This window comes from Ascaphus truei, chromosome 16, assembly GCF_040206685.1.
Source record: "Ascaphus truei isolate aAscTru1 chromosome 16, aAscTru1.hap1, whole genome shotgun sequence".
In the NCBI taxonomy this organism is placed as follows: Eukaryota; Metazoa; Chordata; class Amphibia; order Anura; family Ascaphidae; genus Ascaphus; species Ascaphus truei.
This window is the reverse complement of record NC_134498.1, coordinates 33,102,438-33,221,150: the sequence shown is the minus strand read 5'-3', so window position 1 is coordinate 33,221,150 and position 118,713 is coordinate 33,102,438. Positions and strand designations below refer to the sequence as shown.

Genomic DNA, 118,713 nt, shown 5'->3' with positions numbered 1-118,713 from the left:
CCTGAATAGTGAAGAAGTTGCAGGACCCCGAATTCCGTCCGATATGAACTATTGTTGGAGCCAAATAAAGAAAAAATCACACAGCCTGAGGTATGGGGTCTCTGCTGCAAAATGGGGCCGACATGTCACACTGACCTCCCAGGCTCCGTTCCTTTACCCAGCGAAACTAGAAACCTACTGACCCTTTAACCCACTAAACACGTCCCTGTCATTAGGTCACTTTCCCCCTACTTTGGGACTGACCCTTTAAACTACTAAACACGTCCCTGTCATTAGGTCACTTTGCCCGTACATTGGGCCTGACCCTTTAAGTCACTAAACACGTCCCTGGCATTAAGTCCCTCTCCCTCTCTCTCTCCCCCTCTCTCTCTCTCCCTCCTCTGTCTCCCGAAGGGCGCATCTCGAGGCATTTTCGGATCACAGCATCAAACTGCAGCCCCCCCTGCAGGAAATCATTGACTGGTTGGGGCAGAAAGATGAGGAGCTGTCAGCACAACTACCGCTCCGCGGGGAACTGGGGACCGTGCAGCAAGCCAAGGACAAGCACACTGTGAGTGTATATATTTTCCTTATATATATATATTTGTAGAGTTTACACATCTGTTAATTGCTTTGGTCTTGCTGAGATTCATATGGAGGTCCACAATCTTACTTGCTTCATTGCTGGAGTTCTTCTGGACTTGTGGCAAAAATAACAATGTATATATATATATATATATATATATATATATATATATATATATATATATATATATACACACATTCCTCCCTCTCCCCACAGGTGTTCATGGAGGAGGTAAAGTCTCGCGGACCCTATATATATTCCGTGCTAGAGTCGGCTCAGACCTTCCTTACCCAGCATCCCTTTCATGAAGAGGAGGAGACGTCCACAAAGGCCAAAGGTAAGTGCGTGCCCTAAGGTCATGTGACTCATGTATCCTGACATAGCTTCGACATTCTGTGGCTCAGCATAGAGCACAGAGCTGACAATCTAATGACATGTGGGGATGTGAAGCCGACCCCTACTTGTGAGGTCAGCGTCTCATCCCCTTCCCTTAGTAGAGGGTCGGTGCCAGCATTGTAGAAATCAGAGCAGAGATACCGTGGTGATTGTAACTAATTGTGATAATAAATACGCTAATGATCAGATAATCAGGGACGGGAACAATACATGGAGATAAGAGCGCTAATAGCTAGAAAATATACATATATTAGGGACATTTCTCTCCCCCTCAGTCTCACTCTCTCTCCCCCTCCTCTCTCTCTCTGCTATTCCACCTCCCTCTCTTTCCTTCCCCATCATCTCTCCCCCTCCTTTCTATACCCCCTCTTCCCCTATCTCTCCTCTCTCTACCCTGAACTCTATAACTCTCAATCCCACCCCACTCATCCTCTTTCTCTCTCTCCCCCCTCCTCACTCTCTTGTTTCTCCCCCCCTGTAGACGCCTCCCCCAGGACTCGCACTGAGAGTCTCAGTCGGCTGCTGTGGAAGCAGGCTAGTGTGGCCAGTGAGCTGTGGGACAGACTGACCGCCCCGCTGCCTGGACCAGCACAGGCACCTGGAGAGGACACTGGAGCAACTGCAGGATCTTGGGGTCTCCATGGGGGAGGCAGGGTCCACCCTGGGACAGGCTGAGAGTGTCCAGGGCACCTGGGAACCTATAGGGGACCTGTTCATAGACTCACTGCCAGAGCACATCCAGGCCACCAAGGTGACAGGGACACTGAGATAGCACAGGGTGACACAATGACACGGACAGAAGGGAGCTATGGGACATGGAGCCTGTCCCTCCCCCCACAGGGTGACACAGTGACACAGACAGAGGGGGGCTATGGGACATGGAGCCTGTCCCTCCCCCCACAGGGTGACACAGTGACACAGACAGAGGGGGGCTATGGGACATGGAGTCTGTCCCTCCCCCCACAGGGTGACACAGTGACACATACAGAAGGAGCTATGGGACATGGAGTCTGTCCCTCCCCCCGCAGGGTGACACAGTGACACAGACAGAGGGGGGCTATGGGACATGGAGTCTGTCCCTCCCCCCACAGGGTGACACAGTGACACATACAGAAGGAGCTATGGGACATGGAGCCTGTCCCTCCCTCCGCAGGGTGACACAGTGACACAGACAGAGGGGAGTTATGTGACATGGAGTCTGTCCCTCCCCCGCCGGGTGACACAGTGACACAGACAGAGGGAGCTATGGGACATGGAGTCTGTCCCTCCCCCGCAGGGTGACACAGTGACACAGACAGAGGGAGCTATGGGACATAGTGTCTGTCCCTCCCAACCGCAGGGTGACATAGTGACACGGAGTCTGTCCCTCCCCTGCAGGGTGGCACAGTGACAGAGAGAGGACCGGTAGGACGTCCAGTTTGTGCCTATACTGCAGGTTACACCGTGACTCTGTGGGCTAATGTTCTTCTCCCTGCCCCTATCACAGCTGTTTAAGGAGGAGCTATCGCCTATAAAGGACGGGGTAAAGATGACAAATGACCTGGCGCATCAGCTGGCCCTGTGTGACGTCCATCTGTCCATGGAGAACGCAAGAGAGCTGGAACAGATAAACAGCCGCTGGAAACAGCTGCAGGTACCATGCATACATTCATCCTCATCGTCAGGCCTCTCCCATGATCTCCCAGGTACTGCGGTTACAGCCTCGTCTCCACGTTGCTGCAAAAAATATCTGATTTCTTCCTCCCATCTTACTTTTGGTCATCATCTTGGTCTTTTATTTTCCCTTTATCCAACGATGGTCATTTCTTCTTGCGATATGTTCGTCCCACCGCCATTTTAATATCTTCACCCGTGTAACAATGCCACAAACTTTAGTTTCATTTCAAACCTATTCATTCTTCTTTCTGTGTATATATATATATATATATTATAAATATATATATATATACACATACACACATACACACAGAGATGCAGGTATATACTCCATATCGTATACAGTATGTATGTGTGTGTATATATATATATATATATATATATATATGCAAATATAACTGTATGCTCATCTGCATGTCTTAGGCAGGTCTGCAACCCCGCCTTTCCCCATTATCACCCAGCATACATCACTTCCACTGCAGCAAGGGATTCTGGGAAATGACATGCAAATGAGCACACAGTGTCACTTTTTGCCTCAATAACCATTTTTAACATGGTTCCCTATAGGCTTAAGCTTGCTGCATGGTCACAGCTTTGAGCACAGCCAGGGTTAAGGTGCATACCCAGAATGGGAATTTGTCGAGCCCTATATATATATATATATTATTATTATTATTATTCGACCAGTGTATTCTACTCGTGCTCACGTATGGGTGTGTAACTTGGACCCTAAATGCGAAGATAATTGAGAAGCTTCAAACTACATAAAGAATTATGGAGAGATGCATGCTGGGTATTACCCGAAGAGACAGGAAAAAGAACGAATGGGTTTGAAACCAAACAAAAGTCTGTGACATCATCACACGGGTGAAGAGATTAAAATGGCGGTGGGCCGGACATATTGCACGAAGAAATGGCCATCGCTGGACACAGATGGAACTCAACTGGAATCCAAGAGAGATTAAAAGACCAAAACAACCAAAAGTAAGATGGGAGGATGAAATCAGAAAGTGTGTTGGTGCCACGTGAAGAAGAGGCTGTAACCGCAGTACCTGCAACCGCAACATCTGGGAGGTCATTGGGGAGGCCTTCATCCAGCAGCGGATTGACAAGGGCTGATGATATGTTTATTTTGTTTTATTATATAGCACCACAAACATATGCATCGCTTTTACAGAGTTATAATACAGTATAGTACAGGGAGAAAATATACAAAGTTATTATGTAGCAGAGACAGACCCAGAAGAGAGTGAGATAACGGGCACTGATTTGGGATAGATTGTAGAGTATGGAGTTGGGAGGCCAGAGAGGAGAAGGTTGCAGTAGCCAAATCGGGAAGTGAAGAGGACATGCATAAGAGTTTTGGTTATAGAGAGACAGAGGAAAGGACCGATTGTGGCAATGTTGTGGAGAAAGGAGATAATTATATATAAGAGAAACAAGAGAGTGTGCACACGCAGCGTAATAAAGGTTCAACAAACATATATTTTAAAAAGGAATACAAGTTGCACTCGCAAGTGTAGAAAGGTTCAAAGCATTTTGGTCGACATATAGTCACCAGCCGGTTCCAGCAGATGAAGACAGGTTGTCTCGGCGTCTCAGCAAATAATGTGACTAGTACAACCCTCCAGTGGATGTGGGGGAGGGTGGGATGGGGGGGGGGGGTCCGGTGAGTCCCAGCAGCTGCTCAGTCTCCCTCTATTCAAGACCAGCAAGGAGAATGCAGACCCGATTATCGATCAGCTGTGGAGGAGGCTGAAGCTTGAGAGGCTGTCCCAGCGAGGCTAACGTTGTGACGTCAGTGACGCAGCCCAACGCGTTTCGTCACAACATGTGACTTCATCAGGACTTCACCAGGGGAATCATTGATGTGAACGAAGCCCTTTAAATAGCCAAACGTTGCTAAGCAACGTAGATCAACCATTCAAAGGCTGGAAACTTTATCAAGGAGTGGCGGAGAGCCAGGAGAACAATAAAAATAGCAAATATAGGCTTATACTAATGCTAAAAGTTATAATCAGACAAAAACGTATCAAATTAGGATGAATGTCCTAATAAACATGACTGTAATGTATACCAGGTCAAATGCCTATCTATAAAACCCGATTTATTTACACATACACACCTTCCCTCTCTTCAGGTTTCTGTCGGGGAACGTCTCAAGCAGTTGCAGGACGCTCATCGTGATTTCGGTCCGGAATCTCAGCACTTCTTGTCCTGTGAGTCCTTATTATCTTTTATGTTGCAACGCATCACCGTAAGGGGGGAGTCGCTTGCCGTCCCCCTTAATCCTGTCACTGTCCCTGCAGTGTGTCGCAGGCCCCTCTGGCAGTGATAGGGTTAATACCTATGTGCAGGTGACAAGCAGGTGACAAGGGATTTTAGGGCTCTATACATTTGTGGGGTCGGTCTACAGGTGCTTCTAGGGTTAAGGGTTGGGGGCACGGTGACAGATTGGGGGCACGGTGACAGATTGGGGGCACGGTGACAGATTGGGGGCACGGTGACAGATTGGGGGCACGGTGACAGATTGGGGACATGGTGACAGGTCGGGGGCACGGGGATAGGTCAGGGGCACGGGGATAGGTCGGGGGCACGGGGATAGGTCGGGGGCACGTGGATAGGTCGGGGGCACGGGGATAGGTTGGGGGTACGGGGATAGGTTGGGGGCACGGTGATAGGTTGGGGACATGTTGATAGGTTGGGGGCACGGGGATAGGTTGGGGGCACGGGGATAGGTTGGGGGCACAGGGATAGGTTGGGGGCACGGTGATAGGTTGGGGGCACGGGGATAGGTGGGGGCACGGGGATAGGTTGGGGGCACGGGGATAGGTTGGGGACATGTTGATAGGTTGGGGGCACGGGGATAGGTTGGGGGCACGGGGATAGTTTGGGGGCACGGGGATAGGTTGGGGGCACGGTGATAGGTTGGGGGCACGGGGATAGGTTGGGGGCACGGTGATAGGTTGGGGACATGTTGATAGGTTGGGGGCACGGGGATAGGTCGGGGCACGGGGATAGGTTGGGGACATGTTGATAGGTTGGGGGCACGGGGATAGGTTGGGGGGTACGGGGATAGGTTGGGGGCACAATGACAGATTGGGGGCACGGTGATAGGTTGGGGGCACGGTGATAGGTTGGGGGCACGGTGATAGGTTGGGGACACGTTGATAGGTTGGGGGTACGGGGATAGGTTGGGGGCACGGTGATAGGTTGGGGGCACGGGGATAGGTGGGGGCACGGGGATAGGTTGGGGGCACGGGGATAGGTTGGGGGCACGGGGATAGGTTGGGGGCACGGGGATAGGATGGGGGCACGGGGATAGGTTGGGGGCACGGGGATAGGTTGGGGGTACGGGGATAGGTTGGGGGTACGGGGATAGGTTGGGGGCACGGTGATAGGTTGGGGGCACGGTGATAGGTTGGGGGCACGGGGATAGGTTGGGGGCACGGGGATAGGTTGGGGGCACGGGGATAGGTTGGGGGCACGGGGATAGGATGGGGGCACGTGGGATAGGTTGGGGGCACGGTGATAGGTTGGGGGCACGGTGATAGGTTGGGGGTACGGGGATAGGTTGGGGGCACGGGGATAGGTTGGGGGCACGGGGATAGGTTGGGGGTACGGGGATAGGTTGGGGGTACGGGGATAGGTTGGGGGCACGGTGATAGGTTGGGGGCACGGGGATAGGTGGGGGCACGGGGATAGGTTGGGGGCACGGGGATAGGTTGGGGGCACGGGGATAGGATGGGGGCACGGGGATAGGTTGGGGGCACGGGGATAGGTTGGGGGCACGGTGATAGGTTGGGGGCACGGGGATAGGTTGGGGGTACTGGGATAGGTTGGGGGCACGGGGATAGGTTGGGGGCACGGGGATAGGTTGGGGGCACGGGGATAGGATGGGGGCACGGGATAGGTGGGGGGCACGGGGATAGGTTGGGGGCAACGGGGATAGGGGCACGGGGATAGGTTGGTGGCACGGTGATAGGTTGGGGGCACGGGAGGTGGGGGATAGGTTGGGGGCACGGGGATAGGTTGGGGGCACGGGATAGGTTGGAGGCGCGGGGATAGGTTGGGGGCGCGGGGATAGGTTGGGGGCACGGGGATAGGATGGGGGCACGGGATAGGTTGGGGGCACGGGATAGGTTGGGGGCACGAGGATAGGTTGGGGCACGGGGATAGTTTGGGGGCACGGGGATAGGTCGAGGGCACGGGATAGGTCGAGGGCACGGGGATAGGTCGGGGGCACGGTGATAGGTTGGGGGCACGGTGATAAGTTGGCGTCTATATTTCAGCATCAGTGCAAGTCCCGTGGGAGAGAGCGATATCCCCCAACAAGGTGCCATATTACATCAAGTGAGTGACACACAGAGGTCTGTCCCCTGTCTGACTATGCCTCTCTCCCTCTCATTTTTTTCTCCCTCTTTCTATATCTTTTTCATTCCTCTCCTCTCTCTACTCCTCCACCTCCTCTATTGCTATATTGCATGCTCTCTTTCTCTCTTCCTGTCTTTTTATCTCTCCCCCTCTCTCTTTCTCTCCCTAGTCCCCTCTTTCACTCCCCCACTCTCCCCCTTCCCTTCTCCCCATACGCTCTCCCCCCTCCCCACCTCACTCCTCTCTCCCCTATTTCTCCCCCTCTCTCCCCCTTCCCCATACGCTCTCCCCCTACCCTTCTTACTCCCCCCCTACCCCTGTCACTCCTCCCTCCTCTCTCTCTCCCCCTCTGTCTTCCTTTCCTTCTCTCTCCCTTCCCATATAAAGTGTAATCTCTGATCTCGTCCCCTCAGTCACCAGGCTCAGACCACATGCTGGGACCACCCAAAGATGACAGAGCTGTACCAGGCGCTGGGTGAGGTGGCTATGTCACATCCCCGCTCGTGTCACCGCAACCTCCCCGTTCATGTCATCGCAACCTCCCCGCTCATGTCACCGCACCATCCATATCTGTGTCACCGCAACCTCCCCGCCTGTGTCACCGCAATCACCCCACCCGTGTCACTGCGAGCATGACAAGCTCACGCAGTCTGTACATGACAAGCTCGCGCGCTCTGTACATGACAAGCTCGCGCGCTCTGTACATGACAAGCTCGCGCACTCTGTACATGACAAGCTCGCGCGCTCTGTACATGACAAGCTCGCGCACTCTGTACATGACAAGCTCGCGCGCTCTGTACATGACAAGCTCGTGCGCTCTGTACATGACAAGCTCGCACGCTCTGTACATGACAAGCTCGCGCGCTCTGTACATGACAAGCTCGCGCGCTCTCTGTACATGACAAGCTCGCGCGCTCTGTACATGACAAGTTCACCAGTTTTGTGACGTTCTCTCCTTTTTCTCATTTTCAGGAGATTTAAACAACATTAAGTTTTCCGCGTACCGCACAGCCATGAAACTGCGCCGCGTGCAGAAGGCTCTAAGATGTGAGTGGGGGGCCGGGGGTATGAAGATGGGCTGGGGTTATTAGGAGGGCCTGGGGGGCAGGGAGTATTGGGATCAGTATAAAGTAATACTGAGCATGGTTCAGCATTTCCTCACATCTACAGAGAACAAGCTGATTATTGGGGCCAGGTAATAATACAGCTCTCTCCCCTCCTCTCTCTTGCCCCCTCCTCTCCATTCCCCATCTCTTTCTTTCTCCTCTCTCGCTTTCCCCCACCTCCCCCTTTGCTCTGTTTTCCTCCCTCTTCTCTTTCCCTACTCCTCTCTTTTCTCCCTCTTGTATTTCCCATGTCCTCTCCCCCCTCCTCTCTTCATCCTATCTCTACCCCTCTCCCTTTCCCCCTCCTCCCTGCCCTCCTCACCCTTTCTCCCCTTCTCTCTTCTTTTCCCCCTTCCACTCCCTTTCCCCCCCTCCTCTCTCCCCCCTCTCTCCCCTCCTCCTCTTTTCCCCCATCCGCTCTCCCCCTCCTCTCTCTCCTTTCCCCCCCTCCTCTCGCTCTCTGTCCCCCATCCTCCCCCTTTCCTCCCTCCTCCCCCTTTCCTCCCTCCTGCCCTCCTCAACTCTCTCTCACCCCCTTCTCTCACTCCCTCACCTCCTCTCGCTTTCCCTCCTCCTCTCCCCTCCTCCTTTCTCCCGCCCTGTCCCTTTCCCCTTCCTCCCCCCTCCTCTCCCTTTCCCCCCTCCTTTCTCTTTCGCCCCTGCCTTCCCCCTCCCTCCTTTCTCCCCCCTCTCACCTCCTCTCTACCTCTGTCCTCTCACATGGTCTCTCGCCCCCCCCCCCGCTTTGTTTCTTTCCTCTCCAACTCTCCCTCCATCCCCTCTTCTCTCCCACTCTCTATCTCCCTCCCACTCTCTATCTCCCTCCCTCTTCTCCTCTCTCTCCCTCCCCCGTGTTCCTTCCCCCCTCTCTTGCGGTCTCTCTCTCCCCTTTCCTTCTTTTCTCTCTCCTTCTCTCTCTTCCCCCTGCTCCCCCCTCTCTCACGGTCTCTCTCCCAATTTCCTCTCCCCCCCCCTCTTCCCATCTCTCTCTTTCCTTCTCCCCCCCTCCTATCACTCTCCCCCCCTTCCTCTCTCCCCCCCTTCCTCTCTCCCCCCCTTCCTCTCTCCCCCCCTTCCCATCACTCTCTCCTCCCCCTCCTCCCTCCCCCTCAGTGGACCTGGTGACCCTCCCCTCTGTCTCCCAGCTGTTTAGCTGCGATGCTCTGCAGTCAGTAGATCGCTCCCTGGATGTGTTAGATGTGATCCGCTGCCTCAGCTCCGTGTACGAGCGGTTAGAGGAGGAGCGCGGGCTGCTGGTCAACGTGCCGCTGTGTGTGGACCTGGCCCTCAACTGGCTGCTCAACGTCTTCGATGGGTAGGAACCCCCCTAATTACCCCTCAAAAAAAAAACGTATGCCCACCCACCCCCCTAAATACCCCCTCAAACCCCCCTGTAAATATCTTTATTTATAGAGAGGCCACAATGTACTCAGCACAGGGAATAATACTCCAATAAGTGCAAACAAAAAATCAGGCCATAGGAAAGGAAATCCCTGCCCCGGAGAGCTTGCAATCTAAGTGGCATGTTGGGAGAGTTACAGAGACAGCAGGTGAGGGACCCCCCAACAGGTCAGGTTTTAAGGATATCCCTTGCGTACAGGAGGCTCAATCAGTGGCTCAGTCGAAGAACCTGCTTCAGCAATATCTTAAACGGGGAATGGATGGAAGGGAAGTAAACATAATGATGCCTTTATAAAGCATTAGTAAGACCACACCTTGAATATGGAGTACAGTTTGGGCACCACTCCTAAGCAAAGACATTATGGAACTAGAGAGAGTGCAGAGAAGAGCCACCAAATTAATAAAGGGGATGGACAATCTAACTCAGCGGTGTGCAAAGTGGGGGGCGGGAGATTTTCTGGGGGGGCGCGGGTGGTTGCAGAGGCCCTGCGCTCTTCCCCGAGGCTTTTAAATTACATGCCGGGGGATCGCGTGAGGCCTCTGCAACGCTACACTTATCTTGACTCTGCCGGCGTCACTCGTGTCCATGGCAACGGTCATGTGACGTGAAATCACGCGTCAAATGACGCTGCAGGTCACATGACGTTACATCACATGACCCCGTGGCATCATTTCACGCCGCATCAAGGTAAGGGAGGGAGCGTGGGCACCATCGGAGGGAAGGCAGGGGGGCGCAGCTGCAGTAGTTTGCACTCCCCTGATTTAACTTATGAGGAGAGGCTATATTAGATTTGTTTACATTAGAAAAGAGGCGTCTAAGAGGGGATATGATAACTATATACAAATATATTCGGGGACGGTACACAGAGCTTTCAAATGAACTATTCATCCCACGGGCAGTACAAAGGTCTCAGGGGCATCCCTTAAAGTTGGAGGAAAGGAGATTTCACCAGCAACAAACTAAAGGGTTACCCCCTAAATATCCCGCTCACGTACCCTTTCCCCATGAATACCCCCCTAAACACCCTTACCTCCTCACACATCCCTACTCCCCTAAATACTCCCCTCACTCTTATAACACTCTCACACACCCCATCTCCCTTAAATACCCCAATTACTTCCCCTATCCCTCTAAATACCCCCTCGAAGAACCATATCCCTCAAACACCCCCCTCACACACACCTTCCCCCTAAATAATCCGCTCAAACACCCAATCCCCTTACATAGCCCCCTCAAGCATTACCCCTTAATACCCACTCACACACTGCATCCCTGCCCCCCGTAAAAACCCGAGCCCCCAAAATACTCCCCTATAGCACTCTCTAAATACCCCCTAAAATACCCAATGTCCCATACCCCACTCAAGCACCTCCAACCGCACCGTCCATCCTAAACACCTCCACCCCATCACCGTGAATACCGTTCCCCTAAACACACTCCATCTCCTAGATTCACCCCTGCAACTCATTCCCATATAGCCCCTATATACACCCCCACCAAACTAGCCCCGAGAAAACTACACCCTCTCTCTATAACAACCCCCATAAACCCCTCTACTATACTACCTCTCTATAACACCCATCTCTATCTCCCTCTCTTCAGTGCCCGCAACGGTCGGATCAGAGCCCTCTCCTTTAAGGCTGGAATCGTGTGTCTGTGCGACTGCGACGTGAAGTTAAAACTACAGTGTGAGGCTCAGAGAGGGAGGCTGGGGGAGTGTGAGGCTCAGAGAGGAAGGGGAGGCTCAGAGAGGGAGGGGAGGCTGGGGAGTGTGAGGCTCAGAGGGAGGCTGGGGAAGTGTGAGGCTCAGAGAGGGAGGGGAGGCGGGGGAGTGAGGCTCAGAGAGAGAGGGGAGGCTGGGGATGTGTGAGGCTCAGAGGGGGAGGTGGGGGAGTGTGAGGCTCAGAGAGGGAGGGGAGGCTGGGGGAGTGTGAGGCTCAGAGAGGGAGGGGAGGCTGGGGGAGTGTGAGGCTCAGAGGGAGGGGAGGCTGGGGCAGTGTGAGGCTCAGAGAGAGAGGGGAGGCTGGGGATGTGTGAGGCTCAGAGAGGGGGGCTGGGGGAGTGTGAGGCTCAGAGAGGGAGGGGAGGCTGGGGGAGTGTGAGGCTCAGAGAGGGAGGGGAGGCTGGGGGAGTGTGAGGCTCAGAGGGAGGGGAGGCTGGGGCAGTGTGAGGCTCAGAGAGAGAGGGGAGGCTGGGGATGTGTGAGGCTCAGAGAGGGAGGCTGGGGGAGTGTGAGGCTCAGAGAGGGAGGCTGGGGGAGTGTGAGGCTCAGAGAGGGAGGCTGGGGGAGTGTGAGGCTCAGAGAGGGAGGCTGGGGGAGTGTGAGGCTCAGAGAGGGAGGGGAGGCTGGGGGAGTGTGAGGCTCAGAGAGGGGAGGCTGGGGGAGTGTGAGGCTCAGAGAGGGAGGGGAGGCTGGGGGAGTGTGAGGCTCAGAGAGGGAGGGGAGGCTGGGGCAGTGTGAGGCTCAGAGAGAGAGGGGAGGCTGGGGATGTGTGAGGCTCAGAGAGGGAGGCTGGGGGAGTGTGAGGCTCAGAGAGGGAGGCTCAGAGAGGGAGGCTGGGGGAGTGTGAGGCTCAGAGAGGGGGGAGGCTGGGGGAGTGTGAGGCTCAGAGGGAGGGGAGCCTGGGGGAGTGTGAGGCTCAGAGCTGGAGGGGAGGCTGGGGGAGTATGAGGCTCAGAGAGGGAGGGGAGGCTGGGGAGTGTGAGGCTCAGAGCAAAGGAGGGGAGGCTGGAGAGTGTGAGGCTCAGAGAGGGAGGGGAGGCTGGGGGAGTGTGAGGCTCAGAGAGGAAGGGGAGGCTGGAGAGTGTGAGGCTCAGAGAGGGAGGGGAGGCTGGGGGAGTGTGAGGCTCAGGGAGGGAGGGGAGGCTGGGGAGTGTGAGGCTCAGAGAGGAAGGGGAGGCTGGGGGAGTGTGAGGGTTAGAGGGAGGGGAGGCTGGGCTGGGGAGTGTGAGGCTCAGAGAGGGAGGGGAGGCTGGGGAAGTGTGAGGCTCAGAGAGGGGGGGATGCTGGGGGAGTGTGAGGCTCAGAGAGGGAGGGGAGGCTGGAGAGTGTGAGGCTCAGAGAGGGAGGGGAGACTGGGGGAGTGTGAGGCTCAGGGAGGGAGGGGAGGCTGGGGAGTGTGAGGCTCAGAGAGGAAGGGGAGGCTGGGGGAGTGTGAGGGTTAGAGGGAGGGGAGGGGAGGCTGGGGAGTGTGAGGCTCAGAGAGGGGGGAGGCTGGGGGAGTGTGAGGCTCAGAGAGGAAGGGGAGGCTGGGGGAGTGTGAGGGTTAGAGGGAGGGGAGGCTGGGGGAGTGTGAGGGTTAGAGGGAGGGGAGGCTGGGGGAGTGTGAGGGTTAGAGGGAGGGGAGGCTGGGGAAGTGTGAGGCTCAGAGAGGGGGGAGGCTGGGGGAGTGTGAGGCTCAGAGAGGGAGGGGAGGCTGGGGGAGTGTGAGGCTCAGAGAGGGAGGGGAGGCTGTGTGAGTGAAGCTCAGAGAAGGAAGGGAGGCTGGGGGAGTATGAGGCTCAGACAGGGTGGGGAGGCTGGGGGAATATTAGGCTCAGAGAGGGAGGGGAGGCTGGGGGAGTATGAGGCTCAGAGAGGGAGGGGAGGCTGGGGGAGTATGAGGCTCAGAGAGAGAGGGGAGGCTGGGGAGTGTGAGGCTGAGAGAGGGAGGGGAGGCTGGGGATGTGTGAGGCTCAGAGAGAGAGGGGAGGCTGGGGAGTGTAAGGCTCAGTGAGGGAGGGGAGGCTGGTGGAGTGGAAGGCTCAGAGAACGAGGGGAGGCTGGGGGAATGTGAGGCTCAGAGAGGGAGGGGAGACTGGGGGAGTGTGAGGGGAGGGAGGGGAGGCTGGGGGAGTGTGAGGCTCAGGGAGGCTGGGGGGGATGCGAGACTCAGGGAGACTGGGGGGATGCGAGTCTCAGGGAGGCTGGGGGGATGCAAGTCTCAGGGAGACTGGGGGGATGCGAGTCTCAGGGAGGCTGGGGGGATGCAAGTCTCAGGGAGGCTGGGGGGATGCGAGTCTCAGGGAGGCTGGGGGGATGTGAGTCTCAGGGAGGCTGGGGGGATGCGAGTCTCAGGGAGGTCTGAAAGGAAGGGTAGGCTGGGAGGTGTGTCTCAAAGTGCGTTAACGCTTCGCCAACCCCCCATGTGCTCCCCCCTCTCAGACTTATTTTCTCAGGTTTCGGGCCCCGGGGTGACGTGTGACCAGCGACAGCTGGGCCTCATCCTGAACGAAGCCATCCAGATCCCCCGCCAGCTTGGGGAGGTCGCAGCCTTTGGGGGCAGTAACGTGGAGCCGAGCGTGAGGAGCTGCTTCAGATTTGTGAGTGTACCTCCAGGATGGGGGGGGGGGGGGGAGGAGGGTTGCACTAGTTGAGATGGGTTTTGACCCAGGTTTGAATCCAGTTTGCATTTGATTTGGCTCACATTTCAAACTGGTTTTACTCTATTTTGAATCTGATTTGGCTTCATGTTTGATTCTGGTTTGACCACATTTGATTCTGGTTTGACTCTATTTTGAATCTGGTTTGGCTTCAGTTTGCTTTGTCTCTGGTTTTGTTCTGAACGTGGTTATTAAGTGACCTGAATTTGCTTTACATTGGATTTGGCTGCAGGTTTGCTCTGTTATTAATGTGATCTGACTGAACCAGCTCCAGCGAGCTTTGCTTTTCCTCGGGCTTGGCGCTTGTGTGGAACTGGATTCACTTTAGAGCGCCTGACTATGGTTTGATTAAATTGGCTTTAAAGGCAAAGTTACTCTGGATTGACTTTGGTGTGAGTCCGGTGTGACTCTGGTGATTCCGGTGTGACTCTGATGATTCCAGCATTACTCTGGTGTGACGCTGGGGATTCCAGTGTGACTGGAATGACTCTGGTGTGACTCCTGTTTCGGCAGGGCGATGGCACGGCCCTCCTGGAGCTGTCACAGTTCCTGGAGTGGGGGAGTCTGGAGCCCCAGTCCCTGGTATGGTTGCCCGTCCTGCACCGTGTGACGCTGGCCGAGCAGATCAAACACCAGACAAAGTGCTCCGTCTGCAAGCAGTGTCCCATGAAGGGATTCAGGTGTGTATACATGTATACCTACACACTATATACATATATTTATAATAGAATAAAGGCAAAATGGCCGCACTCAATGAGTACGTGCCTGAGTAGGCTTGAGTCGTGCTAGATAAACTGGTAATCTAATAGTGTACATGTTCACGGAGGTCACAAAACATACCGGCACTGACCACAGAAGAAGTGAAAATGATAATATTTCTATTTATGAATCCATGAAACACAAGATATCCCATCGTTTCGGTCCCCAGAGCCGGGCGCCTAATATGTGTTGTCCTGGCGCCAGTAAGCGGCCCCGGACAGCTCCGGCAGGAGGGACACTTGGATGCGGGAGTTTCATGGGCCCGTCCCGTTAGGGAGCCAGCGAGGTCGTTCTGTTCTGGTTATTGCAGCAGCCGGCTATTCATGCCGCGTATTCTCCACATAGAGGGAGCAGAAGGGGAGCCCACGGTCTCATTGGGTTTTATAAGGTGCAAGGTTAGGTTGGCAGATCACAAGAGGCGCCAGCAGCATTATAAAGGCGTCTGTGTGCTCAGCAGGCTGGACGGTGTACGATTGTGGTCTCGCTCAGCACATACAAGACTGCACATCAGGGCTGTGACCGGCCCACAGATCAATCATCTGCATAATATATCCTTGGGACTAAGCGATAAAGGGAACAAACTACAAAGCAGCGCAGGGAAGAAGTCACGCGGTCTCCTCTCACGCGGTCTCCTCTCACGCGGTCTCTTCTCACACACGCTGAGGCTCCTATTCTCGTAGCGCCGAAGTGTGACAAACCGCATCTAAAGAGCCCTTGCCGATGGGATTGGCACGCCTTGCTATGCTGTACGCCCTTCTCACATGTCCACACGTGTCTACAAGGCTTCCTTAGAAGCGGTGTCACTCCGGCTCTGCCAATCCGATCGCTTTGTCAAAAAAGCCTCCAACTTACATTTTTTTACAAAAACGGCAATTCTCGTAGATTTGTTTTGCAAACCACCTCAGAGGGGGCGAGATCGGTGTGACGAGTTACACCCAGAGAGCAAAGCCCATGTGTCAGGCTGGGGACGGAGTGAGCACCTCGGGTCACTCCGCTTGTAAAGCACATACAATCCGGGCGGATTGGCTGTTACACAGTGCGGCTTGTCACCTCCTCCACTCTCTCCTTCTCTCCCCCCCAGGTACCGCAGTCTGAAGCAGTTTGGGGTGGATATCTGCCAGTCATGCTTCCTCACAGGACAGGCCAGCAAAGGAAACAAACTGCATTACCCTATCATGGAGTATTATACCCCAGTGAGCAGCTAAATACATCTATACATATATATATATACACAGTGTGTCTGTGTCACTCTGCGGGGGGGAGGGACAGACTACATGTCGAGTAGCTCCTCCGTCTGTGTCACCCTGCGGGGGGAGGTCCCCTCTGTCTGTGTCACCCTGCGGGGGGGAGGTCCCCTCTGTCTGTGTCACCCTGCGGGGGGGAGGTCCCCTCTGTCTGCGTCACCCTGCGGGGGGGAGGTCCCTTCTGTCTGTGTCACCCTGCGGTGTTTCTTCTCTCCCGTTATTCAGACGACCTCCGGTGAGAAGATGAGAGATTTTGCCACGACCCTAAAGAACAAGTTTAGGACGCGCCAGTATTTCAGCCGACACCCGCAGAGAGGCTACTTACCCGTGCAGTCTGTGCTGGAGGCCGACGTCACCGACACGTGAGCCACTGACCCTATTATCTTATAGGAATCCCGAGTGTGAGGCGCCCTCTTACCCCATCAGAGGGAGGTACCACTTATTTATAAAATGTGTTACCAGGAAGTAATACATTGAGTTACCGCTCGTTTTCAACTATGTCCTGGGCACAGAGTTATGATGACAGATACATGATTACAAATACATAGTTACATTAAGTGAACAGGGTTATACATTATATACAAGACATTGCATGCACAGTTAAAGATAATATGTGTTATAGGCGTATGAAACAGTTACAGACCAGATTAAAATGTGAGACAGCCTTAGTTTTGAAAGAACTTAAACTGGTGGTGGATGTGAGAGTCTCCGGTAGACTGTTCCAGTTTTGGGGTTCACGGTAAGAGAAGGAGGAACGCCGGATACTTTGTTGAGCCTTGGGACCATGAACAGTCTTTTGTCACTGACCCTACAGTGCGCATTAGTTGGTGATTACAGATTTGCAGTGATCAGGGCTGGGTTACACAACTTAAAGTGGCGACCATTTTTAAAAACCCTGAAAATATTAATACTGCTTTGATACGTTTCCTTTAGATCGGCCTCCTCCCCGATGCTGCCTCACGCCGACACTCATTCACGGATAGAGCACTTTGCAAGCAGGTGTGTGTGCATGAGGCTGGCACTGCGTTTGTGTGCGTGTGTGCGTGTGTGCGTGTGCGATCTTTTTTTTTAATTTTAAATACAAAATACAATTATTTACAAATACACACAATACTCACAGAATAGCATCCAGAGAATCACAAACATTACATTTATCTTAGAGAGATTCCCTTTTCAAAGATATCTAAACGCATCTCTCCAACCTCTCAGATTCCCCTCTGGTATATACACGTTACTGATAGATAAATAACACAAAGTAATCAAGCAAGTTTCCTGCAAAAAGAAAATCTAATTCTTAATGTCCTTTAGACTAGAAAAGACTTGAGTCTGTATCTTTTCCCCTTAATACTATACACATTAATTAGTTGCTGCCTTCAGCGGAGAGGGGCACTTTGGCACATTTAGTGAATCACCACCACCTTTTTTTTTTCTTTTTTGCACCATTTTTCTTTTTGACCATTTTCTTTCTCCCGGGGGGACTCTCTGATGGCAGATCTCTCTTATTTGTCCTGAATAGATCCAGACGGCTGCGAGGTCTGACTGTCCGACATATCGGGGTCTGCGTCATCCATCTTTTCACCCCAACTCTTTTCCTCCAATGAGATCCCTATCTAAGATAATACAGAATCTTACTCACATGAGTTATGTCTGTAAGTTCATTGGAGAGAATCTGTGGTGGCTCCCCTTCTCCTCTGTTCCTCTCACGAACCCCCGTGTGGAGACAGCTTACTGGGATCAATCACAGTCCTCAATGACGTCAGGGATAGTTCCGTTGCGACACCCCCACCGACGTGAGATAAGATGGGCACAATATGGTGTAGTATGCAATTACTTTATTGGGCGCATCCTTGAGATAGTATTTCTTGAGGGAAATTTTCCTCAGAAATCCTCTGTCTCTTTCTCTCTCCACAACTGCAGAGACAGAGGATTTCTGAGGAAAATTTCCCTCAAGAAATACTATCTCAAGGATGCGCCCAATAAAGTAATTGCATACTACACCATATTGTGCCCATCTTATCTCACGTCGGTGGGGGTGTCGCAACGGAACTATCCCTGACGTCATTGAGGACTGTGATTGATCCCAGTAAGCTGTCTCCACACGGGGGTTCGTGAGAGGAACAGAGGAGAAGGGGAGCCACCACAGATTCTCTCCAATGAACTTACAGACATAACTCATGTGAGTAAGATTCTGTATTATCTTAGATAGGGATCTGATTGTAGAAATACGCTGCGCAATCAGGTGTGTCTGTCATCTATATTTCAGAAGGTGTAATCATCTACATCAAAGACACCGTCCCATCTGAAACATCTTTATCAAGCCCAACTACCATCTTGAAAGATCAGAGACTTCCTTTAAGGTCACGGTATCTTGGACTTATAGCGCTGGGGACTTTATATTTGTTTGTGCACTTTTGTTACCAGGTTTGGAATAGCCTGTCATATTGTCACCAAGCTGCTTATGTTATAGATTTTGTTCTCACCTTGATGTTCACAACGACACATATTGTTTAGCACATTATCGTTAGCACATATTAATTTGTTTTAGTGTAGGTTAGCGCTTTTTGGAGGGGTTATTTTCTTTGTTTTGTTTCTTTTCCTCCAATACCTCATAGGTATTGTGCAGCGAGATCTCTTCTTGGACAGTTTGTGTAGTTTTCTTTCCAGCTGAGCTAGTTTGGGCAGTCTTGTTTTTATTTGTTATTGTTTCCCATTCATTATCGCCATCTTTGCGAGGTTCGCCGCCATCTTTGCAGGGTTCGCCGCCATCATTGCAGGGTTCGCCGCCATCTTTGCAGGGTTCGTCGCCATCATTGTGGGTTACATCACCTTCCTGAGTAGAATTCTCTGTGTTTGGTACAAAACTCAGATCGCTCCTGTGTTCTCCGTCTGACCCCCTTTGGGCTGGAAGCGTATATGTCAGACCCAGAGACTTTAAAACCTCTTCTGCAGGTGCAAGTTGAAGACTTTCTGATGACTCTGTGGTATTCTCTTTATGCAGTATAGGAGATGCTGTATTCTGTACACTACACATTTCCTTCTGCGTATAATAGTTGTGCTCGGCTTCTGGGCAATCTTTAAAGGAATGACCACATTTATAGTACAGGCTGCAGACAATGTCCTTGTCACACTCAGAGCTGTGATGACCAATTGAACCACATAAAGTGCACCTGATTTTGTCACATGCTGAGCTTAAGTGCCTGGGGGAATCGCATTTAAAACATTTTTTAGACTGTCCCCAATAAAAACATCGCCCGCGGTCCCTTCCAATATATATGGCGTTTGGGAGGTGACATGCCACATTGTGTGTGTATCTGAGCTTAACTTTAAACTTGTAGCCCCCATTCCAGAAACCTTCAGCATCCATATTTTTCACTGGACTAGACTGGACATCGCACTGTCTTTGTAGCCAAAAACGTATATCTTCAACCGCTACAGTCTCAATATCAAAGATAATATTCACTTCCATGGTCACAGGGCGAGATACTTGGATAACTTTTAAAGAATTCCCATTCTGGATTATCCTCCACTTCTCTGTAATGAAACCAGAATTTTTCTAGCCCTTCTGGTGTCTTAATGCTAACTTCATAGTTTCTGCTATTAGGAGCATGTAACAAAGCATAAACCTCACTGGGTTGGAAGCCAAGAGAAACTTTGATCAAGTCTTTTCCTACAACAAATCTGTCCGGTATAGGAACCATATCCGCACAATAATGCAACGTTCCTGCGCTTTCTGGCATCATCAAATGACAAATAAGATGTACCTGGGCGTCTTGTATTCCATGCTGACTGCTGTGGGGGAGCTGGCTCAGCCGCTCCTGTTGGTTTTGCTGCAGTTCCTGCTTCACCTAAGGACTTTGCCGCTCCTGTTTCTGCTAAGGGTTTTGGTACTGCTGCAGGCTGTATGGATTTCTCTCCCACTTTAGGAATCTCCATTTCTTGTGCCTCAAAAGCCTCTACTGCTTCAGCGTTCTCCACTTCAGACACTTCTTCCTGTGCTTGGGCTGTTTGCTGCTCTGTCTCAGGTGTATTGCCAGCATTATTCAGGCTCTCAGCCTGGGCTGTTCGTAGTGTGTCTGCCTTGGGTGTGGCTGCTAATTCCTGCACCTGTCTGCTACCCTCAGCTGCTTGCAGGGTCTCCGTGTCAGGTACAGTTGTATGCAGAGTTTCTGTATCAGAGTTGTATACAGTGTCAGGTGCAGTTGCTTGCGGGGTCTCTATGTCAAGTGTAGCTGCAGTTGCCTGTGCATTAGACCTTTGGCTGGTTTTAGCCGCAGTTCTCTTACCCGTCTGGTTCTGAGTACTTTCAGTATTCTCTATTTCAGTTTCTTTCTGCCCAACATTTTCATTCATCTCTTTTTCTATATTTTCTGACTCTTTCTTTTGCAAACATTTCTGCACTTTAGCTTCCAGGGAAACTTTCTTATCCGCATTCAGATTAGCTTGAGACCTGGTTCCAACTCTATTCCCTCCTCCAGGGTCTGCCGCCATCTTGGCTCACAGCTCCTCCCCTTCCTGTGTGTGAGGGGGAGGCTGGCACTGCCGTTGTGTGTGTGAGGGGGGAGGCTGGCACTGTCGCTGTGTGTGAGAGGGGGAGGCTGGCACTGCCGCTGTATGTGTGAGAATGAGGCGGGCACTGCCGCTGTGTGTATGTGAGAGGGGGAGGCTGGCACTGCCGCTGTGTGTCTGTGAGAGGGGGAGGCTGGCACTGCCGCTGTGTGTGGGAGGGGGGAGGCTGGCACTACCGCTGTATGTGAGGGAAGCTGGCACTGCCGCTGTATGTGAGAGGGGGAGGCTGGCACTGCATATGTGGCACTGCCACTGGTGTGTGAGGGCGGAGGCTGGCACTGTCGCTGTGTGTGTGAGGGGGAGGCTGGCACTGCGTGTGTGAGAGAGGGGGAGTCTGGCACTGCCGCTGTGTCTGTGAGAGGGGAAGGCTGGCATTGTGTGTGTGGCAATATAGGGGTTATGTTATGTGTATTAACCCTTTCCTCTGCAGGCTCGCTGAGATGGAAAGTCAGAACTGTTCATTCTTCGCCGACAGTCTCTCTCCAGATGACAGTCTGTGAGTGTCCCATGTGTGAGACGCCTTCTTATCCCATCACAGGGAGTGTCACTGACCCTATTAACCCTATGTTGTCCTTCCACCCCTAGAGACGATGATCAGTACTTGCTTCGTCACTCCAGCCCCATCACAGACCGGGACCCAACGGGGGAACTAAACCCCGAGGAGGAGCAGGGGGAGCTGGAGAAGATTCTATCTCACCTAGAGCACGAGAACAGGTACCACAGGGGCAATAAGGCACTCGGGAGCTGGGTTACGGCAATGAGGTGTTACAGGGGCAATAAGGCACTCAGGCGCTGGGTTACTGCAATGAGATGTTACAGGGGCAATAAGGCACGCAGGAGCTGGGTTACTGCAATGAGATGTTACAGGGGCAATAAGGCCCTCAGGAGCTGGGTTACTGCAATGAGATGTTACAGGGGCAATAAGGCCCTCAGGAGCTGGGTTACTGCAATGAGATGTTACAGGGGCAATAAGGCACTCAGGAGCTGGGTTACTGCAATGAGATGTTACAGGGGCAATAAGGCACTCAGGCGCTGGGTTACTGCAATGAGGTGTTACAGGGGCAATAAGGCACTCAGGCGCTGGGTTACTGCAATGAGGTGTTACAGGGGCAATAAGGCACTCAGGCGCTGGGTTACTGCAATGAGGTGTTACAGGGGCAATAAGGCCCTCAGGAGCTGGGTTACTGCAATGAGATGTTACAGGGGCAATTGGCACTCTGGAGCTGGGTTACTGCAATGAGGTGTTACAGGGGCAATAAGGCACGCAGGAGTTGGGTTACTGCAATAAGATGTTACAGGGGCAATAAGGCACTCTGGAGCTGGGTTACTGCAATGAGGTGTTACAGGGGCAATAAGGCACTCAGGAGTTGGGTTACTGCAATGAGATATTACAGGGGCAATAAGGCACTCAGGAGCTCGGTTCCTGCAATAAGATGTTAATAAGGCACTCAGACGCTTTTTCCTCTACCCAGAATCCTCCAGGGGGAGCTGAAGCGGTTGAAGTGGCAGCACGCGGAGGCGGGGGAGGGAGCAGTGCTGGGGGAGGTGTCTCCGGATTCGGGGGGCAGCGGTGGGGGGGAAGCACAGAGCGAGGAACTGCTGAGCGAAGCCCGGATACTGCGGCACCACAAGAACCGTCTGGAGACCCGCATGCAGATTCTGGAGGACCACAACAAGCAGCTCGAGTCCCAGCTACACCGACTGAGGGAGTTGCTACTACAGGTACAGGGGTAGAGGGTGCAGCTACTACAGGTTTAAGGGTAAAATGGAAAAGGGGTATCATGAGCTGCTACTACAAGTAGAGGTGCATTTAGCATGCATGGGAACGTGTATTTAAGGTTTATATAGGATCTTATACATTCGGGGTCTCTGCATTTTCCAGCCCAGCACAGATGAGGGGAAACCGTCTTCTTCCTCCTCGTCTTCCTCTCCAGACTCAGAGAGCAAGTGCACCGGAGAGAAAATTGGGGGAACCCCCGATACTGAGGCAGCAGGTACGGGAGACGCCCCACGTCACATTACATCTCACCCTTAATGGGACACAGTCATCTTTACTTACAGGAGTAGAACATTATAAGACACGCCGGCTGCCCCCATATAGACTTCTGTAGTATGACCCCCTTTCCCTCCTTTGCTACCTCTCCCCAGATGATGTGGAAAGTCGGACGAAGGATGTGGGTTTGTGTTTGGAGGATATAATGGAGAAGCTCAGAAATGCGTTTCCCACCACCAGAGGTAACCAGACCCCTTATACTCACCTTAATGTCGGTTAGATAATCCCATAAAATAACAGTTTATTCATGTATAGGAATCCCGTGTGTGACGCCCTCGTACCCCATCAGAGGGAGGTGTTGCTAACCCTATTACCTTAGAGTGTCTCCCACATGAGATTCCTATATTATCCCAGCACGGGGTGGTTCCGCTGACCCTATTAACATCCTAAAAAAAAACTGTTTACAGACCTGTTTGTTTGACATTGAAATGTGAGTTGAGATCCTCCTGTGAACAGCAGCTGAATGGATAATCCTGATAGCCGAGGGATGGGGGCAGGATAGTGTTTCCACAACCTGAGCCAATCACAGCTCTCTGTGTCTTAAAGCTCCGGGCAGTGAGGTCATTGAGCGTTGCAGAACAGAGCAATCTCATTGGTCGGTGATGATTAAACTGTGACGTCCGTTTTTTCTTCCAGACACTGACATCATGCGGGTGAAGTCCCAGACGCTGCCTTTGTGACACAGGCCACCCACCCATTGGAGAAGAGGGCAAGATGAGGAAGGGGGGGTCCACCTTTATTTGTAGAAAGGGAAGCTCAAGGCGTCTCACCCTTTCAACCGATGAAAGGGTGAGACGTCAATGTGGTTCATCAACTGAGGGGGAGCAAAGGATTCTGGGTAACCCAGACAATCACAAGCTTCTGAAGCAACTTCCTGCACAGCCTAAGAGAATTGTGGGTAATTAGCCCAGGCCATTGTTGATGCAAAGGATTCTGCGTAACACAAGCCTCTCCACTTAGAAGCATGGAGTTGTGGGTAAGAGGCCCATCCTTTCCACTGCCAAGTTGCCCATGTGAAGAACCCCCCCAAACCAACTAACCAGCAAAGGATTCTGGGGAGTAAAAGCCTAGAAGAAGCAGAAAATTGTGGGTAGCTTCAAGCAGAATGCTCTTGACATCATTAACCAACAAAGGCCTAGTCCCACCATGCCAAGCCTGACCTTTCCACTAAGAAGCAGAGGATTCTGGGTAAGGATTTGCAAGGCCCAAGCTAATTCCGAACCAGGACCCTCGTAAGAAGGACGATGGTGGACCCCTCGGCAGCTCTCCTAACACCTTAACCACCACCCGTGGTCTCCTCTTTTCTTACAGCTTTCATTACTCGGGACTAACTTTTACAGAGAACGAGAGACGATTAATATGTTTTAATTCCCTGAGTCTGCGGAGTTATAGGGAGCGGTTCTATTGCGCAATAGGAGTGATAGGGAAATTAGCGAGGGGAAGATTTCTGGGTAGGGGGCAGTTGTGGGTAACAATGTTGTGGTTGGGGGAGGTATGTAGCGTTGGGTCGGGGGTAAGTTGTAGGTAGTTTTTGGGTGGAGGTAGTTTTCTGGGGCAGATTTCTAGGTGAGGGCCCTGAATGTTACTGACGTTACCCAAATATCCTCCCCCGTTTCTGATTGGCTGCTGACTCAACTCCCTTCTAATTCTAACCAGTAACAAGCTCTCGTTGGGAATATTTATTTTTTCGCGATGAAGCCAAAATAGTCTCTTTCTACCCTAAAATAAAATCTGATTTTCAAATGCCTCGTGCCTCCATGAAACGGGATTGTCATCCTTCATGTCAAATATCTGCCCCCTCCCTCCTTTATCGCCTCCATCCCGTTACCCTCGCTGCCTCTCGCCCGGCAGTTTTTGCTCTGGCGGGTGCAGTTTCTGGCAGGGTCTGAACGGGGGAGGGACAGACTCCATGTCCCATAGCTCCCTCTGCCTGAGAGACCCGGCGGGGGAGGGAGACTCCATGTCCCATAGCTCCCTCTGTCTGTGAGACCCGGCGGGGGAGGGACAGACTCCATGTCCCATAGCTCCCTCTGTCTGTGAGACCCGGCGGGGGAGGGACAGACTCCATGTCCCATAGCTCCCTCTGTCTGTGAGACCCGGCGGGGGAGGGACAGACTCCATGTCCCATAGCTCCCTCTGTCTGTGAGACCCGGCGGGGGAGGGACAGACTCCATGTCCCATAGCTCCCTCTGTCTGTGAGACCCGGCGGGGGAGGGACAGACTCCATGTCCCATAGCTCCCTCTGTCTGTGAGACCCGGCGGGGGAAGGACAGACTCCATGTCCCATAGCTCCCTCTGTCTGTGAGACCCGGCGGGGGAAGGACAGACTCCATGTCCCATACCTCCCTCTCTCTGTGAGACCCGGCGGGGGAGGGACAGACTCCATGTCCCATAGCTCCCTCTCTCTGTGAGACCCGGCGGGGGAGGGACAGACTCCATGTCCCATAGCTCCCTCTCTCTGTGAGACCCGGCGGGGGAGGGACAGACTCCATGTCCCATAGCTCCCTCTGTCTGTGAGACCCGGCGGGGGAGGGACAGACTCCATGTCCCATAGCTCCCTCTGTCTGTGAGACCCGGCGGGGGAGGGACAGACTCCATGTCCCATAGCTCCCTCTGTCTGTGAGACCCGGCGGGGGAAGGACAGACTCCATGTCCCATAGCTCCCTCTGCCTGAGAGACCCGGCGGGGGAGGGACAGACTCCATGTCCCATAGCTCCCTCTGTCTGTGAGACCCGGCGGGGGAGGGACAGACTCCATGTCCCATAGCTCCCTCTGTCTGTGAGACCCGGCGGGGGAGGGACAGACTCCATGTCCCATAGCTCCCTCTGCCTGAGAGACCCGGCGGGGGAGGGACAGACTCCATGTCCCATAGCTCCCTCTGTCTGTGAGACCCGGCGGGGGAGGAACAGACTCCATGTCCCATATATCTGTCACTGTGTCCCCCCGCACACACATCTCCCGCTCACAGTATTTTTGACGCCTTTATTCACAGTTAATAATAAAAGCACAAAAAGACAGCTACACACAGAACACCGCGTCCTTAATCCCACGCTGCTGACAGTCAGCTCCCGCTGTTGGTCTCAGTGCTGACAGTCAGCCCCTCACTTCTCTATCAGAGCCTCCAGCTGCTCCTGAAGAGATGTCACCTGAAGGGGACAGACACAAATCAGGGTCAGTCTGCAGGACCCAGTGAGCTCCACCCCAGGGTCCCCAACTCTCTCCCCCCCACCCCAGGGTCCCCAACTCTCTCCCCACCCCAGGGTCCCCAACTCTCCCCCCCACCCCAGGGTCCCCAACTCTCTCCCCACCCCAGGGTCCCCAACTCTCCCCCCCACCCCAGGGTCACCAACACTCTCCCCCCCACCCCAAGGTCCCCAACTCTCTCCCCCCACCCCAGGGTCCCCAACTCTCTCCCCACCCCAGGGTCCCCAACTCTCCCCCCCACCCCAGGGTCACCAACACTCTCCCCCCCACCCCAAGGTCCCCAACTCTCTCCCCCCACCCCAGGGTCCCCAACTCTCTCCCCACCCCAGGGTCACCAACTCTCCCCCCCACCCCAGGGTCACCAACACTCTCCTCCCTCCCCGATGGCAACCCCCCCTGCTGCCCCAGGGTCACCAGATGGTCTGCAGAGCATCACGCCGCTAGCGACCCCCCCCATGCACGGCACAAAGCATGTCTTCAGTAACCACTCACCTGCTGCTTCTCTTTGTCCTCCTGCTGCCTGAACTCATCCAGCACGGCCTGCAGGCGAGTCTGAGAGAGAGAGGGGGTGGGGGAGGTCAGTTTTAGATAAGGGCAGCAGTGCCAGTCTGCCACACAGTGGCAGCCTCCCCCCCACTCCGAGCAGTGCCAGACAGACATGGGCTCGCACACACAGGCAGTGCCAGCCTCCCCCCACACACAGCAGCGCCAGCCTCCCCGTCACACCCACAGAGCGGCAGTGCAAGACAGACACGCACGCACACACACGCACCCAGGCAGTGCCAGACAGACACACGCACACAGTGCCAGCCTCCACCCCCGCCCCCCCCACACACACACAAGGGCAGTGCCATACAGACACACACACACGCAGTGCCAAACAGATGCACACACGGGGCAGTGCCAGACAGACTGACACACACACCCAGCCTCCTCACCTTCAGTGCCAGATTCTCCACCTTCATGATTAGCTCTTCCTGACGTTTTCTTCTCTCCTGAGTTTCTCGCAGCTTGTTCTGTAGATTTTCCACCTGCTTCTGCAGCTCCAGCACTGGGGGGGGGGGGGAGCCAGTGTTACCGGCAGAGTGACAGGGGCTCTGGTGTCACCAAGTGGGTGACTGTGACAGAGCATGCATAAGTGATGTCCTCTCTTACACATCTCACCCTTTCCCCCCATCCTACCATCTCTGCTCCCCTCGCCCCTCCAGCAGTCTCTCACCCCCCCCCTCCCGTCTCTCCCTGCACCCCCTCCAGTCCTCCCATCTGCAGTCTCTCACCAATCTGGTTGGTCCCCCCCTCCTGCAGTCTCTGTCCGTCCTGGTGCCTCCTCTGCTCCCCCATCTCCTCCTCGGTCTCCATGATGTTGAGATCTTCCTCCTCCTGACGCTCCCCCTCCTCCTCCTCCTCATCGCTGCTGCTGATATCGTTAAAGATCTGACGCAGCTCATCCCGCTCCACTGGGGGGGGGGGGGGGAGGGGGGAGAGAGATTACACAGCGCTACTCCCAAGAGCTGACAACGCACACACGCAAAATATACAACACACTACATACATTACAGTAAATAGTGTGTACATATGTATATACATAGAGTATATAGATAGTACAAAATATATATATAATATACACACACACTACACACACACACACACACACACTACACTACACTACACACACACACACACACACACACACACACACTACACACTATGCGCGCACACACAGTATATACCATTGGTTCCGCGCCCCTGTTTAATCCCAGACATCCCGGGGGAGCTGTCCAGCCCGGTCAGGTTCTCAGCCTCTTTAGACTCGTCCTCAGCAATCACCTCCCAGCCTGAGGGGGGGGTCAAGGGAAAACAAGACCCCCCATAAACCTTTCCAAGGATCCCCACTCCCTGAAACCCCCCCATAACCCTCCCTGAGGACCGCCCACTCCCTGAAATCCCCCCATAACCCTCTAAGGACCCTACATAACACGTCAGGAACCCCCTCCTCCCACTCCCCGCCAAAACCCCATGAGGCCCTCCCTTCCTGATAACCCCCCATAACACTCAAGGACCATGCACAACACCTCAGGTCTCCCCTCCCCCCCCATAACTCCCGAGGCCCCCTCTCTCTGTTACCCCCCTTAGGTCCTGCCCCCCCACCGAAACCCCCTATAACCCTGAAGACCCCCCCCATAACACCCCGATAGCCTGTGGCCCTGAGTGTTGCTCCGAGGCGCCAGGTTATTACACACACAGAAGGATACGCACACTCACCGCCTCCGCGTCTGTACTCAGCAATCTCTTCACCTCCTTCTCTACGTCCGGCGACTCAATGTACTGGGGGAGGGAGAAGGGTAAGAGAAAAGGAGACAGAGCGAGGGGCGAGGAAAGAGCGAGAGGGGGCGGAAGAAGAAGGGAGGGGGGGAGAGGGAAAGGGGGGTGGAGAAGAGGGAAGGGGGGGTGGAGAAGAGGGAAGGGGGGGGAAGAGGGTGAGGGGGGGAGGAAAGAGCAAGAGAGGGGGCAGAAGAGGAAGAAGGGAGAGGGGGAAGAGAGACGGGGAGAGGGAAAGGGGGGGAGGGAAAGAGGTGGAGGGAGAGGGAAAGAGATGGGGGGAGAGGGTGAGGGAAGGAAGGGGGGGAGGCAAGAGAAGAAAAAGAGAGAATCATCAACATTAAGACTCCACCCCCATCCCTGCATAACCGCACTTCTCCCCTCTCATTCGCTCTTCTCAAACCCCTCTCCCCCCCCCCCCCCCCCACTTCTTTTTTTTTTTTTTTACAAAATAAAGTGTGGGAAACGATACAGAGGGGACTGCGACAAGTGTTCAATATTCACAATATACATAAAGAGAAAAGGGGGGGGAGGGAAAACACACAGTGAATATCAGAGCCTCGGACCTCCGCGGCACGCATCAGAAACGCGACGGCCATATAGTCAAGCTACTATAACCCCACCTCCAGATGAACCAGTTCTCAACTAACCCCTAGTCCGCTAATTGTTTGTAATGAGGAACAGTCCTCCGGAAAGGCCTCTCTCCATGGAAGCCATATTGTCTTTTAATGTAGACATAGAGTAGTTTAAGATTGCCGGCAGCTCCTCCATCTCCAGTCCGAATCTCACGTTGAGAGCCCGGAGTAGGGGTGGTGTGGTCTGCTTGCACGGAAGTGCGTTGGCACAACATGCGGCTGGCAGCAGGTGATCAATCCGTTTATTTGGTTTACCGGGTGGGATGGGGGGACATCTGAGACAGGTTTACCGAGTATCATTATCACCGGATCACTAGGAACATCAATACCCAACACTCGTTTCATCTGTTCTCTAATTTTGACCCAGTAAAGGCATAATCAATGGACAGGACCAAACACGCTCTTATCTTGCATTAAACAGGCAATGGATGGAAAAGAAGTAAACATAATTATGCCCCTTTACAAAGCATTAGTAAGACCACACCTTGATGGAGTACAATTTTGGGCACCACTCCTTAGAAAAGACATTATGGAACTAGAGAGAGTGCAGAGAAGAGCCACCAAATTAATAAAGGGGATGGACATTCTAACTTATGAGGAGAGGCTAGCTAAATTAGATTTATTTACATTAGAAAAGAGGCGTCTTAGAGGGGATATGATAACTATATACAAATATATACGGGGACAATACAAGGAGCTTTCAAAAGAACTATTCATCCCGCGGGCAGTACAAAGGACTCGGGGGCATCCCTTTAGGTTGAAGGAAAGGAGATTTCACCAGCAACAAAGGAAAGGGTTCTTTACAGTAAGGGCAGTTACAATGTGGAATTCATTACCCATGGAGACTGTGATGGCAGATACAATCGATATATTCCAAAAAAGGTTGGACATCTTTTTAGACAGGAAAGGTATACAGGGATATACCAAATAAGTAAACATGGGAAGGATGGTGATCCAGGGAGTAATCTGATTGCCAATTCTTGGAGTCAGGAAGGAATTTATTTTTTCCCTTATAGGGATCTCATTGGACGAAATAACACTGGGGTATTTTGTTTGCTTCCTCTGGATAATAAGTAAGTACAGATATAGGATAAAGTATCTGTCGTCTAAATTTAGCATAGGTTAAACTTGATGGACGCATATCTTTTTTTCAACCTCATCTACTATGTAACTGTAACATGGAAGCGCGCGCCTGTGTGCGCAGCCCCTCCAGCGTTGTGCACTTGCTCCTTTGTAACTGTGTGATAATCTGGCCGGGGTCAGATACCATCTCATGAGGATTTTACGCCCGTTTTCCTTGCCAGTCGCGCAGATAGATGCGCGCGCTGCCGCCTCCCGGGTCTCCGCACTGTCCTCAGGATCTCTGCCCCAAATATCCCTTTCCCAAAGGGTCATATAATTACGTTTTGCTTGCACATCCCGGGAATTTCGGATGCTGTATAGAGCCGCAATCAGCCCCTTCTGACGCCCTCGTACGGACCGTAACCTCTCAAAGGAGGCGAGATGTGAGGCTCGGTTGTACTTAAGAAACAAAAGGAGATACTGGCGCACAGCCAAGAGTGGGTCCCAAACACGTTGAATTAAAAATTAAACTTTATTAATCCACCTAAAATACTCCTTGATCAAGTGTTTTTGTAACACGAAACGCGTAGGAGGGTGTGTGCCTCCATTTTTTTAGATGGATTAATAAAGTTTAATTTTTAATTCAACTTGTTTGGGACCCCCTCTTGGCTGTGCGCCAGTATCTCCTTGTGTTTCTCCAGACCAGCATGTCCACACTGGGCTGCACGCCTGTCAGGACTTCAGGATCAAGGGATTTCTGGGAGTACTTTTCTCATCATTTGGGAGTACTTATTGCGAGTCCAGGAACCATCCCAATGAGGGTTTGGTGGGTTATTTTTTTGAACCATACACCTTACCCTTGGGGACTTTACTACATTCATCAGTCTGTCTGCCCTCTTATCCCGTCCTGTTTTTTCTGTCTACATATTGAAGGGATTCAGTGCTGAAGCGCCTTTGTCACTGGAAGTTTGGATTGATTGTACTTAAGGTAGAAATAGATACAGGTACACAGACTTAAGATGCAAAATGTATTGTGCCAAACAAAGCACCGTTTCCGCGGTAATATACAGCCTTTGTCAAGGCGAGGGCTGACTTTGGGATTTTAGGACTCCCTTCCTGCTACGGACCACCGCCTCCGAAGTATATCTACTCTACTTTTACCGTGTGCCTGCACCTCCCGCCTCGTTAGGTTGTACTTAAACAGCTCCGCGGATGGTATGTTATATTTATCTTGGAATTCCTCAAAAAGGTCCTCAGCCTAGTAAAAAAAAGTTATCCTTACAATGCCCCTAGAGATCCATACGTTACTCTGACCGGTCCTCATTCCCGGAGTAAACTCTGCATTCAGAGTGGAGACCACAGCGAAGGCGCACGCCCTAGGTTCTTACTTTCCCCCCGTATACTCCAGACCCCGACATGCTGTTGTTGATATGAATGACATCTGCTTTAGGGCCTCTAAGGCAGGGGCCCCAGACCCCACATCTTTCTAAGGAGATCAGTAATGTGGGCTTTTTAGAAATATTTGCTAGATGAGTGAGGTCGATCATCCTCCTAACATTGTCTGCTGCTTGGCGGGCCCAAGATAGATCCCCTCATTCTCTCTCATACATCTGCATTGCCCCACTCTGTCACATCCCATGCTCCACCGCTTATCTGCCCCCCCCACCCCACCCATACCCGCCCCCAGGGTCCTGCACCTTCTTCTTGGCGGTCTTCCTGAAGCGTCTCTTCCGCACGTTCTTTAGAGGGGGGGTGACTGAAATAAACAGGGGATGGGGGGAGCGTTATAAGCAGGAACCAGGGGTACGACAGGAGACAAGACATATCTACATAGCTCCTATCTGTGTCACTTGTCACCTTCTGTGGTGGGGGTCAGAAGGAGGTCCCACCCCTCTGTCACCCTGCACAGGGGGAAATCCCCTCTGTGTCACCCTGCGGGAGAGAGGGGGAGGTCCCCTCTTGGTGTCACCCTGCGCGGGGGGAGGTCCCCTGTGTGTTACCCTGCGTGGGGGGAGGTCCCCACTCTGTGTTACCCTGCGCGGCGGGAGGCCCCCTCTCTGTGTTACCCTGCGCGGGGGGAGGTCCCCTCTCTGTGTTACCCTGCGCGGGGGGAGGTCCCCTCTCTGTGTTACCCTGCGCGGGGGGAGGTCCCCTCTCTGTGTTACCCTGCGCGGGGGAGGTCCCCTCTGTGTGTTACCCTGCGCGGGGGGAGGTCCCCTCTGTGTGTTACCCTGCGCGGGGGGAGGTCCCCTCTGTGTGTTACCCTGCGCGGGGGGAGGTCCCCTCTGTGTGTTACCCTGCGCGGGGGGTGGTCCCCTCTGTGTGTTACCCTGCGCGGGGGGAGGTCCCCTCTGTGTGTTACCCTGCACGGGGGGAGGTCCCCTCTCTGTGTCACCCTGCGTGGGGGGAGGTCCCCTCTCTGTCACCCTGCGCGGGGGGAGGTCCCCTGTGTGTTACCCTGCGCGGGGGGAGGTCCCCTCTGTGTTACCCTGCGCGGGGGGAGGTCCCCTCTGTGTGTTACCCTGCGCGGGGGGAGGTCCCCTCTGTGTTACCCTGCGCGGGGGGAGGTCCCCTCTGTGTGTCACCCTGCGCGGGGGAGGTCCCCACTCTGTGTTATCCTGCAGGTGGGGGGTCCCTCTGTGTCACCCTGCAGAGGGTGGGGGGTCCCTCTGTGTCACCCTGCAGGATGGGGGGTCCCTCTCCGTGTCATCCTGCGGTTTGAGGGTGGGGTGTACTCACTCCCGTGGTTCCAGATGAATTTCTTCTCTCTGTCCCTGTCCTTTTTCTTGTTGGCCTTCGGGTCACTGGTGCCTGTTGGCTCCTCCAGAGGGGGGTACAGATCACCGTCCAGGGAACAGACCAGCATCTGCCGCCACCCCCCCAAAAAAACAAATACCCGGATTATTTAGGTTCAAATTCAGAGGTACAGCCCCCTCCATATTTTAGAAAGGATCCCTCAAAAACTGGGTCTCTAATTTTGTCCTCCCCATTAAGAAACCAGGGAAGGGAGGGTGGGGGGGCGGAGGGGGGAATGGTCGCTAAGCCCCTCCCACTCTGACATCACAGGGGTCCTAAGAGCCTGGTTAGAGGGGTTTAGGATAAGACGGTCTCCCTGGCGTCTGCAGGCTTCAGGCCTGTTTAAATTCCAATGTAAACAGGATCTGCCAATGTTGGTTAGTCTCATTAATAACCTGCACGTCTCCCCCCTGGGAATGTTGGGGGGTCCTGACAATGATTTGCAGGCTGTCTCAGTGGAAGGCGCTGCATGGCTGAGGGCTCTCAGGACGGTGGGAACGTTTACCTGGCAGAGGTCGGCGGTCTTGTTGAAGGTCTTCTTGTCAATGGTTTTCATACATTCCAAGGTGCAGGGGAGGTCAACCAGCTTCGCGCCCAGGGGGACCCGGTCGACGCGCACAATCCCGTGACGGCCGTCAGCTGAGGAGAGAGACATCACTACCCGCGGGAGGGGACCTGTCCTCCCAGAGCTACTCTATGGTGCAGAGACCATTCCTCATCCCCCCAGAGCTTCTCTATGGTACAGAGCCCCCCCCCCTCCTCCCCCCAGAGCTTTTCTATGGTACAGAGCCCCCTCCTCAGCCCAGAGCTTCTCTATGGTACAGAGCCCCCCTCCTCATCCCATATCTTCTCTATGGCACAGAGCCCCCTATTCCCACAGCTACTCCATGGTACAGAGCCCCCTCCTCATCGCTACTGTACAGAGCCCTCTTCTCCTCCGTGGTTACGTACGATGTAACTCGATGGAAAGTCTGTCCTTTGTGCTGACGCTCCCAGCCTGCACCATTCTCCTGACGGTGGACGCGTATTCCTGAGAGGAAAGAAACAGGAATCACAGTGTCACCCTGTTGTGGGACAGACTCCATGTCCAATTGCTAGGGTGACTATATTTATTCTGGGACAAACTTTGTGCATGCGCGAACTGCAAGCGACCACCACGCATGCGCGAACTGCAAGCAACCACCACGCATGCGCAAACTGCAAGCGACCACCACGCACGCGCGAACTGCAAGCGACCACCACGCACGCGCGAACTGCAAGCGACCACCACGCATGCGCGAACTGCAAGCGACCACCACGCATGCGCGAACTGCAAGCGACCACCACGCATGCGCGAACTGCAAGCGACCACACGCATGCGCGAACTGCAAGCGACCACCACGCATGCGCGAAATGCAAGCGACCACCACGCATGCGCGAAATGCAAGCGACCACCACCCATGCACGAAATGCAAGCGACCACCACCCATGCACGAACTGCAAGTGCCAAACGCGTGCTTGCCGGACGCTCATGCGCGATTAACATTTGCTAGCCACTTGTGCGCATATGCGATGGGCGCCTGCCGGCCGGGAGCCTATAACGCATGCGCAAACGGCCAAAAAATTGGATTTTTGTTTTATAAAACTTGGTATCTGGGACAAAGACTAAGAAAACTGGACTGTCCCGGCTAAACCCATATGTCTGGTCCCCCTACCCATTCCTCCCCTCTGTCTGTGTCACTTGGATAGACTGGAAACTTAGGTAAATGGAAGATGAGAGTTGATACAGATAAATGTAAGGTTATGTATTTTGGAAGCAACAATAATGATGCTACATACAAATTAAATGGGGCAAAATTAATGGAGAAGGATTTAGGAGTGCTTGTAGATAGCAGGCTTGTAGACAGCAGGCTTGTAGATAGTAGGCTTAGCAATAGTGCCCAAAGTCAGGCAGTAGCTGCAAAGGCAAATAAGAAAATGGGGAATGGATGGAAGGAAAGTAAGCATAATTATTCCCCTCTATAAAGCATTAGTAAGACCACACCTTGAATATGGAGTACAGTTTTGGGCACCACTCCATCAAAAAGACATTATGGAACTAGAAAAGGGCCACCAAATTAATAAAGGGGATGGACAATCTAACTTATGAGGAGAGGCTAGCTAACTTAGATTTACATTAGAAAAGAGGCGTCTTAGAGGGGATATGATAACTATATACAAATATATTCGGGGACAATACAAGGAACTTTCAAAATAACTATTCATCCCACGGGCAGTACAAAGGACTCGGGGCCATCCCTTAAGGTTGGAGGAAAGGAGCTTTCACCAGCAACAAAGGAAAGGGTTCTTTACAGTAAGGGCAGTTAAAATGTGGAATTCATTACCCATGGAGACTGTGATGGCAGATACACTAAATTTGTTCAAAAAAAGGCTGAACATCTTTTTAGAAAGGAAAGGTATACAGGGATATACCAAATAAGTAAACATGGGAAGGATGTTGACCCAGAGAGTAATCTGATTGCCAATATTTGGAGTCAGGAAGGAAAGTATTTCCCCCCTTATGTGATATCATTGGATGATGTTACGTTACACTGGGGTTTTTAGTTTGCCTATAAATACAGGATTAGCATTTCAGGCGATTACATTTAACATCGGTTGAATTCGGTGGACATGTTATTTACCAATCAAATCTAATATATGTATAATATATATGTGTCCCATAGCTTCCGTCTGTGTCACCGTGTCCCCTTGTCCCTATACGGGTGACAGACCCCCTCTCACCTGTGGCAGCCTCAGGATATACTGACTCTCCAGCTCGTGCGGCGCATCGTCCTTGTTCCGCGACGTCTTCTGTTCTTTGGGGACAAGACACACGGATCGGGGGGGAGAACGGATAATCTTATTGCGGGGCCACACAATCCTGGGACACGCGGATCAGGGGGAGAACGGATACTCTTACTGCGGGGCCACACAATCCTGGGACACGCGGATCGGGGGGAGAACGGATAATCTTATTGCGGGGCCACACAATCCTGGGACACGGGGATCGGGGGGAGAACGGATAATCTTATTGCGGGGCCACACAATCCTGGGACACGCGGATCAGGGGGAGAACGGATAATCTTATTGCGGGGCCACACAATCCTGGGACACGCGGATCGGGGGGAGAACGGATAATCTTACTGTGGGGCCACACAATCCTGGGACACGCGGATCGGGGGGAGAACGGATAATCTTACTGCGGGGCCACACAATCCTGGGACACGTGGATCGGGGGGAGAACGGATAATCTTACTGCGGGGCCACACAATCCTGGGACACGCGGATCGGGGGGAGAACGGATAATCTTATTGCGGGGCCACACAATCCTGGGACACGCGGATCGGGGGGAGAACGGATAATCTTACTGCGGGGCCACACAATCCTGGGACACGCGGATCGGGGGGAGAACGGATAATCTTATTGCGGGGCCACACAATCCTGGGACACGCGGATCGGGGGGAGAACGGATAATCTTACTGCGGGGCCACACAATCCTGGGACACGTGGATCGGGGGGAGAACGGATAATCTTACTGCGGGGCCACACAATCCTGGGACACACGGATCGGGGGGAGAACGGATAATCTTATTGCGGGGCCACACAATCCTGGGACACGCGGAGCGGGGGGAGAACGGATAATCTTACTGCGGGGCCACACAATACTGGGACACGGGGATCAGGGGGAGAACGGATACTCTTATTGCGGGGCCACACAATCCTGGGACACGCGGATCGGGGGGAGAACGGATAATCTTATTGCGGGGCCACACAATCCTGGGACACGGGGATCAGGGGGAGAACGGATACTCTTATTGCGGGGCCACACAATCCTGGGACACACGGATCGGGGGGAGAACGGATACTCTTATTGCGGGGCCACACAATCCTGGGACACGGGGATCAGGGGGAGAACGGATACTCTTATTGCGGGGCCACACAATCCTGGGACACGGGGATCGGGGGGAGAACGGATAATCTTATTGCGGGGCCACACAATCCTGGGACACGCGGATCGGGGGGAGAACGGATAATCTTACTGCGGGGCCACACAATCCTGGGACACGTGGATCGGGGGGAGAACGGATAATCTTATTGCGGGGCCACACAATCCTGGGACACACGGATCGGGGGGAGAACGGATACTCTTATTGCGGGGCCACACAATCCTGGGACACGCGGATCGGGGGGAGAACGGATACTCTTATTGCGGGGCCACACAATCCTGGGACACGGGGATCGGGGGGAGAACGGATACTCTTATTGCGGGGCCACATAATCCTGGGACACGCGGATCGGGGGGAGAACGGATACTCTTATTGCGGGGCCACACAATCCTGGGACACGGGGATCGGGGGGAGAACGGATACTCTTATTGCGGGGCCACACAATCCTGGGACACGGGGATCGGGGGGAGAACGGATAATCTTATTGCGGGGCCACACAATCCTGGGACACGCGGAGCGGGGGGAGAACGGATAATCTTATTGCGGGGCCACACAATCCTGGGACACGCGGATCGGGGGGAGAACGGATAATCTTATTGCGGGGCCACACAATCCTGGGACACGCGACGGGCCCCCGATTCGGACACAGGGACAGCCGTTCAGATTTATAAGGGTCCACATTACTGCCACCAATTGTATGAAGGGGATTAAGATCTAGTGAGGTAGCAGAGTATGCTGCCGAGCCAAGTACAAATTAGATTGTCAGCTCTGCAGGGCAGGAGTCACTGTGCATGTGCAGTTTATCACAGTGCTGTGTATACTGGCAGTGTGCATGTGAATCACAGTGCTGTGTATACTGGCAGTGTGCATGTGACGGAGCGTGTACACAGGAGAACAGAGCAGTAATATATATATATATATATATATATATATATATATATATATATATATATATATATATATAAAAAAAATCACCCAATACGGAAGTACTCATTTACTCTGTGTACATACATATACACACACACACACGTATTACTTGTGGAGGTCATGCTGCGTCCTGTCCCACGAAGTCTGTAACACAGAAAAAAAGACAAAACATTGATATATATATATATATATCAATGTGAGGACTTAAACACTGAAACTTATACATAGTGCTGAGCGCAGTATACACAAGTACGGTAATTACATATATATCTATAGGTCCCTACACGAGAACCGAAACTTTGGTTTATGATGTGTCCCTTTCACCAAATACACTTTCTCAGCTACCCCTTTGTGTGCCGTCTCTTGATTCCGGATTCCAAACGGTATCGTATAAGTGCATTATCTTTATGGGATGTGCATCAACCATCATACATTTTTTATGGGAGTGCCAACTGACCTTTTTATTATATATATATATATATATATATATATATGAACAGTTATAGTTGCACTCCACTAACAATGGTGGCTTGTCTGGGTGCATTAGCTGCACAGATCAGGGAACGAGAACAGGCAGGCACCGCGGGACTTGGAAAATGAAAAAAGCTTGTTACCCCCCCAAAAAAATCCACGTTTCGGCTCCCCAAAATGATATAGCAGTAGGTACGCCTAATCTAGGCAAGTGTACGCAACATACACATCAGATATATACATACCCCAAATCCAAGGCTGGAAGTAAAGCAAGAAGCAGCACATCGCAGGGAGTAGCAGATGTTTCTTACTAATACACCGATTTCTGTGCCTCCCTAAGATGTGCTGCTTCTTGCTTTACTTCCAGCCTTGGGTTTGGGTAATGTATGCAAGTATATATACTGTATATACATACTGTACAATGGAAAAAAATCTTAGGAGCCAGACAGAATTTTTAGGAGCCAGAGTCTGGCTGTTACTGCCCCCTTCCGTCGGCTCTGTGGGTTAAAATGCATGTGTGACACACCTCCCCTCCCACCCCCCATTTATCTTAAAACCAAGGGGGGACCCTAGTTTATGCTGTGCCAAAAGCCCACCCCTGTCCTGACCTTAAAACAATGTACTAGCCTGACCCAATGAGGCTTCTAGACGCCCTTATAATGCTTCACAGGCGCCCATATAATGCTGCTGGCGCATCTTGTGATCTGCCAACCTAACCTTGCACCTTATAAATCATTGTACTAGCCAAACCCAATGAGACCGTGGGCTCCCCTTCTGCTCCCTCTATGTGGAGAATACGCGGCATGAATAGCCGGCTGCTGCAATAACCAGAACAGAACGACCTCGCTGGCTCCCAAACGGGATGGGCCCATGAAACTCCCGCATCCAAGTGTCCCTCCTGCAGGAGCTGAACATTTACAAGAATGCCACATCAGCCATTAGATTACATGAAGATACAAGCAAGGGAGTGCGGCAGGGAAGCACTGTGTGTCGCCAGGATCAGCAAGGGAGTGCGGCAGGAAGGCACTGTGTGTCACCAGGATCAACAAGGGAGTGCGGCAGGGAAGCACTGTGTGTCGCCAGGATCAACAAGGGAGTGCGGCAGGGAAGCACTGTGTGTCGCCAGGATCAGCAAGGGAGTGCGGCAGGAAGGCACTGTGTGTCACCAGGATCAACAAGGGAGTGCGGCAGGGAGACACTGCGACACCAAAGATTTTCACTGCAACACTTGACGAATTGTTCAAGACATTAGATTAGAAAGAAAAAGAAATCAAAATAAAAGAAGAAGAATGCAGATTACATTGTTATTTTTGCCACAAGTCCAGAAGACCTCCAGCAACAAACTGGAGAACTCGCTGAAACAAGAACGCGGCATCCGTATGAATATCTGCGCGACCAATGTGATGTTCAACAAACGGCTCACGTCTGTAATGATTGAAATCAATGGACTAGAAGAAGTCAAGGACTATGTTCAAGGCGTCGGACATAGTGCAGGTGCGCGTGACGGAGTGCAAGGAGGCGCGCGCCTGAGCGATCTGTGGACTGACGCGCCTCGCGATGGGGAGGCATGGCCTTGACGTCACCAGGCTGGTTCACCCTGATTGGCTCAAACCGCTCACGCGACACAGCCGACACACGAAAAAGCCAATTTTATTGTCTTTTCAAAATCCTGTCGCGCTCGCTGCATCGTGCCGGATTGATTTAATGGTTTTTGATTGTGCCATGCGCACAATGGCCGCAGCCGAACGTGGCTGGCAAATAACAATGGATGGGAACCTTTGGATTGAACCAACAGGTGAAGGAAGATTGGATGGAGCGCACTTGGAAGAAACAAGACAATATTTCAAGAGATGTGAAATGAAGAAAAAAGTACACATCTAAAAAAAAAGTGTGCGCAGCGTCCTGGTAAAACAAATCCTCGGTGTATCAGATCCATGTATACACGGAGATGTGTATTGCACCAATACAAAAACGTGTTAAAAATTATATTACATCAATTATATGATCATATTCATTGTGATAAAGTGCATAAACATTAAAAAAAATACATTTGAATAAAGAAAAAAGTCAAATATTGTTCAATCATAAATAAAAAGCAGATATACAACAGACTCCCGGTAGCCAGGGCTCGACAAATGCACTCGTCCCCTCGCCTGGGGCGAGTGCATTTTGCCCGCTGTCGGATGTTACCGGCGGCGGGGTGGTGCGGCGTCACCCGGCATTTTCCTGCATCTCTCTGTCCAACATCAGTGTCTCCCCCGGCATCTCCCGTGAAAGTGGCTGCGCCGCGCCATGACAACGAGATGCTGCATGACGTCTACTCCCAACTGCTGTTACTTGCAAGTTGCGTATCCAGTAAATCGGAGACTCAACCAGCCCAGTAATCCCAATTGGAAATCCAGCGTATCTCCTACAGGAAGTACCCAAGTAACCGCAGTTGGAAGTTGACGGGGTCTGGGAGAGCGGTGAGGAGCTCTAAGGACGCAAGGTCTACTCCTAACTGGTGTTACTTGGGTACTTCCTGTAGGAGACACGCTGGATTTCCAATTGGCCTGTGGGATAACTGGGCTGGTTGAGTCTCCGCTTTATTGGATACGCAACTTGCAAGTAACAGGAGTTGGGAGTAGACGGAGGTCTGGGAGAGCGGTGAGGAACAGGAAAAATAACTAATTAGTTTGGAAGCAAAACAAAAGTCTGTGACATCATTACAAGGCTGAAGAAATTACAATGGAAGTGGGCCAGACATATCGCAAGAAGAAATTACCATTGTTGGACAAAGGTGGCATTCGACTGGATTCCAAGAGAGCTTAAATTATTAAGATGATGACCAAAAGTAAGATGGGAGGATGAAATCAGAAAATGTGTCGGAGCAACATGGAAAAGGTGTGTGTGTGTATATATATATATATATATATATATATATATATATATATATATATATATATATATATATATATATAAGAAATGCCTACTCAGCTCTTACACATACATAGCCTGTCTATCCTTCAAATATGATAAAGATAAGGGAATACTGCTCACCACACAAGGTAAAAAAAAAAAAAAAAGGATACAAATACTTGTGCTCTTTGTCTAGGGAAAACCTGTGCGATATTCCAAGTAAATACGGAAGAAATGTGGCGAACCCGGGCACTACAATTTAAATAAAGTGAATTTATTAGCCAGTTGATCGATGTTTTGGACTATGTCAGCCTCTCTCAAGAATTAATGTCATAATAAGAAAAAACAAAAATGCCCCAAATAAAATATCCCAAAATCAGGTGTCCCGTGGGAATAAATTCACTTTATTTAAATCCGTAGTGCCGTTTCGCCTTTTTTCTTCCGTAGCCTTCAAATATGTACATATATTATATACACACATATAGAAACCCAGCAAACATGTAATTCACAATACAGAGATAGATTATGTATATCTACACACCCAGCAAAAATGGTGTGTGTGTATCCAACCGTCAACAACTCAATACATTCACATTTCTTCTATTAATATATAATCTAAAATCATTCGCAGCACCCGAGCACATGTATCCATAGATACACACGTCTCTATTATATACACACACACAACTATATACCTGTGTCTCTGCTCCTCCTGCTCCCGGAAGTCCCACACGCACCGAGTCCAGCTGCCAACCACGTCCCCCATGCGTTTGCATAAAAGAAAGTCCGTTTGCCAACCACGTCCCCCGGAGAACAGAGACCGGAAGTGAATCCGTTTGCCAACCACGTCCCCCAGACTAGATGTGAGTCCGTCACCGGAACTTCTTCCCACCCGGAAATAACTCCTGTGTTTAAATGATACAGAGGAAGAAACAAGGAGAGAAGAGGCATGCACTGAACGTGAGAGAAGCAGTGTCACTCCGGAGTATAGTGTCACTTATGTGGGGAAAGTGTCATGCATTAGGAGGATAGTGTCACTCATTGGGGAAGGTCATCCTTCTCCTCCCTCTCGTGTAACTGCCTTAGATGTAAACATGGAGGTTCAGATGAACCGCTATGAGTTCTACATTGGACTGACGCTGGCTGTCTCCTCCAGCATCTTCATCGGCTCCAGCTTCATCCTTAAGAAGAAGGGTCTGCTCAGGCTGTGGGGTCGGGGGCAGCTCAGGGCAGGTAACACCTCCATACCCCACTACCCTATCATCCCACTTTGATACCCCAATACGCTACCTCAATTACCAACCCTTTATCTCAATAACCTATCCCGCTACCCAAATACCCCACGACTCAATGACACATCCTGTAACTAAATACTCCAATACTTGACCCTATATCTCAATGTCGCCTTCCCTCTGTGCCTCATAACTCCCTTTGTCTGTGACACTTTCCCCCTCTCCTGCAGGTCACGGGGGACATGCGTACCTCAGGGAGTGGCTGTGGTGGGCAGGTCTCTTGTCAAGTATGTATCCCTGCCACATACTCCACCACATGCCTGCGGTCTCCTCTTCTGATTTCTACCCCTTGCTGTCTTTGTAGTGGGACTGGGGGAAGCGGCTAACTTCACCGCGTATATCTTTGCCCCTGCCACACTGGTGACCCCGCTTGGAGGGCTGAGCGTGCTGGTGAGGTAAGGAGCAGGGCTGTGTGTTACCCCTCACTCTGCACATTCTGTCCCTTTAATATACCCCTCATACCCAAATACCCTCCTGCCCCCACATCCCAATTGCTCTGTACTTTGTCCAAGTTACCCATCAAACCTTCTGAATGCCCCACTGCACTTTGCCAGGTTCCCCTCACCCATCACTTCCTCCCTCTGTCCGCAGTGCTGTCCTGTCCACTCACTTTCTGAACGAGAGACTGAATTCTCCTGCTAAGACTGGCTGCGCTCTGAGTATTGTGGGTTCCACGGTCATGGTGCTTCATGCCCCTCAGGAGCAGGAGGTGTCCACGCTGAGTGAGATGGCGGACAAGCTGAAAGAGCCAGGTAACCCCTGGACTACCACAGATTCCTTGGCCTCCTCCAGCCTCTGTGATATCTTTCTCCTGCACTCCAGGTCTCGTGGTCTCTTTCTACAAGGCTCTCTTCTGTCTTCACTTCTCCCTGACATATCTCTGTCCCTTCATTCAGGGTGTGTGGTCTCCCATTGTATCCTTGATAAATCTGCCCCAGGATACATGGTCTCTTCCTCTGTGACTCCCTCCTGTCGCCAACATGTTATCTCTGCTACACTCACCCCTCAAGATTTGGAGTCCATCCTCCATGTTACCACTCCGTTTGTGTCCTGGGATTCATGGTATCTCCTTGTGTAGTCCTGTATGTTATATCGGTCTTCTCCATATACATGGCCTCTTCCTCCGTGACACTGTCTCCATGTTATCTCCCCCCCCACCCCCAAGATTTGTGCTCCTGTCCATGTTATCTATCCCCAACCATAAGGATTTGTGCTCTTTTCCCCACTGCTTGTGTGACCGTGTCATCCATGTTCTTAGTATACGTGGTCCCTTCATCCATGGCTCTCGTCTCAATGTTCTCTCCCATTCACCCCAGGATTCGTGGCTTTTGCCTCCTGCGTGGTCCTGTTCTCGCTGCTCCTTGCCGTGCTGGCTGCTCCGCGGTGGGGCCACAGTAACGTGATGGTGTACGTGCTGATCTGTTCCCTGATGGGCTCACTGTCCGTGGCCTGTGTGAAGGGCCTGGGCATCGCTATCAGGGGCCTGTTCTTGGGGGCCCCGGTGCTCAGGGACCCGCTCGGTTGGCTGCTGCTTCTCGGTCTGTGCATCTGCGTCAGTGTCCAGATCCACTATCTCAACAGGTGACTGCGCAAACTACACTCCAAACCCTTCCCCAGCTCTGCGTGTTCATGTTATCAGATTTCTGCGTGCTGTTGTATCCCTCCCTAACTCTGTCCCTCTTGCAGGGCCCTGGATGTCTTTAATGCCTCCCTGGTGACCCCGATTTATTATGTGCTGTTCACGTCCTGCGTCCTTGCCTGTTCTGCCATCTTGTTCCAGGAGTGGCAACACCTGAGCGGAGGGAGCGCCGTGGGGACGATCAGCGGCTTCGTCACCATCGTGCTGGGGGTCTTCCTACTTCACGCGTACAGGGATCACCCCCTGCCCCTCGCTCTGCTCCCCTTCTTTCTGAAGGCAGGGGGAGAGAGGGGCGTGCTGGGATGTGAGGAGGATTCGCCTTTGTGTACCCGGGAGGAAACGTGCATTGGATAAGCCATTAAGCCACAGTGCTACTTCAAGGGTCAGATCACATAGGGGCAAAGTGGCCTAATTACAGGGATGTTTAATGGGTCAGCCCCACGTACGAGCAGTGTGACCCAGTAACGTGTTTAATGGGTTAAAGGGTCAGTCCCACCTATGATTGTGTCTGTGTGACCCTGCGGTGGGAGGGACAGACACCGTGTTCGTGGCTCCGCTGTTGCCCGCTGCTAAGACACTGCAGGTAATATTTTAATCTTTGGTGCTGTGGTTTCAAAAGACAATGAGTTAAAGGGAGTTTTATATTCTTCAGATCCCGCTATCCCCCTTCGCCTTTCCTGGAAAATCCTAAACTTTTAATTTGATGGAATTCATTCCATATATTTAGTTCTATTTTAAACCTGCGCTGCTGCCGGCCATCTTTAAAAATCACTGTATACTGTACATTATATTTGGCTGTTAATACTATTCTTGTGCTTACATAATATCTTCTATTCCAAACGCACTTTACAATTATATATAGGAGGTAGGAATGCAGCCGCCTATAGGGTGGGAGCCTGACATTAGCACAACCGTCTCTCGGGGGAGGGGTGGGAGAGCCTGTCATTAGTGCGGCCGCCTCTGGGGTGGGAGCCTGACATTAGCGCAGTCGTCTCTCGGATGGGGAGGGAGAGCCTGTCATTAGTGCCTCTGGGGTGGGAGCCCGACATTAGTGCAGCCGTCTCTGGGGTGGGGAGCTTGACAGCGTAGCCACCTCTGGGGTGGGAGCCCGACATTAGTGCAGCCGTCTGGGGTGGGGAGCTTGACAGCGTAGCCACCTCTGGGGTGGGAGCCTGACATTAGCGTAGCCGCCTCTGGGGTGGGGAGCTTGACATTAGCGCAGCTGCTAGGAACAAGAAATGTTGGGAATAGCACTACTACCCAAAAAAAAAGCTAACAACTAAACCTCATAACTAAAGGTGGTGCACCCCTGGAGTAATGGGACTAATAATGCAAAAAAGAGAGGGGGAAATCCTACAAGACAGGAATTGCAGACACTCCAGACTGGGGGCACTCAAAATTGTAAGCAAAAAATAACAATTTTATTAAGCAAAAACAAAGATGGAGAGACAGTTAATATAAAAAAAAAATGTAACCAATCGCTGAGCAGCCTGAAGATATCTAAGTGATGAAGGTTAATGCTGCACAAACACTGAACTCTTATAGTCTCTAGGTATATATAAGTCCAGAGCCCATGTATAAACCTCTGTGAAATAAGGAATCCATTAAACCGGGAGGTAACAAATAGTCCCCTCCTGAGACAATGGATGCCAGTCTGCCGCAGAGAAATAAACCCCATCCAAGACAGAAAATGCAACCAATTAATTCAGTGCTAATAAACCTGTCTGTAATCAGAGTAAACGCTGGTGGAATTATGCCAAAAAAAGGCATATAGAAACACAAAGTATCTTGTGGTCACTATGGTAGCCGGACCTTATAATAGATGTGAAACAAATTGACCTAAAAGTTACGGAGTACACACTTGAGTGCTAAACAGAATAATGAATCTCTGTATATTCTTTACTAGCTGAGAGACCGGGCGTTGCCCGTGAGTTACATTTCCTGCTAGGAGGGGGGGAGAGGGACGACGACAGTGGACAGGAGGGGGGGACACTGGACAGGAGGGGGGGGGACACAGTGGACAGGAGGGGGGACACAGTGGACAGGAGGGGGGGGGACACAGTGGACAGGAGGGGGGGGACACAGTGGACAGGAGGCGGGGGGACAAAGTGGACAGGAGGCGGGGGGACACAGTGGACAGGAGGCGGGGGGGGGACAGTGGACAGGAGTGGTGGGGGGCAGGAGGGAGGTGAGTGTGATGGGGGGGGCAGGGAGAGGAGAGGGGAGTGTGTGTGTCCCCGACCGAGGGGGAAGAGAGTGGCAGTTGGGTGACATCAGAAGCACCAATCTGATTGGCCAGAGGCTGAGGACCAATCAGATTCACCGCAGATAGCACTAACCTTTCGATTTTATATATTAAGATTGGGACATTTTCTTGCTACAATCCCATATATTGATAACATAGATTAGAAAAACTGGCAGGCAAACAAGCAATGCCTGGACTGCAGGTGAAGCAGACAGGCGGTGAGAGCCCAGCGAGCAGCTACTCAGCGATGGAAAGCGCTTTTGATCACGAGTAGCTGCTCGCTGGGCTCTTCTGCCTGTCTGCTTCCCGCTGTCTTCGGCCTCGGGCATGGTCAGCGCTTAGGCGCGCTTACGCTCGCCCGTGAGCCCCTGCAGCCGCAATGAGAGCGGCTTTAGCAGGGGCTCGCGCACGGAGGTGTAGGTCTTAACAAATCTTTCGTTTCGGCGCTCACGGGAGCGCAGGGCCGGTCACGTGTGCGGTTCGCCCAATGAGGGTGAACCAGCTCGGTGACATCACTGGCCCGCCCCCTGACGGCGCGCGCTCTAAGGCCAGGGAAAGCACGCGCTTTCCGTGAGCCTCAGCGCGCCTCCACACAGCTTCAGTGTCTATGGACTAAGCCTTCTGTGCCTGATTGAGGAGGCTGTGGGAGGTTACACATGCTCCCTGTATGCTGAAACAGCCGAGCGCTGAGATTTCCTGCAGTCCAGGCATTGCTTGTTTGCAGGCCAGTTTTTCTAATCGACGTTACACATGCTTCGGTGTGTTACCGTTTATATCTTCAACTGTGGACTGCGGGAAATCATCGTGTACTACAAGACGTTCCGGGAGGCGGTCTGTATAATCATATGTGATTGGGACATTTTCTGGCTACAATTAAGAATATACACAGATTCGTTTTTTTCTGCTTGGCACTCAAGCGTGTACTGAGTAACTTTATTATGTTACTTTCTTTCACATATATTATAAGGTCTGGCTACTATAGTGACCACAAGATACTTTGTGTTTCTATATGCCTTTTTCTTGGCATAATTCCACCAGCGTTTACTCTACGATTACAGACAGGTTTATTAGCACTCAATTTATTGGTTGCATTTTCTGTCTTGGATGGGGTTTATTTCTCTGCGGCAGACGGGCATCCATTGTCTCAGGAGGGGACTATTTGTTACCTCTCCCGGTTTAATGGATTCCTTATTTCACAGAGGTTTATACATGAGCTCTGGACTTATATATACCAAGAGCAGGCCTGCACTCACTGTGCGGCCCGCGACGGCTTTCTGCTCTCCCCCTCCCTCCCGAGTCCGCTCTCCCGCGCCCCCCGCGAGTCCGCTCTCCCCCTCGCAGGGTAGCAGCGCGCTCTAGCATTGAGGCACTTCCTGCTGCTTGCTAGAGCGTGCGTGCAGTCCTGCCTGCTCTGCCGCCGCCTCCTCCACCGCAAGGTAAGGTAGGGAGGGGGGGCACGAGATGATGTGATTTGAAGTGCAGGGGGGGGGCGATTTGAAGTGCAGGGGGGGGATTTGAAGTGCAGGGGGGGAATTTGAAGTGCGGGGGGGGCGATTTGAAGTGCAGGGGGGGGCGATTTGAAGTGCAGGGGGGGGCGATTTGAAGTGCAGGGGGGGCGATTTGAAGTGCAGGAGGGGGGGCGATTTGAAGTGCAGGGGTCGGGCGATTTGAAGTGCGGGGGGGGGGCGATTTGAAGTGCGGGGGGGGGGGGGCGATTTGAAGTGCTGGGGGGGGGCGATTTGAAGTGCGGGGGGGCGATTTGAAGTGCGGGGGGGGCGATTTGAAGTGCGGGGGGGGCGATTTGAAGTGCGGGGGTGGGGCGATTTGAAGTGCAGGGGGGGGGCGATTGGAGGTGCAAGAGGGGAGAGTGATGTGAGGTGCAGGGGGGGAGGATTTTAGGTGCAGGTTGGGTGGGATGTGTGTGGTGTGCAGGGGGGGTGGGATGTGTGTGGTGTGCAGGGGGGGTGGGATGTGTGGTGTGCAGGGGGGTATTGTGTGTTTGATGTGGAGGGGGAGTATGTGTGTGGGTGAGGGGGAGAGATGGGGATATGAGATAGATGGGGAGTATCGCAAAGGTTGATAGTGAGGGGTGCTGGGGGAGATATGAGGATGATGATGATGAGGGGTGCTGGGGGAGAGATGATGATTTTACCCGCGCGGCCCAAATTTTTTTTTCCTTGGAGCAGTTCGGCCCTTCTCGCTTTACGAGTTGTGCAGGCCTGACCTAGAGACTATCAGAGTTCAGTGTTTGTGCAGCATTAACCTGCATCATTTAGATATCTTCAGGCTGCTCAGCAATTGGTTACATATTTTTTTATATTAATTGTATTGTGTCCATCTTTGTTTTTGCTTAATAAAATTTTTATTTTTTTGCTTACAATAAGTGCAGCCGCCTCTGGGGTGGGAGTCTGCGAGCAGTACTGAAGAAGAACACTTTATCCACTATACCAACGCTCCTCCATTTAATAATATACTGTTGATCTCTGGAACACAGAATTCAAAAAGAATGCTTTCCGTACACATGGTCCTGTTGTCCCCAGGTAGGTGGGTGGGTAGGTGGGTAGGTGCGTCTGACAACCCCCACTCAGGCAGGCTCTCATTAAACCACACTGGTTGGGTTGGGGGTTAAGGTCTGACCAATCTTTCCCTCTGGATAGGCTGTGAGAAGCTCCTGTAGGGGGAAGCTCTCCACGTGCGTGGGGCAGGGGAGGTTTTCTGCCCCCCAGTCTCAGTCGGACAGGGTCTCGGAGAATGCCCCTCGGGTTTTCTGCGTCTGCTCAAGGCGGTTCAGAATGAATTGACTAGTGTCGATGAATCGCTCCACGCAGTTCACAAAGCAGCCCTCGCTGCGATTGTCCAACTTCGGACCCGGCTTCTCCATACACTTCTCCTACAGAGGGGGAGACGGTCAGAGGTGATATAGATATACAGGCGTACCCCGGTTTAAGGACACTCGCTTTAAGTACACTCGCGAGTAAGGACATATCGCCCAATAGGCAAACAGGCGCACGCGTGAGCTGCTGTCAGCACGTCCTGAACATCAATACCGGCTCCCTACCTGTACCGAAGCTGTGTGCACGCGGGGAGACTATAGAGCCTGTTACAAATGTCTTCTTTACATCAGTTCACGTATATGACGTTTGCAGTACAGTACATGCATCGATAAGTGGGGAAAAGGTAGTGCTTCAGTTTAAGTACATTTTCGCTTTACATACATGCTCCGGTCCCATTGCGTACGTTAATGTGGGGTATGCCTGTGTTACATAGTTACATACATGCTCCGGTCCCATTGCGTACGCTAATGCGGGGTATACCTGTATATGATAAAGTGCGCTCAGGGATACATTTGTTAATAAATACGTCTTATACACAAAGAGCAAAAAAAAAATGTCCCACAACACTGAAAGCAACAAAATTCTGCCGGTGCCTGTTACTGCTTGTATGTGAGAGGGAAACTCTCTCCTCTAAAGAAAACCTGCATGAAAGGGGCGACAAAAGCGCAAAACTGAGCACCACGTGGTGCAGTAAGTTTAATAAATGAAAATTGAGTAAAAACAAAGAGATGTGCACACTCAAGCTCCCATAACGAGGCGCCCGCCAGAGCCTTCCATAACGGGGCGCCCGCCAGAGCCGCCCATAACGGGGCGCCCGCCAGAGCCTCCCATAACGAGGCGCCCGCCAGAGCCTCCCATAACGGGGCGCCCGCCAGAGCCGCCCATAACGGGGCGCCCGCCAGAGCCTCCCATAACGGGGCGCCCGCCAGAGCCGCCCATAACGGGGCGCCCGCCAGAGCCTCCCATAACGGGGCGCCCGCCAGAGCCTCCCATAACGGGGCGCCCGCCAGAGCCGCCCATAACGGGGCGCCCGCCAGAGCCTCCCATAACGGGGCGCCCGCCAGAGCCTCCCATAACGGGGCGCCCGCCAGAGCCTCCCATAACGGCGCGCCCGCCAGAGCCTCCCATAACGGGGCGCCCGCCAGAGCCTCCCATAACGGGGCGCCCGCCAGAGCCTTCCATAACGGGGCGCCCGCCAGAGCCGCCCATAACGGGGCGCCCGCCAGAGCCTCCCATAACGGGGCGCCCGCCAGAGCCGCCCATAACGGGGCGCCCGCCAGAGCCTCCCATAACGGGGCGCCCGCCAGAGCCTCCCATAACGGCGCGCCCGCCAGAGCCTCCCATAACGGGGCGCCCGCCAGAGCCTCCCATAACGGCGCGCCGCCAGAGCCGCCCATAACGGGGCGCCCGCCAGAGCCTCCCATAACGGGGCGCCCGCCAGAGCCTCCCATAACGGCGCGCCCGCCAGAGCCTCCCATAACGGCGCGCCCGCCAGAGCCGCCCATAACGGCGCGCCCGCCAGAGCCGCCCATAACTGCGCGCCCGCCAGAGCCTCCCATAACGGGGCGCCCGCCAGAGCCGCCCATAACGGGGCGCCCGCCAGAGCCGCCCATAACGGGGCGCCCGCCAGAGCCTCCCATAACGGGGCGCCCGCCAGAGCCTCCCATAACGGGGCGCCCGCCAGAGCCTCCCATAACGGGGCGCCCGCCAGAGCCTCCCATAACGGGGCGCCCGCCAGAGCCTCCCATAACGGGGCGCCCGCCAGAGCCTCCCATAACGGGGCGCCCGCCAGAGCCTCCCATAACGGGGCGCCCGCCAGAGCCTCCCATAACGGCGCGGCCTCCAGAGCCTCCCATAACGGCGCGGCCGCCAGAGCCTCCCATAACGGCGCGCCCGCCAGAGCCTCCCATAACGGGGCGCCCGCCAGAGCCTCCCATAACGGGGCGCCCGCCAGAGCCTCCCATAACGGGGCGCCCGCCAGAGCCTCCCATAACGGCGCGGCCGCCAGAGCCTCCCATAACGGCGCGGCCGCCAGAGCCTCCCATAACGGGGCGCCCGCCAGAGCCGCCCATAACGGGGCGGCCGCCAGAGCCTCCCATAACGGCGCGGCCGCCAGAGCCTCCCATAACGGGGCGCCCGCCAGAGCCTCCCATAACGGGGCGCCCGCCAGAGCCTCCCATAACGGCGCGGCCGCCAGAGCCTCCCATAACGGCGCGCCCGCCAGAGCCTCCCATAACGGGGCGCCCGCCAGAGCCTCCCATAACGGCTCATCAGTATGATTAGAGAAGAGTTGGTAAGTTCAAGGCTGGTAACAGATCCAATGGCTCACTGGGGAGGAAGAGGGATCTCACCAAGGAAAGACCCCCTCCCATGTGATAGCTCTCGTGCAGCTAAGCCGCGATCAGGCTCTCGTGCAGCTAAGCCGCGATCAGGCTCTCGTGCAGCTAAGCCGCGATCAGGCTCTCGTGCAGCCAAGCCGCGATCAGGCTCTCGTGCAGCCAAGCCGCGATCAGGCTCTCGTGCAGCCAAGCCGCGATCAGGCTCTCGTGCAGCCAAGCCGCGATCAGGCTCTCGTGCAGCTAAGCCGCGATCAGGCTCTCGTGCAGCTAAGCCGCGATCAGGCTCTCGTGCAGCTAAGCCGCGATCAGGCTCTCGTGCAGCTAAGCCGCGATCAGGCTCTCGTGCAGCCAAGCCGCGATCAGGCTCTCGTGCAGCCAAGCCGCGATCAGGCTCTCGTGCAGCTAAGCCGCGATCAGGCTCTCGTGCAGCTAAGCCGCGATCAGGCTCTCGTGCAGCTAAGCCGCGATCAGGCTCTCGTGCAGCTAAGCCGCGATCAGGCTCTCGTGCAGCTAAGCCGCGATCAGGCTTTCTTATGTGTTTAGAGTATTTAAGTGAGCCAATCTTGGCTGTGTAACATCTTAAATGTCACATATAAATTGTCTGTGGAGTTAATACTGGAGTTACCATTGGAGGTGAAGAATACAGGAAGATCTGGACTCTGCACAACAACAACAACAACAACAACCCTGCAACTGTGAGAACTTGACTTTCTAAATGCAGTGATAATTTGTACTCTTCCTATCCTCCAATACATGGGAAGTCTCTCCTCCTGCATCTCACTATGCCCTCCCTATTGCTTTTTCTGGTTACCATTTCCTCACTCCTTTGTGAACGCTGCTGTTCTCACCAACTTCCCCACTCCCCTCCTATACACTAACCTTAAAACTCACCTCATAAATCAAGCATCCCAATTGCCTGCACTCATGGCTATTGTCCCACAGCCACTCCTACCAACCATTGTGGCCAAGCACTGCCATCTACTGCACTTATTCCCTCGTCTGTAAATCTCCCAACATTCCACTTAGATTGTAAGCTCTTCGGGGCAGGGATTTCCTTTCCTATTGTCTGATTTACTGCGCTTATTGTTTTATAATTCCCTGTGCTGTATTCTTTGTGAATCGCAGAGTACACTTTTGGCACTATATAAATAAAGATACAGTATACATACGCCGTGATCATACTCCCGTGCAAATAAGACTCGTGCGGGTATGCCATTATCTAACTCGTGCATATAAGCCATGATTAAACACGCACAGATAGACTCACATGCGGGTATGCCGCTATCAGACTCATGCATAGTAGTCACTATTAAGCTTGCGCGTATAAGCCGTTACCAGAGACACTCACTTGTGAGTGCACAGCCTTGCTTTTATTTGAATTTATCGTGTGTATAAAAACAGTGAGGTGTGTGTGTGTAGAAACAGTGAGAGGTGTGTTGGTGTGTCCCCCGTTTGGCAACCGAAATGTTATTTACCCAGCAGAGCTCGGTCATCTGATGCACCAAGCCCTGGAATCGCTGTTTCTGAGTCTCAGCCGCTATAAATCTCTTCAGTTCCGGGTCACCGGTACCGGCCGCCTCCATCATGTGCACCAGCACACCGGCTCCGTGACTTTCAGCTGCCCCGGAACGGGAAATCAGCCTTTAGTCACGCGGCGGCCATCTTGCTGCGCTCATGTTGATTAAACATGAGTGAAGCCTTGAGGCGGCCATCTTGGTGCTCTCATACTGATGCAGTATGGGTGATGTACGTCGGAGACCATTTTGGTGCTCCTATTGGGTTATGTATGATGGCGGCCATATTGGTGCTCTCTTGCTGATGACGTTCATGCGTATGGAGAATGAAGCTGATGGCGGCCATCTTTCTGCTCGTTAAGCGGCTGTGCCGCAGTAATGGTAACCGGCGGCAGCCATCTTGATGCTCCAGGCTTGTTTCTACCTACTCCTGTGCAGATCATTGCACCAACTACAACTGTGTACAACATTGCAATATGAGGTTATATGGGGAAATAAGAGTTATATGGAGTATATGGGAATTATAGGACCAGACACTGTACAATATATGATGATATTTATTGAAATCAATCAATATATTTAGTATTAAGGAATATTATTCACTTAAGATCTACAGGAGTTGTACATTTGGAAATGTGAGTTTACATATGTTAACAAGTGATGTGCACATTGAATGACCATGTTTTTATGAGTATACTGTAGGGCCCCGCTCATACGTCGGATTCCGTTCCAGACCGCCGCCGTAAAGCGGGGCCTTACTGTACTGTATTGTATCTTTGGAAACAGAGGTGCAGAGCTATGAATAGACTGTTTCACTGACAAATGGTATCTGACAAGGAGTTGCGCACGCGCTAAAACTGTTGCTTAGTGACAGCCGGATCCTTTGCTACTGTGCACGTCATGCCGAAAAATCGCCAGACAAACAGAACAAGCGCCGAACCTACTAATCATGGGTAAACATTGGGGAAAACTGTATAAGCGGAACGCTGTACAGTGGGGCCCTACTGTACATGTCAGAGTGTGTGTGTATGTGTGCGCATAAATATATATATTTTTTATATTAGAGATACAGAGATATACTTCACTCAAACCCAGGGGACTGAAGAAGACACAGCACATCCAGATAAGTGGTCAAAAATAGTAGAACTGTGAGAAAACGTTTCTGAACCCCAATGATAAATTGCAGAAATTCCATAGTTTTTCCATGAAAACCTTCTTGAATCAAAACCAGTCTTTTCTTAAATATGCAAAAGGGTTTGTATTAACCAATTCCATGTCTTTTGAAACAAAACGATGTATGAATTAGACAAACAATGAGTAATTGAGAGTCAGGGTATGTGCAAAAGTAAGTGAAACCCTGGTTTTATCAGCTAAATTAAAGGCGATAATTAGAATTAGGTGTTTAAATAATTAGGTAGATCTTCAGGGGTGAGTTCGGGAGGCTCCACCCTATATATAGTTCAGACACTTTGTGAGTTTGGTGTTCACCATACAGGTGTGTGGAAACACGTTATGCCACAATCAACAGAAATATTTTGAGGGACCTCAGAAAAGTAGTTATTGATGCTCATCTGTCTAGAAATGGTTACAAAACTATTTCTAGGGATTTTGGGCTCCACCAATCCACTGTCAGACAAATGGAGAAAGTTCAAGACCACAGTCACTACCCAGGAGTGGTCGTCCTACCAAAATTTCTCCAAGAAAAAAAAGGCAAATCATCCAAGAAGTCACAAAGAACCCCAGAGTAACATCCAAGGATCTGCAGGCCACTCTCGCCTTCGTTAATGTGAGTGTTCATGACTCAACTATCAGAAAAAGACTGAGCAAGAATGGTGTTCATTGAAGGATAGCCAGGAGGAAACCACTTCTCTCTAAAAAGAACATGGCGGCCCGTCTGAAGTTCCCAAAGAGCACATAGATTATCCACAAAACTTCTGGAACAATGTTCTCTGGACAGATGAGTCAAAGGTAGAACTTTTTGGCCTCAATGAAAACTTTGGCGAAAACCAAACACTACGTTCGAACAGAAGAACCTCATCCCAACCGTCAAGCATAGTGTGATGCTGTGCTGCCTCAGGACCCGGACAGCTTGCCATCATTGACACAACCATGAATTCTTCATTGTATCAGAACATTGTAGAGGAGAATGTCAGGCCATCCGTCCATGAACTGACGCTGAAGCAAAAGTGGTTCCTGCAGCAAGACAATAATCCTAAACATACAAGCAGATCTACAAAAGAATGGCTGCAGAAGAAGAAATTCCGCATTTTAGAATGGCCTGGTCAAAGTCTGGACAGAAACCCCATGGAAATGTTGTGGCAGGACCTGAAGCGAGCTGTCCATGCAAGGAAGCCCTCAAATGTCACTGAGTTGAAGAAGTTCTGTAAGGAGGAATGGGCCGACATTCCTCAAACCCGATGTGAGACTGAGCAGAAGTTACTGGAAACGCTTAGTTGAAGTCATTACTGCTCAAGGGGGCGCCACCAGGTACTGAATCTAAAGGGTCACATACTTTCTCACACACGGATATTGAATGTTGAATCATTTCTCGATAAATAAATGTTGAAAAAATATCATGTTTTTGTGTCATTTGTTTGGTCAGGTTATCTTTACCTATTATTAGGACTTAGATTAAGATCTAATAACATTTTAGATTTGAAATACGTGATATGTGTGAAAATCCTACGGGGTTGACAAACCTTTTCTCGCCACTGTGTATTTGCACAAAAATAGAAATGTCAACATTTTGGTTCCACTAAGGTACCTTGCTGAAGGTTCTTCCCTTGTCTCTTGGCTTTGGGTGAAATATAAGCCGGAACAATGATTAAATAAATGACTATTTTGCATTTTTTCAAGTCTTGTGAGTACCTGAATGTTTTCCTCTTGGACTAATATATATTTTTTAAATTATATATATATATATATATATATATATATATATATATATATATATATATATATATATATATATATATATATACAGTGGTTGACAAATCACCAAAAAATCTACTCGCCACACAAAAAAATCTACTCGCCACCTAGTACCAAACGTGTGCTGCTTGGGCCAATATTTACTCGCCCGGGGGTTAAATCCACTCGCCCGGGGCGAGCAAATGTATAGGTTTGTCGAACACTGTATATATATATATATATATATACTGTATATATATATATATATATATACTGTATATATATATATATATATATATATATATATATATACATACACATACATACACACTGTGAGGGATGTCCCTGAGGACTGTCACATTCTGATGACCGAAACGTTGGATGCAGTGCCTATGTATTTATCCTGAATACATCAGCTTTGGATTTCCCTGACTGTGTGCTGTCTCGTTTTTCCTGGATCTCTATCTGGTAAAATCTTTCTGTGTATGTGCATATATGGGATAAGCATCAGTGGATAACCTGTTTTCAGTGTGCCAACTGCTTTTTATTTTTTCTATATATATATGTGTATATATATTTCTGTGTGTGTGTGTGTGTATGTATGTATGTATGGATATATATATAATATATATATATATATATATATATATATAATCTCAATAGAAAAGGTTAGAAAACAACCTATTATAAATTAGTGAAAGCTCAAAACAAAACGGTAAAACCTGTGATTTTTACATGGGAACGTGAGCCAAGCCCCCCACCACCCCATGTGAATTACAGGTAAATGGCAAGAGCTGGAACGGTGGGCACAGTGTATCCGTGGCAACAGCCCAAAAAGTTCAATATATATAATATATCACAGATCCTCTATCATTTCCAGGATAGTGCCATGTAGGGACCAGAAGGTCGGCCTGTCATCCGCTTTCTGTTAAAAGAGGGAACGAGAGTTAGGAAGGAAGAGGGGGAGGGACAGACTCTATGTCAAATAACTCCCTCTGTGTCACTGTGTCACCCTGCGGGGGGAGGGACAGACTCCATGTCACATAACTCCCCTCTGTGTCACCCTGCAAGGGGAGGGACTGACCCCATGTCACATAGCTCCCCTCTGCCTGTGTCACTGTGTCACCCTGCGGGAGGAGGGACAGACTCCATGTCACATAACTCCCCTCTGTGTCACCCTGTGGGGGGAGGGACAGACTCCATGTCACATAGCTCCCCTCTGTGTCACTGTGTCACCCTGCGGGGGGAGGGACAGACTCTATGTCACATAACTCCCTCTGTGTCACTGTGTCACCCTGCGGGAGGAGGGACTGACCCCATGTCCCATAGCTCCCCTCTGTGTCACCCTGCAAGGGGAGGGACTGACCTCATGTCGCATAACTCCCCTCTGTCTGTGTCACTGTGTCACCCTGCGGGAGGAGGGACAGACTCCATGTCACATAACTCCCCTCTGTCTGTGTCACTGTGTCACCCTGCGGGAGGAGGGACAGACTCCATGTCACATAACTCCCCCCTGCCTATGTGTCTGTGTCACCCTGCGTGGGGAGGGACAGACTCCATGTCACATAGCCCCCCTCTATCAGTGCGTCTCTGCAGCGGGGACAGACTCACCTCCATCCAGCAGCTGCCCATGACACTGTGTACTTTGTCCGTTGCCAGTTGGGGTCTGTACAGACGGATTCCTTTTATTATCTGATCCACAATGTCATTGTTATTGAACCTTTCATAAGGCATCTTCCCCAGGGAGAACACCTCCCACATCAGCACCCCTGGGGGAGAAATCCACGACACCCGTTACCCCACCACCCTGCTGAGCCTCCACCCCCTGTTGTTCCTTCACCTTCCTGCGGTGCCACTATGTGCTCATGGCATCTCTATCTCCCCGCAGTGCCTGCACTACCCCATCTCCTGCAGTGCCTGCACCTCCTCGCGATGCCCCCACCTCCCGCAGTGCATGTACCTCCCCACGATGCCTCCATTGCCCCAGGGTGTCCCAACCTTCCTGTGGTGTCTGCACTGCCCCTCAGTGCCCTCACATCCTTGCGGTGCATGCATTGCCTCGCAGAGCCCCCACCTCCCCGCGTTGCCTGCACTGCCTTGCAGAGCCCCCACCTCCCTGCAGTGCCCTCACATCCCGCGGTGCCTGCACCTCCCTGCTATTCCCCCACCTCCCCGCAGTGCCTTCACTGCCTCGCAGAGCCCCCACCTCCCCTCAGTGCCTGCACCTCCCTGCGATGCCCCCACCTCCCCGCAGTGCATTCACTGCCTCGCAGAGCCCTCACCTCCCCGCAGTGCCTGCACTACCCCTCAGTGCCCTCAAATCCCCACAGTGCCTCCACCTCACTGCCAAAAATGATTGGAAAATCCTTCCCGGGAGAGGGGGAAGCAAGGAGTGAGAGGGAAAGTAGGGAAGGGGGACACGAGAGAGAAAGGAGGGAGGGGTGCTGTTCCTCTCTGTATATTCCAAGGGGTTCATAGGGTGTATCTAAACACCCCATGTCTGCTTTGGATTCCCGGGGGGTAACCCAGCAACAAGGGTCTCTCACCGAACGCCCATACATCCGACTTGCTGCTGAATTTGCAGTACAGGAGAACTTCAGGAGGGGACCAGCGGACTGGAAACTTAGAGCCCAGAGAACTTGTATATTCGTCATCCAGGACGTACCTGCAACAAAGGCCAGCCCAGGAGCACAATGAGATTCATAATGCAGTATCTCTGTTGTATCCCTCTGAATATTAGAGTGTAAGCTCTTGTGTGTGAGGGTGGGGAAAAAAGGAAGGAGAAGGTTGTGGGGGAGAAAGGAGAGAGCGGGATGTGTGAGTGGAAAGAGGGGAAGGGGATCTGAGAAATGAGGGGCGGGGGCGTGTGAGAAGTGAGATGGAGAAACTGTAGGTGGAGAAGTGAGAAAGTTCTTCACTTTAAGGGTAGGGGGTCAATGGATGAGCCTCCGAGCACAGGTTAAATAGCTAAATACAGCAAAGAAATGTGCTTGTGGTAGACACACAGGGATAGACAGGGACTCACCTAGAGAGACCAAAATCCGAAACCTTCACCGTCCCATTCTCAGCTACTAAACAATTCCTGGCGGCCTGAGAGGAAAGACCAGAGTATCACGGACAGGCTCAGACAGGGCTGGGCTTATATCTAATGTAGGGTGACCTCCTGACTGCAGCCAGTTGGGTGACCGCCTGACTGCAGACAGTTGGGTGACCGCCTGACTGCAGACTGTTGGGTGACCTGACTGGAGACAGTTGGGTGACCGCCTAAATGCAGACAGTTAGTGACTGCAGACAGTTGGGTTATCTCCTGACTGAAGACAGTTGGGTTACCTCCTGACTGCAGACTGTTGGGTGACCTCCTGACTGCAGACAGTTGGGTGACCTCCTGACTGCAGACAGTTGGGTGACATGACTGCAGACAGTTGGGTGACCTGAATTGAGACAGTTGGGTGACCTGACTGCAGACAGTTGGGTGACCTGACTGCAGACAGTTGGGTGACCTGACTGGAGACAGTTGGGTGACCTGACTGGAGACAGTTGGGTGACCTGACTGGAGACAGTTGGGTGACCTCCTGACTGCAGACAGTTGGGTGACCTGACTGCAGACAGTTGGGTGACCTCCTGACTTCTCTCACCAGGTCACGGTGCAGGAATTGCTTGGACTCCAGGTATTTCATTGCCGCGCACACGTCACCGCAGATGGACAGAAGGTCCCCCTGGGGAATCCGGCCTCGCAGCTCCCGCAGGTAGGTAAGGAGGCAGCCACGGGGGAGGTACTCCGTAATGATAAATATGGGCCGCTGCTTGGTACACACGCCATACAACTGCACCAGGTTGTCGTGAGACAGCTGCCTGCAGAGGGAGGAGAGTACAGAGTCATCCCCGCACACGAGGGAAGTACACAGCCAGCACAGTATGGTAGAGGAAGTACACAGCCAGCACGGTATGGTAGAGGAAGTACAGGGCCAGCACGGTATGGTAGAGGAAGTACAGGGCCAGCACGGTATGGTAGAGGCAGTACAGTGACAGCACTGTATGAGAGGGAAGTACAGAGTCAGCAGAGTATGATAGGGAAGTACAGAGACAGGACAGTATGAGAGGGAAGTACAGACAGCACAATGTGAGAGGAAGTACAGAGTTAGCACAGTATGAGAGGGAAGTACAGAGTTAGCACAGTATGAGAGGGAAGTACAGAGACGGCACAATGTGAGAGGAAGTACAGAGACGGCACAATGTGAGAGGAAGTACAGAGTTAGCACAATGTGAGAGGAAGTACAGAGACGGCACAATGTGAGAGGAAGTACAGAGACGGCACAATGTGAGAGGAAGTACAGAGACAGCACAATGTGAGAGGAAGTACAGAGACGGCACAATGTGAGAGGAAGTACAGAGTTAGCACAGTATGAGAGGGAAGTACAGAGACGGCACAATGTGAGAGGAAGTACAGAGACGGCACAATGTGAGAGGAAGTACAGAGACGGCACAATGTGAGAGGGAAGTACAGAGACGGCACAGTATGAGAGGGAAGTACAGAGACAGCACAATGTGAGAGGAAGTACGGAGACGGCACAATGTGAGAGGAAGTACAGAGACAGCACAATGTGAGAGGAAGTACAGAGACAGCACAATGTGAGAGGAAGTACAGAGACGGCACAATGTGAGAGGAAGTACAGAGACAGCACAATGTGAGAGGAAGTACAGAGACGGCACAATGTGAGAGGAAGTACAGAGACGGCACAATGTGAGAGAGGGAAGTACAGAGACAGCACAATGTGAGAGGAAGTACAGAGACGGCACAATGTGAGAGAGGGAAGTACAGAGACAGCACAATGTGAGAGGAAGTACAGAGACGGCACAATGTGAGAGGAAGTACAGAGACGGCACAATGTGAGAGGAAGTACAGAGACGGCACAATGTGAGAGGGAAGTACAGAGACAGCACAATGTGAGAGGAAGTACAGAGACAGCACAATGTGAGAGGAAGTACAGAGACAACACCTCTGGGACTCACATCATGCATTTTGCCTCATCGATAAAGTCATCCTCGGACATAGACCCTTCTTTAATCATCTTGACGGCGACCTCCAGCTTCCCCCGCCACTTTCCGTACTTCACCACCCCGAACTGCCCATCCCCCAGCTCTTTCAGGAACGTCAGGTCCTTGGGGTCAATCTCCCACGAGCCTTGGAAGTGAGAGCGAGTGTCCAAGTGAGGGGGCTGGTTAGGAAAGCAGCCTCTTGCCCCTCTCATCACCCTACTGCCCCTCTCACCACCCTACTGCCCCTCTCACCACCCTACTGCCCCTCTCACCACCCTACTGCCCCTCTCACCGCCCTCCTGCCCCTCTCACCGCTCTCCTGCCCCTCACCACCCTCCTGCCCCCCTCACCGCCCTCCTGCCCCCCGCACTGCCCTCCTGCCCCCCGCACCGACCTCCTGCCCCCCGCACCGCCCTCTTGCCCCCTTCACCGCCCTCCTGCCTCCCTCACCACCCTCCTGCCCCCCTCACCACCCTCCTGCCCCTCACCGCCCTCCTGCCTCCCTCACCGCCCTCCTGCCCCCTCACCACCTTACTGCCCCTCTCACCACCCTACTGCCCCTCTCGCCGCCCTCCTGCCCCTCTCACCGCTCTCCTGCCCCTCACCACCCTCCTGCCCCCCTCACAGCCCCCCTGCCCCCTGCACCACCCTCCTGCCCCCCGCACCGCCCTCCTGCCTTCCTCACCACCCTCCTGCCCCTCTCACCACCCTCCTGCCCCTCTCACCACCCTCCTGCCCCTCTCACCACCCTCCTGCCCCTCTCACCGCCCTCCTGCCTCCCTCACCGCCCTCCTGCCCCTCTCACTGCCCTCCTGCCCCTCTCACTGCCCTCCTGCCCCTCTCACCGCCCTCCTGCCCCTCTCACCGCCCCCCTTCCCCTCTCTCCTACTACAAAGGTCAGCCATTCCACTACCATAGCCAAGGCCGGCAGTAGACGGAGCGTTCCTCTTCACAGAGCAGACAGGAAACTTCAGCCGCGATATGAGACCTAATAATAAGAAGGGACGGTTGCTAGTCTTGAGAATGGGACACACTGTTCTGAAACCCCCACTCAGTAGCTGGGTAATGTAAAGATGGCTGCCCCTCCCTCCCATACAAAATAAACTGAAAAAGACGACTAAAACCTAATAACGACAATTACAACAGATTTTATTACATAGGGTCGTCTAAACGTATACCCCATATTAATTTCTGGGTCCCCCCACCCTCGCCCCGTTCTCTCACCCGCTGAGTTGTGCTGGTGGTAGGTGATGAGTTCCGGGATGGTGTCATGAAGATGCTTCTCCGCCAGATAATACTGTTTGGCAGGGGTATCGCATACCACATAGTGACGGATAACCCCCTCCCTGTAACAGAGCCAGCAAGTCACCCCCAAACACACCCCAAACCCCACAGGAGGAGTTATAGGGAGCATTTATATGGGGTAATAGGAGCAGTTATGGGGTAATAGGGAGAGGTTATATGGGGTAATAGCAGTTATAGGCAGCAGTTACATGGGGTAATAGGAGCAGTTAGAGGGAACGGTAATATGGGGTAATAGAAGGAGTTATAGGGAGCAGTTATATTGGGTAATAGGAGTTATAGGGAGCAGTTATATGGGGTAATAGGAGGAGTTATAGAGAGAGGTTATATGGGGTAATAGGAACAGTTATAGGGAGCAGTTATATGCGGTAATAGGAGGAGTTATAGGGAGCGGGTACATGACGTGTCTCACCCAGAGTTTTTAGCATACACTGACACTGTATACTTCCCGGGTTTGCTTGAATCCCTCACGATGAAGCCGCCCTCTTTATCCTACAAGAAAGATGGGCGAGAGAGGAGTTCACGAGTCTGCAATCTGTGGGGTTTTAACATGGCCACCTTAATCCCTTCAGTGCCAAAGCGGACAGCAGTGTAACTAGTCCTCAACACATTTATGGGGGTCGGACCCCAGCAGGCATTGCAAGGGTTGGGTTACCCTTAGAAGCAGTCTCTGGCCCTGTCTGCCTGGAGAAGAGTCACATACAGGTGACGTCGGACGTGTGACGTACACCAGGAGAGACAGTTTGGTAAGGGGGAATACAAACGAGGTAACACAGCGCTGGACATAACCGATTCATACGTTTTTTCTCTCTGAAAAGTATACCTTTCATTTTGGGGCGCAGCACACGCAATTACAGCGGCGTGTATTATTGATTTATACACACTGACACAACGGGATTACCCGATGGTATGTGACATTTGTGAGGACTCAATATTGAGTATTTACTCTGTAAGTGTTAGGTCTGCAGGCATCCTGATACACCTTTGTGTGCCACGGTACCTCTCACTAGCAATGTCCATATGAGTGTCACTCTGCGGAATTTGGGCAAGTGGGATATATATTCCTTCTATTTGCCCAATCTAGTAGCCTATGGTCATTATACCATATATACCTCATACCGAAGTGGACATTGGTTTCACACTTAAGCTAAGGCTAATATATACCTGCTTACCCCCCGTTTCCATCGTCTCTCCCACCTGAGGATTTTAATCCTAAGTGTATCTGTTTACAGTATTGATGTTGGTTTGTCTAGTATAGTTTTAATAAAATGTTGTTATTTTTGGTTTTAATATTTTGCATTTGAGTCCGTCCGCTATCATGGGGTTTTGGACCCTTCTTTTGGTCCTATATTACTACACATTATCCATTAATCACAGTGTCTGACTTGGATACTGTAACTTTTGAGTGCAATATATAGGGCCTTTTGGTGACACCTGGTGGTCACTTGTTCATGTGTTTGCCTGGAGAAGAGCTCTGTGCTAGAGCGAGGCTGAAATCTTCAACAGCGAGGGGAAGGGGGATTCAAAGCATATTGAATAATAATGAATATACCACACTCTATCTCTCGGTATCTTTGTCTCTCTATACCGTTCTCTTCTTCTTTCCCTCCCTTCCTCTCTCTCATTAACTCTCCCCTCTCTCTCTACCCCACTCATCTCTCCCTCTCGCCCCCACTCATCTCCCCCTCTCTCCTCCCCAATCATCTCTTCCCCTACTCATCTCTCCCTCTCCCCCCAGTCACCTCCCCCTCTCTCCGCCCACTCACCTTTCCCTCTTGCCGTCACCTCTCCCTCCCCCCACTCCTCTCTCACTCTCCCCCCCCCCCACTCATCTCTCCAAATCTCCCCTTCACTCATCTCTCCCTCACCCCACTCATCTCTCCCCCTCATCTCTCCCTATCCCCCCACACCTTCCCCTCTCTCCCCTCCCATTATCTCTCCTAATCTCCTCCCCCCACTCACCTCTTCCTTTTCCCCCCCACTCATCTCTCCCTTTCTCCCCCCACTCATCTCTCTCCCCCTACTCATCTCTCCCTCTCCCCCCACTCATCTCTCCCCTCCATTCATCTCTTCCTCTCTCCCCCATACATCTCTTCCTCTCTCCCCCCGATTCCTCTCCCCTGATTCATCTCCCTCTCTCCACACTCCTCTTTTCCTGTCTCCCCCTAGTCATCTTTTCCTCTATCTCTCCTCTCCCCCACTCATTTCACCCTCTTTCCCCCCACTCATCTCACCCTCTTTCTCGCCTACTCATCTCCTCTCACTCTTTTCTCCCCTGAACTCATCTCTCCCTCAAACTCATCTCTCTCCCCCTTTCCCTCTCCCCCCTTCCATAACCCTCCCCCCTTCCATATCCCTCCCCACATGACTCCTCTTACCTCCGCTTTCAGTAGCTGTTCCGCTTGACTACGTGCCATGTTTTTAGAATACCACCTGGGGGCAACAAGGAGCCATCAGAAGGGGCAGATTTCTGGGTGTGGGGTAGGGGCAGATTTCTGTGTGTGGGGAGACGGGTAGGGGCAGACTTCTTGGTGTTCGGGGATAGAAGGGGCAGATTTCTGGGTCTGGGGGGGAGGTGGGGCGCAGATCTCTGGAATGTGCAGGTAGAAGGGGCAGATTTTTGGGTATGGGGGAAATTTGGGGCAATGTCATCCGGTAAGTACTCACTCGTATATTTCCAGCGGGTCCTGGGCTTCTGTGACATAGTTTCTGGGTATATACCCCTCCTGTCTGATATATATATATACATATCACACATCAATAACACCCCACACATAATCACTGCTATGTATTACCAACCAGTGCACCCACCCCAGAGGTGTCACTGACCCTATTAACTTATAGGAACCCCCCTGTGTGAGACGCCCTCTTATCCCGTCACAGGGTAACCCATCCCCTGCGGTTCTCACCCGCTTTTGTTCCGCGCTTTGAGCCAGGGTTGGCTGCTCTCCTCCAGTATCAGATACTCCTCCCCCTTTGCGAGTGGCAGGTCCTGTGCGTTCATGGGGGTAAAATCGTACACCGCCACCACCTTCCTGGGTCCTGAGGGGGGCGTGGGGTTGGAGGGCGCGGGGGGTAGCGGCTTTGTGACCTTCGTCTGGGAACAGATCAGACCCCGCATTAAACTCTGACGGGATTGTCCCCCTGCCCTATAGGGTCACTGGCCCTAATACATTTACACCCCACAAAAATGTGACATTTGATTGAAGTTGTGAACATACAAAAAAAAAAGGGGGGGGAGACAGGGAGTGTCCGTGATAAGGTCATTTGTGGACCGATGTCACCACGATGATGTCATTTCTAAACAGGAAGTAACCGTGATTATGTTATTTCTAAACAGGAAGTTCCTGTGATGATGTCATTTATAAACCGAAAGTCCCCCGTGGACAACAGGTCCCTGTGATTATGTCATTCATGAACAGGAAGTTCTGGAAATCCTATTAATGTCCCATAACTTTTAGCTCACCCTATATATCAGCGGGATCCTATTTTATTATAATTCTTATCTTTGTATGGCGCCAATGTAGTCCGCAGTGCAGTACACTGTATGGGACAGTAGGACTCTGAACGTTATTAAATAGATCTAACATTGTGGATACATCAGTGCTACAGAAACTCCATTTTAAAATCCCGCTCCTTTCTAACGGCCCCCTGCCACGCTCACCAAGCAGTCTCTGTCACCGGCAGAGCCACAAATGATGTCCCAGGAGGTGACAGCCAGACAGCAGAGAGGGGCAGGACACCGAACTTGTTATTTTACAGAGGTTTAGGGCCATATTACTAAACAGTGCTAAGATGTATATGAATAGGCTGGAGATTGCTTCGCACAGCTTAGAAGCTATGGCGCCCCCCTCCACCCGCATTCCCCGGTGCTATGGAAGCGCTCAGTCCCGAGACGCGTGGTGTATGTGGGGGGTACCTGCGTCTCAGAGGGTGCGGCGGGGAGGGGCTTCCTGGATCTGCGCTGGGAGCGGTCGGGCTTTAGGACTGAGAGAAAGAAGGAGGGGGATACAGCCAGGGGGTTAATGTCACTGGTGTGTGCGTGCGTGTGTGCGTGCGTGTGTGTGTACTTAGTTATGGTGGGTAAAAAAAGTGACAAAAACTCTCCACAGCAAAGCATATAGCAAATGGAAATACCATGCAGCAAGGTAGAGAGAAAGGAAAGAGTCCCTATTGTGTGGCACTAGAGAGAATACACCCTAATTAAAACTTAATTTTAATGTGAATTGGATTCAAATAAACTGTTTGGAAGAACCACATACATAGAACAAACACAAAATATATTTATTAAAAGACAGGGAGGTGTGGTAGGGTGTTTAATGGGGATATTATATATATTCCCTCTTAATTAAACCTTAGTAAACCCTAATCCTGAGTGGTCTCTAACAATGTATCTCAAAAACCCCTTATAGCAGTGGGGTATGTGCAGTGAGAGGCAATGGGGTATGTGCAGTGAGAGGCAGGCCTGTCTGTTGGATAGAGGACAAGGTTGCACTTAATGCTGACTGATATGAAATAGCAATAGGTACCTTGAACTGCATATAATCTGCTATTAGCATTACATGGATACCAAAATGTAAGGGAACCCCTTGTAGCAATGGGGTATATGCAGTTGGATGCAGGTCTATATGTGAGATGTCAGGCAGAGCTGTGCTTGACTGTTACCGGAATTGAGACAAACTTAAGCACCTCAAAGCCCCTGGGGTACGTCTGACGTCACCGTCACGTGACGTCGGCTCATCGGTGAGGTGTGGGCTATACTTTGTCTGAGTGCTTCGTAGACTGCGTCCGTGGGCAGCAAGAGCACTCAGACTCCAGGGTCAGTCTCTCAGGTATCTCTATATAATATATATGTACAGCCTGTGTGCAGTTTTATTCATTGAGGTGCTAAAAGTTTGTCTCAGCTCCGGTAATTGCCAAACACAGCTCTGCTTGGCATTTCATATACAGACCTGCATCCAACTTGTATATACCCCACTGCTAAAAGGGGTTCTTCCAAACAGTTTATTTTAATCCAATTCACATTAAAATTAAGTTTTAATTAGGGTGTATTCTCTCTAGTGCCACACAATAGGGACTCTTTCCTTTCTCTCTACCTGTCAATACCTCATTCCCTGTGAGCACCGCCCTTATCCACTGTTTGGCGTTTCCTTCCCTCCCAGTGCTTGAGCAGAGTTTTTTCTGCTGCATTCATTTGCTGGCAGATCCCCTTGCCTACCATACCATGCAGCAAGCTTAAGCCTATAGGAAACCATGTTAATGGTTTTGAAGCAAAAGGTGGCACTGTGTGCTCATTTGCATGTCATTTCCCAGAATCCCTTGCTGCAGTGGAAGCACTGTGTGCTGGGTGATAATGGTGAAAGGTGGGGTTGCAGACCTCTCTTAGACATGCAAATTAGCATACACTCATACAGTAATATTTCCATTTGCTATATATATATATATATATATATATATATATATATATATATATATATATATATATATAAAATCACTGTGTGTGTGTCTATCTATCTATCTATCTATCACTGTGTGTTTATATATATCCCTATATTTGTGTGTGTATAAATATATGCGTATGTGTATGTGTCTAAGACATGCAAATGAGCACACAGTAATATTTCCACAGTGCTTCTACTGCAGCAAGGGATTCTGGGAAATGACATGCAAATGAGCACACGTGTCACTTTTTGCATGAAATCCATTTTTTTCACTCACCATAACTTAAAATATGTGTGTGTGTGTGTGTGTGTGTGTGTGTGTGTGTATAACTATAGTCTATATGTGTATATATGTATGGGTGTATATAAATGTATATATGTATGGGTATATATATAGTGTGTGGGTGCGTGTGCATCATGTATACTGACTCCCGTTGGCGCCCTGTAGTAGCTGGCACCCCATGGCATTCTTTGCGGTCTGGGCACAGCACAGGTACAGCCCGTCCTGCTGAAACCGCGGGTGATATTTCTGTGCCAAATCACTGTTATAGCGGATAACTGGGGGGCAGAGAGGAGGGAGAGTTACTTGTGGGGCAGAGAGGGAGGGGGGTCACTGCAGGGCAGAGAGAGGAGGGGGGAGTCACTGGGGTGCAGAGAGGAGGGGCAGAGAGGAGAGGGAGTCACAGGGGGGGCGGGGAGTGAATGTAGGTTACTGGGCAGAGAAAGGAGGGAGGTCACTGCAGGGCAGACAGAGGAGGGGGAGTCATTGGGGCGCAGAGTGGACGGGCAGACAGAGGAGGGGGAGTCAGTGGGGTACAGAGAGAGGAGGGGCAGAGAGAAGGGGGAGTCACTGGGGCGCAGAGAGGGGGGGACTCACTTTGGTGCATATAGAGGAGGAGGAGTCACTGGGGTACAGAGAGAGGAGGGGCAGAGAGAGAAGGGAGTCACTGGGGTGCAGAGAGTGGAGGGGGAGTCACTGGGGCGCAGAGTGGAGGGGCAGAGAGAGGATGAGGAGTCACTGGGGTACAGAGAGAGGAGGGGCAGAGAGAGGAGGGGGAGTCACTGTGGCGCAGAGTGGAGGGGCAGAGAGAGGAGGAGGAGTCACTGGGGTACAGAGAGAGGAGGGGCAGAGAGAGGAGGGGGAGTCACTGGGGCGCAGAGAGGGGGGACTCACTTTGGTGCATAGAGAGGAGGAGGAGTCACTGGGGTACAGAGAGAGGAGGGGCAGAGAGAGAAGGGGGAGTCACTGGGCTGCAGAGAGAGGAGGGGGAGTCACTGGGGTGCAGAGAGAGGAGGGGGAGTCACGGGCTCAGAGTTGAGGGGGAGTCACTGGGGCGCAGAGTGGAGGGGGAGTCACTGGGAGGCGAGAGAAAAGGGGGCAGAGTGAGGGGGAGTCACATGGGGGGCAGAGAGAGGAGGGATGAGTCATGGGGGGCATAGAGAGGCGAGGCTACTTGGGGGCAGAGTGGAGAGGGGTCACTGACGGTCAGAGAGAAGTGAGGATCATTGAGAGTAGAGAGGGGAATATTATGGGTTGGTCACTGGAGGGGCAGAGAGAGGAGGGAATGTAACCATGGTCTAGAGGGAGCAGAGTGTCACTATGGGGCACAGAGAAAGATGGGGTGTCACTGAGGGTTAGGGAGAAATGAGGGAGAAGAGGGTATTAGTGGGTGGGTCACTGGGGGGCAGAGGTGGAGAGTCACTGGGGGGGGCAGAGAGTGGATGGAGGGTCACTGCAAGGAAGAGAGGAGGGGTCACTGCGGGCAGAAAGAGGAAGGTGTCACATGGGAGGAAGAGAGAGGTCTGTTCACTGGGGAGGGCAGATAGAGAAGGGGGTCGCGGGCAGAGGGAGGAGAGGTTACCCTATAGGGAGGGGATCACTCACTGTTCTTCAGCTGGTGAATCCAGCGTCTCCGCAGCTCCTCCGTGGGGGAGAAGACATACAGGGGACCTTCATCATACACTATCTTGGTTGGGGAACACAAGTCTCATTGGTAGAGCCGTCTCAGTCATTGGTAGAGCCGTCTCAGTCATTGGTAGAGCCGTCTCAGTCATTGGTAGGGCAGTCTCAGTCATTGGGAGGACCGTCTCAGTCATTGGGAGGGCAGTCTCAGTCATTGGGAGGGCCGTCTCAGTCATTGGGAGGGCCGTCTCAGTCATTGGGAGGGCAGTCTCACCCATTCATTGGGGGCAGTCTCACCCATTCATTGAGGGCAGTCTCACCCATTCATTGAGGGCAGTCTCACCCATTCATTGAGGGCAGTCTCAGTCATTGGGGGCAGTCTCACCCATTCATTGGGGGCAGTCTCACCCATTCATTGAGGGCAGTCTCAGTCATTGGGGGCAGTCTCAGTCATTGGGGGCAGTCTCACCCATTCATTGAGGGCAGTCTCACCCATTCATTGGGGGCAGTCTCACTCATTCATTGGGAGGGCAGTCTCACCCATTCATTGGGGGCAGTCTCACTCATTCATTGGGAGGGCAGTCTCACCCATTCATTGGGGGCAGTCTCACTCATTCATTGGGAGGGCTGTCTCACCCATTCATTGGGAGGGCAGTCTCACCCATTCATTGGGGGCAGTTTCACCCATTCATTGAGGGCAGTCTCACTCATTCATTGGGAGGGCAGTCTCACCCATTCATTGAGGGCAGTCTCACTCATTCATTGGGGGCAGTCTCACTCATTCATTGGGGGCAGTCTCACTCATTTATTGGGGGCAGTCTCACTCATTCATTGGGGGCAGTTTCACCCATTCATTGGGGGCAGTTTCACCCATTCATTGGGGGCAGTTTCACCCATTCATTGGGGGCAGTTTCACTCATTCATTGGGGGCAGTTTCACTCATTCATTGGGGGCAGTTTCACTCATTCATTGGGGGCAGTTTCACTCATTCATTGGGGGCAGTCTCACTCATTGGGAGGGTGATCCCACTCACTGGGAGCAGTCGCACTCATTGGTAGGATAGTCTCATTCATTAAAGTGCCGTTTCACTCATTGGAGGGCAGTCTCACTCACTGGAAGGCAGTCCCTTTAGAGAGTGCACACATCTGCAGTGTGACATCTGCCCAACAGACCGTGACAAGACTTTAAAAATACCCTCCCCCCCCCCCCCCCCCCCCCCCCCCCCGTCCCCCTTCACTTCTCACTTCTGTTTCTCTCTCTGAATATTTGTCTGGCACAGAAGCAATAATGTCACCACCTGGATCTGTAAATGCAGGTGCAAGTCCCATCAAACTCCCTTCTGTGTCACTGTGTCACCCTGCAGGGGGAGGGACAGACTCCATGTCACATAACTCCCCTCTGTCTGTGTCACCCTGAGGGGGAGGGAGAGACACCATGTCACATAGCTCCCCTCTGTGTCACTGTGTCACCCTGCGGGGGGAGGGACAGACTCTGTCACATAGCTCCCCTCTGTCTCTGTCTGTCTGTGTCACTGTGTCACCCTGCAGGGAGAGGGACAGACTCCATGTTACATAGCTCCCCTCTGTGTCACTGTGTCACCCTGCGGGGGGAGGGACAGACTCCATGTCACATAACTGTCTGTGTCACCATGAGGGGGGAGGGACAGACTCCATGTCACATAGCTCCCCTCTATATCACTGTGTCACCCTGCGGGAGAAGGAGGGACAGACTCCATGTCTCATATCCCCCCTCTGTCTGTGCCACTGTGTCACCCTGTGGGGGGAGGGACAGACTCCATGTCCCATAGCTCCCTCTGTCTGTGTTACTGTGTCACCCTGTGGGGAGAAGGGGGACCCCCTGTGTGTCTCACCTGAAAGGGATATGGGAACCGTTCGATTATAGAAATCTGCTCCATGTCTGCAAACTCGTCTCTTTTCTGCAGACAGACGGGGAAGAGACAGATCTGTGAGTAGGTTACCGGCTATCAGGGCCGGCTGGGATGTTTGCGGGGCGCGGTGACGTGCGGGGGCTCGGTGACGTGCGGGGGCTCGGTGACGTGCGGGGGCTCGGTGACGTGCGGGGACTCGGTGACGTGCGGGGCTCGGTGACGTGCGGGGGCTCGGTGACGTGCGGGGCTCGGTGACGTGCGGGGGCTCGGTGACGTGCGGGGGCTCGGTGACGTGCGGGGCTCGGTGACGTGCGGGGCTCGGTGACGTGCGGGGCTCGGTGACGTGCGGGGGCTCGGTGACGTGCGGGGCTCGGTGACGTGCGGGGCTCGGTGACGTGCGGGGGCTCGGTGACGTGCGGGGCTCGGTGACGTGCGGGGGCTCGGTGACGTGCGGGGGCTCGGTGACGTGCGGGGGCTCGGTGACGTGCGGGGGCGCGGGGACGTGCGGGGGCTCGGTGACGTGCGGGTGCTCGGTGACGTGCGGGTGCTCGGTGACGTGCGGGGGCTCGGTGACGTGCGGGGCTCGGTGACGTGCGGGGGCTCGGTGACGTGCGGGGCTCGGTGACGTGCTGGGCTCGGTGACGTGCGGGGGCTCGGTGACGTGCGGGGGCTCGGTGACGTGCGGGGCTCGGTGACGTGCGGGGGCTCTGTGACGTGCGGGGGCTCGGTGACGTGCGGGGCGTGCGGGGCTCGGTGACGTGCGGGGCTCGGTGACGTGCGGGGCTCGGTGACGTGCTGGGCTCGGTGACGTGCGGGGCGTGCGGGGCTCGGTGACGTGCGGGGCTCGGTGACGTGCGGGGGCTCGGTGACGTGCGGGGGCTCGGTGACGTGCGGGGGCTCGGTGACGTGCGGGGGCTCGGTGACGTGCGGGGGCTCGGTGACGTGCGGGGGCTCGGTGACGTGCGGGGGCTCGGTGACGTTCCAGGCTCGGTGACGTGCGGGGGCTCGGTGACGTGCGGGGGCTCGGTGACGTGCGGGGGCTCGGTGACGTGCGGGGCTCGGTGACGTGCGGGGCTCGTGACGTGCGGGGCTCGGTGACGTGCGGGGGCTCGGTGACGTGCGGGGCTCGGTGACGTGCGGGGGCTCGGTGACGTGCGGGGGCTCGGTGACGTGCGGGGCTCGGTGACGTGCGGGGGCTCGGTGACGTGCGGGGGCTCGGTGACGTGCGGGGGCTCGGTGACGTGCGGGGCTCGGTGACGTGCGGGGGCTCGGTGACGTGCGGGGGCTCGGTGACGTGCGGGGGCTCGGTGACGTGCGGGGGCGCGGGGACGTGCGGGGGCTCGGTGACGTGCGGGTGCTCGGTGACGTGCGGGTGCTCGGTGACGTGCGGGGGCTCGGTGACGTGCGGGGCTCGGTGACGTGCGGGGGCTCGGTGACGTGCGGGGCTCGGTGACGTGCTGGGCTCGGTGACGTGCGGGGGCTCGGTGACGTGCGGGGGCTCGGTGACGTGCGGGGCTCGGTGACGTGCGGGGGCTCGGTGACGTGCGGGGGCTCGGTGACGTGCGGGGCGTGCGGGGCTCGGTGACGTGCGGGGCTCGGTGACGTGCGGGGCTCGGTGACGTGCTGGGCTCGGTGACGTGCGGGGCGTGCGGGGCTCGGTGACGTGCGGGGCTCGGTGACGTGCGGGGGCTCGGTGACGTGCGGGGGCTCGGTGACGTGCGGGGGCTCGGTGACGTGCGGGGGCTCGGTGACGTGCGGGGGCTCGGTGACGTGCGGGGGCTCGGTGACGTGCGGGGGCTCGGTGACGTTCCAGGCTCGGTGACGTGCGGGGGCTCGGTGACGTGCGGGGGCTCGGTGACGTGCGGGGGCTCGGTGACGTGCGGGGCTCGGTGACGTGCGGGGCTCGTGACGTGCGGGGCTCGGTGACGTGCGGGGGCTCGGTGACGTGCGGGGCTCGGTGACGTGCGGGGGCTCGGTGACGTGCGGGGGCTCGGTGACGTGCGGGGCTCGGTGACGTACGGGGGCTCGGTGACGTGCGGGGGCTCGGTGACGTGCGGGGGCTCGGTGACGTGCGGGGCTCGGTGACGTGCGGGGGCTCGGTGACGTGCGGGGGCTAGGTGACGTGCGGGGCTCGGTGACGTGCGGGGGCTCGGTGACGTGCGGGGCTCGGTGACGTGCGGGGCTCGGTGACGTGCGGGGCTCGGTGACGTGCGGGAGCTCGGTGACGTGCGGGGCTCGGTGACGTGCGGGGCTCGGTGACGTGCGGGGGCTCGGTGACGTGCGGGGCTCGGTGACGTGCGGGGGCTCGGTGACGTGCGGGGGCTCGGTGACGTGCGGGGCTCGGTGACGTGCGGGGCTCGGTGACGTGCGGGGGCTCGGTGACGTGCGGGGGCTCGGGGACGTGCGGGGGCTCGGTGACGTGCGGGGGCTCGGTGACGTGCGGGGTTCGGTGACGTGCGGGGGCTCGGTGACGTGCGGGGGCTCGGTGACGTGCGGGGGCGCGGGGACGTGCGGGGGCTCGGTGACGTGCGGGGGCTCGGTGACGTGCGGGGGCTCGGTGACGTGCGGGGGCTCGGTGACGTGCGGGGGCTCGGTGACGTGCGGGGGCTCGGTGACGTGCGGGGGCTCGGTGACGTGCGGGGCTCGGTGACGTGCGGGGGCTCGGTGACGTGCGGGGGTTCGGTGACGTGCGGGGCTCGGTGACGTGCGGGGGCTCGGTGACGTGCGGGGGCTCGGTGACGTGCGTGGCTCGGTGACGTGCGGGGGCTCGGTGACGTGCGGGGCTCGGTGACGTGCGGGGCTCGGTGACGTGCGGGGGCTCGGTGACGTGCGGGGCTCGGTGACGTGCGGGGCTCGGTGACGTGCGGGGCGTGCGGGGCTCGGTGACGTGCGGGGCTCGGTGACGTGCGGGGCTCGGTGACGTGCTGGGCTCGGTGACGTGCGGGGCATGCGGGGCTCGGTGACGTGCGGGGCTCGGTGACGTGCTGGGCTCGGTGACGTGCGGGGCGTGCGGGGCTCGGTGACGTGCGGGGCTCGGTGACGTGCGGGGGCTCGGTGACGTGCGGGGGCTCGGTGACGTGCGGGGGCTCGGTGACGTGCGGGGGCTCGGTGACGTGCGGGGGCTCGGTGACGTGCGGGGGCTCGGTGACGTGCGGGGGCTCGGTGACGTGCGTGGGCTCGGTGACGTTCCAGGCTCGGTGACGTGCGGGGGCTCGGTGACGTGCGGGGTTCGGTGACGTGCGGGGGCTCGGTGACGTGCGGGGGCTCGGTGACGTGCGGGGGCTCGGTGACGTGCGGGGGCTCGGTGACGTGCGGGGGCTCTGTGACGTGCGGGGGCTCTGTGACGTGCGGGGGCTCGGTGACGTGCGGGGCTCGGTGACGTGCGGGGGCTCGGTGACGTGCGGGGCTCGGTGACGTGCGGGGGCTCGGTGACGTGCGGGGCTCGGTGACGTGCGGGGGCTCGGTGACGTGCGGGGCTCGGTGAGGTGCGGGGGCTCGGTGAGGTGCGGGGGCTCGGTGACGTGCGGGGGCTCGGTGACGTGCGGGGGCTCGGTGACGTGCGGGGCTCGGTGACGTGCGGGGGCTCGGTGACGTGCGGGGGCTCGGTGACGTGCGGGGGCTCTGTGACGTGCGGGGCTCGGTGACGTGCGGGGCTCGGTGACGTGCGGGGCTCGGTGACGTGCGGGGGCTCGGTGACGTGCGGGGCTCGGTGACGTGCGGGGGCTCGGTGACGTGCGGGGGCTCGGTGACGTGCGGGGGCTCGGTGACGTGCGGGGCTCGGTGACGTGCGGGGGCTCGGTGACGTGCGGGGCTCGGTGACGTGCGGGGGCTCGGTGACGTGCGGGGGCTCGGTGACGTGCGGGGCTCGGTGACGTGCGGGGTTCGGTGACGTGCGGGGACTCGGTGACGTGCGGGGCTCGGTGACGTGCGGGGCTCGGTGACGTGCGGGGGCTCGGTGACGTGCGGGGGCTCGGTGACGTGCGGGGGCTCGGTGACGTGCGGGGCTCGGTGACGTGCGGGGGCTCGGTGACGTGCGGGGATCGGTGACGTGCGGGGGCTCGGTGACGTGCGGGGGCTCGGTGACGTGCGGGGCTCGGTGACGTGCGGGGGCTCGGTGACGTGCGGGGGCTCGGTGACGTGCGGGGGCTCGGTGACGTGCGGGGGCTCGGTGACGTGCGGGGCTCGGTGACGTGCGGGGGCTCGGTGACGTGCGGGGCTCGGTGACGTGCGGGGGCTCGGTGACGTGCGGGGGCTCGGTGACGTGCGGGGGCTCGGTGACGTGCGGGGGCTCGGTGACGTGCGGGGGCGCGGTGACGTCCGGGGGCTCGGTGACGTGCGGGGGCCCGGTGACGTGCGGGGGCGCGGTGACGTCCGGGGGCTCGGTGACGTGCGGGGGCTCGGTGACGTGCGGGGGCTCGGTGACGTGCGGGGCCTCGGTGACGTGCGGGTGCTCGGCTCTTACCTTCTCCGGCTGCATCTCCCGGCATCTCCCCCTGTATGGTCCTGTCACTATGGCTCCGCAACGTCATATGGCATCGCGTTGCCATGACAATGGGAAGCAAACGCGCCATGCGGCGTCAGGTTGTCAGGGCAACACGACGCCATTTGACATCGCGGAGCCATAATGATGGGATCTTGCAGGGGGAGATGCCGGGAGGAGACGAGATGCCGGTGGGAGGGTTTAGATGCCCCTTCCACAGGCGTGCAGAGGCGTGTGGAATTCAGCCAACAGATCATTTAATTTTTCACGCTGAGGGAAGCGGAGGGCCGGTCACGTGAACGGCAAATGCCAATGGCCCTCTGTGACGTCAGCGCTGTGACGTGCGTGCTAGCCCCGCCTCCCGCCTCGCCTCCCGCCCCGCCTCCTACATGCCTGCCACCCGCCTCACAAGCGCGCTCGGTGACGCTCATGCCAAGACACAAAAAAGCTCCTGCTTCAGCAGGAGAGCATGAGCGTCAGCACTGTATTTTTTACCATGTCCGAGGCCTTAGAGGAGGCGGAGTGTGTTAGAGGAGGCGGGGTGTGTTAGAGGAGGCGGGGTGTGTTAGAGGAGGCGGGGTGTGTAAGAGGAGGTGGGGTGTGTAAGAGGAGGCGGGGTGTGTTAGAGGTGGCGGGGTGTGTTAGAGGAGGCGGGGTGTGTAAGAGGAGGCGGGGTGTGTTAGAGGAGGCGGGGTGTGTTAGAGGAGGCGGGGTGTGTAAGAGGAGGCGGGGTGTGTAAGAGGAGGCGGGGTGTGTAAGAGGAGGCGGGGTGTGTTAGAGGAGGCGGGGTGTGTTAGAGGTGGCGGGGTGTGTTAGAGGAGGCGGGGTGTGTAAGAGGAGGCGGGGTGTGTTAGAGGAGGCGGGGTGTGTTAGAGGAGGCGGGGTGTGTAAGAGGAGGCGGGGTGTGTAAGAGGAGGCGGGGTGTGTTAGAGGAGGCGGGGTGTGTTAGAGGAGGTGGGATGTGTAAGAGGAGGCGGGGTGTGTTAGAGGAGGCGGGGTGTGTAAGAGGAGGTGGGGTGTGTAAGAGGAGGCGGGGTGTGTTAGAGGAGGCGGGGTGTGTTAGAGGAGGCGGGGTGTGTTAGAGGAGGCGGGGTGTGTAAGAGGAGGCGGGGTGTGTTAGAGGAGGCGGGGTGTGTTAGAGGAGGCGGGGTGTGTAAGAGGAGGCGGGGTGTGTAAGAGGAGGCGGGGTGTGTTAGAGGAGGCGGGGTGTGTTAGAGGAGGCGGGGTGTGTAAGAGGAGGCGGGGTGTGTAAGAGGAGGCGGGGTGTGTAAGAGGAGGCGGGGTGTGTAAGAGGAGGCGGGGTGTGTTAGAGGAGGCGGGGTGTGTTAGAGGAGGCGGGGTGTGTAAGAGGAGGCGGGGTGTGTAAGAGGAGGCGGGGTGTGTTAGAGGAGGCGGGGTGTGTTAGAGGAGGCGGGGTGTGTAAGAGGAGGCGGGGTGTGTAAGAGGAGGCGGGGTGTGTTAGAGGAGGCGAGGTGTGTTAGAGGAGGCGGGGTGTGTTAGAGGAGGCGGGGTGTGTTAGAGGAGGCGGGGTGTGTTAGAGGTGGCGGGGTGTGTTAGAGGAGGCGGGGTGTGTAAGAGGAGGCGGGGTGTGTAAGAGGAGGCGGGGTGTGTTAGAGGAGGCGGGGTGTGTTAGAGGAGGCGGGGTGTGTAAGAGGAGGCGGGGTGTGTAAGAGGAGGCGGGGTGTGTTAGAGGAGGCGGGGTGTGTTAGAGGAGGCGGGGTGTGTAAGAGGAGGCGGGGTGTGTTAGAGGAGGCGGGGTGTGTTAGAGGAGGCGGGGTGTGTTAGAGGAGGCGGGGTGTGTTAGAGGAGGCGGGGTGTGTAAGAGGAGGCGGGGTGTGTAAGAGGAGGCGGGGTGTGTTAGAGGAGGCGGGGTGTGTTAGAGGAGGCGGGGTGTGTTAGAGGAGGCGGGGTGTGTTAGAGGTGGCGGGGTGTGTAAGAGGAGGCGGGGTGTGTAAGAGGAGGCGGGGTGTGAAAGAGGAGGCGGGGTGTGTTAGAGGAGGCGGGGTGTGTTAGAGGAGGCGGGGTGTGTTAGAGGAGGCGGGGTGTGTAAGAGGAGGCGGGGTGTGTTAGAGGAGGCGGGGTGTGTTAGAGGAGGCGGGGTGTGTAAGAGGAGGCGGGGTGTGTAAGAGGAGGCAGGGTGTGTAAGAGGAGGCGGGGTGTGTTAGAGGAGGCGGGGTGTGTTAGAGGAGGCGGGGTGTGTTAGAGGAGGCGGGGTGTGTTAGAGGAGGCGGGGTGTGTTAGAGGAGGCGGGGTGCGTTAGAGGTGGCGGGGTGCGTAAGAGGAGGCGGGGTGCGTAAGAGGAGGCGGGGTGCGTAAGAGGAGGCGGGATGCGTAAGAGGAGGCGGGGTGTGTAAGAGGAGGCGGGGTGTGTAAGAGGAGGCACCCAGGCGGGGTGCGTAAGAGGAGGCGGGGTGCGTAAGAGGAGGCGGGGTGCGTAAGGGGAGGCGGGGTGCGTTAGAGGAGGCATGGTGCGTTAGAGGAGGCGGGGTGCGTAAGAGGAGGCGGGGTGCGTAAGAGGAGACGGGGTGCGTAAGAGGAGGCGGGGTGCGTAAGAGGAGGCGGGGTGCTTAAGAGTTGGCGGGGTGCGTAAGAGGAGGAGGGGTGCGTAAGAGGAGGCGGGGTGCGTAAGAGGAGGCGGGGTGCGTAAGAGGAGGCGGGGTGCGTAAGAGGAGGCGGGGTGCTTAAGAGGAGACGGGGTGCGTAAGAGGAGGCGGGGTGCTTAAGAGGAGGCGGGGTGCGTAAGAGGAGGAGGGGTGCGTAAGAGGAGGCGGGGTGCGTAAGAGGAGGCGGGGTGCGTAAGAGGAGGCGGGGTGCGTAAGAGGAGGCGGGGTGCGTAAGAGGAGGCGGGGTGCGTAAGAGGAGGAGGGGTGCGTAAGAGGAGGCGGGGTGCGTAAGAGGAGGAGGGGTGCGTAAGAGGAGGCGGGGTGCGTAAGAGGAGGAGGGGTGCGTAAGAGGAGGCGGGGCGCTTAAGAGGTGGAGGCGTGTGTAAGAGGAGGCGGGATGCGTAAGAGGAGGACGGGTGCGTAAGAGGAGGCGGGGTGCGTTAGAGGAGGCGGGGTGCGTAAGAGGAGGCGGGGTGCGTAAGAGGAGGAGGGGTGCGTAAGAGGAGGCGGGGTGCGTAAGAGGAGGCGGGGTGCGTAAGAGGAGGAGGGGTGCGTAAGAGGAGGCGGGGTGCGTAAGAGGAGGCGGGGTGCGTAAGAGGAGGCGGGGTGCGTAAGAGGAGGCGGGGTGCGTAAGAGGAGGCGGGGTGCGTAAGAGGATGCGGGGTGCGTAAGAGGAGGACGGGTGCGTAAGAGGAGGCGGGGTGCGTAAGAGGAGGCGGGGTGCGTAAGAGGAGGCGGGGTGCGTAAGAGGAGGCGGGGTGCTTAAGAGGAGGCGGGGTGCGTAAGAGGAGGAGGGGTGCGTAAGAGGAGGCGGGGTGCGTAAGAGGAGGCGGGGTGCTTAAGAGGAGGCGGGGTGCGTAAGAGGAGGCGGGGTGCGTAAGAGGAGGCGGGGTGCTTAAGAGGAGGCGGGGTGCGTAAGAGGAGGCGGGGTGCGTAAGAGGAGGCGGGGTGCGTAAGAGGAGGAGGGGTGCGTAAGAGGAGGCGGGGTGCTTAAGAGGAGGCGGGGTGCGTAAGAGGAGGCGGGGTGCGTAAGAGGAGGCGGGGTGCGTAAGAGGAGGACGGGTGCGTAAGAGGATGCGGGGTGCGTAAGAGGAGGCGGGGTGCGTAAGAGGAGGCGGGGTGTGTAAGAGGAGGCGGGGTGCGTAAGAGGAGGCGGGGTGCGTAAGAGGAGGCGGGGTGCGTAAGAGCAGGCGGGGTGCGTAAGAGGAGGACGGGTGCGTAAGAGGATGCGGGGTGCGTAAGAGGAGGAGGGGTGCGTAAGAGGAGGCGGAGTGTGTAAGAGGAGGCGGGGTGTGTAAGAGGAGGCGGGGTGTGTAAGAGGAGGCGGGGTGCTTAAGAGGAGGCGGGGTGTGTAAGAGGAGGACGGGTGCGTAAGAGGAGGCGAGGTGCGTAAGAGGAGGCGGGGTGCGTAAGAGGAGGCGGGGTGCTTAAGAGGATGCGGGGTGCGTAAGAGGAGGCGGGGTGCGTAAGAGGAGGCGGGGTGCGTAAGAGGAGGCGGGGTGCTTAAGAGGAGGCGGGGTGCGTAAGAGGAGGAGGGGTGCGTAAGAGGAGGTGGGGTGCGTAAGAGGAGGAGGGGTGCGTAAGAGGAGGAGGGGTGCGTAAGAGGAGGCGGGGTGCTTAAGAGGAGGCGGGGTGCGTAAGAGGAGGCGGGGTGCTTAAGAGGAGGCGGGGTGCGTAAGAGGAGGCGGGGTGCGTAAGAGGAGGCGGGGTGCGTAAGTGGAGGACGGGTGCGTAAGAGGATGCGGGGTGCGTAAGAGGAGGCGGGGTGCGTAAAAGGAGAACGGGTGCGTAAGAGGAGACGGGGTGCGTAAGAGGAGGCGGGGTGCTTAAGAGGAGGCGGGGTGCGTAAGAGGAGGAGGGGTGCGTAAGAGGAGGCGGAGTGTGTAAGAGGAGGCGGGGTGTGTAAGAGGAGGCGGGGTGTGTAAGAGGAGGCGGGGTGTGTAAGAGGAGGCGGGGTGCTTAAGAGGAGGCGGGGTGTGTAAGAGGAGGAGGGGTGCGTAAGAGGAGGCGAGGTGCGTAAGAGGAGGCGGGGTGCGTAAGAGGAGGCGGGGTGCGTAAGAGGAGGCGGGGTGTGTAAGAGGAGGCGCATGCAGTCAGATTCCCGGTCTCTCCTCTCTCACCAGTATCTGTCTCTCTGGCGGTGGGTTTTCTTCCGGTACGACGCTCTCCACACACACCACCTTCTCCAGCTCCACCGACCCCTTCTTACTGCCCCGGCGCTGGGGGGACATAAAGGCATGAGACCCTCACCTCCCAACCTCTGCCACCCCTTAAACACGTCACTGTCATTAGGTCACTTTGCACCTACGTAGGACCGACCCTTTAACCCTTTAAACACCTCCCTGTCATTAGGTCACTTTGCGCCTACGCGAGACTAACCCTTTAACCCATTTAACACGTCACTGCATCTGGTTAGAGAAGTAAGTATGTTTAAAATATATAAAATTGAGTGAACCAAGATATCTGGCCAAGATATAGAGTTTGCTGATTTTAGATTAAAGAAGGAATACTAGTTATTCCGCATTTGGAATCCGTATTGGCCTTATATTAGTTTTATCTTCCTTTTTAGATGTTTATCTATAATATTGATGTGATATTATTGTGAATACGTGACAACATCTGTTTTATATTATGTTCACTTGCAATAAAGACATTTATTTTAAAAAACACATCACTGTCACTAGGTCACTTTGCTCCTTCGTGGGACTGTCACGTGAATTTATGGGACAGTTAGTTTGTTAATACCGAGATATTAGTAATATTTACCTAGTATGTAAAACACAGGGAAAATATCCTGAATTAATTAGGCTTTTCTTGGAAAGTGACACCGTGTAACAGTGACACATTGTGTGACAGCAAATTTGCATCACTGTGTTTATTTGCAAAGTGACATATTTTGCATGAGTTCCACTGTATAAATGCAAAACTTTCCCCTCTGTCTGTGTCACCCAGCGGGGGGAGGGACAGACTCCATGTCACATAGCTCCCCTCTGTCTGTGCCACTGGGTCACCCTGCGGGGGGGGCATGGGGAACACACATACTCCATGTCCCATAGCTCCCCTCTGTCTGTGTCACTGTGTCACCCTGCAGGGGGGGGGGGGGGGAGAGATTCCATGTCACATAGCTTCTCTCTGTCTGTGTCACTGTGTCACCCTGCAAGGGGGGGGGGGGAGAGATTCCATGTCACATAGCTTCTCTCTGTCTGTGTCACTGTGTCACCCTGCGTGGGGGGGGGGGGGGGAGATTCCATGTCACATAGCTTTTCTCTATCTGTGTCACTCTGTCACCCTGCAGGGGGGGCATGGGGAACACACATACTCCATGTCCCATAGCTTCCCTCTGTCTGTGTCACTGTGTCACCCTGCGGGGGGGGGGGGAGAGATTCCATGTCACATAGCTCCCCTCTGTGTCACTGTGTCACCCTGCGGGGGGGGGGGGGGGAGATTCCATGTCACATAGCTCCCATCTGTCTGTGTCACTGTGTCACCCTGCGTGGGGGGGGGGGGGAGAGATTCCATGTCACATAGCTCCCCTCTGTCTGTGTCACTGTGTCACCCTGCGGGGGGGGGGGGGAGATTCCATGTCATATAGCTTCTATCTGTCTGTGTCACTGTGTCACCCTGCGGGGGGGGGGGGAGGGGAGAGATTCCATGTCACTTAGCTTCTCTCTGTCTGTGTCACTGTGTCACCCTGCGGGGGGGGGGGGGGGGGAGAGATTCCATGTCACTTAGCTCGCCTCTGTCTGTGTCACTGTGTCACCGCTCACCCCTCTATCAAAGTCATATTCATAGTACGTAATCCTGTTTTCCGTCAGCACGAACAGCCTCTTCTTGTAGTTGAGAGGGGATGTTTTGCGCTTCTGCTGGGACCTTTTCAGAAAGATACTCTCCAAAATGCTAGGGGGGACAGCGGCCATGGTCAGGGTCCCTCAGGTGGGGGGGCAGATTTAGGGACCCAGGTGATGGCCTTCGAAAATATTCCAGGTGTGTCTCCGATGAATGTAGGACAGGCTCTGCTTGTCCAAAGAGCTTACAATCTAATCGTTAATCTCTGGCTGTAGAACATCACAGCTGGCTCCTCGTCTGTCTTTGAGGATCTCCCCTCGGTGCGGGACATTGGAAGAGGAAGCGGTCACCAACGCAGGTGGGACAAGCTGCGAAGGGAGAAGGTGAGGTCAGTGCCCCCATATACTTTAATAGGATCACCCTCTTACACACCCTATTGAATAAATAAATATAAGGTTCTTTCTCGGCAGCCTCCGTATAAGATTTTGTTGTGTTGATAAGAGGGTGGAAGGCTGCTTGTGCCGTCTCTGAGGGAGGATACTGGCCCCCCTCGCCTAGCACCTTATCTTATGGTTTTGTGTTTTTATTTCTGATAAACAAAAAGAGGAACAGAAGCAAATAAAAGATACAAGGAGATAACAAGCTAAACTTTCCCAGGACTGAAGCAAAGAAATGTTTGACAAGCACAAACGGAGCAGCGCATCAAAAAAAAAACATGTGGTAGTAATAAGAACCAATGTTCATAAATGTTACAATGGGCAGCCATGATGTATGGCAATAAAGTATCGGCTTACATGTGGAGGGTAAAGCATAAGGCCTCGGTCCCGCTGCGCTTGTTGGCGCGGGCGGCCACACGCGAGTTCCCCACCAGCAGGGGAATCCTCCCGAGCCGGTCCCGGTCCCCCCTGGTGGCACAGAGCACTACACACTGTGGCGCGTCAGCCGCTATGGGACACAAGAGAATGGTGATCCCTAGCGTTGACACGTCACGTGGTGTGGCTGTGAGCCAATGGGGAGGGGAGGCTTCGGGAGGAGAGGCTTCGGGGAGCAGGGAGGAGTGTGGAGTGAAAGCAGCATGCCTGTCTGTGTGTGTGTCTGAGTGCGTGCGTGCCTGTCTGTGTGTGTGTATGTGTGTGCCTGAGTGCGTGCGTGCCTGTCTGTGTGTGTGTCTGAGTGCGTGCGTGCCTGTCTGTGTGTGTGTGTGTGTGTGCCTGAGTGCGTGCGTGCCTGTCTGTGTGTGTGTCTGAGTGCGTGCGTGCCTGTCTGTGTGTGTGTGTGTGTATATGAGTGCGTGAGTGCCTGCCACTGTCTGTGTGTGTGTGTATATGAGTGCCTGTGTGTGTGTGTGTGTGTTGCTTACCATCAGCAGCTCCAGCCCGAGTCCGTGGAGGGGCGGGGGGGAGAGTAGCGGGTCCCTCCGCTCAAGCCACGCCCCCCCTCCCTGTCAAATCTCCCACTGCCGCCCACCTCCCGCTCCCTACAAGCCGCATATTGCGGTCTGTGTATGTCAGCGCACCGCCTGTCTGCAGTGCGGGCGCGCTGACTCTGGGAGCGGGGCCTTAGCGTTAGGCTGCGCTTATACAGCCGGCGACGCGACCGATGACGTCACCCGTCGCCATTGCGAGGAGTTGTATTTCAAATTTAGGCGACGTTGCTGGCTACAAGGCTAGCAACGTCATAAAAGGGGAGGGCAGAGGGACGGAGAAGCTCCTGATTGGCCGCAAGGGGAGACCATCGACGAAAAAATCAAATATCAGTGACAACCAGATTTCTGGTAGCACTATCGCTCCGCCGCTTTGTCGCCGTCGCGTGCACTATAAGCACCGGCGCCGACGACAATGCATTTGTTTTGACGCAACGTCACCGTCACTTCGCTATAAGCGCAGCCTCAGTCTCAGTACATCCAGAAAAAGCCTCAGAGCAAAGAATATACAGTTCATGTATTAATGTTTCAGTATATATATGTACAGTGGTGTGAAAAAGAAAGTACACCCTCTTTGAATTCTATGGTTTTACATATCAGGACATAATAACAATCATCTGTTCCTTAGCAGGTCTTAAAATTAGGTAAATACAACCTCAGATGAACAACACATGACATATTACATTGTGTCATGATTTATTTAACAAAAATGAAGAAGTCATGTGTGAAAAACTAAGTACACCTTATGATTCAATAGCTTGTAGAACCACCTTTAGCAGCAATAACTTGAAATAATCATTTTCTGTATGACTTTATCAGCCTGTCACATCGTTGTGGAGGAGATTTGGCCCACTCTTCTTTACAACGTTGCTTCAGTTCATTGAGGTTTGTAGGCATTTGTTTATGCACAGCTCTCTTAAGGTCCAGCCACAGCATTTCAATCAGGTTGAGGTCTGGACTTTGACTGGGCCATTGCAACACCTTGATCCTTTTCTTTTTCAGCCATTCTGTTGTAGATTTGCTGGTGTGCTTGGGATCGTTGTCCTGTTGCATGACCCAATTTCGGCCAAGCTTTAGCTGTCGGACAGATAGCCTCACATTTGACTCTAGAATACTTTGGTATACAGAGGAGTTCATGGTCGACTTAATGACTGCAAGGTTCCCAGGTCCTGTGGCTGCAAAACAAGCCCAAATCATCACCCCTCCACCACCGTGCTTGACAGTTGGTATGAGGTGTTTGTGCTGATATGCTGTGTTTGGTTTTCGCCAAACGTGGCGCTGTGCATTATGGCCAAACATCTCCACTTTGGTCTCGTCTGTCCAAAGGACATTGTTCCAGAAGTCTTGTGGTTTGTTCAGATGCAACTTTGCAAACCTAAGCCGTGCTGCCATCTTCTTTTTCGAGAATAGGCTTTCTCCTGGCAACCCTTCCAAACAAACCATACTTGTTCAGTCTTTTTCTAATTGTACTGTCATGAACTTTAACATTTAACATGCTAACTGAGGCCTGTAAAGTCTGAGATGTAACTCTTGTTTTTTTTGCAATTTCTCTGAGCATTGCACGGTCTGACCTTGGGGTGAATTTGAAGGACATCCACTCCTGGGAAGATTGGCAATTGTCTTGAATGTTTTCCACTTTTGAATACTTTTTCTCACTGTAGAATGATGGACTTTAAATTGTTTGGAAATGGCCTTATAACTCTTCCCAGATTGATGGGCAGCAACAATTGCTTCTCTAAGATCATTGCTGATGTCTTTCCTCCTTGGCATTGTGTTAACACACACCTGAATGCTCCAGACCAGCAAACTGCTAAAAACTTTGGCTTTTATAGAGGGGGTCACACTTGCTGGTGATCAATTAATCAAGGGTATTTGATTAGCAGCACCTGTCTGCTACATAGCATCTTACTTCCTATGGAAGCAGTAAGGGTGTACTTAGTTTTTCACACATAGCTTCTCCATTTTGGCTTTATTTTTGTTAAATAAATCATGACACTGTGTAATATGTCATGTGTTGTTGTTCACCTGAGGTTGTATTTACCTAATTTTTAGACCTGCTAAGGAACAGATGATTGTTATTATGTCCTGATATGTAAAACAATGGAATTCAAAGAGGGCGTACTTTCTTTTTCACACAACTATATATATATATATATATACACAGTGACTGAGTAGGAGCCAAGGTCTGAATCCGTAAGTAACAGACCTAATATAATCCGATTTCCTAAGTCACGATGCCATGCCTGGCCTCTACTCTTTGACGAAGCTCCATGGGGCGTGAAACGAGTTAGTGTTTTTTCATCCTGCGCTTATGTGCCAATAAAGTTTCATATCGCTTTACTTACCAACCCATGGTGTATTATTTGATTGTGCACCGACATTTTTCTTCTTCACCCTTACACAGGACTAAGAGCAATTATGGATACAACAGTGTCCTAAGAACATAAGGACACCCTACAACTTCACCATAGCTGTATCCATAACCCCTATATCACAGGACCACACCCCCTAAACTGTCCTGTATCTATAAGTCCTCTATTACAGGACCCCTCACCCCATAACTGGCCTGTACCTATCATTCCCCTATTACAAGGCCCTTCACTCTATAACTGTCCTGTACCTATTACTCTTCTTACAAGACCCCTCACCCTATAACTGTCCTGTATCTATCACTCCTCTATTGCAGGTACCCCACCCACACTATAATAGATCTGTACCCATCACACTTATATTACAGGACCCCTCACCCTATAACTGTCCTATACCCATTACTCCTCTATTACTGGGATACCTCACCCTATAAATGTCCTGTACCTAACCCTCCTCTATTAAAGGACCCCATATCCTATATCTGTCCTGTATCTATCACTCCTCTATTACACGGACCCCTCACCCTATACCTGTCCTGTGTCTATTACTCCTTTATTACACGGACCCCTCACCCTATACCTGTCCTGTACCTACCACTACACTTTTACAGGGACCCCACCCTATAACTCTCCTATCAGTCCTGTATCACAGGGGCCCCTCACCCCATAACTCTCCTGTACCTATCAGTCCTGTATCACAGGGGCCCCTCACCCTATAACTCTCCTGTACCTATCAGTCCTGTATCACAGGGGCCCCTCACCCTATAACTGTCCTGTAACAATCAGTCCTGTATCACAGGGGCCCCTCACCCTATAACTCTCCTGTAACTATCAGTCCTGTATCACAGGGGCCCCTCACCCTATAACTGTCCTGTATCACAGGGACCCCTCACCCTATAACTCTCCTGTAACTATCAGTCCTGTATCGCAGGGACCCCTCACCCTATAACTCTCCTGTAACTATCAGTCCTGTATCACAGGGGCCCCTCACCCTATAACTGTCCTGTAACTATCAGTCCTGTATCACAGGGATCCCTCACCCTATAACTGTCCTGTATTACAGGGATCCCTCACCCTATAACTCTCCTGTAACTATCAGTCCTGTATCACAGGGGCCCCTCACCATATAACTCTCCTGTAACTATCAGTCCTGTATCACAGGGATCCCTCACCCTATAACTGTCCTGTAACTATCAGTCCTGTATCACAGGGATCCCTCACCCTATAACTGTCCAGTAACTATCAGTCCTGTATCACAGGGATCCCTCACCCTATTACTGTCCTGTAACTATCAGTCCTGTATCACAGGGATCCCTCACCCTATAACTGTCCTGTATCACAGGGACCCCTCACCCTATAACTGTCCTGTATCACAGGGACCCCTCACCCTATAACTGTCCTGTATCACAGGGATCCCTCACCCTATAACTGTCCTGTATCACAGGGATCCCTCACCCTATAACTGTCCTGTATCACAGGGGCCCCTCACCCATGAACAAGCCACACTATATACAGTATATTTTTAGAAACTCAGCACAATTCATCATAAAAGTAATTTACTCACAGAGTCTCTGGTGCAGCCAACCCCGGGTGCCACAAGTAAGACAGGCTGTGACGTTCTGTACGGTGAGACGCTCTGCACAGTGATGGCAGGATGAAATACTGCAGGGTGACGACAGTGTGCAACGCTGTGCTTGGTGAAGACAGTGTGCGATGCTCTGTGGGGTGAGAAGTCTCCGCGGTGAGGATCAGGGTGCGATGCTCTGGGGGGTGAGAAGTCCCCGCGGTGAGGATCAGGGTGCGATGCCCTGTGGGGTGAGAACAGGATGCGACGCTCTGCGGGGTGAGGATAGGGTGCGACGCTCTGTGGGGTGAGATGCTCTGTGGGGTGAGGACAGGGCTGCAGTCTTTTCTTAGTTTTTTTTACACAAGACTCCCAAGTTCCTCTTTTCAGTTTCCTGTCTCAGAAGCCTGAGCAGTTCGTGCTAATTATTATTACAACACAACGGCACAGCCTGTGTGTGTGTATGTGTATGTGTGTGACAGTCTGCCTGGGACAGTGTTGTGTGTATGTTTTTGTGTGTGGCTGTGAAAGTGTGTGTATGTGACTGTGTATGTGTGATACTCCAGCTATTGTTCCATATAACCGCTCCCTATAACTCCTATTGCTCCATATAACCGCTCCCTATAACTCCTATTATCCCATATAACCTCTCCCTATAACTCCTCCTATTGCCCCATATATAGGGTGACCAGACGTCCCGGTTTAGCCGGGACAGTTCCGGATTTACTGCACTTGTCCTGGTGTCCCGACAATTATTTGAAAATGTTCAAAATGTCCCGGTTTTAGTGGCTGTGTGTCTGCAGGTCAGTGGCTGTGTGAGTGTCTGTGCAAGTCAGTGGCTGTGTGAGTGTCTGTCTGTGCAGGTCAGTGGCTGTGTGTCTGTACAGGTCAGTGGCTGTGTGTGCAGGTCAGTAACTGAGTGTCTGTGCAGGTCAGTCTGTGTGAGTGTCTGTGCAGGTCAGTGACTGAGTGTATGTGCAGGTCAGTCTGTGTGAGTGTCTGTGCAGGTCAGTAGCTGTGTAAGAGTGTTGTGCAGGTCAGTGTGTGTGTGTCTGTTTTTTTAGTTGTAGTAAGTGTGTGGTTGTTTATTTGTATGGTGAATGTATCAGGTGTGTGCTTGTGTTTATCGTGCCTACATACAGACATAGCTAGCGTTATTGGATCCATTACTGTGTGATAAATGGTGCAATAATGCTGGCCACAGATGTATGTGTGGGGGGCCAGTGGTCCTCTAATATCAGGACTGAGGATGCACTTGCCCCCCAAGTAAAAAATTACCAGGAGAGAGAGGGGGAATGGGTGAGTGAAGAGAGTATGGGGGGGAGAGAAAGACTGGGTTGGGGGGAAGAGAGAGAAAGAATTAGGAGAGGTAGAATGAATAATACAGCATCAATCGTGACACAATTAGACAAATACCATTATAATGTATAAATATTTTTTTTTATGTGTCCTGGTTTTTAATTTTGAATATCTGGTCACCCTACTTATATAACCTCTCCCTATAAATCCTATTGCCCCATATAACCTCTCCAAATATCTCCTCCTATTACTACATATAACACCTCCCTAGAACTCCTCCTATTGCTCCATATAATCAACCCTTAACCCCTCCTATTGCTCCATATAACCTCTCCCTATAAATCCTCCTATGGCTCCATATAACCCCTCCCTATAACTAATCATATTGCTCCATATAACCTCTCCCTATAACTCCTCCCATTGCTCCCAATAACTCCTCCTATTGCTCCATATAACCTCTCCCTATAACTCATCCTATTGCTCCATATAACGCTCCTTATAACTCCTCCTATTGCTGCATATAACCCCTCACTATAACTCCTCCTATTGCTGTGTGTGAGAGACAGTGTGATTGTGTGTGTGTGTGTTACTTCTCTTATTGTCCCATATAACTGCCCCTACAACTCCTCCTGTTACTCCATAACTGTATTTTCTACAATAAAAACATATAAATGATAATTTAAAAAAAGAAAAGACAATAGATTAAATATACAAACACAATACGTATAACTAGATATATACATCATTATGAATGCCACCTTATAGGATGGACGCTCTGGAGGTTGTAGAATTCAAAGGGATTTTAGGGTCACATGAATCGGGGTGCCATTAGTTTTTCGGGGCTGGAGGGTGTCTTATGTAGTAACGCCTCTTAGTAAATATGGCCCGGAGACATTATAAGATGTGAAAACATTGTAAGACTTCCGGGTAGACGCCATAGGATGGAAGTTTGAGGTGAAAGAGAGTAATGTGGTTGATTTACACTGACTTCAATAGGCTGTAATGTGTCTTCAAATACTGGATGGTAGCATCCCTGCACCTCTCTTTCTACTGCTAATACCTGTCCCTTAACCCCCTGCATCCAGTGGGGCCTAAAGCCTGCACTGGTGGTCCCTGAAGACTGGAGTGGTTGTCTCTCAAACGGTAGTCATGCTCCCTTGGTGTGCAAGAGGCTACTGGGTAGATTAAAACGGGGTAGGTCCAGGGTCTAGTGGCCGGATGAGCCCCAGGAAAGGACAAGCAGGCAGCAGGTACTGGGATTAACCTTTATTACGCTGGTCCATGGGCCCCCGTTCCATAACAATGGTCCCTGACGTTTATAGTGGTGGTCCCAAAGGACAGGAGTGATGGTCACAGTCAGGGCCGCCGACAGAGGGGAGAAAGCTGGGACTCCTGTCCCGGGCCCGGTGAGTAAAGGGGCCCAGGCCCACTGCCGGCAAACCTAATCTGGCCTGATCTGCAGAGGTGGCCTGCTGGAAGATGTCTGTGGAGGTGCCTGTCCAGGAAACATGCTGTAGACTGGTGGAAGGGAGGTTCCCCTGACAGGCACCATCCAACAGGGAGCTCGGAAGGCCCCCACCACCGAGTTCTTAACAGTACCCCTCAATCCTCCAGTAGGTAGTGGGCACACTCCGATGCTCTCCTCTCTTCCAATATCCCTGTCCCCTTTCTCACTCCTCTTTCTTCCATCACCTTTCTCTATTGTTGAGGTTCCCTTGTCATGTAAGGGTCTCTGCTCAGATGTGGATTGCCAAATTAGTATAACACAAGCCTGGGTGCACCCCGGATCCCAATAAATGACACAGAGTCATGTATCAGTTCCCTCAGGCTCCGTAGTTCAGACTGACGTGCCGAGTATATGTATTACAGAATATATATAGCAGACAATAAGTTTCAGTTTCGATTCTCTGTAAACCATAAGTTTCAGTTTCGATTCTCTGTAAACCATAAGTTTCAGTTTCGATTCTCTGTAGACCAGCTGAATTCACAGGAAACCGAGAGTTAGCAAAAAAGGCTCCTGGTTGAGTTTCGATTCACCTCAGAGAGAGAGAGAGAGAGAGAGACTTATTAGCTTATATAAAAACATACTGCGTTATTTCCAAGCCTTGCAGTTAAAGCAGATTCAATATGGCGGAATGCATACAAAATGGACGAATAGTTTCTTATAATACTTTATTACCTTCACATTCCCCCCTAGACACTAAAAGGACATTTTGTATAGGAAGGGGTCTGTCCCTAATTTCTGTTTCTTGTGCTAGAGTCCCTACCTGAGGGTGTTGGTCGGCTGTTCATGGGCTTGTCCCATCCCCGACAACTTCTGGCTCGCTAAACTCGAAGACCTACAGTATACACAAAAGGGTTCCCTGACCTCAAACAAACACACTAGGGTCTGGGATTCTAGAGTGGTCACCCCTTATTCGAGTTTGGTTGTACTGTAATTGAACATCTTGGGTGATTTCTGCAGTGGTATATCTTCCAGATCAATATTGTCTTTGTTGTACATTACCATTGTGGGTATAACCTCAGACCCAGCCTTCTTACAGAGACCCTTACAGCACGGGATAACACAGAGGACCACTACTGCCAGAACCAAAAGTATAATCAGGAGAAATATTGCCAGTTGTGTCAACCATTGTCGCCAGCCAGACAGCCACGAGAAATACTTGTCCCATGGGTCTGTTATACCAGAATTTCTTTTAAGTTCATCAGACAAATCTTTCAGTTTATTAATAGCTGTGGTAACCTTACCGTCCGGGCCTGTGTTCCCGGGAATATATGTACAGCACGCATCTCCAATCATATGGCAAACCCCCCCTTTTTCTGCTAATATCATATCTAAAGCCATTCTATTTTGGAACGTCATAGTGGAAGTGGGTCCAAGTTGGTCAGCCAGGCCTTGTAGCGCATCACGGGTGTAATTCACAAACCTTTGTTGATTATAATAGATATAGTTAATCCAATCTACATTTTTATTAACCGTGACTAGGGGCATAAAGAATGACTCAAACCCAGCTTTTACCTGATCTCTGGCCTTAAACTCATCAGGAACTCCTCTCGGTACCCCGATGGCATCTATATATACATGTGGGTCTAAACTTCCTGCAGGGGCTTCTCGCTTACTGACTTTAATTGGTGATGATAATACCTTAGATTTTTCTGTACCAACAGGGATTATATGCATTGGCATTAGAATTTTGGTCAGTGCACACTGACCTGTCCAGTTACCTTCAAGTCTGGTTCTTAATTTTAGATCCCCACATATCCAGTATATATCTCCTAACGATTGGACCTGATTCTGTAACTTAATACTGGAAATATTAGAGAAAGTGTCACAATATCCTTGGGAGAAATGACCTAAAAACCTGTTGCCCTTTAGAGACTCATAGCATGTATAGTTCCCCTTGTATACAGTGATCCCTTCCCCTGGTTTTGGGTTTTTTGTTGTGAGTGGATATTTTTGTTTCCAATCTTCACACTGGGAGTGATTGGTACTTGTATTGGTATATAGACTAATGAAACATTCTTCTGCATTGATGGGTATGTTTAAAGGCACTGTGCCGAGATGGGGCCTAGCTGCAGCACAAACATAGCAGTTACTTTTGTTATTTTTTTGAGTGGTGTATCTTATCCATTCCAACCAAAGGTTGGTGTCTGGAAAACCTGTTTCTATGGCCAGTGTGTCTTGGAAAGAGGGATCTGCTGTGGCTACCATACCTTGAAATGTCTGAATCCGGGGGGGCCACGGGATTTTTCTCTATCTTGGGTTTTTTTTGGGACATCTGCCAATCTTTAGAGTTATACATATCCTGAATTCTGAACTTCCCTTAGGCTCCCCTTGTACCCCCTTTCATCCAATTTCCTAGAACATATACACCAGCGTCCCCGGGGCTCGGGTTTTCTATAGTTAATATGAGTTTCATTATTTTACCCGTCTTACCACTGACTAGACATGTACCAGTTTTTCGCAAGATCATTCGACTGATTAGAGACTTGCCATTTCGGTCTTTTCGTGCTAGGCCATTCTGTGGTTGGTATCCCCAATCTGTTCCCGTGTTCCATCCTACTGCTCCCCAGTAATCACATTCCTGTCCCCAATAACTGTCTGTAATACATATATATATGGCTCTAGAGTTCGAAGTGTCTCGGTACATATTACACTGCCAATCGGTTGAGGGACAGCTGACAATATTACAGTAATCGAAGGAGAAGGTAGCTACATGAGTATTGGATGAATTATACCAAAACGTGACTGCCCCTTCATGTTGGGTGATAGCAATCTCTTGTGCCTCCCCCAAACCTAACAAACAAAGGATATACAGAATCATTTTTTCTCCGAAAGAGGTGTCGCTGTTCTCTTGCAATGAGATGCGTGTATCCAGGTAGTTTTTCCTTGAATCTTGACTGAGGTGGGTGTGACTAGAGTTACCAGATGAGGGCCTGTGTATCTGGGATCCAGTGCGTGTTTTCTCACGTGCTTCTTTACATACACCCAATCACCTGGCTTTATTTCATGGGTTGTGTCATCCGTGCTGGAATCTGGAAGAGAAAGTGACACTGCAGAATGGAGGTTAGATAACTCTTCACTTAATTTGATAACATAATATACCTGCCTATCATGCATTTCAGTGAGATTTATATTCCCTTTATTATCCCTAATTCTGACTGCATTTCCAAATAATACTTCGAAGGGAGACAACCCAGATCTAACCTGTGGGGTGGTCCTAACATGGAACAAAACTATAGGTAGAAGGTCGGGCCAGGGGAGTTGACTCTCTTGGGTCATTTTTAGTAGAGCTGTTTTAAGGGTCTGATTCATCCGTTCAACCTTCCCGCTACTTTGGGGGTGATATGGGGTATGGAGGGCTTGTTTCATGCCCAGGGCCTCCAATATTTCCTTGAAGATATTGGCGGTGAAGGCTGGTCCTTGGTCGCTCTCTATTACTTCAGGGAATCCAAATCTGCAACAAAGTTCAGTGATTAGCTTCTTAGCAGTGATTTTCGCTGTCATATTGGGTACTGGGTAGACTTCGGGCCATCCTGAGAACATATCCACTACCACAAGTGCATACTCATATCGTCCTGACTTCGGCATCTGGATATGATCAATTTGTATTCTCTGAAAGGGAAAGTCTGGCTTCACAAGATGTTTTGGAGGTGTAGGTTCAGTTTTTCCTGGATTGCAGGTTTGACAGATGACACAAGCTTTATTCAGTTCCACCAAAATCCTTCTTATACCAGGTGCAAAGTACAATTTGTTTATTACTGCTAATGCTTGGTTATGTCCTCTGTGAGTAGGTCCATGTGCCCAGGTGGCGATTGCATGGTACATGTGTCGAGGCACACAAATCTGGTCTTTAATTTTCCATAGTCCAGTTTGTTTTTCTTGTGCTGCCCCTGTCTTCTCCCAGCTCTTTTTTTCTTCTTTGGGTACTGTTCCTTGTTCCTTCTTCATCTGTTCTTGGTAAGGATCTATATCGTCCATGGGAGGATTTTTCTTGGCACTTCTTGTAATTACTGGTGCAACAACTGTGGCTTCCTGCAACGCTGATGACGGTGGATTTTTTCGAGTCTTATCTTCTTGAAGGGCAGCTTGCTTGGCTGCTTGGTCCGCAAGGAAATTTCCCTGTGTCTCAGGTGTATTCACCTTTCCATGTGCTTTGATTTTTACTACTGCCACTTCCTTGGGTAGCTGTAGAGAGTCCAATAGTCTTCTTATGGCATCTGCGTGCTTGACTGGCGTTCCATTTGCTGTGATGAATCCACGATTAGCCCAAATGGTTTCAAAATCATGAGTGACTCCAAAAGCATAGGCACTGTCTGTGTAAATGTTGACCTTTTGACCTTCTGTGAGGTTACAGGCTCTTTCGACAGCAATTATCTCCGCTTCTTGTGCCGATATATGGCTGGGGAGAGCTTCTGCTTGGATCACTTGGTCGACTGTGGTGACGGCGTATCCGGTATGGAAACGTCCATGTTCATCAGCAAATCTGGAACCATCAGTAAAGAAGGATAGATCAGGGTTTTCGAAAGGCGTCTGTTGAGCCCGGGATGGGGTACCTTGCCGCTGTAGTTCTATTATACAGTCATGGTCTTCAGACTCATGGATACCCCCTTCCACCGGAATCAAAGTTGCAGGGTTGAGTACTGTACATTTCTTCAGAGTGACATTGTCCGGTATTAGCAGTGCAGACTGTAGCCTCAGTAAACGTTGCATGGTTAGGTATTTCGGCCTAGACAGGTTCAGGATAGCATGGATGTCATGCGGTGCTTGGATAACAAGAGGGTGACCCAGAACAATGTTCGCTGCCTTGTTGAAAATTTCGAATGTTGCTTGTACTGCTCTGAAGCAGGATGGGTGCCCTTGTGATACTGAGTCCAATTTAGCAGAGTAGTAAGCCAGAGGTCTCATTCGGTTACCGTGTGGTTGTGCGAGGACACCGGCGGCGAACCCATCATATTCATCCACGAAAAGAGTGAAAAACTGGTCATAGTCTGGGATGCCCAATGCAGGGGCGCGCGTAACTAGATCTTTTAGCGTTTGAAAGGACTCTTGTAATTCTGTTCTGTGGGCTGCGTCATGGAGTAGCTCTGTATTTTTCACAGCTTCATACAGAGGTTGCATATATTGTGATGCATTAGGAATCCATTGGCGGCAAAAGGTGATGAGTCCCAAGACCTGTTGTAGACCGCGCACAGTTGTGGGCATTTTTAATCCAGCGACTGTCTCGATACGGTCGGGAGTGAGATGTTTTTCGCCTTTAGATACACAGTGACCAAGAAAAACCACTTTCGGGCTACACCACTGTACTTTGGCTTCCGAGACCTTTGAGTTGATGGATGCGAGATGGACCAGTAGGGACACTGAGGCCTGTTCACACACTGGAACAGAAGGGGCACATATAAGAAGATCATCCACATATTGAAGTAACGTGATTTCCGGATGGGCTTGTACCCAGGGTTCAAGGCAGAACTTCATGGCCTGTGTGAACTGGTTAGGGCTATTCTGGGCACCTTGTGGCATGACAGTCCAGGTACGCTGAGTTCCTCTGAAGGTGAAGGTGAAAAGATACTGAGAGTCTGGGTGAAGAGGCACGGAGAAAAAGGCATTTGCCAAATCCAGGACCGTATAGGCCTCACAGTTAGGCGGGATTTGGCTAAGAAGAGTATGTGGGTTAGGCACAACTGGAGTTTCCAGAATGGTGGCGGCATTGATTGCCCTGAGATCTTGAACCAGTCTGAACTTTGCTGGTTCTCCTTTTGCTGTTTTCTTTTGGACTGGAAACAGAGGCGTGTTACAAGGTGAAGAACATTTTATCAGGGCTCCTTTTTCTTCAAGCATCGCAATTTGCTGTTGAAGACTCTGTTCTGTTATAGACTTCAGTGGGTATTGTGGTACTCTTGGAGGTATGACGTTAGGCTTAAGTTCCACCCTTACAGGAGGGACTGGCAGACGACCAATATCATCCGGGCCTTGGGACCACACACTGGTAGAAACCTTGTCTTTCACCCACTGTGGGACAGGAGATGGAGGGTTCATGGTTAATATCTGCTGGAGAAGTATTGGGAGAGCGTGGAGACAACATGATGCTTCTTGTTCTTCTGGGCAGTTGGGATCATGCAATTGTACCCGTAATCCTGAGTCGTCATATTGCAGGGTGGCTCTCATATGGGATAGTAAATCTGCTCCCAATAAATTAACAGGAGAGGATCTAGAGACTAAAAATCGGGACATAACTTCTGGGAAAGGTCCTACATGGACTGGTACAGTGAGAGGAGTTTCGACTGATTGTCCTGTGATTCCAATACAAGTCATAAAGTCAGGGGAGAGGTCTATTCCTCTGGGTAGATCTTTGGCTGATATGACGGATCTGGCCGCTCCCGTGTCCACCATAAAGGAGACTGGTTCACCAGCAACTTGTAGAGTGACAGCTGAACCATTAGGGTAGGTGTGTTTGGATATGGCAGCCATGGTGGAGACGGGTTGGGCCTGGCTTCATTGCGGGGGTGGATCTTGCGGAGGAGGGTAAGTATCATGAGGATATGGTCTTGGAGACGGCAGTCTTTGTTGGATCTGTGCTTGCTGGGGCTGTAACGGCTGTTGGGACTGTGGCCAGTTGGAAGGTGGCTGACTACGCCAAGAAGGTGGCTGCTGGGCCTGTAATGGTTGTACGGGTGGGATTCCTCTCACACGATCTCTACAGTCCCTCTTGATATGTCCGATACGGCCACAGTGGTAGCATGGTCCTCTAGGCCTTTGTTGATTTGCTGCACGACCATCCTGATATCCCTGGTTTCCCTGGTACTGAGGTGTTGTTGTACAATTATCCTGGTACTCCTGGTACTGAGGGGCTGGTGGGTACAATTGGCGCGGTGGCTGCATTGGTACTTGAGGTGAGGCGCTATACAAAACACCAGTTCGATCATCCTCCTTTTCTTCTGGGGTAGCTACCATCGTCTTCTTCACGGAAGATTGTTTCTTCTGGAAAGCTTTGGCTATTGTGAGGGCTTCTGTGTACCCTAATGAGGTCATCCAGGGACACCCTTCTTGGACCGCAGCCCGTAGCTTGGGAGTAAGTCCATCCATAAATGCTGCTGCTAGCAGATTGGCTTGTAATTTATTGCTGGTGGAGAACCCCATATCTCTAAACATTTGGAGTAGTCTAGTATGATATTTCTCGACTGATTCAGTAGCTTCTTGGGTGACATCCTTTAGTGATTCAGTCTGCTCTGTGAGTCTATCCTGGGCCCATAGTTGTATTTGTTCTAGGAAGTCTTCTCCAGATTTATAGTCTGTGGTGTCAACTATCCTAGCATCATTGAGGGATTTCTCAACAAGGGGCCAAAATGAGTCTCCCGCTTTTAACATGGTGAGAGATTTTAAATCAGCCCATGTTGCGGAGTAGTTCTGCTGAATCTGACGTAACATTCTATAAAAGGGCATGGGCTTGTCTTCCGGATCGGGGAGTTGCTGTAAGAGGGTGGAGCTTTGTTGGGGCGTGAATTTGATGTACCTAACTGCTCCTTCCGGAACGTCTTCACTCCACGGTTGGGAGACGGGAGGAGCATTTCCGTGTTCTGCTTTAACAATAGGAAAAGAGCGGACCGTGTCTGAGGTAGCACAGGCGGCTTGAAAAAGCAGTGGCCTGACAGAGTCATTGGCAACAAGCAGAATACTTTCAAGATTGAGGGGTGATTCTCTGATCGTACTGAGTACTGCTTGGACTATATGTTGGATACATTCTTTTATGGGATACCCGAAAAGACCACCAGAAATGGGAGGGAACGCTATAGTGCGTCTGGGCATGGCCGCACTATTGAGGCTGGAAGCATAGATTAGGGATGTATGGACAACGGCTTGGAGGAGTTGTTTGGCTCTTTCTGGAGCATAGTCCCTATACACTGGCCCTGCTGCATGGATGATTAAATTACAGGGTAAATCTCCGGGCCCGGTGGCCGCTATACCCCCGACTGATACCTCTCCATGTTTCTGAATATAAATATTAGAGTCACGCTGTATGGCCTCACCCCCTTTCTCACAAATTAATTTAGCAAGGCCCCCATTATGTTGGAGCCTCCCATTTGCTGGATTAACTATCGCGCCAACCGACAAGCTAGTAATGTCTGCCTGCATCACTTTTACAATAATTTGACGGGTTGGGCCGCTAAATATACGTTCAAACAGTGATTCGGGTTCATCATAGGTAACAAAAGAGTCAGAATATGGTAGTGCCTGATAAGCTGGGGTCCCGGCGGAGGTTGCATCTTCCTCAGCAGGGGCCCCATTATCCATCTGAACCAGACAATCTTGCGGTATACTGGGATACATTTTAACAGGGTCGGCTGGTTTGGCTTTGGGATTAAAATACTGGCCAGTGGGCGTGACTAAGGGGCACACAAGAGCCTCACCAGTTTTAATATCGGGGGACATGGACGGTCGGGCGGCCCCACAATAATAACAATTTTCCCGTGTTTTGGGATTTTGACACTGGCAAACAGAACATACCCAATAAGGGGCCGGTACAGGGGCTGAGGGAGGGGGTCTACCGGTCGTCTGCGGGTATGGGGGTGGATCTCCCTGTAACATTTGGTCTTTTTCTGCCACTACCGAACCAGGGGTCACATTTTCTGGTTTCACAGAACAATAACATTTCTTATTTCTCTCTCCACACTCTACTTCTTCATAACCTTCTTTCTGAAGATCTATAGCAACACTCAGAAATTTCTCTGCATTCTCCCACAATCCTTCATCTTTCAACATTCCTTTACATGCCTGGATTCTATCTTTCAACATTTTTGGTTGCAACCTTCCCGTGGTGGGTAAATCCAATACTTTAAACAACAATTTACATTTCTTGGTATACTTCTTTCCCTCCCGTTCTGTCACAAGAGTTACGGAATCCCGTGCACCAGAAGGCAAATCCTTCTTTAAAAACTGCGACAACATTGTCTATTTTAAAAACAACCTCGGACATGTGCGCCAATTACCGGCGGTACCTGGACTATTGAGCTTCAGCGATAAATTGACCTAGACGGGGAGGCGCGCAGACCGTCCCCGGACCGTCACCTGTATGGACGATCCTCCTATTATCTAACAATAGATATCCTTACACACTCTTACACACTAACTACTTATAATGTCGTTATTCCGTAACCCTTATGACATATGAACATAAACCACACATCTGGCAGTCACAAGACCTTGCAAACTATATAAATCCTTGGCGGGAACCACCGGACTCTATGGTCTTGTATAGATTAACAATCATGTTACCGTCAACCAAGAGATCGCCAACCTGAACAGACTGACAGGAGTTCGGTGAAAATATATTCTGAATATATTTTACCTTGTCCTTAGAGGTTGATCAGGCCTCAATCAGTCCGGCCAGGGGACGGTCGTCCGTGGATAGAGACGGGTCCAGGATTGTTCCGGTGTCCCTTCACAAGGATCCTGCCGACTACGCCAAATGTTGAGGTTCCCTTCTCATGTCAGGGTCTCTGCTCAGATGTGGATTGCCAAATTAGTATAACACAAGCCTGGGTGCACCCCGGATCCCAATAAATGACACAGAGTCATGTATCAGTTCCCTCAGGCTCCGTAGTTCAGACTGACGTGCCGAGTATATGTATTACAGAATATATATAGCAGACAATAAGTTTCAGTTTCGATTCTCTGTAAACCATAAGTTTCAGTTTCGATTCTCTGTAGACCAGCTGAATTCACAGGAAACCGAGAGTTAGCAAAAAAGGCTCCTGGTTGAGTTTCGATTCACCTCAGAGAGAGAGAGAGAGAGAGAGACTTATTAGCTTATATAAAAACATACTGCGTTATTTCCAAGCCTTGCAGTTATAGCAGATTCAATATGGCGGAATGCATACAAAATGGACGAATAGTTTCTTATAATACTTTATTACCTTCACACTATCACCCTCTCTCTCCTCCAACCTCTCTCTCTTGCTTCCACCCCCCTCTCCTTCCCTCCCCATCTCTCTCTAATTCCCCCCTCTCTCCTTCCCCCTCTTCTCTCCCCTTCCCCCTCTCTCTCTCCCCTTCCCCCTCTCTCTCTCCTTCCCCCTCTCTCCGCTCTATTTCCTTCTCTCTTCCCCTGCACTCTCTCTCCTCCTTTCTCCCCTTTCCCTCGCTCTCTTCCCCCGCCCTCTCTCTCCCACTTCCCCCTCCCCTTCCTCCACCCTCTCCCCCTGTCTCTCCCCATATCTCTTTCTCGCACCCCTAAGGAGCACACAATACGCTGTGGGGATTAATGGGGGGGGGGGGGGGTGAGATGTGGGGATTAATGGTGAAGGGGTGAAATGTGGGGATTGCCGGGGGAGATGAGGGGATTAATCAGGGGGGCCCTGCTCCTTTCATTTGTCCTGAGCCCCAAGATTTCTATTGGCGGCCCTGGTCACTGTATAACAAAGTGGTGGTCCCTGAAGTCTGTAGTGGTAGATCCTCCAGTCTGCAGTGGTGCTTGTGACGGTAGAGGCAAAATTGCTAGCATATTAAAGGTTAAACCCAGCCATTGCCCCTATCCGTCTTGACCCCTGCAGATTCATCTGATGCGGCTCATCTGGCCCAAAGAAACCATGTTTTGGGTAAAACTTGCTTTGGGCCCTGGGACTTTTGGTTTGTTGGGTATCTCCGTGGAGCTTTGCCGGAAATACTGAGACTGAAGCTGGTGAGCGGGAGATTTGAAAGTGCTTTTCTGGGAACTGCATCCCCAAAGTCTGGGAGACCTGAGACCCCTATGGACGTGGAAGGGGTGCGCAAACTTGGGGGCGCAGCGCGTACAGAGGCCCCGCGCACTTCCCCAAGGCATTTAAATGAAATGCTGGGGACAGCGCGAAGCCTCTGTTCTCTATCCTACCTTGGCTCAGAAGACGCGTTGCTGTGGCGATGCGGCGTCAAATTACGCCGTGGGGTCATGTGAAGTCACGTGACCACTGGCATCATTTGACGCTTTATGAAGGCAAGAGGGGGGGCACAGGGTCAAAACTTTGCGCACACCTGGGTTAAAGGGTCAGTCCCACGTAGGAGCAAAGTGACCTAATAACAGGGACGTGTTTAATGGGTTAAAGGGTCAGTCCCACGTAGGGGCAAAGTGACCTAGTGACAGGGACGTGTTTAATGGGTTAACTGCACACGATTGCTCCATTAACTATTAACCAGATCTGTAGTCTGTAGTACACGCCATTTCCACTACTCTGCATTGAGTCCTCCCAAGTGATGTGCTGCAGCCCTGCTGGTTGCCGCTCTCTCCCCCTCCTCTCTATGGTGCCAGAAAGTTTTCCTTATACTTCCGTTTCCGACTTCCGCTTTCTCTTCGCTCCGCTGCAGCCGACAAGATGGTGAGCTCGTTTGTGGTCTCTTACCGCTCGGTCCAATCCATTGCCATCCTCCCTCCCCGGGGCTCCCCTCAGGCACAAAGCCCCTGATACCCTTCCCCTGGACCCTCTGCTACACTGCGGGGGCGGTATGGGCGAGGTGCTGGAGTGATACCCCGGGATATTATTGCTGCCTGGGGGAGGGGGAGAGACATTTGACCCTAACACATTACTCTGGGGATCTGGAGGGGGGGAGGAGTGACGGGTAACATGAGGGGCAGCAGAGTTGACACTGGTTTTTAGAGGATTGCGGAGTTGAAGCTGTATATTTATAGAATGATAGACACCTGTGTATATAGGATAAGATTCCCTCACCTGCTATCTCTGTCTCCCATCATACCACTTAGATTGTAAGCTCTTCGGGACAGGGATTTCCTTTCCTATTATCTGATTTTGCTGTGCTTATTGTATTATAATTCCCTGTACTGTATTCTTTGTGATGTGCTGAGTACACTTTTGGCGCTATATAAATACAGACATACACTAGGGAGTTGCAGACCTCCCTCTATATATACCGTAATGTGTAGTGGGAGACACGGTGTGGTGTGCAGCTGACATGTAAGCTTATCCTGAGCTGACACTAGTGTGTATATTAGTTCCCATTTGTTGTAGAGTTGTGACTATACTATGCCATGGGATGCAAGGCCTCTAGATCTGACAAGCTGTCTATAGAGTGCAGTGGTTTCCAACCTTTTATTTGCACAGTACTCGCTGAAAAATATGTTTCACGAGACCCTAATCTTATTGCTAATAAACCTCTGGTCGATCTCGAGCAGTATAGTGTCCTGAGCTCGAGGGGAACACGCCTAAGGACCCAAACTGCACTTCGGTGTGCAGACAGCGTGGGGGTTATAGCTGTCACTCGCTGCAGGAGCATCCAAATGCAATGCCTTGCTGCTGTGTGTGCAAAGCTTGTGGGGAGCGACTTTGGAAGCTCCTGTTGTAATTGACAGCTATACCACCCAGGCTAAGGTGCTGTTTGGGGGCTCGGCCACAGACATGCTCAGGAACCTGCTATACTGCCTGGAATCCACCATTACATTAGTTGTGCTGAGCCCCTTGTTCGGAATCACTTCTCTAGTGTGTACATGCCAGGGTGTATAAGGATAATGCAGACAGATCCTGACCTGCAGTGTACACAGTGCTGTATATAGGCTTCTGTTATCTAGGTGGAAGGGAATGCTGACAATCTAGCGTGTATATCAGGTGTGGCTAACTCCAGTCTTAAAACCTTACCTGTTGGTGGCCCATTAAGGATATCCCTGCTTCAGAACGGGTGGCTGTCGTTCACTAAGCCACCTGTACCAAAGCAGGGATATCCTTAAAATCTGACCTGTTGGTGGCCCTTGAATACTGGAGTTGGCCCCCCTTTGTGTATATGACTACATGTTCTACATGGCGGTATATAAACTGAGTCCAAGCACAGGACCAACTGAGCTGACAATCGAATTGGGCTCATCTCAGGTTTAAACAGGAGGCTCCTTGGCTGAGGAGCTGACCGTTTGTCCGCTTCCTGGTGGAGGATGACTGACTAGGTGCTACATGTGTCGTGTCCCTGTGATATTTGTGGGGTACCCCCTGTATTTGGGACACCGGTCTCCTGTCCTGACCACCTCTTCCGTCTACCTCAGGTCAACGTCCCGAAGACCCGTCGGACTTACTGCAAGAAGTGTGGGAAACATCAACCCCACAAAGTGACCCAGTACAAGAAGGGCAAGGACTCCCTGTACGCTCAGGGTAAGTACCCGCTGGGTGGAGGGGCAAAGCTTTTGTGGGGGAGTGGTTGTGGCAACCCTCTTTTGGGGAGAAGTAACTTGGTGGGAGAAGTAACTTGGTGGGGGAAGAGGGGCATTCTTTCACGGCAGGTTGGAGGGTGATGCACTTTCGGGTGGTGGGGAGGGGGCACATATGCTCAAGGTGTGAGGGGTAACTTTTGGGACGGGAGGTGTGATGCTCTTTTGGGGGCTGATGCAGTTTTGACTTTCTCTGCTCTTTCCCTCAGGCAAGAGACGTTATGACCGTAAGCAGAGCGGCTACGGGGGACAGACCAAGCCCATCTTCAGGAAGAAGGTGAGTCCTACGCCCCCTCTCCCATCCGTTATTCATTTCCAGAGAAAGCAAAGGGTCCAGGTCTTTGCTTTTAGCACAGCTAGACCAGTTTTAGGAAGCTAATCAGGTTACAACCTGCAGTCCGCCAGACAACATACGCAGGATTGGCAATAAGAGTGCTCGGCCACACCTTCCCTGCCACGTGCAGTGTCTCCTGGTATAAGGTGGGCAGCAGGAGGTTGCATTTGATCCCAAAACCCCTAACCACTGACCTATCTACCGCGTCACCCCAATCTCTACTAAAATGGGCTGAAGGAGCAGCTCAGTGAGTAACGACACTGACTCTGGCACTGAGGGGAGCCTGGTTCAATTCCCGGTGTCAGCTCCTTGTGATCTTGGGCAAGTCACTTTATCTCCCTGTGCCTCAGGCACCAAAAACATAGGTTGTAAGCTCTATGGACAGGGACTGTTTGCAAAATGTCTCTGTAAAGCGCTAGGTAAAACTAGCAGCGCTATACAAGAACATGCTATTATGTTTATAGCAGGGGTAGCCAACTCCGTCTTCAAGGGCCACCAACAGGTCGGGTTTTAAGGATATCCCCGCTTCAGCAGGTTACCTGCGTTAGTGGTCCTTGAGGACTGGAGTTGGCCTCCCCTGGTCTACTGCATAAGACTTCAGGAAAGACTAAAACGTAAAATGTGCAGCTCAGTGCAATTGTTCCCAACTCCCGGTCCTCAAGAACCTCCACCACCAGGTTTTCAGAATATCCCTGCTTCAGCACAGGTACTGGAGGGAAGCATATTACAGAGAGCTAAATGAACAATAGGTCATTCTCTGAAGCTGGAGGGCAGCAGGCTAAGGGGAAATGTGAGGAAGTGCTTCACGGAAAGGGTGGTGGATCCATGGAATAGCCTCCCAGCAGAGGTGGCAGGGGCTAATACAGGAAGGGGGTTCAAACGGACTTGGGATAGACATGGGGGTAAAGTCTAAGGCTGCGTCCAGGGTGAAGCCGGACGAAGGTGCGCTGAGGCGAAGGGAAAGCGGGTGGAGGGGGGGTCGTGACGTCGCGGAGCTGGTTCGCCCTCATTGGGCGAAAATCTAAAAATTTTCTAATTCCTACACTTCTGCACGCTTGCGGAGGCGTGTGTGTGAGCCCCTGCTAAAGCCACTCATTGCGGCTGCAAGGGCTCACTGCCGAGCAGCAGCGCGCCTAAGCGCTGACCCTGGACGCAGCCTAAATCTGAAGACCTTGTCTGATCCTTGGCTGGGGTTTTACAGCAGATAGGAGACTGGATGGACATGGTGGGCCAAGTGCTTATCTGCTGGCAAATTCAGTTTCTGACCTGGTATCCCTGGTCCCCCATCCACTTTCCGGATTGTGTCCGCTCCCAACCCTTGGATTTGGGGCCCCTTTTAACGCTGTGCCTCGTTTCTCTTCCGCCCCCCCTCACAGGCGAAGACCACCAAGAAGATTGTGCTGAGGTTGGAGTGTGTGGACTCAAACTGCAGGTCCAAGAGGATGCTGGCGATCAAGAGGTGCAAACACTTCGAGCTGGGAGGGGACAAGAAGAGAAAGGTACGTAGCGGGGAGGAGCAGTGCCATGGGGAGACCCTCCTACACGGGGGGGGGCGCAGCGGTCCTGTATGCAAGGGGAGACCCTCTTATATACACGGGTGGGGAGCAGTGCCAGGAGGGAGACACTCCTATATATACACACGCACACTGGGAGCAGTGCTGGGGGGGTTGTGGAGGTGACGGCCCTCTTATACACAGGAGTGGTGCAGTGCCAGGAGGGAGACCCTCCATACACAAGGGATGGGAGCAGTGCCAGGGGGAGGTCACAGAAGGGACTAGTCTCCCTCTCCCTGCAGGGTGACATTTTGCTAATGTTGAGATTTTAGGACACTGGCACTGTTGTCTTTGACCCCGTTAAACAGTAGGATTTGAGCCCCTGCAGTCTCACCCATTAACACTTTTTCCCCCCTTCTCTTTCAGGGCCAGGTCATCCAGTTCTAACATGGAGCAGTTTCTCCTGCTTCACATTGTAATAAAATTGTTCCCCGCACCAGACGTGTCACTGAGTTTGTGCTGCTTAGTGTGCAATCCGCCACACACCCCACAATAACCGCTACGAGACCTCAAACTGCTTCTGTGGGGCTCTGGCTACCTGCCTAAAAGGATTTTAAACTTTTTTTTTCCCCTACATCCTGACACCACAGAATAAATCATGGTGCTCTCTTTAAGGGGGAAATACTCACACTTCTTGGAGGGTGACTGGGGATTACTGAGATATGGGGGGGAGGGTAGAGTATGGGATGGATTAGTCAAATTATCAGGATAATTTTTCAGAACCTGTAAAACATCTGTTGGTAAGAAATTTAACACTTAGGCTTTATTTACAGAAAATGCACAAACGCCCTATGCATTCCCAATACTCTTATACAAGATGGTTCATCATAATGAAGATGGGCTTTGGTATCCTGTACATTCACCCCACTATATCAATAAGACTTTGGTGTTCAGTTTCCAATCATTTCTTGGGAACCCCTAGTTCATTGGATTTTTAGGTTTGAAGAAAAGGCAGGATACAAAATCACTATTCTTTCTACTGATCAGTCCTAATAACAGAACTGTGACTGATCCCAGGCAGTATAATGTCCTGAGCTTGTGTGGGAACACACTTGGCAAGCCCCCCAAACTGCACCTTGGTGGGTGTATAGCGGTCACAAGGGCAGCTAGTTCCAGTGCTGCCCAACAATATCTTTCTGCTGCTGGTGTATGCAAAGCATTGTGGGGAGTGGCTTTGGATGCTGCTGCTGTAGCAGGTATACCATCCATGCTATGGTGCGGATTGGGGCCTTACTAAGGATGCAGGTCCCATGGCCTCAGGAACCTGCTATACTGCCTGGAGCCCTTTAGTACAGATATTTTGGGGATGATCATGTTGGAAATGCCTCCCGATCCCACTGTTGGGAATCGCAGTTATAAGATATCCATTACTTTTAATAGGGGTGGAGTGCCTTACAGGGAGGTTGAGTAATGCTTTCATACCCAGAACATGTATTGATTGTCAAATGCTTGTTGAGCAACGAGTTCTATCACAATGTTGATGCCATGCTGGAACTGCCCCCTGGGACCTGCTAAGAAAGCCTTGAAAGGAAACTTTTCCAGGCCCTTCACCCACCGGATCTGGTTTACCACCACAGCAATGTCAACAGGGATGAGTTTATTTGTATTTTGGGTGATATTAAGGGTTTGGGTTAGTAAAGCAGTCCTAGGATGAGGGGAAAAGGAGACCTAGCATCCCATTGAGTCGGGAGACCTAGCATCCCATTGAGTCGGGAGACCTAGCATCCCATTGAGTCGGGAGACCTAGCATCCCATTGAGTCGGGAGACCTAGCATCCCATTGAGTCGGGAGACCTAGCATCCCATTGAGTCGGGAGACCTAGCATCCCATTGAGTCGGGAGACCTAGCATCCCATTGAGTCGGGAGACCTAGCATCCCATTGAGTCGGGAGACCTAGCATCCCATTGAGTCGATTGGTGGACACATTGTCAGTCATTTATCTTAATGTTGTGCAATACCTGCAAAGTACTTTATCATTGAATTTTTCAGTATAGGGGATGGTGGGTGAGGTTAGACCAGTGTCCTAGAAATTCAGGGAACAGATTGTACAATAGTAAATATAATAAAATGGGTTCCTCAGACCTTGCACAGATGTAGAAAAATAAGGGTTGCATTCACATAGTTTAACAATATTGAATTAACGTAGGGGTGTGCAAACTTTACGTAGAGTCCCCCACCCCATTTAATCTGATATTAGTCGGGGGCCCCCCTGTCTGATCTAATCCAAATCACTTGGGGGGGGGGGATCCCTGTTATTAATCGGTATACAATATAAATACGTAAAAATACTTGCATATTTCAACATTTTTAAAACGGCAAAACATGACAAACGTTGGGGGAAAAAATTCTGTAGTATAAGATAATACTTAAAATGTATTCTAATGCATCCTCATCTCCTCTACCCTCCATCCCCTCTCACCCCTCCTTAACAATGCCCACCTGGTTTCGGCTGAGCAAGGGGGCGGGAGAAGAGGACAGAGAACTGGCAGAGGAGTCGGGCGGACGAGGAGGCCCTGCACTCTAGCAGCGGCAGACACTGGGAGTCGGTGAAGACTTCTGGGTTGCACCGCTGTGGCGTGCTCCCCTGTCGCCAGACTTTTTGTCCAACTCCTCGGCTGCTCCCGTCTGGCAGTTCTCCGCTCCCGAGTTTGTGTGCCCTTAGATTAGAGAGCCTGAGATGAGATTCACATGGGCAGGAATCTGGCAAAATGTGAACTTAAATAAGGATGTGAGACGGGGGGGGGGGGGGGAATCTGGCATTGTTAATGTCATTTATACATGGTTCCCGGGATTTTTGACATTTCACACAAGTCATTTAACAAACTCGTTAATTTCTCCATTTGATAAATTTATCAAACCTCTTTAATTTGCAATCCCGCTGGCTGCACAGTTTAGCTATGGAGGTATGGGTTATTGGTTTACTAACATGTTTTCGTACCCCTTGAATTGGTCTGTTCATGTCAATGTGCTCACAGGTGATATTTTTATGTACAGTACTCTAGAGAAACCCAGGGATCTCAGGGCTGGGACCCGCTGCGCCCGGTGGCGCGGGCGGCGGCGTAAGCTCAAATTACCATTGCGGTTTGAACTCACGATCCGGTCCCAGTCCCTCCTCACTTGCAACTTGCGACATACTGTGACGCGGCAGCCAGCAGGAGACACGAGAGAATGGTGTTCTCTTGCGGCAACGCGTCACATGGTACGCGAAGGGGCCAATCATAGACTGGCTCCCTTCAACCAATGGCAAGCCAGCCTCCTGAGTCCCACAGCTCAGTCCCTGACTGTGCAGCTCACAGCCCTGTAATAGTAGCTGCAGTTCTGACACGCCAAAGTGTCTATTCATCCTTTAATCTAATTCCATAGCAACCCCCGATCCATCCAACGGCAGCGGGAGCCGTTCCCCCCGCTGCACACACCCAGGAGCTGCTTTTGTTTGGGGTTTTTTTCAAGGGCGGCTGTTTCCAGCAACATTGTGGGGTGGGGGGGGGGGATGAGAGAGGGGAGTGAGGGAATTAAACAAAAGACAATGAACAAAAAAGCCCCAAGTGCAGCCCATGAGCGGAGGGGCAGCGGATGTTTGACCGGAGCTGATCCGGTGTTTAGGACCGTCCTGGCAGGGTAATGGTACAAGTGGAGCCCCGACCCGTTTGGCCACGCCCCCCCCCCCCCCCCCCCGCTCCGACAAAAGTTTCCTGTAGACCGCAGATCGCGGTACAGCGAGTTGCACGCGCCGCCGGCAAGCAAGCCAGCCGTGCGGACGCGTGCAACGGGACCTTAGCCTAAGACAAGTCTGTTATAGTGTTATCTAATCTCTGAATCTCTGCCCCCACACATTCTCCACATGTGACTGAAGTCACACTATCCACATCCTCGTACAGAAGGGAGATAGTCTAGCAGGGGTGAGATACTACATTAAAAGGCATTTTTGTTATATACACCAGCATCATGTGAATGTTCATTTGAATATTGCGTGTGAAACCCTGCCTCCATATATCCCCGTCTTTATTTCTATATGACAAATCCCCTTTTATAAAACCTTCCATAAAATACAAGTTTAAAAAAAAACCTCACCCCACATCTTTAGTGCTGCCCCTCCGTTCTGCCCACGACATCCACCTCCTGCCTCATCACCTCTAACTCCTGCCCACAAGACTTCTCACGTGCTGCCCCCTCTCTCTGGAATTCCCCAACACGCAGCATCAAACTCTTCCCCCAGCTTTCAGACATTTAAAAACACCCTGAAAACCTCACCTTTTCAAGGAATCCCATCTGGCACACCCCTAACATCCAACTCTTCCCCCCCTTCCAACCCCAATGGGACCAGCTGTGCAGATGGACCAATCTCCATGCCAACACCCAAACCTTAATAGGATCTGCTGTCAGCTGGACCATACCCATCGTGAGGCATATTTTACTCCTACGTGGGACTGGCCCTTTAATCTATTAAACACGTAACGGTCATTAGGTCACTTTTCTCCTACGTGAGACTGACCCTTTACTCCATCAGACATGTAAAAAAAAAAACCTCTGAAAAGTTGCCTTTTCATGGAAGCCTAACAGCCAACTCCCCCCTCCAACCCCATGGGGAGCAGCAGTGCGGCTGGACCAATCTCCATGCTATGTAACACCCCCTAATACCCCCACCCTCAAACCTTAATGGGATCAGGTGACGGGCTAGACCAGTGTTTCCCAATTACATTTAGTCGTGGAACCCTTTTATATTTTGTAAAACAGAATGGAACCCCTTAAATATTTTCTTGGTTCAAGATCATTTTTAAAAGACCCCCACCGCCCCAATACATTTTTAAAAGACCCCCACCGCCCCAATACATTTTTAAAAGACCCCCACGGCCCCAATACATTTTTAATAGACCCCCACCGCCCCAATACATTTTTAAAAGACCCCCACCGCCCCAATACATTTTTAAAAGACCCCCACCGCCCCAATACATTTTTAAAAGACCCCCACCGCCCCAATACATTTTTAATAGACCACCACCGCCCCAATACATTTTTAATAGACCCCCACCGCCCCAATACATTTTTAATAGACCCCCACCGCCCCAATACATTTTTAATAGACCCCCACCGCCCAATACATTTTTTTTTCTTATTTTATTTTTTTCCAATGCATTTTTAAAAGACCCCCACCGCCCCAATACATTATTAAAAGACCCACACCGCTCCACCCCCCCCAGTGTCTCTCCCTCCCCCCAGTGTCTCTCCCTACAGCCACTGTCACTTCCTCCCCCAATGTGTCTCTCTCTCCCTTCCCTCCAGTGTCTCTCACCTTCCCCCAGTGTGTCTCCCTCTGCCCCCAATGTCACACCCCCATGTTTCCCTTTCACCCCCCCCCCCTCTGCCCATGTTTCTCTTTCACCTCCCCCCTCTGCCCATGTTTCCCTTTCACCTCCCCCCTCTGCCCATGTTTCCCTTTCACCTCCCCCCCTCTGCCCATGTTTCCCTTTCACCTCCCCCCTCTGCCCATGTTTCCCTTTCACCTCCCCCCTCTGCCCGTTTCCCTTTCACCTCCCCCCTCTGCCCAAGTCTCCCTTTCACCCCCCCCCCCTCTGCCCATGTTTCCCTTTCACCTCCCCCCTCTGCCCATGTTTCCCTTTCACCTCCCCCCCTCTGCCCATGTTTCCCTTTCACCTCCCCCCCTCTGCCCATGTTTCCCTTTCACCTCCCCCCCCTCTGCCCATGTTTCCCTTTCACCTCCCCCCCCTCTGCCCATGTTTCCCTTTCACCTCCCCCCCTCTGCCCATGTTTCCCTTTCACCCCCCCCCCCTCTGCCCATGTTTCCCTTTCACCCCCCCCCCCTCTGCCCATGTTTCCCTTTCACCTCCCCCCCTCTGCCCATGTTTCTCTTTCACCCCCCCCTCTGCCCATGTTTCTCTTTCACCTCCCCCCTCTGCCCATGTTTCCCTTTCACCTCCCCCCCTGCCCATGTTTCCCTTTCACCCCCCCCTCTGCCCATGTTTCCCTTTCACCCCCCCCTCTCTGCCCATGTTTCTCTTTCACCTCCCCCCCCCTCTGCCCATGTTTCTCTTTCACCTCCCCCCCTCTGCCCATGTTTCCCTTTCACCTCCCCCCTCTGCCCATGTTTCCCTTTCACCCCCCCCCCTCTGCCCATGTTTCCCTTTCACCCCCCCTCTCTGCCCATGTTTCTCTTTCACCTCCCCCCCCTCTGCCCATGTTTCTCTTTCACCTCCCCCCTGCCCATGTTTCCCTTTCACCTCCCCCCCTCTGCCCATGTTTCCCTTTCACCCCCCCCCCTCTGCCCATGTTTCCCTTTCACCCCCCCCCATCTGCCCATGTTTCCCTTTCACCTCCCCCCCCCTGCCCATAATTCCCTTTCACCCCCCCCTCTGCCCATGTTTCCCTTTCACCCCCCCCTCTGCCCATGTTTCCCTTTCACCCCCCCCTCTGCCCATGTTTCCCTTTCACCTCCCCCCCTCTGCCCATAATTCCCTTTCACCTCCCCCCCCTCTGCCCATGTTTCCCTTTCACCCCCCCCCCCTCTGCCCATGTTTCCCTTTCACCTCCCCCCCCTCTGCCCATGTTTCCCTTTCACCTCCCCCCCCTCTGCCCATGTTTCCCTTTCACCCCCCCCCCTCTGCCCATGTTTCCCTTTCACCTCCCCCCTCTGGCCATGTTTCCCTTTCACCCCCCCCCCTCTGCCCATGTTTCCCTTTCACCCCCCCTCTGCCCATGTTTCCCTTTCACCTCCCCCCCCTCTGCCCATGTCTCCCTTTCACCTCCCCCCCTCTGCCCATGTTTCCCTTTCACCTCCCCCCCTCTGCCCATGTTTCCCTTTCACCCCCCCCCCCTCTGCCCATGTTTCCCTTTCCCCCCCCCCCCTCTGCCCATGTTTCCCTTTCACCTCCCCCCCCTCTGCCCATGTTTCCCTTTCACCCCCCCCCTCTGCCCATGTTTCCCTTTCACCTCCCCCCCTCTGGCCATGTTTCCCTTTCACCCCCCCTCTGCCCATGTTTCCCTTTCACCCCCCCTCTGCCCATGTCTCCCTTTCACCTCCCCCCCTCTGCCCATGTCTCCCTTTCACCTCCCCCCCTCTGCCCATGTTTCCCTTTCACCTCCCCCCTCTGCCCATGTTTCCCTTTCATCCCCCCTCTGCCCATGTTTCCCTTTCACCCCCCCCCCTCTGCCCATGTTTCCCTTTCACCCCCCCCTGCCCATGTTTCCCTTTCACCCCCCCCTCTGCCCATGTTTCCCTTTCACCTCCCCCCCTCTGCCCATGTTTCCCTTTCACCCCCCCCTCTGCCCATGTTTCCCTTTCACCCCCCCCCTCTGCCCATGTTTCCCTTTCACCCCCCCCTGCCCATGTTTCCCTTTCACCCCCCCCCCTCTGCCCATGTTTCCCTTTCACCCCCCCCTCTGCCCATGTTTCCCTTTCACCCCCCCTGCCCATGTTTCCCCTTTCACCCCCCCCTCCCTCCCTCCCTCCCTCCGCCCCTCCCTCCCTCTGCCCCTCCCTCCCTCTCTGCCCCTCCCTCTCTCTGCCCCTCCCTCCCTCTCTCTGCCCCTCCCTCCCTCTCTCTGCCCCTCCCTCCCTCTCTCTGCCCCTCCCTCCCTCTCTGCCCCTCCCTCCCTCCCTCTGCCCCTCCCTCCCTCTCTGCCCCTCCCTCCCTCTCTGCCCCTCCCTCCCTCTCTCTGCCCCTCCCTCCCTCTCTCTGCCCCTCCCTCCCTCTCTCTGCCCCTCCCTCCCTCTCTCTGCCCCTCCCTCCCTCTCTCTGCCCCTCCCTCCCTCCCTCTCTGCCCCTCCCTCCCTCTCTGCCCCTCCCTCCCTCTCTCTGCCCCTCCCTCCCTCTCTCTGCCCCTCCCTCCCTCCCTCTCTCTGCCCCTCCCTCCCTCTCTCTGCCCATGTCACACACACACAAGCTGTGTAGCACAGCGCCACCTAATGCCTGACTTAGAAATTGCTGCTCCGTGCAGGCGGCCTGTCTGTCGGCGGAACCCCATTTGGGAAACGCTGGGCTGGACCATACTCCAACCTGATGTATACACCAGCAGCCACTTTACCTTTTGTGGCAACATTGTCCCTCGTTCTCTCTAGACTCGGATCCCACGTGCAGGGCCCTCATTACCTCTTTTGGGCTGGTTTGTCCTTATTTGCATGCAACTGTGTTTTGATAATTACATAATCTCTGTACCCGCATTGTACCGCACCGCGGAATATGTTGGCGCTTTACAAACAAACCTTCCAAAAACGTGCCTGCAAGAAAGCACTCAGACCTACAACACTCTTCAAAATTTATTTCATGATTTAAAAAATATATATAATGCAGAGAAAGGTGGCATCTATTAATCGTTCATTTAAAAATAAATGATATTTCGATGCTTCACCGAAATAAGGCACTCCAGGTGATTTGTTACCGGGCTCAGGAAGTATTCGTAAAAGGAAATTGATTGATTTAGAGTGGGGCTGCTTTGTTTAATAAATCCCGCTGTTCTGTGGGATACTCTGGCACAACGGGGGGAAATGGCATTATAGACAGGGGAGGCTAACGAGGGTTGCTCACTAGGCGTACGGTTTTAAGTGACAGATCTGTCACAGCATGTCCCCTATTCAAGAGTCACTGAAAATGGCCCCCTTGCCTGTGTGACAGTCTCACACATTGATGCGATGTCCCCAGGGACAGCCTATCTTCCGCTCAGGGTGTCTCCCTGCTATGGAGCGACACATTTCATAAGTGACAAGGCCGTTTTCTCGGGGGACAGAGTCCCCTGTGACAGTAACACCAGTTCCCAACTCATTGTGCCACAGTATTTCCTTCCACAAGTGACATTCTTTCTGGTGACATAGTCTTTCCACAGATGTGGTGGTGTTGATGGGAGCGCCCTCCTCCTCCCCCCATCATAGCCGGGGCAGGGAGGAGACATCGGTCCCCTCAGTCGATCCTCAGCAGCACAGTACCCGTGGGGTTGACCCGCAGTAGCAGCGTGCTGGTGGAGTTCAGGACTCCGTACTCCTCCCGCGTGGGCAGCAGGCACGTCACGTAGCAGCCAGCTCTACACACGCCCTTCCCCAGCATGGACAGAGGCAGCAGGTACCGCCGTGGACCACCCTGCTGCTGGCGACTTGTCACAGCCACTGCTAGGACCCCCCAAAGAGAGGCTTCACCCACAATTCAAAGTTGTCAAACTGCAAATAGGACAGGAGTGAGGTCAGCAAAGTGACAGGATCTGTGACATGGAATCTGTCCTCACAGTGACAGTAACTGAGGGGGTTATAGAGTCTATCCCCCTGCAGGGTGACACAAGAGGACTTAAGGAATATGGATTCTGTCCCTTCCCCGTAATGTGACACAGGGGAGCCATAGGACATGGAGTCTGTCTCCTTTCTTCTTCCTCCCCCCCCCCCCCCTGCATGATTAATTAAGTTCTCTGCCCCCCTGGCACACTCCCACCCTCCTCCCGGCCGCTACCTTGAGCAGCTGGTAGCCTTGTGCTCCCAATGGGTCCTGGTTGATGAAGATGACCTCAGAGTTCTGGAGCAGGGCTTTGGACTCCGCTCTGATGTCTCGCAGGTCATTAGACATGAGCAGAGGGGCGGCCATTATGCACCAGAGGGACATCTGTGTGACCTGTTGATCCCAGCTCAGCCCGAAGTTACCTATCACCAACTGGGAGGGAAACACGAGGGGAGCGGGTGAGCAACACGAGGGGAGCGGGTGAGCAACACGAGGGGAGCGGGTGAGCAACACGAGGGGAGCGGTGAGCACACGAGGGGAGCGGGTGAGCAACACGAGGGGAGCGGGTGAGCAACACGAGGGGAGCGGGTGAGCAACACGAGGGGAGCGGGTGAGCAACACGAGGGAGCGGGTGAGCAACACGAGGGGAGCGGGTGAGCAACACGAGGGGAGCGGGTGAGCAACACGAGGGGAGCGGGTGAGCAACACGAGGGGAGCGGGTGAGCAACACGAGGGGAGCGGGTGAGGAACACGAGGGGAGCCCAGGCCATGCTTCACCATGTCTGGGTCATTCCAACCCCCCGGGCCAGCCGCGGGTGCCAGCACGTCCTGGGAGGCCGCTGTTTGGTCCATCATGGAAGTCACGCTCTCCCACGAGTCCGAGATGTCATTAAAATTCCTCCACGAGTTACAATATTCAGCAACCTCTGTGTAATTCACCTGGGTGGTAAGGGAGAGAGTTAGAGGGGGTGATATACACAGGTACAGAGGGGCTTCCCCGACACAGACAGAGGGAAGCTATGGGACACCGAGTCTGTCCCTCGCCCTGCAGGGTGGCACAGGGATAGTATCCCTCACTCACCTTCACGTAAGGCCGGGTGTACAGGGGCCACTCACACGAGAACACAATGCTTCTCCCTGTGCGATTCAATGCCATAGACATGCGGCGGTAACCTGCAGCGGAAGATACCACCTCTAGGACTAGGAAGGGGGAGGCGTGCAAGGGAAATATGGGGTGGGAGAGGGTAGGCACTGCCATTGTGTGTGTGTGGTTAGGCTGCCGCTGTGTGTGAGGGGGAGGGAGGTTGGCGTGTGTGGGTGAGGCTGGCACTGCATGTGTATAGGAGGGGGAGGCTGGCACTGTGTGTGCGCAAAGGAGGCTGGCACTGTCAATGTGCGTGTGTGGAGGAGGTCGACACTGCCGCTGTGCGTGTAAGAGGGGGGAGGCTGGCACTGCCGCTGTGTGTGCAGGAATCTGACACCACGTGTGTGTGCAGGAATCTGACACCGCGTGTGTGTGCAGGAATCTGACACCGCGTGTGTGTGTGTGTGCAGGAATCTGACACCGCGTGTGTGTGTGTGCAGGAATCTGACACCGCGGGTGTGTGTGTGTGCAGGAATCTGACACCGCGTGTGTGTGCAGGAATCTGACACCGCGTGTGTGTGCAGAAATCTGACACCGCGTGTGTGTGCAGGAATCTGACACCGCGTGTGTGTGTGTGCAGGAATCTGACACCGCGTGTGTGTGTGTGCAGGAATCTGACACCGCGGGTGTGTGTGTGTGTGCAGGAATCTGACACCGCGTGTGTGTGTGTGCAGGAATCTGACACCGCGTGTGTGTGCAGAAATCTGACACCGCGTGTGTGTGTGTGCAGGAATCTGACACCGCGGGTGTGTGTGTGTGTGCAGGAATCTGACACCGCGTGTGTGTGTGTGCAGGAATCTGACACCGCGTGTGTGTGTGTGCAGGAATCTGACACCACGTGTGTGTGTGCAGGAATCTGACACCGCGCGTGTGTGTGTGTGTGCAGGAATCTGACACCGCGTGTGTGTGTGTGCAGGAATCTGACACCACGTGTGTGTGTGCAGGAATCTGACACCGCGCGTGTGTGTGTGCAGGAATCTGACACCGCGCGTGTGTGTGTGCAGGAATCTGACACCGCGCGTGTGTGTGTGCAGGAATCTGACACCGCGTGTGTGTGTGTGCAGGAATCTGACACCGCGCGTGTGTGTGTGCAGGAATCTGACACCGTGTGTGTGTGTGTGTGTGTGTGGAGGAGGCTGGCATTGCCACTGTGCATGCGAGAGAGGGGCATGCTGGCACTGCCAGTGTGTGTGTGTCCCTGGCACTACTGGTGTGTGTGTGTGTGTGTGTGTGTGTGTGTGTGTGTGTGTGTGTGTGTGTGTGTGTGTGTGTGTGTGTGTGTGTGTGTGTGTGAGGGTCCCTGGCACTGCCCCTTCCTCACCCTCCTCCAGAAGGTCCAGGGTTCCAAAGTTGCAGCCGTCGAATTTGAGCAGATCCACCCCCAGTCAGCGAAGGTCTGAGCATCCAGCTCATAATGCCCTGACTCCCAGGGTATCCTGCACACGTCTTCTTCCCACATCCTGATATATACCCAGCAGCAGGCCACGGGCGTGGACCTGGGGAATAACATCAAGCACCGGACACACAGAGGGGAAGTGGGCAATAATTGCCCCAAGGGGAGGGGTATCGAGATCCTAGCATCTTTCATCTGCCCATGGGTAGTTTCAGTCTCTTAATGCCTAATCCAATATTGTTCTTAGTCTCCAGTTGCCCCCATTCCCTGGGGTAGTTCTCAGTGGCTAATTGCATACCAGTTGCTAGTTTATCAGTTGCTCCCCCCACCTCCCTACTGGGGGAAGTTCTCAGTCTATAGTTGCCCCCCCCCCTAGGGTACTGTAATTAGCAGTCTCTATATGCCCTAACCTGGACTCAGTCTCTAGTTGCCCTCCCCAGGTAGTTCCATCTCTAGTTGCCTCCCTGTGGTTAGTTTTTACCAGTTGCTCCCCCCTCCTCCCCACTGGAGGTAAATCTATGTGCTTAGTTCCCAGAGCAGCTCACAGTCTGCAGTTGCCCCTCGGGGTAACTCACGTAGTCTGCAAGCTTCTTGATGCCCCAGGGAACCTGACAGGATCAGCCTGCAGTCTGTTCTCCACATCCCGCTCTGGAGCCAACCAGCAGTCATCTATACACAGGTACTGATACCCAGCGTGCAGCCACCCTTGAGACACCATCACGTCCGCCATCTCCATGAACAGACGCTCACTGCGGGTGGGGGTGGTACCCAGCCATGTTATTACCCCCCCATGCATCTGACCCACTTTCCCGGGTTACGAACACCCCCCCCATGTCTCTGACCCACTCCCCCCCCCCAGCCATGTATCTGTATCTCTCCCACGTCCCGTGTTATCACCCCCCCTCATGCATCTGACTCACTTCCCGTGTTATTACCACCCCTCATGCATCTGACCCACTTCCCTGTGTTATTACCACCCCCTCATGCATCTGATCCACTTCCCCGTGTTAACCACCCCCTCATGCATCTGATCCACTTCCCCGTGTTATTACCACCCCCCTCATGCATCTGACCCACTTCCCCGTGTTATTACCACCCCCCTCATGCATCTGACCCACTTCCCCGTGTTATTAACACCCCCCTCATGCATCTGACCCACTTCCCCGTGTTATCACCCCCCCTCATGCATCTGACTCACTTCCCCGTGTTATTACCACCCCCCTCATGCATCTGACCACTTCCCTGTGTTATTACCACCCCCTCATGCATCTGATCCACTTCCCCGTGTTATTACCACCCCCTCATGCATCTGATCCACTTCCCCGTGTTATTACCACCCCCCTCATGCATCTGACCCACTTCCCCGTGTTATTAACACCCCCCTCATGCATCTGACCCACTTCCCCGTGTTATTACCACCCCCTCATGCATCTGACCCACTTCCCCGTGTTATTACCCCCTCCTCATGCATCTGACCCACTTCCCATGTTATTACACCCCCTCATGCATCTGACCCACTTCCCCGTGTTATTACCACCCACTCATGCATCTGACCCACTTCCCGTGTTATTACCTACCCCTCATGCATCTGACCCACTTCCTCATGTTATTACTGTGACGATAGAGAGGATTTGCCCGGGATTAAAGGGGTTACACCCCCATTTGGCCACCCTCTACTCTCACCTGGGAAGCAAGGGATTAACTGGACTGAGGTCCAGTAATGTGTTTTGCCTTGCTTCAATATCCAAATGTGTATAAATGTATTGGTTCTGGG

At 52.8% G+C, this 118,713-nt stretch overlaps 7 protein-coding genes across 8 annotated transcripts; 3 read left to right on the top strand and 4 right to left on the bottom strand.

The window, feature by feature from the left end:
• Positions 1-6: 6 nt before the first annotated feature.
• DRP2 (dystrophin related protein 2) lies at positions 7-24,226 on the top strand. Its single transcript, XM_075573063.1, is given in 23 exon segments — positions 7-90; positions 394-550; positions 782-902; positions 1,443-1,534; positions 1,536-1,712; positions 2,448-2,594; positions 4,758-4,836; positions 6,910-6,970; positions 7,405-7,466; positions 7,964-8,038; positions 9,211-9,412; positions 11,102-11,187; positions 13,644-13,801; positions 14,375-14,541; positions 15,702-15,813; positions 16,090-16,226; positions 16,798-16,863; positions 20,861-20,926; positions 21,016-21,144; positions 21,903-22,152; positions 22,313-22,424; positions 22,579-22,665; positions 23,120-24,226. Coding segments are annotated over 23 exon segments (2,634 nt in total). The 5' UTR covers positions 7-43; the 3' UTR covers positions 23,164-24,226.
• Positions 24,227-25,451: 1,225 nt separating this feature from the next.
• Positions 25,452-41,541, bottom strand: TAF7L (TATA-box binding protein associated factor 7 like). Of its 2 annotated transcripts, none has more exons than XM_075573064.1 (13): positions 41,456-41,541; positions 37,501-37,535; positions 35,260-35,333; positions 33,451-33,529; positions 33,005-33,138; positions 32,443-32,569; positions 31,401-31,459; positions 27,940-28,012; positions 27,418-27,522; positions 26,965-27,144; positions 26,626-26,738; positions 26,180-26,239; positions 25,452-25,629 (listed from the first exon to the last, which is right to left on the bottom strand). In XM_075573064.1, exons 1-13 carry the CDS (start codon positions 41,524-41,526, stop codon positions 25,585-25,587), a joined length of 1,155 nt encoding a protein of 384 aa, XP_075429179.1. In that variant the 5' UTR covers positions 41,527-41,541; the 3' UTR covers positions 25,452-25,584. The 2 variants fall into 2 exon arrangements, with proteins under 2 accessions (XP_075429179.1, XP_075429180.1); XM_075573065.1 differs by having other exon boundaries at positions 37,501-37,539; positions 41,458-41,518.
• Positions 41,542-41,588: 47 nt separating this feature from the next.
• Positions 41,589-44,498, top strand: LOC142467413 (magnesium transporter NIPA2-like). Its single transcript, XM_075573066.1, has 6 exons — positions 41,589-41,993; positions 42,223-42,279; positions 42,357-42,447; positions 42,644-42,804; positions 43,369-43,633; positions 43,739-44,498. Exons 1-6 carry the CDS (start codon positions 41,855-41,857, stop codon positions 44,043-44,045), a joined length of 1,020 nt encoding a protein of 339 aa, XP_075429181.1. The 5' UTR covers positions 41,589-41,854; the 3' UTR covers positions 44,046-44,498.
• A 3,872-nt stretch (positions 44,499-48,370) lies between these two features.
• On the bottom strand, positions 48,371-52,790 carry TIMM8A (translocase of inner mitochondrial membrane 8A). The gene is made up of 2 exons (XM_075573061.1): positions 52,585-52,790; positions 48,371-48,826 (listed from the first exon to the last, which is right to left on the bottom strand). Exons 1-2 carry the CDS (start codon positions 52,693-52,695, stop codon positions 48,665-48,667), a joined length of 273 nt encoding a protein of 90 aa, XP_075429176.1. The 5' UTR covers positions 52,696-52,790; the 3' UTR covers positions 48,371-48,664.
• Positions 52,791-55,862: 3,072 nt separating this feature from the next.
• On the bottom strand, positions 55,863-87,683 carry BTK (Bruton tyrosine kinase). Its single transcript, XM_075573060.1, has 19 exons — positions 87,330-87,683; positions 81,955-82,341; positions 80,308-80,406; positions 71,087-71,152; positions 69,199-69,280; positions 67,743-67,871; positions 65,792-65,859; positions 64,782-64,969; positions 64,540-64,602; positions 64,251-64,305; positions 62,285-62,364; positions 61,795-61,916; positions 61,484-61,558; positions 60,544-60,715; positions 59,169-59,385; positions 58,559-58,623; positions 58,080-58,198; positions 57,145-57,302; positions 55,863-56,458 (listed from the first exon to the last, which is right to left on the bottom strand). The coding sequence occupies exons 2-19, from the start codon at positions 82,102-82,104 to the stop codon at positions 56,390-56,392; spliced, it is 1,977 nt and encodes a 658-aa protein (XP_075429175.1). The 5' UTR covers positions 82,105-82,341; positions 87,330-87,683; the 3' UTR covers positions 55,863-56,389.
• Positions 87,684-101,396: 13,713 nt separating this feature from the next.
• On the top strand, positions 101,397-105,626 carry RPL36A (ribosomal protein L36a). The gene is made up of 5 exons (XM_075573059.1): positions 101,397-101,474; positions 103,142-103,247; positions 103,513-103,580; positions 105,014-105,136; positions 105,557-105,626. The coding sequence occupies exons 1-5, from the start codon at positions 101,472-101,474 to the stop codon at positions 105,575-105,577; spliced, it is 321 nt and encodes a 106-aa protein (XP_075429174.1). The 5' UTR covers positions 101,397-101,471; the 3' UTR covers positions 105,578-105,626.
• Positions 105,627-113,447: 7,821 nt separating this feature from the next.
• Positions 113,448-117,745, bottom strand: GLA (galactosidase alpha). The gene is given in 11 exon segments (XM_075573057.1): positions 113,448-114,311; positions 114,314-114,353; positions 114,637-114,834; positions 115,180-115,341; positions 115,484-115,575; positions 116,868-116,924; positions 116,927-116,962; positions 116,965-117,003; positions 117,006-117,042; positions 117,515-117,540; positions 117,543-117,745. Coding segments are annotated over 11 exon segments (1,092 nt in total). The 5' UTR covers positions 117,736-117,745; the 3' UTR covers positions 113,448-114,099.
• Positions 117,746-118,713: the final 968 nt, after the last annotated feature.

Bases quoted from the DNA above. Each gene is read 5' to 3' on its own strand.
- TAF7L (XM_075573064.1), bottom strand. From the start codon at position 41,526: ATGGGGGACGTGGTTGGCAGCTGGACTCGGTGCGTGTGGGACTTCCGG. The intron at 37,536-41,455 runs GTATATAGTTGT...TCTGTGTTACAG, and splicing joins CAGGAGGAGCAGAGACACAG to ACTTCGTGGGACAGGACGCA. The intron at 26,739-26,964 runs GTGAGAGACTGC...CCCCCCCCCCAG, and splicing joins GGGGGGGACCAACCAGATTG to TGCTGGAGCTGCAGAAGCAG.
- LOC142467413 (XM_075573066.1), top strand. From the start codon at position 41,855: ATGGAGGTTCAGATGAACCGCTATGAGTTCTACATTGGACTGACGCTG. The intron at 42,805-43,368 runs GTAACCCCTGGA...CATTCACCCCAG, and splicing joins GGACAAGCTGAAAGAGCCAG to GATTCGTGGCTTTTGCCTCC. The intron at 43,634-43,738 runs GTGACTGCGCAA...TCCCTCTTGCAG, and splicing joins CAGATCCACTATCTCAACAG to GGCCCTGGATGTCTTTAATG.
- TIMM8A (XM_075573061.1), bottom strand. From the start codon at position 52,695: ATGATGGAGGCGGCCGGTACCGGTGACCCGGAACTGAAGAGATTTATA. The intron at 48,827-52,584 runs GTAAATAACATT...CCCCCTCTGTAG, and splicing joins AGATGACCGAGCTCTGCTGG to GAGAAGTGTATGGAGAAGCC.
- BTK (XM_075573060.1), bottom strand. From the start codon at position 82,104: ATGGCCGCTGTCCCCCCTAGCATTTTGGAGAGTATCTTTCTGAAAAGG. The intron at 62,365-64,250 runs GTAAGAGGAGTC...TCTTTCTTGTAG, and splicing joins AACAGCTACTGAAAGCGGAG to GATAAAGAGGGCGGCTTCAT. The intron at 58,199-58,558 runs GTGAGTCCCTGT...CCTTTGTTGCAG, and splicing joins TCGGATTTTGGTCTCTCTAG to GTACGTCCTGGATGACGAAT.
- RPL36A (XM_075573059.1), top strand. The intron at 103,248-103,512 runs GTAAGTACCCGC...TCTTTCCCTCAG, and splicing joins GGACTCCCTGTACGCTCAGG to GCAAGAGACGTTATGACCGT. The intron at 103,581-105,013 runs GTGAGTCCTACG...CCCCCCTCACAG, and splicing joins AGCCCATCTTCAGGAAGAAG to GCGAAGACCACCAAGAAGAT.